The sequence below is a fragment of the Copadichromis virginalis genome, linkage group LG22 (assembly GCF_057382275.1).
Source record: "Copadichromis virginalis isolate Kocher_CV1m ecotype Utaka linkage group LG22, C_Virginalis_male_GT1.1, whole genome shotgun sequence".
Taxonomy (NCBI): Eukaryota; Metazoa; Chordata; class Actinopteri; order Cichliformes; family Cichlidae; genus Copadichromis; species Copadichromis virginalis.
In genome coordinates, this window is record NC_140638.1 from 30,121,017 (window position 1) to 30,249,219 (window position 128,203).

The 128,203-nt window shown below is 39.2% G+C and overlaps 1 protein-coding gene and 1 pseudogene across 6 annotated transcripts; one reads left to right on the forward strand and one right to left on the reverse strand.

Moving 5' to 3' along the window:
* The first annotated feature begins 1,772 nt into the window (after window positions 1–1,772).
* On the forward strand, window positions 1,773–100,690 carry ctdp1 (CTD (carboxy-terminal domain, RNA polymerase II, polypeptide A) phosphatase, subunit 1). Of its 6 annotated transcripts, none has more exons than XM_085445093.1 (13): window positions 1,773–2,333; window positions 4,848–4,931; window positions 7,243–7,336; window positions 9,244–9,372; window positions 9,786–9,936; window positions 10,801–10,891; window positions 11,682–11,848; window positions 16,944–17,987; window positions 20,628–20,769; window positions 20,891–21,121; window positions 24,841–24,994; window positions 47,351–47,574; window positions 99,002–100,690. In XM_085445093.1, the coding sequence occupies exons 1-13, from the start codon at window positions 2,038–2,040 to the stop codon at window positions 99,192–99,194; spliced, it is 3,000 nt and encodes a 999-aa protein (XP_085301219.1). In that variant the 5' UTR covers window positions 1,773–2,037; the 3' UTR covers window positions 99,195–100,690. The 6 variants fall into 6 exon arrangements, with proteins under 6 accessions (XP_085301219.1, XP_085301220.1, XP_085301223.1 ...); XM_085445094.1 differs by having other exon boundaries at window positions 16,947–17,987; XM_085445095.1 differs by lacking the exon at window positions 1,773–2,333 and adding an exon at window positions 4,249–4,292 and having other exon boundaries at window positions 99,002–100,689.
* A 2,957-nt stretch (window positions 100,691–103,647) lies between these two features.
* On the reverse strand, window positions 103,648–105,462 carry LOC146683637 (uncharacterized; annotated as a pseudogene).
* Window positions 105,463–128,203: the final 22,741 nt, after the last annotated feature.

The following is a 128,203-nucleotide window of genomic DNA, read 5'->3' on the forward strand; positions in this document are numbered from 1 at the left end:
ATGCAGATACTTCCCTCCACTGTGTGTGTGTGTGTGTGTGTGTGTGTGTATTTCTAAAATTAAGAAATGTGCAAAGGAAAACTTAATTTAACATCACACGTTGTGTTAATAACTAGAACCTGTCTTTAGCAAATAGGTCTATTTATTGATGGAAATAGATTGTAGAACTTTAACCACAATAGTGCTAAGTCCATCCAACGACCTACTGCATCCACCTACTGACAGTGACCTAGGTTAGGTAACAGAAGCCCCGTGGTGTGCAATATACATAATTTTATTTAAAATATAATTTCAGGAATTTCATGAGTTCCTTTAAATTACTAATTTTGCCTCAATGAAAAAAAAAGATTCTATTTCATTAACCCCACAACGTTTATACATTTAATAAGAAAATGATGTCTATTTCATAATTTGTAGAACATAGTATAAAATCATTTTTAAAAACCAAACGTTAACGGAAGCTACTTGTGTAAGCTATGTTTTATCGCTGGTATTTCAAGACTATTTCTATGGCTTTTATTGTGAACTATAAGAAGAAAGGCGTTTTCACACCTGCGTGAAAAAGAAATCGGGCAGTGAAACATCTCGGTTAGTTGTAAGGAACACTCTGGAAGGAGGTGCTTAAGTTCTTCGTCTGAGTAGCTAGAACAGTGCGAGGTACGTTCTTGTCCTGTAAGGTCATCATCTATATCCCCTGCTGACTTCCTTCAGTCCCATCTTCAGCCTGGAAAGTTAAATATTAACATACCTCGAGGGCCGGTATAACCTATACAATCAAACCTAAGGCTTTCTTAAACTTATAACAACCTCCTTCACTTACACCTTAAAACATTACTGTATTTGTAAATATCGTGCTCTTATTGCAAAAAAACCCCATGAGACACTTGTGTAGTGTTACTTATATGTTACATCACGTTGCGTCAGGTAACACCATGTCTGTGCGGGTTCAGCAGCTTTAAAGAAAAAGGGAAAACATAAATAATGATCTTTCACGGTTGCACGGATTTTAACACAATATGTAAGCGCTATATAGGTGATATCTATAATAAGGAGCACTTAGAATAACCACATTGGTGACTTTAAAAGTTTACGGCAACATTGTGAAAAGCGTCACAAAGAGGCACGAGTCGTTTTATTTTGAAACCTAAATAGAAACTGCGTTCAGAGATAATCTAGGGAAGTAGTTTCATTTCCTAATAATCCCACTGTACACAAACTGACTGTAGATTAGCCAGCGGCACTGCAGAGGGCGCCGGCGAGCTCGTCCTCGATGATCACAAGTGAAAAGGACCTAAACGGGTAAAACCTGCTTCTAGACAAAAACCCACAAATTACTATTGTCATTGTTTTCTGCATACCTATAATTTTTACGACCTAAAACATAACAACAGTTACATCATTTCCTTTATCTTAAAAAAAGAGAATCGGATTTTCCTAAAACCAAACCTGCAAGTTGATTGGTCAATTTAGGATTCACTAGCTTTATGCCCCAAATCAAAATGGCAGATGCCGTAAAGTGTCTTATTATTGCGCTGTCACAAAAAACGCATTTTAACTACAATCGAACCCCGTAAAATATTTTGCCTCACATTCACCTATAAAACACACGATAAAGTCCCCAGCATAAAATCCTCGACGGAATTTACATTTGGGGGCTTCACGTCCACAGGGATGTATTCATTCAGGACTACCTCGCGAGCGCCCTCTAAGAAAATAGAGATCCAAAGAGTGGGCGTTCTCGGAGACGATAGAAGTTCTCTGGTGTTTTTCGCGAGTGGCTTGCTGTATACCGGATACTGTAGCGACCCGTGTCGCTGCAGTGTTGCGCTTTCCTGTTTACGGGCGGGAAGAGCGAACGTAGCTGGGACTGTGGAGCTGCTGTGTTTAAATCTGCAGCACATTTGTTTTAATTCTCCTCGATGTTGACGGTTCGCACGTTTTAATGATACACGGGGGTTTGCGAAGTCGAGTGGATACCTTTTAAGTTGTCAGCTTTTCAAAAGTAAGGAGATTTTGTTTTTGGAGAGTGCGGGGCAGATGGAGGATCCTCCTGCAGATTTTGGTGGTGGCGGCGATGGTGCAGCTGCAGAGGGCCCCATGGTGCAGGTGGCGGATATCTGCTGGCCAGCTGGGGCTCTCCCTGTCCGGCTTATAGAGTGGAAAGTCAAAGCCGGCTCTCTTGTTAACGTGGACTCCGTGCTAGCACTGTGTGCACCCATACCTCAGGAGAAGGGGACTGATGGTGCCAGGCTGCCAGAGAAGAAGGTGAAATCGGACCGTGCTGGAATAGTGAAGGAGTTATGCAGTCAACTTGGAGAAGTCATATCTCCTGGGTGAGTCACCCTGCTTGCTATAGCTCGTTAATGTTAGCTGACCTGTTCCCTGTTTGTGTCAGCTCCGTTTTGTTGCAGCTGTCTTCACGCTCATTGTACCTAAGCTAGCTAACGAGCTAACGCTGTTAACCTGACGTTAGCTTGTTTGCTAGCCACGCTCAAAGCAACACAGTGAAGCGTTTGCTCCGACCAGAGTCAAGTACCGCAAAATAAACAAGCTGGCGTTTCGTCGGGGGGCTTTCAAAATAAAAGCATCGTGTTTTATAAATGTTGTTTTATCGAGCTTTTTCAGGAGTTGTGATTGTAGTGGAAGAGAAAGTTAGAAAACAATTGTATTTGCTAAATCAGAATTTTAGTTAATTTTATTAACCTACAGTAGAGCTGGGCGATAGAACGATAACGATATGTATCGCGATATAACTTTTACTCGATAGAGAAATTAAGCTATCGCGATAGACCTCGCCGCTCTTGTCCTCTTAAAAAAAAAAAAAAAAAAAAAAAAAAGGTCAGCCAATCCAAATTAAGCAGCGCAGAGCCGAACCAATCACAGCCGCAGCGTCACGTCGCGTGACTTGTTACGTACAGCACAAGTGCCAAGCCGCACGTGTGTTTGTTTGGGAAACAGCCAGCGGGTAATGGAGCCAGCGCGTAATGGAGGAAATGAGTGTGCCGACTAGAAAAATCAACCGAGCGTGACCGAAGAGAAAACAGATGATGGTTCCAATGCCGGAGAGATTGTCGAACGGAAGAGCCATAGAAGTTCCGTAGTGTGAAGGTATTTCGGCTATTTCAAGTCTGACAAAAACAGAGTAGCGTGCACTGTAAATGTGCCGAAAGCAAGTCTGGAAATACAATAAACTGGTGCATGCGTCACACTGTGCGCCACGTTATTGTTTCGGTGAAATGGATTTCTACAATACTGTTACTGTTAATTCTACTCTCTGCAGTGTTTAAATGCTTACATATACACACAGTTACTGTCCCTCCACACATACGACTCTGTTCTGCTTCTATGCCCCAGCTTTGTTTACTTTTTCCCACCGAGGCTTCTAGACTTCTGATTGGCCAATATTTCTGCACGGTTAGGAATCTAGCGCCACCTGCTGCTTTGGCATGTTCATAGCAGCGTTTTCCTTCATTTCTGCCTTTATGTGTGGACGGGATTATTTTTTAAAACGAAAACGGAAAATCTCAGTTTTCAAAAATACCCGTGTACGTGTGGACGTAGCCTCAGTCTCTGACTGGAAGCGCTAATTCGTCATTCGGCTTTTGTCAGACTAAAGTAACTGTTAAAACTGTTTGAAAAGCTAAGCTATACAACAAGGAGAGATTGAGAATTTCCTTTTAGTTCTCAGTTTATTTGATATTGACAAAAGTTAGTCAGTTTTGTCTGTTCTTCTGTAAAACAAACTAAGATTTATTTTTAGAATTAATATTTTGTTTCTAAGGGGAATTGACAATTTAGTCTGTTTCGTTTGTTCTATTTTGAAACTTAAACGCTTTAGCGGCTGCCTTTTGTGTAGTTTGCAATATTTGCCTTTATTTATCTGAAAAAGTCTCATGTTCCTTAAGTACATCTACCCTGTTGAACTTATTATGGGAAATAAATATTTAAATAAAAACAAGCTGCTGATTATTTCACATTTTACTTGTGAGCAACAGCACATTTAAATCTTACAAATATAGTTATTTGGCTTATATCGTGATAGATATCGTTATCGCCTGAAATGAAAAGAACATATCGTGATATGAAAAAATCTCATATCGCCCAGCTCTAACCTACAGTAATGATTGAATTCCCAAAGCTCCGCACTTTTGTTTTGAAGGCACGACCACGTGGTAGATGCGCTCGTGCTGTGCTGTTTGCCTTGACGCAGCCACTATCGCGTGCACAAAATTGTATACAAGCAGTGCAGATTGACAGGTAGAAGAGTGACCCTGGAGGCAGCCGTTATCCTCGTGAGCTTGAACCAGCCGTATATATATATACTTTAACGCGTATTAATTCACAGTAACGGGAGAATTAATACGCGTTAATAGCAGTTAATTACCAAAAGAGGAGATTTTGAAGTTCGTTTTAAATGGTTTGACCGGTCTTTTTGTGCTTTATTATGTATTAGCATCACTTTTTATGCGAATTATATATCAGATTTAAAAGAAATGTTCTGTTTTTGAAATCTTTACATTTAAATTCGACACCTTTTGATATTGATACACATTCAAAGCTGATATAGTTGTTATTTGCTGTTAGGAAAGGGTCGTGCTGCTTTCAGGTACTCTTTGTAAACTCTTGCTCCCTGCTTAATCTACTGCTAGCTATTTATAGTACTTTTACAGCGTCTTATTATTACAGCTAAATAAAATAAAACACCTAACTAATACCTTTCTTTATATGTTTCTTTATATACTTGCATGCTACAGTTAATGAGAATCTGTGCACAGTCTCAGGCTTCAGTTTGCAAGCAAGTAAACTGGGTCTTTAATTATTTTCCTGTTTTTTTTTCCTTTTTGCAGGGGCACCATAGCCAGAATAGAAGAATGCAGCCATCCCATTGTCATGAAGGGCTTATGTGCCGAATGTGGTCAAGATCTAACTCAGTAAATACATGCTCTATCTCTTTCTTTCTTTTTTTGTTTGTTTGTCTTTAACTTAAATCTTTGTGTTTTTCTGATCTGCTCATGCATTTCCCCCCAAGAACTACAACTTACCCCTTTTTATTACATAGATATATCTATAAACAATAAAACAAACTAAAATGGAACAGCAAACCACTCATTTGGGATGGATGTCACGGTTGCGTCATTTCACATGCTGGTGGCAGAAGAAAAGGGGGGGGGGGGGAGTGAACAAAACCTAGCAAAATGAGTAAATGAAAACTATTCTGAAAACATTGGTCAAAAAATTAAAAACATGTTTTCTTTAAAAAAAGATAGCTGTGACATTTACCCAACGCTGTTTTCAAAGACAAAAACCAAGCAAAATGCCATTATTGGTAGGCTTTAAATGTACAAACATGATTAAATGTAAACCAAAATAATATGATGATAATATCTTTGATATTACATTTACTCAATTGTATGAATGAACTTAAACTTAGCTAAGCATTTGAACTATGTGATATCATTGTTTTTAAAATGTGATTACAGAGGATGTTTTAGTAGGGAGGCATTTGTAGATCTAGAGAGTCCAGACTTTGTTTTTCCACTTGTTCAACACCATCTATGTATGGAAGCTCCATAGAACCTATGTCTTATAAAGCCTTATTTTCTGTCCTTGTGCTTTGGGTAAAGGCAGTATGTCTTTCTTTTGTTTTCTCTGTCTGTTTTCTTGGAGCCTGTCCAGCCTGTCATAGGAGTGATAGATGCCAGTCTATCACTATCACTAATCCAGAGAGACAGACATTCATTCACACTTAGATTTACCTCTGTGGCCAATTTAGAATCACCAGTTTAACCTAATATACAAGTGTTTGATCTGTGGGGCAAAGCTCATCTACAACACTTACCTCAAGATACTTAAAAAGCACATTATTGTTGTTTATATACATAATCTACTCAATTGATTTGATTTGATTTTTGAAAGGTTGCTACAGCTAGTTAGCTCAAACAACAATCTACTGGTTGACTTTCAGTTAGAGTCAAACCCTTTGCAAGATGCAAAAAGGTTCTCAGGAGCTTTTCAAACCATTTTTTACCCCTCAGCCATTAAAGTTAAAATGAGTATAAATCTCAAAGTCAAAGGTTAAATGTTATACAAATGTGATAACTCGAGGCTCGTAGGCTTTTAAAATTGATACCATAGGTGTTCCTTCTCGGAGGCTGAGGGGTAACGCTGGCTGTTACCAGTAATTTTAATATATATACTTCTCTTCTGCCCCACCTCTGAAGAATTTGGTTGCAGCCAATGTCCACCCCTCACTGAGCCTGGCTCTGCCAGAAGTATCTTTCTATTAGATGTGAGTTCTTTCTTCCCACTGTCTCTAAGTGCTAGCTCATATAATCTTCTCATTATTGGAGTTCTCTCTCTAATAATGTAGAGACATTTATATTTTTGATACAAAAAGGCTAAGGTTACATACGCGGCATTAACCAGTTATATTTAATGTCTAAGTTACTTGTGGTCTCTCAACTCAAGCAGCCTGTTTGCTGGGAAACAGTCCTGTATAAATGGTAAAAAGTTCATGCTGACAGTGCCATGCAGGCACCAGTTGTAGTCGTGGTTCAGTTAGAGAATACTTTTGGAACCTCATAACTTTGAAGCTCATACTTTTACTGAAATTAAACACTGACTGAATGTAGTGCTTGCGATATAACCTGATTCATTTATTGCCATCAGATGGTGCCAGAGATCATATACAGAGTGCAGAGCTGCAGCTCTGGTCCCAAATCAAGCACTCGCACTCTGCAGTTTTTCTTTGTATCACTTTGGTAAAGCAAGAGCATTTGAAGCTATTAATAAAACTCCAAAACACACCAAATGATTTTTACATAGACCCACAGTCTGTGTTTTACTATAATTGCTGCTGCTGCTGCTGCTGCTGCTGCTGCTGCTGCTGTTGTTGTTGTTGTTGTTGTTGTTGTTGTTGTTGTTGTTGTGAAGTAAAAGTCTGGCTCTTTTTCTGAAGGTATCAATATTGAAGACAGAGTTTACATGATGTGGCACAGAATTGCCTCAGCAGGTGTCACTTTTGGATGTCATGTTAACATATTCCTGAAGTAGCTTGAAATGCTCACCATCACTTTGTAAGTGAGGTGTATTCTGTGCTCACTGCAAACATAGCGGCTGTCAAGTGGAGCAGTTTCAAATCTGCATGTTTTTCAAAGCTCTCTTTTTATTCCCGGCGCAATATGTTCAAGGACCTGAGAGATACAAAAAATGTGTGACGCCCACTCTGTTTTTCTTTCTCAGGCTCCAGAGCACAAATGGGAACCAGCAAACTCCCATCTCCACAGCAACAGTCTCCATGGTGCATAGTGTCCCTGAGCTGATGGTGAGCTCTGAGGTGAGTCATATGATGAAGCTACGTGGAGGACTGGACTGGCAGGCCAGATAAACCTTACGCGTGTGTGTTTGTTTTTGTTTTGTTTTTGTTTTTTTATTGCAAAAGTCGAGTAGTCCTAATTCCGGTAAATATGACTTGCATTTTTATGATTGATTAATCAGTTAAATGTAGGTGACCACGCATTTGCAAGTTCTTGACTGGTCTTACCAAGAGCGCTATTCCGCTAGTACTTACTCGGCTTGACTCAACGCAACCCTGTTTCAGTCGTTTTCCATCACAATTGAGTAAGATCTAATGCAGGTGCAGTCGTTATAGCAACGGCAGAAAGTCCTGTGATGTCATTTGAATGCGACACAAACACAACAACAATGATGCCAAGGTATATCTGCTGCTATGTGGTGTGTGTGTGGGGTGGGGGGGGGGGTCACAGTGTTGTGTTCTTCTGTAGCCATTTCCCTTGTTGCTGGGTGTCACTCGCTTGCATACAGTCTGTTGATGTCACATTTTCAATTTGCCTCAGATCACTTGGAATCCCACCCGAGTACTGGTACCATTAGGTAGTACTACCACCTAATGAAAAACCATAAAAAGAGCCAAGCTGAACCGAGTAGGTACTACTGAAAAAGGCCTGTAATAGCTGCTTTGACATTGAGCCAATTCATTTCGACCTAAATCAGAGTAAATGTGCAGTAAACATGAAATAAAGTAATGTGATAAAGTTTTTACAGACTTCTGTGCTGTCCTGTGAAACTCTTAAGTGCACCCTGCGATTCAGTAGGCTATCAAACCAGTCCTAACAGTAATAACTTGAAGTAATTGCTAATAATATAGAACACAGTTGTTATGGAAGAACTGACGCTTTACAATGTTGCTTCAGTTCATTGAGGTTTGCAGGAAAGGTTCAACTCCTGCAGCATCTTGATTCTTTTCTTTTTCAGCTATTCTTTTGTAGATTTGCTGCTTGGGATCTTTGTCCTGCTATTTAACAACGTTTCTGCCAAGCTTTAGCTTTTTAATAGATGACCTTATATTTGACTCTACAGTACTTTGGCATAGAGAGTACTTAATAGTCGACTTGGGGACTACAAGGAGCCCGGGACTGTGGTTGCAAAACAAGCTCAAACCTTCACACCTCCACCACTGTGCTCGACAGCTGGAATGAGGTGTTGATTTGGTTTTCACCAGACGTGGCTTTGTGCAATTTGGCCTTTGTTCACACATTTCCAGTGGCTTGTTCATATGCAACTTTGCAAATGTGTTATTTGTAGAGAGACAAAGTTTTCTTCTGGCAGAAAAATGCTACACTTCTCCAGTCTTCTTATACTGTAACAAACTTTAGTATGCTATCTGAGGCTTGTAGAGTAATTTGTTTGTTTACATTCTCTCTCTGAGGATGTGCAGTCTGACTTTGGGCTGAATTTGGTGGAACATCCACTCCTGGGAAGATTTACCTTTAATATTTTGTCTTGGGAATAATCCTTGTGGCTTCAGAACCAGGAACCTCAGATTGTTTGGAAATGGTCTTCTCACAGCAACAATTGCTTCTCTAAAATAAGCCTGACATCTTTCCTTCTTTGATGTTGTTAACGCTCATGTTGTTCATTCTCACACTTAACAATGGGATCTGTGTCCATCTTTTATATACAGGCCATAGCTTTAAAAGCAGAGAGAATTTTATTTTAAATGAGAGCATAAACAAATGACCTGGACGCAGCTACTGTTCGTTAAGTTTCTATCAAGCACTTAACTAACAATTTCACACAAACTTAAACAAAAAATTCTTAACCATAAACCTTGAAAATATCTCTCTCTAATATCTCTTGCACCTGTGCTGTACAAAAACACAACCTAGAGTGTGCAAACGTTTTTCTAATTTTCCACTCATTACCTTCAATCGCTCCCAACAGCAAGCAGAACAGCTGGGCAGAGAGGACCAGCAGAGACTGCACCGCAACAAAAAGCTGGTCCTAATGGTAGACCTGGACCAGACGCTGATTCACACCACTGAACAGCACTGCCAACGGATGTCCAACAAGGTATTGGTCTCCCCTCATACAACTATCACTGTCAGCAGGGTTTTTATTCTACCACGTCTTTTGATTTCTAGCAAAGTGCTATTTTGAAACACTCGTACAATGTAGCTTTTGTTGAACAGCCTCCGCTGTAGCAACAAGACACTGCTATAGGATATTGATAAATGCTAAAATGATCTCTAAAAGTAGCGCAAATAAAAGAATCATAAATCAGTCTGTAATGTAGCTACACACACAAACACACACTAAGCTGCTGAGCCTGCCCATGTATTTCACAAGTCCTTGTTTTCCCATTAAAAACAAGATCAAGGGGTTTTCAGTTTGTCGGCAATGATAATGTCTTTAATAGTGCATCCTGATACCCAACCCTGCAGCTTCTTTCTGACGTTTTCTTAATCTCTTGTTGTGTCCTTCAGGGCATTTTCCACTTCCAGCTTGGCCGAGGAGAGCCTATGCTTCACACACGACTTCGCCCACACTGCAAGGAGTTCTTGGAGAAAATCGCCAAGCTCTATGAGCTGCATGTCTTCACATTTGGGAGCCGCCTTTATGCACACACCATTGCTGGTAAGGAGCGTATTGTTTTACATGTTGCAGCACCTTTCCACTTTAAAGTTCGGATATGTATTAAATCACCTTACACTTTCACTTTTTGCATTTTGACACTTTGGGAAACTTTTCACCTTGTACTACCCGTTTGTGTCCATAAGAGGGGAGTGTCTGCTCATACTTTGTGTTCTTGCTGATGTTTTGTTGGATCACTTATCTATCTGCAAGTTGCAGTTGTACTTAAACTTTAAAACGCTTACTAAACCCATGTAATGTCTCAGATGTTAGCAGGTTTCTTGCCAAGTTTGCAGATATTTACTTTGCACAGCGCTTGGCTGCTCAAAGTAATCCTGATGTTGCTTTCTTTCTAAATGAAAATATTTTACAGCTTTCTGATTCAGTAACGTTATATTGATATGTTAGTGTGTCTAAGCAGCTTGTTTTTAGTATTCTGGGTGCAAACTTTCATCAGGCAATAAATGGTAGGGGCAGTCTCACTCTAGTACTGTTCTGCCTCCATATGATGAATGTTTAATGCATTTTGAATTGGATTTTACTGCTGACCCTGATGCAGTGATTCAACATGTTTGAGATCAGCGCTCCTGCCATTGACAGCTTTTGCTGTGGTTTCGCAGCCTGTACAGTGGCTGTCCTGTTTAGTCACTGTACATTACTGTCCACGTTTCTTGATAGACATTTTATTTCAGTAAAAATCCCTGGGAAACTTGGATTGATTGCATTCAGGAAGACCAAAGAGAAGGTCAAGAAAAGCTTGTCAGTTTAAGAAAAATATCCACTGTTGTGTTGAAGAAGTGGTTACAGTTGCATAGATTAAAAAAATAATAATAATTTAAATCTGCATTTTTTTGCTTTTCTTTATAGGCTTCCTGGATCCTGAAAAGAAGCTTTTCTCTCATCGAATCCTTTCTAGAGATGAATGCATCGATCCATTCTCAAAGACTGGGAATCTTAGGTGAGAATTTCCTACCTAAGACTAGATCGGTCGCTCACAGCTTAGTCTAGTGATCAGTCCTTGTCTTCTGTCTGGACTCTACTATACAGGGTTTTGTTTTAAAAACAAAGAGAAAGATTCGGGGTATGTTTCTTTTGGTTTTCTTTGGTGGTTATGTAAGGATTTGATTCTAGTATTTACACTCGGTTTCCAGTTGTGTAACAAGTTGTTATGCTTTGCCTTCTCCTCTGATTGGCTGTGTTCCGAGTGCGTGGAGGAGAGACTTTACACAGGGGGCGGAGCAGTGAGACACAAGGTGAAACAGAGAGCAGAGGAGCAAAATAAGCGTGACAACAAAATGAGTAGAGAATTCACTGAGTAAAAAAACATGAATAAAACATTTCTTTTTGTTCCGTTTTTCTTTTTTTCTTTGTTTGTTTTTGTTTTAAGCAGATAATAACCAAAAACCCAGGAGCTGGTTAATCCAAATAATTTTCTTAGCGCCATTATCCATTTGTTTAATGTCTTTATTGTCATTGTTTGTTCATGTTTGTGCAGCACAAATGGTAGAGCTCTATTGTTCTTTCTCAGTGTCACTTATGAGTGGTTGCCAGCGATGCCTCTTCTTGGAAACCCAAAAGCGGAACTTTGATATAAGAAATTGATGTTCCCCTTATTTCCCTGTAACCACAAATAACACTACTAGATTTTTAATGGGCTGTCTGTGTTGAGCATCTGCCATGACGCTCAGCAGTTTTACTGTTGTTTTGAGCACTGTCTTTCTTTCTTTCTTTCTTTCTTTCCTGGATAGAAACCTTTTTCCTTGTGGAGATTCGATGGTCTGTATCATCGATGACCGAGAGGATGTGTGGAAATTCGCACCTAACCTCATCACTGTGAAGAAATACATTTACTTCCAGGGCACGGGAGACATCAATGCTCCTCCGGGATCACGGGAAGCTCAGATGGCCAGGAAAGGTATGGTTCACCCACTCATCTTTGATAAGGTAATATGTCCATTAAAAACAATCTGGACCAACAATTCTTTTATGCAGGTAAACACCCTGTAATAAGATTATTTTCTTCTTCCTGCTCCTTTTCACACATGGTTGTAGTGCTTTTTGATAGAAAGTGTGGTTGGTTTGTTTGAATTGTTGTACCAAGTGTGAAATAAATAAATAAATAGAGAAGTTTAATTGGAAAACACACTATCTCATGGTTCTCTGCCTTTAATCAGAAATTTATGCCTGCAGTGGTGATGGGAATCTTTGTGGGAAGTGTCTGGGCTATAGTTGAGGGTCACTTCCAACAATCAACTATTTTATTTATTTATTTAATGACGCAGTCAGATAAACAGGAGCCGAATTAATTGTCCAGTTTCAGACATTACATAGATTGTTCACTAAATGCTTTCGTTTCTGTTTCTGTCTGGATCAGATATTAATGTTCCTCAAAAGACTGTAAAAATGTAGCAAATTGTACATTTGTTTAAAAACGAAGAAACTTCACAACCACAGACGAGGCTCCCGTAACCTCAACCACTAATATGTCAAGTTCAATTCAATTCAATTTTATTTATATAGCGCCAAATCAACAAAAACAACAACAGTCACCTCAAGGCGCTTTATATTGTACAGTAGATCGTACAGTAATAGATACAGAGAAAAACCCAACAATCATATGACCCCTATGAGCAAGCACTTTGGTGACAGTGGGAAGGAAAAACTCCCTTTTAACAGGAAGAAACCTCCAGCAGAACCAGGCTCAGGGAGGGGCTGGGCCATCTGCTGCGACCGGTTGGGGTGAGAGAAGGAAGACAGGATAAAAGACATGCTGTGGAAGAGAGACAGAGGTTAATAACAGATATGATTCAATGCAGAGAGGTCTGTTAATACATAGTGAGTGAGAAAGGTGACTGGAAAGGAAAAGCTCAATGCATCATGGGAATCCCCCGGCAGCCTACGTCTATTGCAGCATAACTAAGGGAGGATTCAGGGTCACCTGGTACAGCCCTAATTATATGCTTTAGCAAAAAGGAAATTTTAAGCTTAATCTTAAAAGTAGAGATAGTGTCTGTCTCCCGAATCCAAACTGGAAGCTGGTTCCACGGAAGAGGGGCCTGAAAACTGAAGGCTCTCAATTCAATTCAATTTTATTTATAAAGCGCCAAATCACAACAAAAGTCGCCTCAAGGCGCTTCATAGGTACAGAGAAAAACCCAACAATCATATGACCCCCTATGAGCAAGCACTTTGGGACAGTGGGAAGGAAAAAAGCTGGTTCCACAGAAGAGGGGCCTGAAAACTGAAGGCTCTCCCTCCCATTCTACTTTTAAATACTCTAGGAACAACAAGTAGGCCTGCAGAGCGAGAGCAAAGTGCTCTAATAGGGTTATATGGTACTACAAGGTCATTAAGATAAGATGGGGCCTGATTATTTAAGACCTTGTATGTGAGGAGCAGGATTTTGAATTCAATTCTGGATTTAACACGAAGCCAATGAAGGGAAGCCAAAACAGGAGAAATCTGCTCTCTCTTTCTAGTCCCTGTCAGGACTCTTGCTGCAGCATTTTGGATTAGCTGAAGGCTTTTCAGCGAGTTTTTTGGACATCCTGATAATAATGAATTGCAGTCGTCCAGCCTGGAAGTAATAAATGCATGAACTAGTTTTTCAGCCTCACTCTGAGACAGGATATTTCTAATTTTAGAGATGTTGCGCAAATGGAAGAAAGCAGTCTTACATATTTGTTTAATATGTGCGTTGAAGGAAATATCCTGGTCAAAAATGACTCCAAGGTTCCTCACAGCGTTACTGGAGGCCAAGGTAATGCCATCCAGAGTAAGAATCTGGTTAGATACCATATTTCTAAGCTTTTCAGGGCCGAGTACAATAACCTCAGTTTTATCTGAATTAAGAAGCAGAAAGTTAGCGGCCATCCAGGTCTTTATGTCTTTAAGACATTCCTGCACTTTAACTAATTGGTGTGTGTTATCTGGCTTCATAGATAGAGCTGGGTGTCATCTGCATAGCAGTGAAAATGTATGCTATGTCTTCTAATGATACTGCCTAAGGGAAGCATGTATAATGTAAACAGAATTGGTCCTAGCACTGAACCCTGTGGAACTCCATAATTAACCTCAGTGTGTGAAGAGGACTCTCCATTTACATGCACAAACTGGAGTCTGTTAGATAGATATGATACAAACCACTGCAGTGCAGTACCTGTAATACCTACAGCATGTTCTAATCGCTCTAATAGGATATTATGGTCGACAGTATCGAATGCTGCACTGAGGTCTAGCAGGGCAAGCACAGAGATGAGTCCACTGTCAGAGGCCATAAGAAGATCATTTGTAACCTTCACTAAAGCTGTTTCTGTGCTGTGATGAGCTCTGAAACCTGACTGAAACTCTTCAAATAAACCATTCCTCTGCAGATGATCTTTTAGCTGTTTGACAACTACTCTTTCAAGGATGTTTGATATGAAAGGAAGGTTGGAGATTGGCCTATAATTAGCTAAGACTGCTGGGTCTAGAGATGCTTTTTGAGTAAAGGTTTAACTACAGCCAGCTTGAAGACCTGTGGTACATAGCCGATTATTAGAGATAGGTTGATCATATTTAAGATCGAAGCATTAATTAATAGCAGGACTTCTTTGAGGAGTTTTGTAGGAATGGGGTCTAAAAGACACGTTGATGGTTTGGAGGAAGTAATTATTGAAGTTAACTCAGAAAGATCAATTGGAGAAAAAGAGTCTAAATGAATATCAATGGTACTGAAAGTAACTGTAGATAATACTACATCTGTGGGATGATTATTGGTAATTTTTTCTCTAATGATAAGAATTTTATTTGTGAAGAAGTTCATGAAGTCATTACTAGTTAACGTTAAAGGGATTGTTGGCTCAAGGGTACTCTGACTTTGTCACTTTTCAAGGACCAAGAAGCTATGTTCTTCTTTTATACTGCCAGTCTTCAGAACTAATAACACTGACATCAACAGTGCTATTTTTAAATTTTTATTTAATAATTTAGCATATTTACATGCCAAAACTAGCACAACCAACTTATCTTACCCAGACAACCAGAACTATCAATGTTGGCATCCTGATTTCATTGAAGAAATTGTGAGTATCAAACACTTAATTTCTGCCGTCCTGCTGAGCTGAATTGTGATGCACCATTTTTCAATCACATTATATTTATGAATAAATCAGAGACCAGGTGGTAGTTCAATATTCTAAAGCAATATAGTGGACAAAGCTCTGAGGCATTCGGTATTGCTCTCAAATATTTATTCCCCAGTAGATCTACTTTTCTGTTTATATTATAAACCCCACTGATTCAAACACAGAAGATTTCAGCCATATTTTCTATTAAAAAAATTTAATATGATAAAGATTGATCTTAAAATTTTAATGAGCCGTTTATGTTGTGGTCCAGCTGAAGCTTAGCCTATTGCATGGTTAACTGATATATCACTAAATAAAAATAAATAAATAAATAAATAAATAACAATATAGGACCAGAGCTGTGTGGGTTATATCATGGGTGAGTTCCAGTTACATTAAATGAAAAGTTCTTGCTCTTACCACGCAATTGTCAACCTTTCTAAGCTTGAAATGCATCACATAATGTCAGAGTAATTGGTTCTTTGTACTTTGGAATATATTAGCCTTTGTTGAAAAGTTTGTTTGTTCACTATTTAATTTGCTGAATTCTCTTTCTGATGGCTGATGCACACTGGCATGCCTCCTCAGATTATTTCACTGCCCTCTCTCGTCCATCCAGCCCTGTGGGTCACAGTGATACAGCATGCTTGTTTGAACAAGGAACCTCATTCGAAGTTTGCAGTAGATCTTTCTATCTTATTAAAATGATAAACTCCTTTGCTTGAAGAAAACATGACAGCCTGATTCCAAATTTTTCTTTTTTAATTCTGTGCTGCTGATTGGTTAGCACAAAGCGAGTTGCTTTCACCGGAGTGATTCAGTGTACACAACCTCAATTTGTCTTAGAGGAAGACTGCTCCAAGAAGTGTTTGCCAAAAGGGGAAATTGGAACAGCGCTTCCTGAGCAAAAATCTAGGAGTGTGAAATGTCAGGAGGGTTATTAGTGAGAGGTTTATAATTGGAGGGCAACAGACCTTCCAGAATTAATATAAAACATGTAACCATCAGCTCGAATAAAGTTATGTGGTTCAAAAAAAGGAAAATGATGCAGGTTAAAATGGTGCAGAGAGCACTGCCTGCATAGGGTTTAACCACACCTGAGACATATTTATTGCTCTTCAACATGTTGCTCTTCACCAGGGATTTCATACAGTCTTGTTCTTCCTCTACCCATGTGTGTTCTGGTACCTAACAACAATGGAATCATTAAGTTAATCGGTACTCAGTAGTACTAATGTAACTCAGTTGGTAACCAGGTTTAATACCCACCCTACTGTTGGCAAATGAAATGATGTGCTGACATGTCCCAAATATCTTTAGCATGGTGGAAGTGAAGAATAATCAGCTAGCTAGCCATACAATCCTCGAAATCGTTCCACCAATAATGAAAAAACACTTTAGACCCGATCCTGTCCTGAAATACACCACCTCACCAACATGTGAGTTTTTTTAGGGAAGTAAGGCACATGTTTGGGGGGCAAAAATTAAAATAATATACTTGGAGTGAGATGGGGAAAAATATTAATTAATGTATTGATTGCCCATTTCACTTTTTTCATAATGGACAGAATAAAAAAACACATTCCATCTTTCTATGAATTTGTTTTCTAAGAATTTTATAAACCAGCACAGTTCTTTTATTCATTAGTTCATTACCATTTTGTTTCTGTCAGTACTCCATTACTAGTACTGCAACTCTAGTATCAATGCACAACCTCTGTTGAGCACATCAGTTGTAGAAGATAATCTTTGATGACCACTGGCAGTAGCTAAGTCCTTAACTCACCTTTTTAATTGTTGTTGTAACTTTTGGGAATCAGAAGCTGATCTCACTGTAGTCCCACCTCTAGGTTCTAATTCGTGTGTCCTTGAATACTTTTAAACTTCTGTGTGTTTTTCCAGCAGGAGGCTCTTCGAGTCGACCAGCAGAGAGCACAGAACAAACAGGGACGCTTGGTGTCGATGAGCAAAATAATGGCCTCAGGAAAAGGGCAAAGGACAATAATGTTTCCAGAAAGGAAGAGTCCATAGCACCTCAGTCTTCTCAGGACATGCCATCAAAAGAACGGACACACCCGACAGCGGATGAGGACGAATCGGGACAAAATAAAGGTTCAGAGACTGAAACAAAACCTGTGGAAGAATCCAAGGACACCCAGAGAGATGAGATTACAAATGTTAAGGAAGATGATACAAATGGGACGCGAGAGGACAAGGAAGGTGCAAACTCATCGGCACCAAGACATGAGTCCAATAACCTAGACTTTGACCTTTCCAGTGACAGTGACAGTGACTCCATTACAGAAAAGCCCCCCTCATCAGAGAGTGACGGTGAAAGTAGGTCTGGCCAGACAAAGGAATCCGGTCAGGAAGGAACCACGCAAGAACCTGCTTGTAAGGATGGGGCAAAGGAAGAGGACAGTAAAGGCAGAGCTGAAGGTGAAAGCAGCTCTGACTCACCAGAGCCTTCAGTTCTTCTGCCTGACCCCGAGCTCGGAAATGGCTGCTCAGATAGGAGAGAGCCAGAAACAGAGTCCCAGAATAGTGAACAGTCTGGTGTTACCATGGGCGAGGAGCTGCTGGATCAGAGTATGGAAGATGACGAGGAAGAGGAGGAAGAAGCTGATAATGACCAGGACGATCATCTCATCTATTTAGAGGAGGTGCTTGAAAGGATCCATGCAGAGTATTACGCCCGCTATGAGGCATACTTGAGGAAGGAGGCCTCTGAAATTCCGGACATTCGGAAGATCGTCCCAGAGCTGAAAAGCAAGACACTGGAGGGGACGACGATAGTATTCAGTGGTCTGTACCCCACTAACTACCCCATGGAAAGAACCCGTGAGTACTATCATGCCAAAGCGCTGGGGGCCAAGATCAGCAAGAATCTGATTCTCAGTGCACAAAATCCCAATCGGACAACACATCTCATCGCAGCAAGAGCCGGTATGTACAGATGCGTGCTAGTTAAAGTATAGTGTATAGGCTTTGCTGGTACTGAGTGGTGATGTCGCAAGTTACATGTACTGTATTAAAAGATGGATGAAGCCATAAGCGTGAAGCAGAGATCCCTTAAACCTGGGACGCATAATGGACAACAGGGGGCAATCTCATTCTCAGTTGATTTATTCCTTTAAGGAATATTTAATTAATGATGGAGTGATTATGTATATAATCACTAGTTTCAACCCTACTTCTTAATAGTTGTGCATAGTGTTCTCAGCTTTAGTTAAATCTGACAATTCAGTTTTTATGGGTTTATTTTCAAGCGTTTCCAAAAAAGAGTGGATTTCAAGTGCTGAACGCCTGCTACCTTTCACTCTTTTTCTGACCTGTTATTTAGCAAGATATAGTTAGTGATTTTCTTTAAGGTAACAATATGCTGGAACTGTGTGATTAATGCAAATTATGGTTTGCTAATGGTGACATTTGGTGAATGGTGAATTTAAGAAAGCTCACGTAAGGCTTGTTTAAATGTCAGTGAATAAAGTGTCATTAGAGTTGATGTATCGTAGAGGTCAGGCATACAGTTAAGCAGTGCGCTGGTGTGACGAGTTCTGGTTAAACTTACGAACATGGTTTAGTTCTTTGCATCAGTACCAATGAAGCTGCAGCAGCATGCTCTGTTTGCCGAAACAGAAACTCAGTAAGGTGGTTATCAGTGAGATTAGATTATACTGACATGCATATGAGCATGCATGCAAGAATGCAGCATCAACGAAAACTAACATTTAGAGATGTAATTGTAAATACAATGAATGACTAATGGAGGAAAAATGTATTGTCATAGCTATACAGCTTTTCTTTATGGAAGAAAGTGTTTCCCCAGGAATGAAGTGCATACGTGAATAGATATGAAAGTTTGTTTTAATGTTGTGCTAAAAATAAAAACATACAGATTTAAGTAACATTACTTGAGTGAAATGAAATGAATGAAGTGAAATTCATACACTTTGTTTTTTTCTAATTAGACCTACTGAAGTGAAAGAAACATGTTTTTATGTCAGAGTCCCTTTACCCAGCTTGGAAATTGTAGATTCACGGCTTCCATTGCCACCAATCAAGTTTACCATGTGAATAGAAGCATAGGAAGTGGCACTGTTAACCTGGGATGCAGTCCTGCTGAGAGCAGCACTTGGCAATCAGTCACCTCATACATCACCAGGATAGCCTGAGATGGAATATATGCAGTAGGATACTTAACTGGAAATAACTTCTGAAAATGCCTGTTACGTTGGCTGAACAGCAAAGTGGGCAGCCATGACACACATCCTACGAGAGTTAGTGATTAAATAATCATAGCTTTAACATCTATGCCCACTTAACGACATGGGGTACAGCAGGAAGCTGTTTATGTCCCCCACGTTCTCCTCCATTAAACCTGTCCATCAAGACTCTGTTCTTTGATGGGCCCCTAACACAAACACATACAAACTCGGAGTTAAGTTTTATTTTTGCTGTTAAAGCTGTTAAGGGTATATGGTATCAGAAAAATTAAACTGTCAGATCAATCATTTTAAAAGTTCATTTTGAGTCAAAAAAAAAATAGCCACGTGGATTTGAAGTGGCCATGGCAACTGTGACTATAATCCTGGCAGTCTCTGCCATTCCAGCTTTGCTCTAGACGCAAATATCTCAACAGCTACTGATAGACTGTAATAATTTTTTTCAAACATTAATGGTCATCAAAAGTGAATTCTAATGCATAAATCTGCGTGTCAGTCATATTGGTTTATAAACAAAAACTCAGCTGTACTTGTTTAGTTGCTCATCATAGCTCCATATTGTTATTCTTCTTCTACTTAGCGTAGCTTTGCTGATTCACAGTTTAAATTATAAGAGATATTTATCTTAGCCTGAGCTTTGTTATACCTTTCTTTTTACAACCTCCATATTTGTTGATGATGACTAGATTTAGACATTACAGATTTGAATTCATCACTCAGTAAGACCTGCTGTGGTTGATTTTCAGTAAAGATCAAGTGTAATTTTTCATACCTCAGCCTTTTTTTCCTATTTCATCTCGTTAAGAATGGCTTCTTGAAAGCCATCTTTCCACTGAGAGCATTTTTTGGCTGTTTGACATTGGACATTTAAATTGTAGAGATTAGTTTGTTTTGATACATCTTACTTTTGTAGCTATCAAATAGTAGTATGTTGACCAGGATGTAAATAGATCTGGCAAAATACAGCTGAACTGCAGCTTTGCTCACTTTGCTCAAGCATTCAGCTTGTACATCAAGTACAAGTTTCTGCACTCAGTAATTCAGTCTGATGTCTTTGTGTCTGTAGTGTTATTCAGCACTTTATCAAATAAAACCTGACTTTTAGGAGTTGGATTATGCCCAGATTTGGCAGGGAAAAAAAGAAAAATGAATGGATGTTGACCCCGGTGGTTCCAAGAGATAGATCCTTTGTTATCTTTCAAAAAATATTGGCCAGGTAATTATTTTCTGCTTTCCAGTAGGGAAAGTGGGATCATCTATCTGAATTATTCAGCAGACGCAGAGTGAGTGCGTGTTTGGTAATGGCTTTCGATTGTAAGGTCAAAACTCGCTCGCATTCTCTTACATCTCTGTCATCCAGGCACCGAGAAGGTCCGTCAGGCACAAGGTTGCAAGCACCTCCACGTTGTCAACCCAGACTGGCTCTGGAGTTGTCTAGAACGGTGGGAGAGGGTGGAGGAGCAGCTCTACCCACTGAAGGAGGATTACTCTAAGACAGCACGGTGAGGGCGTTGTGATCTTATGGAAACCAGCCAATTGATGATTTAAAGCATACTAACTGCAGAAGCCCAAAACTTCACTGACTATTTTTCTTTTTCCTTTTTATTTTTGGTCTGATTAAAGGAGCAACAGTCCAGCACTTCTCCCTGACAATCAGGGCTCCCTGCAGAAACCTATTTTCCACCCAGCACCCATCCACCCGAGAACTCCACCTGCATCTCCAGAGGTTCGCACATATGACTCCATCACAGGGAAACTGATTCGCAGGGGCCCTGCAGTGTCCCGTCCATCAGCCTACCTCCACACGGCAGGATCTTTGTTGCTCTCTGATCCCAGAGAGCAGTCTGGTCTCAGGTACTGCAGGACTTTACCGTGAAATAAACAATATTTTGAGAGGGATCATGGGGGATCATACACCATGTATGATGCATCATGTAATATACCAAATTACACAACCTCAATGCAACAACATTGCACCAGTTTAATAGAGCGTGGAGCACTTCTATCAAAGTATTAATAATCATATCATTACATTTTAAATATGTTGGTTTTCCATTTCTATAATACTGCCATAAACTAGTGCTGAACTCTGAAGCGTCTTATGAAAGTACCTACAGTTTCAGAAAAGTGGCTCAGTGTTTCCACCAGTGTTGGTCAAGTTACTTGAAAAAAGTAATCAGTAACTAATTACTGATTACTTCCCCCAAAAAGTAATCCCGTTACTTTACTGATTACTTATTTTCAAAAGTAATTAATTACTTAGTTACTTAGTTACTTTTTAAAAACACGATTTACAACCTGAATAGGTGATAAAGCGATAGATCTTTCAGCCCAATTCTACTTTTTCTGCATAATCCATCATACAAAATGTAATTAAATGGAAAAGTCTCTTTTTAAAACTTTTATAGTTTTATTAATTTTAATCTTTTAACTTTATGCATCAAGCAAAAATTTAATTATATGCAACATTCTCTGACTGGAAGAAATTTGTTTAATATTTAAACCTATTTTCTGCACATTCCAGCACATAAAATATTTTTTTTTTTGTGTTTACACTCACTCTTTCAAATAGATGCAAGTAAAACACAGCAGAAAATAAATAAAATCAAAGACTAGCGGTCCTGTTGCTCTATTTTCACCTGTACAGCAGGAGTTGGGTAGGCGGAGGTTTACCCTGGTGCAGGTGTGCCGCAGCGGTCAGTGGAAGGATACGGCAGTTTCTCTGTGAATTTTCCATTACGTCATAGCGCACTCGGAGCTTGCTTGGAAGTTTAGGGGTTTTTTTCGCTGTAAAAAGATGTTTTCTTCCCACGCACAATGCTAATGGACACTAATGTTTTTGTCACTTTTTATGGAATCAAACTCAAAGTAAGGTCAGTACTTCCACGCTTTAAACGCTGCACGCTCATACTCTCTCCCGCACTCGATATGTGATCCATTGTTGATCTGCACACAGCTGTTGTCACAACCGTAGCACTCGCTTACGTCACTGTCATGAGACATTCTCGCAAAAAAATCACGGTTTTAGTAACGCAGTAACGCAGCGTTCCTACGGGAAAGTAACGGTAATCTAATTACCGTTTTTGCAATAGTAATCCCTTACTTTACTAGTTACTTGAAAAAAGTAATCGGATTACAGTAACGCGTTACAAGTAACGCGTTACTGCCCATCTCTGGTTTCCACATTAAGCCAGTCTGCTTAAAGACAACTCTTTTATATTAGATCTTCAGTGTACTCCTTTGACTCCTGACTCTCATTTAATCTTTACCTTCTTTGTAAACCAAAGCAGCTGCCAGTGTAGTGATAGTCTACTACATGAATTACCCCCGTTGGAGATGTATAGCTTCCTTAGCCATCAACTGAGGAATAATAAAAAGGCTCCAACACCCTGTTATTGTGTGGACTGATGGTCTTTGATGGTCAGGGATATCATCAGCCACGGAGGCTTCACCTCCCAGACAACTCTCCCACCTTGTATTGTTTGCATTTTTGAATTCAGGGCAGTCAGATGTTTTCTCCCTATGCAGTGATCAGAATTGCCAGTCGCGTCCTTGTTTGACAGCAATAATGTGGCAGGTGAAAGGATGGCTTCACAGTTCACCTCTGATCTGTCACTCTGTCATTCATCAGTCACCAACATTGCCAGTTTGTCATTGGGATGCCACATGCAGACGCTGACCTGCATGCTTTATAATAACGCCAGAAAATTACAGACTCCAACTTTTAATAGCAGCTCAAAGTGTTTTTAAGTTGAATATATCTGTGATCATACTCTGTAATTAATCATCTAAAGCGGAAAATTGGCTCATTTTATTCATAGATTAGAGGCACTATGGAGTTTTCAGGAAGTTGCATAACCTTGGATTGAATCATCAAAGAAGATCTGCTCAATTAAGCACTGCCAAGAGGAACCGTAGAAAAGTTTGTCTTCCCATTTGCATCTACTGGGCCCTCGTTACAGAGAAGAAAGCCTATCTGTGTGTTTTGTGACTGGTCTACTCCCTTTTACCGCCTACACCTACTTGTCTATGAGCTGATTATGTACAGTGTTTGCAACCTAATTCTGGTGCCTGACATTTCCTGTAAATATCACTATAACATATACAGCATCAAGAATAAAATGAGAAAAATATGACAGAAAAATGATAATGATACTCTTTGTTTTTTTAATTCATCCTTGTGCCTGGAAGGTGATTCGTTTGGTTCGGTTTGTTTTTCTCTTATCTAAATTTTGAAGATCTTTGTGTTAATCTGCATCTTTATAGAAATGAGAAAAAGTGTCATCGTCTCAATGTTCTAAAAGAAATGTCACAAACTAATCCCGATGTAGATATCCTCTCTAATCCAATTTTTATTTTTATTTTTTTGAAGAGACCTTCCCTGACTTTGTTGGTTGCCTCCAAAGCACATGGAATAACTTCAGTGTGAAGGATGCTCGATGAATTGTCTGTGAAAATCCAAAAGATGTGACAATGCTTCTTTTCAGTTCTCCCAATCAACAGTGAGAAACGCTAACAGCAGCTTAGAAATGGATGCCAGTAATCACAAACGTCAACAAGCAGCAAGCTCCCAGTGCAATAAAGACTCCAGCACTCACGTTGCACAAGGCCAAAAAAGACATTTTAGCTTTGGCTTTCGATAGCCTCATTACTCAATGACATAGTCGCTATGGTTAACCAGCTAATTATTATGTAAGGCATCAAACAAATTCATTGAGTGAGCAGGTAACCTGACATCACATTTGCAAGAAATAGAAATATATTTTACCCCTCAGGATAACAGTATGTTGGACTTGAGCAGGGCATTCTGTGAAGGGTCAGTTGGGTTTTCAGGATCAAATCCAGCCTGGAGCTGTCTTTCTGATGTTTAGGCTGATGTTAGCTTGTTTGCTAAAACGGACAAACTACAAGTGATTTCCCTAAAACATTTAGTTGAATAGATAAGGTCAGCTAAATCATCCAATTTCATGTGCTGGTCTAGTAACTTAGGTGGCTGTTTTGCAAATAAGGAATTGGGGAACTAACCATTGCCAAATTTGTGCAGCATGCCTACGTTATACCCAGCTGAACAACGATACCTTACTTCCTGACATTATGGCAGTATGAGTGGAAAAGCTAGCTTGCATGGTTATTATGGTAGTATAATATCAAACTGCAGATTTTTTGAAACAAGTAAATTTGTTAAAGTGACAAAGCAATTATGTAACTAACATTTTGCTGCAGTAATAACAAACATGGAGGTAGTTAGCCAGCTCACTGTAACATCACACCTGACCCAAGCATATAGTGTATACACTGGTCTCTGGGCAGGCAGGTGCATCTATAAAAACATAAAGTAGTGAAATATAATAGAACATAACAGTGTTGCGTATTTCTCATTAATATTCAGGCCATTGTACACTTTCATGTGACATCTGAGCAGCACAGCATTTAAAGACCACAGATGCCATTAAAAACTGTTTTTCTGATGTAGTACCCACTACCAATTTCAGAATAAAATGTAGCTACCACATTTGGACAAAGTTATTTGTATTTTCAGTGTTTCACGTTTGTTTTATACTTGTGTACCCTAGGGGAACCTCCCAGAGTCAGCAAGACGAGGGAGTAGAGTCCGGCCAAGATGATGAGCAGCCTGGACCATCTCGGCGGAAACGACAGCCAAGCATGTCAGAAACAATGCCGCTATACACTCTCTGCAAGGAGGACCTGGACAGCATGGACAAAGAGGTAAGGACGGACGAAACTTTCGTTCAGCATTCGACCTGGTGGCGTTTGAGCTAGACTAGGGAGTCTACAGAAATCTGTCATGTTTAATGAGTCTGTTACACACATTCAAAATAGGCTTGTGCCATTTTGCGCCAACAGTGACAGACACTGTGAAAAGGGAAAGTTCTCTGTACAAGGAATGAGGCAATTAAATGGTTTCATTTCAGCAGTGACTGTGAAATAAATTTCCATACCATACTCACAGCAGGCATCTACCTGCAGTGTTATTGCTTTGCATTGGATGTAGGAATGGAAATCAGAAACTGGTTCTCCAAATCTAATCCAGCAAAACACGTATGCCTCTGAGCTCATTAGTTCTTTTGATAATGTCACCATATTTGTCAGACAGTTATGCACTGCAAATGAGGGACATCAATTTAGAAGTGGAAATGCTGCACATATTTCAGCCCTTTCCTGCTGTGTTCAAATGCATAGACAGGGAAACATTTGCAAAAGTTGCAAAATTTGCAAATTTAACAAAAGTTAAATGTTATCAAATGGTAAATATAATGGAACCTTTCACAGCAGTCAAAACGTCAGGAGCACAACCTTTCATCTGATATTCAAATCTTTCCACAGACTATTACTTCTGTCTGCTTACTGCATTTTGTAGTTTTGGCCTCACGAGGCAGGTGAAGTGATTACTAATGTCAGGGAGCTCAGCTCCCTCTTTGGTAATACTCCATAATGGAATTCTGAATTCTTCTAATGCTTCAGCAGGGGGGGAAAGTGCAGAGCAGATCCTTGAGATCTGCCAAGAGCCTCTCGGTGGGCGATTATTCTAGTGAAAGAGCTATGTGGCTTGTTCACATGGGGTATGACAAGCCACGTTTGAAGTGAGGTCAGTGGTGGATTATTGCGATTATTTTCTTTTGCATGTAATGATAATTTCTCACAGGAAAGCTGCATGGGTTACTGCTAGATTCATTTGTCCTTTGAATATGATTAAAGGGAAGTTAAAAGTAAGAATTCTGGAAAAAAATAAAGCAACCTTTTGTATTTCTTTGTAGTTAATATATACTGCATTCACCTTTAAGCTGCACCATGAACATTTTTTAATAAAAAAAAATGGAATGTGTCGCTAACATTGACAGTATGAAAGATGGATGTAGCTCACAACGTTTGGTTGTGAAGAAGCAAACGTGACGTCATAGTAAAACCTGACTGTGAAACTACACGCTCATTGGTGTGTGGTTGACAAGTCGTTAACTAATTATCCTGTGGTTTCATAACACAGGTAATCCGCGTTTTTGAAAAGTAGTTGGAAAAAGATTTATAAAACAGATGTAATTTAATTTTTCTGCCATAAACGTGTCACAGCCTCAGCTATCGCCATCTGGTGGTCTTTGGGTAGAATGCAGGTTTTAGTCACTTTGGCCGCATTGGCTTTTTTCAGCCTGGAAGTTACTTTTGTGTTTTATACTATCTGTGATCTTTAGTAGTGGAAAAAAAATACTCAGGTACTCTTTACACTTTGTGGTCCCTTTTTGCACATTTCACAGACTCACTCTTATTTTACAGCCCACTAATGAACTGTTTTGGTTGACATTCATTAACCTTGCTTAAAAGTGCAGCATGCTTGTGTAGTTTATTGTTGTATATAAACAAATTGGGGGAAAGGAATGTTTCCTTTGCCCATCCCATTGTTTTCAAGCAAATCTATTTATTTTAAAGGTGACTTTCATGGGCTAGTGAATGAATAAAGTAATGAGCAAAAGATTAATCTGGATTGAAAGCATTAAGACTTCTTATAATGAAACAATGAAGATTTTTGTACATGACATAATAGTTTTGTGGCTTTCAACCCTTAAAGTTTTAACTTGAGATCTGGGTATAGACCCTATAAGGAAATTGCACTTTTAGTTAGATGTAATTAAATGATGTGGATGTCATTGTGATTGGTCATGCTTTAAACCACAAACTGTCTCCTGTTACTGGGATGCAAAATGATCTGCCTGGTTATTAACTCGATTGAATTCTGGGGTTAAGTAACTCCGTAGCTGCAGGCAACCACTCAGCCTGGGAACTGCTTTGCTTTGCCTTTTAGGAAACAGACTCCCCATTCCCCCTATTTTTTTTCTCCTACACTTCATGTGCTTATAGATCCTTAGCTGACTCACACATCTTCTATATATTGCTGACCTACACTACTGCTAAAACCAGCAGCTATTTAACATTTATTTGTTAAATTATATACATATGCTTCCATTGTGATGTATAGTTTGCAACTGCGTCTTATTGTTAAGACGTGGCCTGACTAGCTTGTGTTGGAATAGCAGATAACCCCCGTTGCTACTGTTAGCTAGCATGCTAATTAGTCCATCAGGCTTGCTTTTAGCATTGGCACTTAAGCTAGAAAATCATATGTATTTTTAATGTTCTGTGCCACTGGATGTCGCACAGCATTGCTTTTAAGGTTGTTTGATGGCTTAGAGTAAAACATAAATAGCCTAGTGATTCAGTTCATTTATATTATATTTTCTATTGTTTTGGATTTGGAAAAGGCTAACAAAACAGACAACCCAGAGTTCTGCCTGAACACCCATCTTATACACGCATGCCATGAATCCCAAAGCTTGACAGGCTGTTCATGCCTGGGTTCAGTTGCTGAGTTAGAGTAGGACAGTTGCTGTCTGGAAGAAGAATAAATAGATTGAAATTTGATTTTTTTTTTAAAAATGTACATCTTTTCCCATTTTCTTTTTACCAGTAAGCACTAGGGATGGGTATCGTTTAGGTTTTATCTGATACAGTACCAAACCGGTACTTTTGAAACGGTGCCGGTGCTTAAACGGTGCTCGAACCGGTGCTTGAACCGGTGCTTAAACGGTGCTCGAACCGGTGCTTGAACCGGTGCTTAAAGAATGGAAAACACATACTTTGTCCAAAAACCTCTCATGTTTAGCTGTTTTTTTTGTAAAAAGATAACAATGTTAGCCTTTTCTGCAGCTATAGAGCATATATGGTATCACTCTTGGCTGGAAGCAGTGCTCAATCAATGGAAAAAACACCAATTTTGTCTAAAAACCTCTCATGTTTAGCTGTTTTTCACTTTTTCTTTGGTCATTTTAGCCTTTTTGGTCAGGGTGAAGGGAGTATCTGCCATCAAACAAGAAGACAGCCGCATGTAACTATGACGGTGTTTGCTAGTTCACCTTACGTGCATTAATGTAATAACGTGGCCAGGACTCGCCTCTTCGGGTTCTTGGGGGATGTTGCGAACTCCGGGTCCGATAACAGGCACCACACCCGCAGTAGATGTGCACGGTGTGAGGTCTCGCAGCAAGCTATCAAATACGGTGCATTTCTCAGCTTTTAAAAAAACGCTAACGCTGCGTCGCCAAGTGTTTCATCAGATTCGAGGTGTTACCTCCTTTGCACAGTATCAGCTTAAAGCACTTGTTGCAGGCTGCTGAGTTTGCATCCTTTGCTGTGAAGTACAGCCAGACTTTTTATTCTGTAGCTCTGCTCTAAAAGAACGTACGTACCTGGGCCCGCCTACTATCCTCGGAAAGGTAAAATGGCTAGAATCCAAAGTGTATGACGTCTCAGGAAAAAAAGCACCAAAATGTGCGCTGCTTTTCGGTCTGGTTACCGTTTATGTCAGAACTGGTGTCATCATGGCACCGGATACCGGTACCCATCCCTAGTAAGCACACAAAACAAAGAGTTCATTGTACTAAAACCATTAATATTACTCAATATAATTCTTTCTGATAGAGGCATCTAATGGGTCCTTTTAGATGCTGTGGCTAAAGGAAAACAGACTGGATTTTAGAACCACTGCAGCCCAATGGAAACTGAACATTGTGGGTTTGTTATTAATCTGCAAATGGAGCAGTCAGTGGTTTGGTCAGAGCTTTGGTATAATTATGTCTGACCTGGTGTAATTAGACTGAAAAAATGGCTTTCATGTCTTTGAAATGCTGTTTTGAAACAGGGATGGTATGGTGCTTGAAAACCATGTATGTGTTCTAAGTATGAAATGATTGTCTTTCATTCATTGATGAACATGTAAGTAAATTAGCTTAACTGTTTTGTTAGACTGAGGTTTGGAAAATGTAGTTTGTTCAAATGTGGTAATTCTCACTGGTTCTACCTTGGTGAAATTATGAGCTCACATATCTCTGTAGGGATTGCTCTGATTATTCTAATTATTCATCCTCTGTGAACTCCTACAGATATAAGAGCTTTTTGCACTCTGTAATTGCTTTGTGTGAAGTAGGGGGCTGAACTACTGGAGGATAGAGCTGCCATCTCTCAAGCTTCTGAAGTGTCAAAGCCTCATAGCTGCTCTCTTATAGATGGGGGGGATATATTTCGATGCCCAGGGGAAGCTTGAAAATCACACTTTCCCCACATTTCTGCCCTTAAAAAGAGAGTGCAAAGGAACGTTTGTCTTGTTAAACAGGATTTGGCAATGAATGCAAACCAGGTTGGACACACAAGATGAAATTGAGATTGGAGAGGATCGTGATTATCCATAGGTCCATCCTTAACATCAGGGATTATAGACATTTATGGCAGTTGGCTCTAAGATTTAGGTCATACAGGCTTAGAAACCATTCTGCGATTTCCTGACAGCCTCTGGTTGCTTAGGAAAAACGTGTATTCCCATCAGGTTTGCTGAGATTGCTGTAGTTGCCCATAGCTTGCATGGAAGATGCTGACCCGTCTCCAAACACTCACCAACTACTGGCCAAGCGATAGTTAAGCTTGAATTAGTGCAAAACAAATAGACATCAAGTGCCTTTAAAGTAAAAGTAAATATGTTTCAAAAGGCACAGCTATTACTTTGAAGAGAAACGGCCTCTCTTCCTGGTTTGAGTCACACTTTTCAATTTCATGTGCAGACAAGTTTACCTCTGTCAGCAACCTCTAGCCAACCGCCTGCCAATCATTCATGGATTGCTTTTTTCCCTAAGCAGCCGGAGGGGTCGCAGATTGATCTCGGCCTGTTTGACTCTGGGTTCAATTTAATTAACTGTTCATAAGTATTAATCCTCCTTTGCATAAAGACAGAAGGGGTGAGGTTTGGTGGTCCTGTTCCTGTTGAAAGTCACATGTCTTTATCTAGCACATGCTTTTTTCCCATTTATCACAACCATGTGCACTAAAACTTTAGCATGACAGCATGGACCAAGCATTAATTTTCAGTCTTAATTAAAGGCCAGCGTCTTGCTGATGTAGCACTATAGTGGATAAAGATCAAGTTGCCTGATAAGGTATCCAGAATTGATTCCCAGTATTATTCCCAAAACACAATTGTGTAAATGTGGTATTAGTTCTGAAGTTAATCATTAATTTGGGGGCAATTTTATAATGATTTGTTTAATCTTGCTCTGTTTTGGGAACAAATACAGTGTCCAAACCCTTATGTTTACTTTGAAGTGGTCTATTTAAACATTTTAAGGCATATAATTTTATTTGCTCTAGGCTGTAGTTCTCAAAGTCACACTACTGGGCTATTCCAACACCTCTTAAACTAATTCTGCCTGATGTGTACGTGTTTAAAGATAAATTATGACTGACAAGGAAATGAAATGAAATTTTACATACTCCGCTATTAATAAATGATAATCCTACTACATCCTGCATAGCGCTTATATCATCTTACTGTGTTATTTCCATAAATAATACATTTACAATCATATTACATCACAGTATTACAAAGGGGCAACTGTTTAAAAAATGTTTCCAAGTATCTGAATAAAGGCACGTTGATAGGTCTTTGGTTTTTTTTAGTTTAGATTATTAGCTTTAGCAATTTATTAGGGGTGGGGGAAAAAATCGATACTGTGTAGTATTGTGATATTTTGTTTGCTAATAATGTATCGATACAGGGAGAGCAGAAATCGATATTTTGTTACAAAAAAAAGTTTTTGTGGACTGGAACATGCTCTGACTTCAGAGCATGTTGATCAGCTCCTTTTTCTGAGCAAGAATCCTGACATTCCTTCACTGTCCAAATGTGTTTAACTTTTTTTTTGGCAGCAATAAACTAAATTTAAGACATGTTTTATTTTAATTAAGTTTAAAACTTTTTTATGTAATGTAAAATTATATTTTGTTTTAATTTACTTTCAAATTCTTCAGTTGCTGAATGGGATGCATAGTTTTCATAAATTGCATAGTTCAGAATAGCTATAATTGTACCAGATGGTTGCATTCAGTTAAGTTGGACTAGACTGTAATACAAACCGTTCAGTTTGTCAACAATAAAACTGACTGAAATGAGAGAAAGACTGAGTGTGAGACTTTGATTGATTGGTAATTGATTGATTGGTAATTTATTTCAACATGTGAACAATATACAAGTACATTTAGAAAAGAAATGAGAGAAAAAAAATATACTATACAAATTACATACAAAAAAACATTCTGATTAATTTACATGTTGAAAGGGAGTGGGAAGAAGTATACACTTATTCAATCCCACCCCTGTCCCATAAATTATCAGTGAATATTTAGTCAGCTTCCTTACTGATATAATTTGTAATAAAAATAGTGAACAGATTTCTGATATACTATATACTATAATATCACATCATGAATTTTTTGTTTGTTTGTTTTTAAATAGAGACATTCACTTAATTTAAATATTTTCCTTTTCTTTATAGATCGAGAAGATCATATTTTTATAACTCTTTTTGAACAGTTTTATGTTTGGACATTGCTTTAATTCCATATTCAGTTTGTTCCATAGTTTCACTCCTTGAACAGAAACACAAAAGCCTTTTCTTGTAGTACGTACCTTCATTGTTTTGAAGTTACAAAAACCCCTTAAATTATAACTTCCTTCTTTCAAAAAAAACATACTCTGAATATTACCTGGCAGTTCTTTATTTTTTGCTTTGAATAGAATTTGTGCTGTTTGGAATTTCACTATATCGTCAATTTTCAATATTTCAGAATGCAAAAATAGTGAGTTTGTATGTTCCCTATAACCTGCATTGTGGATGATTCGAATTGCTTTCTTTTGAAGAGTAAAAAGTGAATGTAATGTGGTTTTATAGTTATTGCCCCAGACCTCTGCACAATAGCTTAAGTATGGTGAAACCAGTGCACAGTAGAGAATATGAAGTGATGTTCTGTCGAATACCTGTTTTGCCTTGTTTAGTACTGCAATGCTTCGTGATACTTTGGAATGAATATATCTTACGTGAGCTCTCCAGTTAAGTTTTTCATCTATTATTACCCCCAGAAATTTATTTTCACTGACTCTTTCAATATCAACACCATTTATTTGAATCTTTGCATTAGTATTTAAACTACTATTTCCAAATAACATAAGTTTAGATTTATTCAAATTTAATGATAATTTGTTTTTATCAAGCCAGAACTTCACTTTACTTATTTCATTAGTCATATCCTCCAATAAATTCTGCAGATCATCACCAGAGCAAAAAATGTTTGTATCGTCAGCAAAGAGAACCACTTTTAATACTTTGGACACTTTACAGATGTCGTTAATGTACAAGTTGAAGAATTTTGGACCCAAAACTGACCCTTGGGGTACACCACAAGCAATGTCCATACATAAGGAGCAACCACCATTTATTTTCACAAACTGCTTTCTGTCACTTAAATAACTCCGGACCCAATCTAAAACTACCCCTCTGACACCATAACGTTCCAGTTTTCTTATTAATATATCATGATCTATAGCGTCAAATGCCTTTGTCAAGTCTATGAATAACCCAGCCACATATTGCTTTTTGTCTATGGAATTTGTGATGTATTCTATTGAATCTAATAGTGCCGATGATGTTGATCTGCTTGATCGGAATCCGTACTGACTCTCAGTGAGTAGTTTATGTTTATCTATAAATTTTTCCAGTCTGTTTTTAAACAGTTTTTCAAGAACTTTTGAGAATTGAGGTAGTAAAGAGACAGGCCTGTAGTTTGTGAAATGGTGTTTGTTTCCAGATTTGTATAGAGGTATAACTTTTGCTATTTTCATTCTGTCTGGAAATCGACCAGTTTGAAATGATAAATTACAGATGTATGTAAATGGTTTTATAATAGCCTCAATGACTCTTTTAACCACTATCATATCAATATCATTACAATCCAAAGATTTGTGATTTTTACATTTTTTGACAATTTCAAGAACTTCATTTTCATCAACGGCTGTGAGAAACATAGAATATGGATTTCTGTCAATCAGTGTATCGGGTTTTTCCTGTGCTTTCCCAGGATGAGTGATTGTTCTTGCTAAATTTGGTCCAGCAGTTACAAAGAATTCATTGAGACTATTTGCCACAACATCCATATTGTATTCTTCATGGTCATTACAAATGAAATACTTGGGATAGTTCTTTTGTCCAGTCCCACATTTTATAACACTGTTCAGGATTTCCCATAATCTTTTATTATTATTTCTATTTATATCTAATTGCTTCTTATAGTATTCCTTTTTACTAAATCTAAGTATATTAGTTAACCTATTTTTATATCTTTTGTATCTGATTTCAGCATCTTTAGTTCTCGTTCTTAAGAACTCTCTGTATAGAGCATTTTTCTTTATACATGCATTTTGCAGACCTTTTGTTATCCATGGACAGTCCATATATTTCTGTTTCCTACTATATTGCTTTATTGGACAGTTGGTATTGTACAGTAATGTAAATATTCTAAGGAATTTATTATAAGCACTATTAACGTCCTGTTCCTGATATACTTCACCCCAGTTTTCCTTCAATAAATCTTTTTTAAATGCATTCATTCTTTCTTCTGTTCTTACTCGTCTGTACTCTTTTTTACTGTCCATTTTATTGATCTTGTAATTCCTATCATAGATTGTAAAAATTGGAAGATGGTCACTTATGTCGTTAATCAGGAGTCCACTTACAGTCTTATTTTCAATGTCATTTGCAAAAATGTTGTCTATGAGAGTTGCACAATGTGATGTAATCCTGGTAGGTCTAGTAATTTTAGGGAATAGATTCATACAGTGCATTGTGTTTATAAATTCCTCAGTGGTTTTATGTTTATTTGGGTTTAGCAAATCAATATTGAAGTCTCCACAAATGAAAACTTTTTTGCGAGCTATTTCAATAAATGTTTCTTCTATCCAGTCTTTAAATGTCTCAATACTACTACCTGGAGCTCTGTATATACAGCTAATGATTACATTTTTACTTTTTTCTTTACAAATTTCAACTGTAATACATTCTAGTACATTATCAATCACCATCGTCATCTTTTCCACCACATTAAATTTCAAGGATTTGTCCACATACAAGGCCACTCCTCCTCCTCCTTTGTTTCGCCTAGTTATAAATGTGAATTCATAACCCTCCAGTTCAAAGTGGATAATTGATAATTTATTCTCAGTTTTAATCCTCTGATTGTAGTCTTTATTTGTATAGTAGCAGCAATTGTTATTGTTAGATGAGAAAAAGTTGTTGTCTGGATCTATTTCATTGATATTAGATAAAATGAATATTGATAAAGTTTACCTTTATGTACAGAATCTGAATATCGCAAAATATTTTAAAAAATTGCAATAATATCGTATCGTGCGTTAAGTATTGTGATAATATCGTATCGTGGGATGTATGGTGATTCCCACCTCTACAATTTATCAGACTTGTAGAACTGTAAGGAACGACTGTTTGCTTCTTGCAAGTGAAGCTTAAAGCCTCGTTCACCATGTTTTGCTCTGTAAAGGGGTAGAGAAGTTGACTCAAGTGAAGGGTCCTTTGTAGATGCACTGCATTTCAAATGTCATCCTCTTCGAACTGTTTTGCTAAAGGCCAGTCTGTGACATTCTTAAACACTCTGGATCTTCAGGGGCAGAGGGAAAGAACCACACTTAATTGGCTCAAGTAAGGTACACATTTGAGTCAGTTGGACAGCCTCACATTTAAATGCCAGCAATGGTAACATGGTGGTGTTTATGTCAGTTTACCTGGAGCAACGTGTGCAGAGCTGCCTGGCAAATAACCGTGTACCAACTGGATGACCTTTCTTTGAAATTGCTGTGCCCTTGATGGCTGCATTTATGACTGGAAATGACTGGAATCGGTTTTGTCTTATTGCTCTCGCTAACATAATGATGTGGAATGTGGACCATCAGTCCTATGTTGGATGTTATTACTGAGACTCTATGCAGTCATCTGCTCCAGGATTCTAAATCAAGTAAATAAATGAGCATGTGGGTATTATAAAGTCAGGCGAGCAATAAGACTGGTTGTTGTTGGAGTAGCATGCTCCCCCACGCACATGGCTCATTAAGTCTAAGACCATAGTGCATTCATCAGTCACTCTTCACCTGCAAGTATTGATCTTGGTCGTATTTCCCAAAATATGATATGCATGGCAAACAAAATTTATTTATTTTTGTTAGAATTAATATAGAAGATGATAATCATAAGAAGAAAGAAAATAAATGTAGAAAAAGCAGGCCGACCATTAGCATCTGTCTGTCTCATTAAAAAAAAAAAGAAAAAGAAAAAAGCCCCCTACAGCCAACCGTAATAACACCTGTTTTATCCATTTGGATGGTCTCCCAGGAGAGAGCATTTTAACCCAGTCTCCTGCCAGCAGAGTCATTTGGCACGTGCTGCACCCTGCCACAGCTAATGTGTGCCAAAGAGACATGCAGAATTAGGTATATGAAAGCCTCTGCTGCTCTCTGTGAACAGAGTTAGACCTGTAATTTAAGTTTTAATGTGAACAGCATAGCAGTCCCACCAGTTTCAACATATAGTGTATTAAGACTTGCAATCTGTGAAATTTAATTTGGCCAACAATGAGCGTTTTTGTTGATTTAAAAGCTTAAATGTATTTATTTTCTTTGCAATAAAGTCACAAGTTTACTTTTAATCCAGTGCAAAGCTCCTCTTGGGGTCAGGGTGCCCTAGCTTGATTACTGCTACTTGTCATCATATAAGTTCTCAGATTACATCAGTCCAAGCGTTTACTAATGATTTATGAATGCTACAGAATCTGGAAATACAAGAGGGATAATTGCATTTGATGCTCAGACATGGAGACCTGTCCTGAGCCTTTTGGCATTAGCAAATATGTAGTAGGGGAACTTGGATTTGAGTGGTTGAACGTGTGTTCTTACAGCAATAGCGTATAAATACTCGGAGTGCTTAAATTTAGGTTCATTATGTCTGATGCAAAGATGTGTTTTTAGTTCTGGACATGCAATTAATACATTTACTGGACAGTTTTTGTGATGTCATTTATTTAATTTATTGTAATAAACAACTCAGTAGTTTGTTTGTAATTTGTTTGTGATTTTAGCTCAGTTTAGTGTTTTTAAATGTCAGTCTATTTATACTCACTGAAGGTTTTTAATTCGGGTTGCTGTTTAAGCTCACTTAAAAGACTATTTTAAAAAAAATCTTATATTTAGCTGCTTCATGTTAACTCCTGATAATTGTCTGGCAGTGTTAACAGAAAAACTCAAACGTCCTTCAATTAGCCTCAACTTTATAGAATACTGTCAAACTTTTAAGGACTGGGCTATTGTCTGACAGAACTAGTTCTTAAGATGTGCTTTGCAACCACATAAAACGTTAGCTGTCTTTAAAGTTATTATGATTGATCACACTCAAAGCTGATTGACAAGCCTCGCATTCTAGAGAAAGATGTGGAAAGTGGAAGATGTGAAATTACTTGAAAACTGCAAAAACAAAGCACATTTTCATGCTAACTGGGCATACACTGATAGCATAGCATTATCCAAACAGAGTTCAATTCTGAAAACGTTTGTGAACAAGAACAGAATGCATTGATTTAGAAATCTCATAAACCCATATTGTCTTCACAGTAGAGCTTAGAAAACATACGTTGGAAGTAAGACAATGTAGCTTTATAAGAAAAGAGTATTAGGTCAAGTTTGAGCGAAGTGAATCTATTCAGATGAAATCATCTACCTATTAAGCTGAGTGTGTGATACGGTCTGTGGTGCTGAATTTGAGTTTCACAACTTTTAAAGAATTTAATTAGAAGACATTAGACTGATCAAATCAGACCAATGCTGCAAACAGGAATCATGCCAACACAACCAGCAAATTATTGCTCCCAGTCACACGAATCCATCATTTAGCCCTTGACCTGAAGCGGGATGAATATTCCATCTGGTCCAGTTTCCATTTGCACCAGTCTTTGGCAGCCTGGCAGAAATCTCTCATTTGGCTGTTGCATAATGTCCACTATTGGTCCACATTAAAAAAAAAAACAAAAAACAACAACAACAAAAAAAAAAGAAGCTTCTATTCCTTTCTGAGCAACTTGGTGAAGGTTTATTTTTTTTCTAAGGTTAAAAAACCCCCACATCATTGATATAAACACTGAAATCTAAAAAGTAATAACACAAACTGTCACCTGAAGCTACGTGGGGTCTGTTATTTCACAGTAATGTTTTCAGTTCAGCCTTATGCAACTCTCTTCGACTAACCTCAGCTTTTTTAGCATATCTTTTCTGGATAATGGTAAAAAGAAACCAGCGTGTTCCTGTTTACAGAGCCTCTAAAAAGTTCATTCTCAGAAGATTGCTGCATCTTTTCCGTTTGAGCACTTCAGCTTTCCTTTATTTATGAGGAGCAAGCAGAGGATGGGAATGCCCTTGACTCAAAACAATGAGAGCTGGGTTTGTGACCCTGAGCTAATGAACAGCTGCAGGTATGAGTAGATTGGTGTTGGAGTTCTTTGTGCTCCCGATTCACCGGTCCCAATGCATAACATTACTGTTTTTTTTTTTTTAAATAGCTAGCAATCACAATATCTTCACATCGACTTCTCGTATTCATTTCCATTAATTTCTTTTCCCGATGGTCTCCAGTGAGCATTTTCTCACCCAGCACAAAGCCCTCATCTTCCTCTCCCCACTTTGAACGAGCCATCAACACTCTTACTCCATTCAGCAATCAGCCGTCGGCTCTATTACCACCTCTGACTACCTTTCCGAGATGAAGTCGGTAATTTTGGCAGGGTGTAGCTTATGTAATCCCTCTTCATTGGGACTTTGCTATGAAAAGTTCTCCATGAGCTGCCCTCACGCTGAAAACATGAGCTCCGTGTACACTAACCCAGCATAAACAGAAATTGGTGAGAACAATGATTGCTGATTGGCTGCACAGAAATATGCTGAGCTCCCACTCTGGATTCCTACCTCACACATTGTAGCGCTTGCAGGCATATTGTTTTCTCCTGTGAGTTACCTTAATATAAAGAGAAAGTGATGTTTTTTTAGGTAGGCGAACCAGTCCTACACCAAAACTTTAAGATTTAAGAAAGTTCTTTTCATAGCTAAGCTCTGGGGTACGTACTACTGGATTTTGTCCAGAAAAGTTGTTGGGGTGGTGTGATTCAGTTCAGTTTAATGTACCAGTTGACATAGCGCCATATGTGTGTGCAGGTGTATAAAAAAGATTGCAATTAATTAAATTAATTGAATTATTTGGAGCAGCTACAACGATCAATCAAGAGAAAACAGACACGGTTAATTTGACACTTAATGTAACTGTGTGTTTGTAAAGCTCAGAGCCCAACCAATTTATTGGCTATCTGCTGATCTATCCATTTATTGATGTTGGCTTTTATAGCAGTCAATAAATAGAAAAGGAAAAAAAAAGAAATTTTTTACCAAATATCGGGATCAGTCTTAAATATCCGTCAGTCAGATGTTTTTTTTTTTTCCATCGGTGCATCCTCTTTGTGGAGGTCACAATGAAGAGTGGAGGAGAAGAAAGGTGTGCCATTTTTACACAGGTAAAAATTGATTGAATAAGACAAATCTTAGGCATAAAGAATAAATCAGGAAAGATTAAAGAAAATTTTTTTTATGTAATTTTGTTTTAGCTGTTGCGCTTATGTCTGTCCACTAAGGCTCACATTGTCCGTAATAATACCAGTATAAATGTTTACATTGTATAGCAAAGTCGTTGCTGTAGCAACACTATGCTTTTTTTTGTTCCCTGGTGTGAAAAACAGCCACATATCAGCCTTATGCTTTGTTCCAAAAATTACCAGGGAAAACACTAGCTAGGCAATTTTTCTCTTACTTATTTTTGGTTTAAGGATATATTGCTGTTATTATACTAATATTACTACTATATACTATTATTGCACTATAATGCTGCTGCTGGCAGCTTAAAGCAATAGATTCTCACTTTAAATTAGAAAGTTTGTCATCTGTGACTGCAGCTCTTTGGAATTAATTAATATTGAGTCTATATCACCCACCCCTACTGTCCACTTCTGTTTGGTAATTAATGTAAGCTAAGTCTTTCATAGTTGTATGTGACTGAGGCTGGTGAGGGAATGCTGCTGTGTTTTTGTTTGTTTTTGCTGCACATTTTGAAAGATCAGTGCCATCTCCTGCTCCTGCAGCAGCAACATTATCTGTTGTCAGTTACACTGGTATGACTACAGACTGGATTGTATACAATACAAAGAGCACCAGTGAGAGTCACAGTAAAGGTATTTTATATGACTGACTCAATGAATAATTTAGTTACCTTATTAAGTACCCATCCAATCATACACACACGTACAACTGTATTAAGCCGTAACGTTTGCCTTGTTCTTTATTCAATTGTATTTTATCTCTAGGTTTTTTTCCAAGCTGTCTTTATGTGTGTGCATAAACAGTTCACGGGAACAGTAGATCTAATAAGATGCATTTTAAGCGTTAGCAAATTTAAGGGTTGTAAGGATCGCTTTTGTTGAGAACAGTGGGGTCCAAATCCAGGCCTCGAGGGCCGGTGCCCTGCAGCTTTTAGATGTGTCCTTGAGCCATCACAGCTGATTTAAATGGCTAAATTACCTCCTCAGCATGTATTGAAGTTCTCCAGAGGCCTGGTAATGAACTAATCATTTGATTCAGGTATGTAGACCCAGGGTGATGTCTAAAACCTGCAGGACACCGGCCCGTGAGGCCTGGAGTTGGCCAAACCTGGTCTAGAAAAAACACAGGGGTCAACTTAAGGCTGCGATGCCCTGAAAAAACACTGGAGAAACCCTGGAGTTCCTAGATCAGCTGGCAAGTCTTTAATGAAAAGGTTAACTGGTTAGTTTGTTCAAGTAGAGCCGTCTGCTGTTGTCTCTTGCTTTTCCTTATCCTGTTGCAGCTGATATTTTGGATAAAAAGTTCAGTAACATTCACAAAGGCCATTTCATTGGCCTCAGTTATTCCTTCACCATTAAAGAGGAACTAAACCACCACTGAAAAAGTTGTCTGTAGTCATGATAAAACCCTTTAATAAAATGTATTTGTATAGAGAGCAGTTGCAAGTCTGCAGCTATTCACCAAGGGTTGTTCTGTTGACAGAAGAGAAAAGGTGTAATTGGCTAGAACGTGTACAGGACCTACATCACACTTGTCTTGTAGTCTGATCTTCACAGAAGGCAGTGATAATTTATTTAGCATCATAATGATTAAGCTGTTGTCTTATTTGGCATTGTGAAATTAATACATGATGGTAATAATAAACTCACAGTAGACCATGCATTTAAAAAAAAAAAAAAAAAAAAACATTACGTAGCTCCATAGGTGGAGGAGGTTGATGTATTTCTTGAAAGACTACTCAATTAGGAGCTAATGTGGCTAAAATGAACATCCATCTATGTCAGGTTGTTAAAATTTTGGGGTATTATTCATGTAAGTCTTTGGTATTGATGGATAGAAAAACCTTTATTAAATGCCATCACATATAATAATGGAGACAAAATGACAAATAGCAGTGGACTGTAAAAGACCAGCCTGGTAAGGTGTAAGAGATACTTTATGCAAAGTAAGATGTCAGAGCAGAAATTTGATCAATGGCTGCTAATTTTCTTTAAGCTGACCTCAGCCCAAGCTAATACTCATTCCGCCGGGCAACATCTGTTCAGTGCTCCCCCAAGTAAAGGCTTCTTCTAATTGCTGCCCTTTGTTTGATCATAATTGACTGTCGGCTTATTTCTCAGTATATGAATCTTAAAGTTAAGAGTTAAAAAGCGGAATTTTAGATCTGTGCTTGAGAGACACACAACTCAGACAGTAGCTGAGTCGTTGGTTCTCAAAGGCAACATGTTGGATGTAAAGACCTGACTGACTTTGATTTTAAAGGGTCAGTCGATTAATTGAAGCATCTGCCAGTCAGAAAGCTTTATTGGTTGCTTATGATCAGGTGGTTCTGAGTTCTGCAGGGGTTTTTTCTTCTGATTAATAATTCCAGTATTGATTCTGATTGGCATTTTTGTGGTATAATTACTATGTGTTGCTGCTCCAGCTTTGAACACTGTAGGACCTGCACAGATTGAAAGCAGAAGTGTAAATAAAAGTTTGGCTGATGCCCATTATTAGTAATCAGGGAGATTAAAACAAATGATTGAAGAAATGTTCTTTAAAAAAACCAAACAATTATTTGTCTTGTATGAATAAATGTATTATGGCAGGAAACCTGTCTTTCAGAACAATGCAGCTTAATTCCTAATGATTTCTATATCCTAATGCTTACAAGCTGTAATCTTGAGTAACAGCTGTCATTGTTCTGTTTGTGGTCCTTTTAAATATGCTTTTGTATCCTTTGTGTTTTTAGTGGGTTTTTTTGTTTTTTCCCCACATGTTGCGTCCTGCAGTTTCTTTGTTTTCTTTTTTAAATAAGCCATCAACCTGCCAGAGACTACAAAACAAAAGCTGACATTTTTAGATGGCCCTGAGCGTACATATTAAAAAATGTGAGCTGCTCCTTCATAAATAACATCAACAAACAACAGTCAGCGAAGTCACTGTCAGATATTTTGTGACTCTTTGTTTGTAGATGGGCATCTCTGCATGTGCCTTTTATTAGTTTGCCTTACTTTAGATTTTCCAGCCGATCCAGTTATTGCAAGATTATTTTTGCACAGCTGTACCCTAGTTTTAACCATTTGTCACTGCAACAAGTGCCTTTTTTGGGGGGGGGGGCGTATTTTAGTGTTGCTGGGAAGCCATGCATGCCTGTCAGCAATGGACAGAGCACAAATGTGGTGTTGCAACTTGCTAGCTTACATTTGAACTACAACTCTGCAAAGGTAAACTAAATCTAAAGCTCCAAGCTGCTGCTTCAGACTGTGAGCGTGATACTCATTGTTGCTCTGTGCTTTTAAACCGGTATTGATGTCAAGTAACTAATCAAATCACATTTGTAACTCCGAGTATTTTATCATCATTCTGTTAAAAAAGAAAACAAATGCTGAATAGCCACCTCAGCTTTACAGGGCTCAAAGAATTGGATCCAGATGACTCAAATGTCTCGTGAAGTGTTTCTCAACAGGTCGCAGCTGCTTTGGCAGCCTGTGAACGGCCAAAAGAATATTTGGCACAGGTGATCTTCTATTCTGTAAAACACGATACATTTACTGTGGTTTGTCTGCATCTTACGACTGAGTGATAATCAAAACATGTTCTTGTGTCGTTAGTCTGTTTCCTTCACCTCTTCGCCACCTCCCTCGAACACATTTATCATCACAGTCAACTTTGGGAGGGTCAAAAACAAGGCGAACACAATAGTTTAGCAGCAGAGATATTTAGCTGTAAATAGATTCCGTTCCCTTTAATCGCACTTGCACTAAACTTATTCACTCACTACTTCCAGCTTGCAGTGATGAGACCAAAAGCATGCCTCTAAACAAGCTTTGAGGGGGCGTCGTGCTGTGCTTTGAAAAGTTTGACGGTGGGCTCTTTGGTTGGCCTTTGATTATATCCAGGAGAGAAAAAAAAGGAGAAAAATCTGTGGGAAGTTTGCCTTGCTCTTTGTGAGGATTGTTAATGCTTCCGTTTCTGCCAAGGTTGTAAGAACCCTACCTGACAGAGTGAACTGTACATTGGTCTTTGAAAGGAAATGATCAGAAGCCGACGGGGCTTTCTGTACAGTGGCTCCATGGTGAGTAGCAGACAGGAACTGTTCTGATGCACACACAGTACATGTAAGTGTTTTGCTCTTAAATTGATACATACTGTGCTTTTTTCCCCTGTCTGTGGAATAAAGACCTGTTTTCTAAGAACCTATACTACTGCTATTCTGCTCTACTGGCATACCTTTTATAATGGTAGAATGTAATATCAATCAGCCATTAGCTTCGTGCCAATGGCTGATTGTTTCAATTCAATTCAATTTTATTTATATAGCGCCAAATCACAACAAAAGTCGCCTCAAAGCGCTTCATAGATATAGAGAAAAACCCAACAATCATATGACCCCCTGTGAGCACTTTGGCGACAGTGGGAAGGAAAAACTCCCTTTTAACAGGAAGAAACCTCCGGCAGAACCAGGCTCAGGGAGGGGCGGGGCCATCTGCTGCGACAAGTTGGAGCAAAAGAAGAAAAACAGGATAAAGACATGCTGTGGAAGAGAGACAGAGATTAATAACAGATATGATCAGTGATCAAATGTTGTTTTGCACATTTATATTACATTGAATCTGCCTTGTTCTAGTTTTGTGTCAGTAACTCTACTTATGGTAGACTGTATTAAAGATATATGTAGCTTCTGGATCTGAAAAGTACCTGAAACCCGCTTTCTTTTTATTGGCCATTAGGGGGGTGCGAGGTTTGTGGTTGCAAAGTAATTTTCACTGTGTAGAGATCTCGGATAAAACAGACCTCAGCTCCCTTGCTTAACTAACTTGTAGAGATGCTAGTTTAACATGTCATAATAATGGAATAATGGGATGGTACTAATGAGGTCACTCAACCCTATTCTTGATGCCAGTATGAGCAGATTTGAAGGTGTTTCATGTGCTGTGATTTGGCAACATTTGTAAGCCAGAGCCTGAGATGTATCACTGAGAGCACAACGCTCCTTCAAAACTTCTTAATAAGCATGCCATTACTCCCTGTTCCATTGTGTTGTGATGTAGGTAGGTCTTACTCATCAAACTGTTGAGCATTTTAGGGTAACTATTGTGCAAATTTGGTACTTGCTAGTTAGCCGAGTAAGTTAGGAGCTGAGATATGCAAGCTAGGCTAACTGGCTCTTTTTTTAGAAGATGGTCTTCGGAAAAAGAGAGCTTGCTAGTTGTAGATTCCAAATGTTGGCACCAAATCTAAGTAGAGTCATTTCGTGTCATTTGAACACCTGTTCAGTTATCAGGAAGAAAGGAGAAATCATGTTTAGTTACAAATTAAGAAAATATTGCTCCATTTTTGGCTTTCTGACACAGGATACTCTGGATATGTTCATGGAAGTTTTCCTTCCCACTGTTACCAAGTGCTTGTCCAAAGGCGGTCATGTGATTGTTAAGTTTTCTCTTTATTATTGTATTTTTTTTAAAGTTTTGATATATAAATAGAATCTAATTGAATGTCCTTTTTGCTAAAGTATTTGGCTGCACAGAGCCTAAGATGGCTGAGCGGTTTGCAGCCTACACAAACATACTCCGATTCAGTCCTCCAAAAATGCAGTTCAATTTGGATGACTTAATGCGTAGATCTAATGCCGATTGGTTGTGAAGTGGAAGGGAACAGAATTCACTACAAACAGCAGAGGTGCAAGAAGCTGCTGTTGGTGCTTTTCATTGCTTTTAAAGTCAGTTTCACTTCAGCTTTTTACCCCTCAGCTATGAAAGGCCGATAGGGTATTGTTGTCACCCTGCCGGGTGAGCAGGCGGGCAGCGTGGACTCCCGAGTTTGTGAATGCAATAACTCGAGAACAAGGCGACGAGGAGTTTGAAATTGTTACCACAGGTATATCTACTAGGAGCCTGAGGAGTAGTATCATTGACTGCCAGTATCTTTGTATATTATAATTTTGTTCTTTTCCACAGCCGGGAAGGACCTCCAGCACATCAACCGTAGTCTTTAGGCTGGTTGTTTGTGACACTGCAGTCTGGTGAAGTGCTTGTTTCCATCAAGGTTAAATATAGTAGCTGCAGTGTCAGAACCTCATATGTGTTGGTTCAAATGTCTGTTTATCATAACTGTAAACCTGAGAATGTTAACTTTATTTAGATGAAATAGCTTTCCTAAGCCAGTTTTTACAAATGTTTTTTACACTGTTCTGCTTTTTAATAAACAGCCCATCTGTCCCTCATATTTTGATTGTAGTAACAGAAAAATAGAACCCATTTAAATCCTTAGCAGCTGCCACAGAGACGAGGCTAAACGATTGTTAGTGTTCGCTTTCATGGTAGATCGTCGTGGGCAGACTGGACTGAGATGATCATATTTTAGAAGGAATTAATGATGAATATTCATTTGTTTTCCTGACAGACATAAAAAGAAAAACTGTTTTATTTGTCTTACACTGCAATTTATTGGTGCCCTAAAGGGTTAAGCTGATTCAAATTTGATTCAGCAAATGGAACACGAGGAACAACCTGACCTCCTTTTTAAAAAATTTTCTTTCTCCATTTTTACATCAGACTTATTACTACTGGCACTTTTACCCTCTACCTTAACCAAGGCACACTGTGTTGTTCATGTAACCACCAACAAAACCTGGTTTGATGTCAGACGTGATCCTGACTTACGCCCCTCTCATTAGTCTCACTTTCAGCTTGATGCTTGTTAAGGTCAAAGACTGGACATTTGCTGAGGCTATATTCATTCCTATTGATCTGAAAGCAGCCAGTTGGGTAGTTTGTTGGTCCGTAGCCATTGCCATTATAAATTGAGCAGCTAATACAATAAAGGATTGATGAGCTTTTGTTATTGGTTTTTTGTTGTTGTTTTTTTTAAAATAGTGTAATATTTTTTAATTAACTTTTTGATAAAATTCATCAAAATGGAAATATTAAAATAAAAGTTGACATTTTTACAGGAAGTTTGTATGGCATTGACTGTTTGACAGTGCAACCGTCTCTCTAATTTAATTTAACAAGCCAGGAAATAAACCAATGTTAAACTGTAATCCTTATGAGAGTTATATAGGATAAACAAAGGAAGACATAAAATAAGCAGCACATAATTAGATTATTAATATTATTTTATTTTGTTTATCTTTGAACTAATACAACAGTACCTGCATCAAACATCTGATTCCAGCTTCTTTAATCCCTCCAACTTTAATCACCGTCATTACAGTACAGCATATTACCCAATTATATGGAAAAGGAAAAGTGCTTTCCAGATATAATTACATGCATAATTAGAATCTGTAGTGGATCAACCGAACAGACTAATGTACGAGGTTCTCCTTGATGATAATTTGAACAGGAATTAGTCCTTTAATAGAGCTTTTCATCATCGGAAATTTAATGGCAAACAATGAAATGTGCTAATCTTTACCTTGCTGCAGTACTCTCCAGAGATTTGGGCACCCACTACACTTATTTTCTGTTTCATGTTTTCCTTTTTGGAGGCTCACAGCTCTTAAGAAATTCTTATATATTGTATTTATCTTATATAATGTTGGTGCAGTCCCTCAGTTCTTTCACTTCCTGAAAAAAAAGATTCCTGTAGCTCCTCATCCCCTTTAAGCCAGCTTTCATCTGATTGGCTGCTCCTCAATTTAAAAAAAAAGGTTTAGGCAGGTGATGAGTGAGGCTTCCTGAGCCAGAGCTGTGTACCTGAGATGACCATATTCGTGATAGGCTTCCTGTTTGATATTTCAGAGTCAAGAGTAGAGAGGAAAGTGTCCTGGAAGCCTTTGGCTCACAGCTGTTACAAAGACTGACCTCATTATTACCTTGCTCTTGGTCATGCTTTAATTAGCATAAAGAACTAGTAGTGCATAAGTCTGCGCGCGCGCGTGTGTGTGTGTGTGTGTGTGTTTGTGTGTGTGTGTGTGTGTGTTGGTTAGAGAGAATAGGAAAACACATAAAAATGAGCCAAAGGAAAACATAACATCCTTTGTTAATTTTTGTGGTCTTACATAAAGATCTGAAATTTAAATGAATAAAAGAAAACAACAATTCTTATCATGAAATAAATATTTAAATCCAAATTTATGTGCTGCAGTCATGGGCCTTTCTCTTAGGTATTTTGTTTAGTGTCCTTTATGTCAGTGTTCTCCAGTAATGCACAATGTCTGTAGATGTGTAACTGTTCCTCCGTACCGAATCTTTGGTTGGAATTTGTTAAATGCATTTTCACTGAAAGGCTGAGGGCATAAACAGACATTCTCTCACAGCCATATTCACTAAAGATTCCCAGGATTCAGTGGAGCTTTATGTATTATTTGCCAGATGTTTCTTATAGAAATAAAGACATGTTGATTTAATTTGTATTCCGTGGAGGAAGGGAATTAATGAATCCAATTTGCACTTGAGAGGAGGCCAAAATGCAAAATGAAAAGGGTATTTGTGGCATTTACAGTGTGAATTCATGCTGCTGTTAAAGAAGATAAAAATGTGCTCACAAAGCTCCTTTTAACAAAAATATAATAGGTGGATGACATCTTAGGCGAGGAGAGCGACAACGAGAGTGAGGGCCGAGGGAAGGAGAAGCCAGGTAACGAGGAGATGGAGGATGAAGAGGAGCAGCAGCAACGGCACCAGCAGGCAGGAGCTGGACAGACGGTGGGAAGGAGACTCGGTCCTCAGGCGCTGAGCATCGATGAGAGGCTTCAGACTCCATCCAATGTGGCCAGTCAGTGTCAAAGTGTGGCAAGGTGAGGCACAGAACTTTTTATCTCTTGCCGTTTAACTCCCCCCGCTGCAGCTTTTTGGGCCTCAAACACAGGCATCGTGGGATAGAGGGAAGTCATAAAGTTATTCTAAAGTTACAACCATCTACATGCCAGATATTTACTATTACTGCCCCCCGATGCTTGCACTCACTGTCAGTGATGCTCATCTTGCATAAACATGTCTAGGTGAGAAGTATGCTAAGCTTAAATTATAGTTTAACAAGTCCATAGGGGAATCTTGCAAAATGTACTGTATATTTTCAGGGTCTTATTTCTCCGATGACTATTAACATAACACACCACTTCATCAGCACTACTTTGCTGAAGCCAGACGGTCTGGTCCGTTGCCATGGAGACTAATTCCAAACAGACAGCAGGCGCTCGAAGAGTTCTGAACATATGAGAGTCTCTTATTGCTGAAAAACATGCCGAGTCGTCAGACTGCCAGCGTTTAATCTCACAGGACAAAGTATTTTGCTGTCTTTGGTACATTCAGAGTGTGGATTATTATGAAATTAAGCATTTCTCATTAAAATGCGCTGCAGTCTACAGAAGCATTCTGCCCAAAACTATTTTTTTGATGTATGAAAAGCCTCTCCAAGAGATGGAAATGGCAAGCATGAATTAGACCCAGACAATCTGGTTCCAGATAAGAAAAAAAAATTGTAAAGGTTAAATAATACAGATATCAATCAATAATACAGATATTCCTGGATGTTACAACTTGCACACATATTTTAGGATGGCAGAAGGTAATATAAAACTGCCACAGTTTAGTTTAGGGATGTTTTGGGGTTGTAAATAACCTCTGTCTAAGCATGCACCACATTTGCTAGTCCTCTAAAATAATACTACTACAGATATGAAAGTTGCATTTCATTCATCATGGAATTGTTTTATTTTTGGGATTAATTCCAACACTAAGCTATATTTCTTTCTCTTCATGTGTGCTAACATGGAGTGTGTGCATGTTAACTTGTGTAGCAAAATCCTGTATTGAGTAGATAAGGTTAGCCAATTCATTTAATCGCCTCATTGTGCTAAGTTGTAGTTAGCTGATCGCTAGCAAAAGCATATCTGTGTACAAGTTCTAACTGGCTTAAAGACTTTGACACTTATTGTGTGTCATTTCAAATAGATATGTGAAATAGATCTGTAGCCCGCCAGCTAACACGCAGACAGTTAGCTGAAACATGTTTTGGGTATTTTTGATGATACTGAATTTTTTTTTGTTTTACATACTCAATTTTACATTTCCTTTAATGATGCATCTAATTAATATATTTTAAAATAAAATCAAAAATGCAGTAGATCACTAAAGTCAATCAGTATTCACAGTATGCCATTGCCGTGTTGTCCTAAACAAGCTAAAATTTGCAAATACAGTGTGTGGAGAGTGGCTGCAATGCACACCTGCAGTGGGGAAAATGTAAATGCATAATTTCTACATAGGAATATTGTGATAACGCACCGAGGCCCGAAACTGTGGGTTTTGTTTTTTGGGTTTTTTTGGGTTTTTTTTTTAAACCTATATATGGGTGTTGATCTAACTGTGAGGCTTGAGGTGCGCCCTCCTTTCATTTCAAATATTCGTTTCCTTTTGCGTTCTGAATTTCAGGACTCCTGTCATTTGTTCTATTGACTCAAATACAGCGTAGTGTTGTACTGCACCTGTTAGTGCATTTTACCTCTGCCACTCCATATGGTGCTTTTGTTGAGCACCTCTAGTACCTAATGCACCTAGCAATTGTGTATAAGTATTAAATATGTACTTCAGGCCTAAATATTTGTTGTGTTGTATATTATAAAGAAAAGATCTGCTAAGCTAAACTCCAGCTTTGACGAGGTAGACGGAGAAACTCCACAGCTTCCACCCTGAGCTCTTTAGATAATAGCACTAATATTTGACCGTTGCACCTTTTTCTCAAGACTTGGGTTTCCTTGTGTAATTCATCGTTCAGCCTCACTGCTCTGACTGTCAGAGCATAAAATTGAGTATTTTTCTACACTGCATTCACCCAGAAGCCTCTCCTTTTTTCTCCCTATGAATGGTTTTGGCTGTGGCTCAGTATCCATGGTTGCCCAGACATGTCAGTCCATCTGTCACCTGGTCCGACAACTTTGGTTGCCGCTAATGAGTGAAGTCTGAAACGCACTGTCCACAGTGTTGTTTACTGGTTGTTGAAAACCTTTGCAAGTCCACCTCCAGTCTGTGCGGTCGTGCAGAGGAGCAGCACATGATTAAACAGCCTGACACACAAGGGGAAGGGGTGTAAATTTGATTCTGAAAGCAGTGTGGACTGAAATTGGCTGGTAGGTGTTTGGTTCCTTCCATGAAAAGACACCAGCGACAGTCTAATAATATCACCCTGTGCTCACCACTGTGATGCTCTGACAACTGTTTCTGTTTGTAAAGAATATTCAGCTCACAGGTTTTTGTTGTATGAGGTTAAAATTGCACTCAGGAGCGTTGAATTCCTTTCTGTGCGTTTAGCTTGACTGACCACTGTTTCTCTCCAGTTTCCACTGATATTTTACAAGTTAGCCTAGTTAGTTTTCATGTGTAAATAATAGTAAAGTACCACAAAGGAACCAGCATTGTTCTCATATACAAATCATTCACCGTTTAAAACAGCACAGAACAACTTTGAAGCTGAACTGCTTGAAGGTGTCATGTGTTGATTTTAAATCTGAGCTAATGATATTTCTCCTTCTGTAGTTTTTTTTAATTTTCATTTTACTGTTTATAAACATTTATGATGAATTAATGCAAGAAATTAATTCGTGGCAGCTTCTGAGGGTGAAAACTGAAGCCAGCGTCTAAGTCCTGAGACATGCAGTTCTTTGACTTGAGGCTTTCTCCAATAGTCGCGATATCTTTTGGTAAAATAACAAACTTAAAAGAAATAAAATTAATTTAGACTAAACAGAAAATGTAACTTTCACTAACAAAAACACAACAAGCCTTCATTAAGCTGTATCATCTAACCAGTCTGGTATCAGACCACGTTCACAGGTTATCTTTATATTTTAATAGAAACAGCTGGAAATGCGTTCGTCTTTCACTCTACCTGTGCTCACCGTGTCGGTAGCGGCTCCGCCTCTTTGCTCTCGCGGTGTGCAAACAGACTCTGTGTTTTTGTTTATAACTGGAGTCATGTGGGCTGAATGTTGTCAGACTTTTATTCAAACGCTGCTCCTGAATACGTTTGTATTGCAGGTCTGCATTTTGCCTCAGTTGTGGTTGAAACGCTCATGTTTCCATAGTGACAGTTGCACGCTGCAGAGCGTGCATTGACCGAAGCATCGGAGCACAGAATTAGTGTGGAGAATTTTTTATGATTGAATTATTTGAATTAGTCGATGAATCGTTGAAGCCCTACTGTTAACTAACATAAAGAGTGTGACACGTGAAATGGATGCTGACAGAGAACATAGTATGAATACGAAAAATAAGGCTTTAAATTCCCCATAAACCTGTTTAAAAATCATATAGATGTTAATAATCACTGTATGTGCAACTACGTTTGTGCAAAGTTTTATTCAGATTAGTTCATTCGTGAAGGAGGAGATGGGATACATCCAGACGTATACATACATACATACATAAATGCTACAGCTGCTACAATCATGATGGTAAGATTATTATTCTGCCTCCAATTAGTAGTTTGTAAGTTTGTAACATGTTTTTTTTTTATATAAATCCAACAGAATAATAGTTCAGATTTGACAGTACATACGTTGAGTCTTTCTGTTAGCAGGTATTTATTTGCATGTGTAGTAGGAGGCCAAATAAAACACTTTGCATAACACCATTTCTAAAATGTCAAAGATGCAAAGCTGAGCCATTTACTAGAGAGGGGGGAAACATCCTCAGTATCCGCCTCTGACTGTCTACAAGACCCTGTTAATGTAATTTTCCTGTCTGACACAGAAAAGTATTTGATTTTATTGTTGCCCAGTTTAACATTTCTAGAAGAATTCATATAGCGGCTTCCTGTTTTAGAACGGAGTAAGTGGGACCTCTGGTCCTCTGGGAGATGGCTTAATAGTTGCCATTCTGTCAGTCTCCATCCTGGCTCTTCCACTTCCTTGTATTTGGTACAAAACAGGCATACATCTGTTGCTAAGATACTGTAGTGATGCAAATGTCTCTGTTTTGTTCTTGCCATCATTCAGGATCTGCTTCAGCCTTTCTTGTTTCCATTTAAAGTGAAAACAACGCTGCTCTTATTACGGTTCTTTTCAAGCTTCCTGTTCACCAAATTTAGACAGCTAACTGCAGGTAAATAATAACGTCCTGCTTTTATCAGATTTTTTTTTTTTAGAAATACACCCTGTAAAGCGGGGAATTTGCACCTACGGCGCCAGCAATTTGTTTCTTAAGAAATAAAGCAGCACTTTTTGTTCTGAGGAGCAAAGCTGACAAAAACTATCTGAGAAAACGCAGTAGATTTATTCAGTTTTGCTGTTTAGTTGCACAAATCGTTCCACTTGGATGATTAGATGCTCAGTCTTTTTAAAATGCACTGAAAGATGAACAGCTTGTAAGAATCTCCATTGGGCTGATTCCACTCCCTTGTTTGTTTGTTTGTTTGTTTGCTGATTTAAAGTGCTTTATTTTGGTGAATCAGCTGTGACTCGGTGCACATTCAGGGCAGCAAGTAATGTGGCACATGCAGGGGATCCGTTGAGATTCTGCTTTGTTGACTGTGCACACAGTACATCACAGTGCATTTTATTGTCTAACTAACTGATGCAAATAGCAGCAAAACTGAAATACAGATGTGGATAAAGAAGAAGCAATAATGTAGAATCAACAATAGACCAGTGAGTTAGTGAGATAAGTTAAATTCACTTTTGTCTGTATACAATACAACAACACTCACCTCAAGGCGCCTTATTGTAAGGTAAAGACTCTACAATAATCCAGAAAAAAAACTGTACAATGAGCATTTGGTGACAGCCGTCTGCTGTGAGCGAATGTGGGTGAGGGGATATTTAACTTTTAGAAGCACAATAATAAATTTAGCAATGTAGCAAAGTAACGTATAAATATTGGAACTTGGTCACAAAAGTTGTTAATCCAGACAGCTTTATGGGTGTATATAATTCATATATGATTTAATACTGTGCTGTTAATTCACTGTAATTGTAGACGTGAGGCATGAGTGGAAAAGCAGAGCCGTGTTGGCCTTGGTGCATCTCTGCTCTCTCTGTGTGTGACAAAGGAGACACCAGGGAGCTGATTTCCTGCTTTATAGCCTGCACCAACAAGAAAGCATCAAATCACAGCTGACATCGGACACGTACAGCAACAACAACGATCAGTCTTCCACAATCTATAACTAATGGACTTATTTAACCACAAAATGTTCATGCTAACCCAAGTCCTACATGTCATTGTCTTTAAGGTAAATAAATAGAATTTTGACATTTAAGATGGATAATAATAATAATAAGGAATGATTGCTCACATCAGGAAGTAGGCTATGTACTGTTTCACATAAAGTGATCCAGATAAAGCACTCTTTTCAAATGTTGCGTTAAACAGCTAATAGTAAACATTAAGCTAAGTCTTTGTGCAGAAAATATCAGCTCTCAGATATCCGTCAGCTGCTGCCAAACAAAATTTTTTGAGTTTTACACAGAAGTTTCCACAAAAGTCTTTTCATTGTGTTATGTTTACACTTTATAATTCTTCACATAGTAGAATTAAAAAGACAAGTTTAACTTCAAATCTCAGTAACCTTGGAAAGAGTTGACTATTTTTAATAAACAGTTAACAGGGTCGGGTTGAACAAGGACTCAATATTAGTAAGTATTCTGCAGCAAGAAGTGTAGGAATGACTTATGGATAATCTGGATGCATTTCCTTTTAGAGAGTGTTCCTCTGGGTTGTTGCTGATGTGTTTTGAACAGTTTCATTACTGTCTCCGCGAATTAACTACAGAGCAAAAGGAAGAATTTACTCATCTTGTTCAGTCAAAATCACCCAAACCCCATCTGTCTTAACTTTCTGTGACAACATGAAATGTCTTTAATAAAAGAGTAAGAAAGTCTTTGAAGACAGAGAAAAAAATCCAGTGGGCTGGTGTTTTTCAGCCCTCCTGGGGATTTGTTGGTGTCATTAGCTGCTGGTCGGGATTGATGTGAAAGATTTTTGATGAGGAGAAACACTCTGACAGATTTAAGATTATACAAGAAGGTTTGAGGTTTTGAGGGTCACTGCGGAAGAGGGATGAACCTGAATTTTTCAAAACTGAATTCAATGGTTTTGAAGCTAGTGCAATTTTGTTAGCAATGAGGTAGCTAGCTTTCACTGCAGCATCACTGCTGTCTCAGCTGTGAGTAAACACAGACTGCTGTTTCTTCAGACCCGCCAACAGTTCATTCACCTTCTCTCTTCTCCGCTGTCCTTGAAAGTTGTCATATTTGTCGGCATGAAGACTCACATAGTGGCGACGGAGGTTATATTCTTTCAGCACTGCAACATGCTGGGAACACACCAAACATACAGCTTTCCCATTCACGTCCGTGAATAAATAGGAGGATGACCATTTTTCTTGGAACACTCTGCACTCCGCATCCACTTTTCTTTTTTTTGACAGAGACATATTGGGGAAATAAGGGTGCCAAAGCACATCGGGTTTAAATTTCGCAGGCAAAACAAAGTAGCTCACAATTGCTATTGCGCCATCCAATGGACACAATTGGAACAGCAGTTAGTTTATTGAAAAATTGATGCTCATTTTTATACTTTACAAAATCATCTCATGGGCCAGATTAAAGCCATTTGCGGGCCTGATCCGGCCCGCGGGCCGTACGTTTGACACCCCTGCCTTAGTGACTCATGTGGACATGTTGAGGTGATGTCATTAAAATAAAGGAATCTATGTCTGAAAAGTGGCTTGACAGTTGAAACCATGGTTTATATAGGATGTTTCATAAGAACTGCTGCTCATCATTGGCTCACATTGGTATTTTTCTTTTTTTTTATAGCATATTGGCATGTCAACATCTTTCAGTTCAAAGCAGGGTTTCAGCAGGGTTGCACTGTTGACGTTTTCATTTGTGGAAAATGGAACATTCAGACAAAGGCGAGCAAGATATTAATGTTCTGATTGGCTTCATTCAGACATGATGAGACATTTATTACTGACCTCACACTCAAGAATGATCGGTGTTTAGTCTTGTTTAAGACTGCTTTCTGTAGCCTCTTTAATACATATATGAGAGCACACATGCACATGTTAGGCTGGGACTTACTGTAAAAGTATAACTGGTTAAACTCTGTGGGTTGGGTGCCCTGCATGGAGGTTTCTGTGTTTTTTAGATGAAGACACAGGAGTGACAGATTTTTGCCAGATTGAACATGATGTAATGAGCCTTATTAATATGTATTTATTTTTATGTAAAGCAATACAAATGCTATCTAGTTTGACTTGTAAGTTTAATGAAGCCAGCTTTTAAACCAAAATAGTCTTGCAGTCTCTTTGGTTTGTTAATTTGCTATCAGGTGAAAGAACTGGGGCTGGGGCTGCTGGGGCTGGTCTCAGCTGATATTCTTTACATATGTCATCTGTCAGGTCATTATTTCAATTTACAGCAGTATTTCACACAGTAGTTTGCAATTTGCTTGGCTCCAAACCACCATGTTCTGCACTCACTGCTGACAGTATTGGATGGTGATAAAGATGTATCTGTGATGAGGGAAAAATTGATCTTATGCTTTAAAATAATTGTGGGTTAATACTGCTCTTTTTCCTTTTTTTATTCATTGATAAATTGACCAGAATTTAATAAGAAAGGAGGCTATAGAGGCAGAAACAGCAGCTGTAACATGCTTATTTCTCTGAATTGGTTGTTCAGCAGGGGGTGGTTCAGTGGTTAGCACTGTTGCCTCACAGCAAGAAGCTCCTGAGTTCAATCCCAACATCAGGCCACTCTGATGGCCTGATGTTGGCCTTTCTGTGTGGAGTTTGCATGTTCTCCCTGTGTTTGCGTGGGTTCTCTCCGGGTACTCCGGCTTCCTCCCATAGTCCAAAGCGGATAAGTGGATGGATGGATGGGCTGTTCAGCATTATTAAAAACATTTAAGTTCTAGAAAGCACTTTTAAGCTTCCACAGCATCTTTGGCCAAATGTAACACTTGAAAAGAACAAGTCGTTTTGATTTTTAAATGTTCTTTTTGTCGGTGAGTGTTGTCCAGTGGTCAAATTACAGAGCTTCTCCTGGTAATAGCTTCCTGAAATAAAAAAACAAACAAACCCTACTGCCTTTTATCTTCATACCCTCATATGCTGTTCATGTTACCGGCCTAGTTCAAATATACAGTAACTCCTATCCTGTAATATAGTAATTATAGTACAGACTCATTATCTGTGACAGCTCTAATCCTGTAAGCTGTTTGACACACTTTCTCTCTGCTTCATCTACGGTAAACATGCAGGAAACACTGAACTCCTTTCCTGTCAACGTAAAAGATTTCCTCTGTTACAGTAAAACATGTTAGAGGAGGCTTCAGAAAGCCCTGCAGGTTTAAGTGGGCTGATGAGACACATATAGGGCTGACTGATGCTGTACAAACAAACTGTACAGCAGGGACCAGTCATCACTCAGATAATTCTATAATTTATGCATCAGCTTTACCTCCTGTTCAGTGTAAAAAGTACTTTCCCATCATGACTCTTTTCAGTGTATTAGGAAGCTCTCGGGAGACTGCAGAGTTTGGGACTGTAGCCAAACCATAAATAGAGGTTTCCAGTTAAGGATTATTGTGTGAAAGTATTGGTGCCAAGTGACAAATAGCTCAGGGACTTGCTTCCAACTACAGCTGCGATTTTACTACCAAGATTAACATTAACATTTAATTTATTATACAATAAATACTTAAGAGTGAACAGAATCCATGGGGTACTGTCTTTTCTCTGATAAGCCCATCTTTATGTACATTCTGATATTACCTGACCAGACCAAAGACCATATTCAGACAATTTTTCACACTCTGCCTAGAGATAATTACATCTGAAATGACCCTTTCCTTACCTCAAAATAACCCTTTTCAACCAATTTGCTTCTCTTCCTGTGATTTTCATCCTTTCATTTTAGAATAAATGTGTGAGGATTTTTTTTTTTTATAAGGACAAATTGGCATTGGTGTGAATTGAATTAAAAATGAAAAAAAAAAACGAAGGGACGTGAATGGCAACATGTCTCAAAAGGTCAACAGCTGAATAAAACTGAAGCTTTGAATTGCAATCTGTAAGCAACGTTGTAATGTCAGCAGCTCAGTAACATACGTTCCAGTTTTCAGTCAACCTGCTGCTAATTGAACTAGCTAGGATACGTAATTATTGCATGTTTTGATTAGTAACCGGTAAACGGGAATTGATTGATTATAAAGGTTTATACTTGTATATATTTATTACTTGTTTTATTTTTAAAATTACATGTTTATGGTTTGAAGTTGTTCAAAATGAGAAAACGTTGCTCTAAAACATGTTGACATGGTAAATGAAAAAGAACAATAATCAAAATTGATCTCGCAAACTAAAAGACTAAAACTTACTATGTGTCTCTTGTTACTTCATTAGCCTCAGTGTTCTCAGATCATTCTTTACATCAGGGGTTGGCAACCCTAGACACGCGTGTCACAGTTGGCACGCGAAGGGTTAACTGATGGCACGGCCATAGCTAGACACACCGGGCATTTGCTCGGTGGCCCGATGATTTTTATTTTTTTTTGTAACGGTATAAACAATGAAAGGTGTTGGATTGGCCAGATGCTGGCCGGTGTGTAAAACTAACTCAGTTGTTTGGTGGTGGCATCGCGGAGCTTCCACAGATTCAGTAACATTAACAAGTGGTGGAGGCCAGCACGTGGATGAGGGAGATCGGAGGCAGGACGAGGAGAGACCCGAGGCGGCCGCCGGTTCGAGCGTCAGGTGAACTGAACTTCAGGTAAGAAGTTATGACCTGCAGTCTATCTGGGTCAGATATAAACCAAGTTTAGGTGGAGTTTATTTTCGTTGTGCTGACTTTTTACAGTCCGTTACAATAACTCGTACTGCGTACTAGCTAGCATGACGGAGTTTCTATACAGCTGGGTGGGTGTTTTGATGTTACTGATGGTGAACTTTATTTAATTCATAAGGTTAGTTAGTAGAGTTGCCAACCGTCCCGTAAAAAGACGGAATCCTCCCACATTCAGAGAAATTATTGCGCGTTTCGTGTTGAGCTGAGAGGGGACGCAGTTTGTCCCGGACTTCAGCTAGAATGAAAAAAGACACAAAGGTGGATTTATTCTGTCGTTACGCTGCACAGCTGCCTCTTCTTCTCTCATTCTCTCCTGTTTCTACTTTAATCATGAAACTGATCAATGATCAGCTGATCGGCTTTTCTCTCTTGTTTGTTTATTGCCCACTTTGCGCCAGAAAGAGGAATCCAGCGGATGTCGCGGTAAACAACAGCAGCACGTTTAAGCTTGATCAGCTGTTGTTAGAATTTATTTAATATTAATTTCTAGTATCAGCTGATGTTTGCTGGAGCCACAGCTGTAAAAGCTGCTGGTCATGATATCGGTTTGTATATCTGGTGAGAGGGAAACATGAAGATGAAAGCAGGAGATGTCCTTACGGAATCATCAGAGCTGAACAGGTGATGGAGAAACAGGTTTACCTTTTAGGTGACATGAATGAGTTGAAGGGAAGTTATGAACTGTTTCTGAGAGACAAATAACACCAGGATCCTTTTCTAAGTAGCTGACAGCTGGTAACTGTGCAGGGGTGGATCTAGCAAAGTTTTGCCAGGGGGGCCAGGTAGGGCATCAACAGGGAAAGGGGTTCACAAAGAAATACTTTTCTTTCTTATTCTCATTTAAAATGTCTGGCTGTTATTAAATAATTATCTGAACCAAAGTTTTTATCTGATGTAAAATGTATAGAAATCATACATATACCAACAAGACAGTGTACATCACTGTCACAACAGCGTTTGTTTTCATTCAAAGGCTTTATGGCTTTAATACCTGGTGGGCCGGTCTTTAGTCAAGCCGGGCTGTTTTTTTGTCCCAGTCCAGCCCTGGGCACGACACACAGTGAATTAATCTGAGAAGGTGCATCAAAAAATAAATGGCCGCGCCAGTGGTGCACATCGCAAATCAGCCCGCATAGACACATTTGTTGTGCTTCTTCTTAATGACGGTATCTTAACTAACAACCCCAAGTACCAGATTCATCTTGTAATTGGCTAAAAATAACTTAGCCTACTGGTGAGAGGGACGCTGTTAGCTTTCCACATTCCGACACTTCAAAAGCTTCAGGAGCTTTTCGCTCAGCACAGCATCAGCACCACGGAGATACACGGATACATCTGTAGACTCGAGACACAATGCATTTTTGGGACTTTCAGGTGTATGGATCAATGTTGTATTTTCTGATCAAACCAGAAATCTTTAATGAGCAGCTGGATTTGTCTCGCATTAACTGGCTGAGTTAATGCCAGTTAATGCAACATCGAAACAGCTGGAATCCACAGCTGTGCGTGTTCATGGAGCTTGCATTTTCACCTGCTGGACATCACTACCTGACAAGTTTAACTGTCTTCAGAACATTGCAGAGGCCTTATTGACAGTATTTGGCTCTACATATCTGTGTGAGCAGATTAGGGTAATCACTGACGATGACTTACACCTAAAAGAGCTCAAAATCAGAAAACGTTGCTCTAAAACATGTTGACATGGTAAATGAAAATGAACAATAATCAAAATTACTCATTCATTCATTCATTCATTCATTTATTTATTCATTTTCAGGCACAACAAATACCTATATTGAACATAAAATACACAAAACAAAAAACAAAACTTGCCTGAAAAAGGAGTGGGACGAAGAAAACTTATTAAATCCCACCCCTATACTCACTCATCAACAAAAAAAAACAATAAACTTCCCGCAGCTACGCCCATCATTGCATACAGACCCATCAACAGCCCCGGGCAGATACAAGCATCTAAGCGGCAGCTCGCAACCAACAATTAGAGCCTTCATAACTGAATACAGAATATATAAATTATAAATTGCATTACCACAGGTAACAGGCAGTAATAACTACAAGTAACAGACACACATACATATACATACATATACATCTACACACACAAGTACATATATGTACATACATACGCACACTTTATTTTTTATTTTTTATTTTGGAATCCATACCAGCAATGGTAAGAGGACAGACATTACAGAGCACACTAAAACCCATCATTGAGTATACTGTGACCAGACCAACTGTTTGTAGAGAAATTTAAATCTATGAATATTTTTGCATTGTTTCAATTGTAAACTCAGACTGTTCCAGATTTTCACACCACATACAGACACACAAAAGCCTTTACGGGTTGTTCGAGTTCTGGGTAATTTGAATTCTCCAAAGCCTCTCACATTATAAACCTTTTCTCGAATTTCAAATCTAGTTTGTAAATTTGCCGGTAAAAGTTTAGTAAAAGCTTTATACAAAATTATGGATGTATTGTAATTAACCAGATCCTGGAATTTAAGTAACTTTGCCTGAAGAAAGAATTTGTGAGTATGATCTAGATAACCAGCCTTGTGAATAATACACAGTGCTCGTTTCTGTACTGTGACTAATGGATTAGTTGTATTTTTATATGTATTTCCCCACACTTCCACACAATATGTAAGATATGGAAGAACCAGGGTACAGTACAGAGTACAAAGTGCATCTTTATCAAGGAATTGTTTCACTTTGTTCAAAACTGCGAGGCTTCTGGAAATTTTGGTTTTTATGTGTCTGACGTGGGGTTTCCATGAAATTTTGTTATCAATTATAACTCCCAAAAATTTGTTTTCACTCACATTATCAATTGGTACACCTTCAATGATAATTGGTAATTCTATATTATATTTTAAATTACCAAAAAACATTGCTTTAGTTTTATTTATATTTAATGATAATTTATTTATGTCCATCCATTTTTTTATTAATTTTAGCTCCCTGTTTACAGTCATTACAAGATCAGTATAATCATCGCTACTTAAGTTTAAGTACTTGAGAAACATCAAAAATATCATTTATGTATACATTGAAAAGTTTTGGTCCCAACACTGACCCTTGGGGAACACCACATGTAATACCAAGTTTCTCTGAATGGTAATGCCCTATGCTAACATATTGTTCCCGACCTGTTAGGTAACTTTTTAACCAGTTACCAGCTTTCCCTCGAATACCATATCTTTCCAATTTATCCAGTAAAATTGAGTGATTGATTGTGTCGAAGGCCTTTTTGAGGTCAACAAAAATACCAACTGCATATTTATTTTTATCCAGTGTATCAGTAATTTCTTCTACTGCCTCAATTATCGCCATTGAAGTGGTTCTTTGCGTTCTGAAACCATACTGACCAACATTTATTATTTGATGTTTTTCAAGGAATTTTTCTAATCTTGAATTAAAAAGTTTTTCTAGAATTTTTGAGAATTGAGGCAGTAGAGAAATAGGCCTATAATTGGTAAAACTGTGTTTGTCATTACTTTTATATAGTGGTATTACTTTCGCAATTTTCATTTTTTTTGGAAAACAACCGGACTGAAATGATAAATTACAGATATATGTTAAGGGACTAGCAATATTCAGAATAACCTGTTTAACTACAGACATATTTATGTCATGATAATCCATTGAAGACTTACTTTTACATTTTAATGTGATATTTATTACTTCTTGCTCATTTGTAGCTGAGAGGAACACTCATGCAAACTGAAAGACTACTTACTATGTTTCTCTTGTTACTTCATTAGCCTCAGTGTTCTCAGATCATTCTTTACATAAAAACACCCAGTTGTCTTGCAAAAAATATGCAGGATTAGTGAAATCACACACATTCAAAGATACTGGTAGTTATTGTTTCAAATGCCTATTTCATGACAACCAGGCTAAATTCATCTAAGGGAGCATGAGAGAGATTATCTGGATGCTGAAATTATTGTTAAAATACATTAGGCCAATAATAGTAGACCTGTGCTACATTTGTCCAGCTAGGCAACACATATTTCTGCATAAGAGATACATGAGACACCCTTTAAATAAGCAAATTTCATGTTTAAAACATGGAAATGCAGCCAAAATGGACCATACAATGGCCTCAGTGAACACATCAGCACATAAGTAGAGATGAGGAAACTCAATCACATTAGATATTAATATTACTATGAGTAAATTATATATATTATATATTCTGTTACATGGTTTAAAGAATACAATGTGATAATCACACATGAGAACGCTGTTTCCAGTTATACAAATTTATTTTATTTCACTATTAAAGAAACCAATTATGTGAATAAAAGCTCACCACAAGAACATCTCCCAACCCAGTCTTACAAAGTTGCAGTTACAATAAAAACTGGGTATGGAACATGAACTGTTGGTGAGCTAAAAAACAATCCTGGTGCTGATGCTTGTCATTGAACGTTTTGGACAGAGCTCTTGATTGAAATGCCTACCGTTGTGTGTAGGCATTTCAGTCCAGATGTTATGGAGTTCAGTTCAGCTAAGATGTATTTCTAAAGCACCGGATCGCAAAAATAGCCGCTTCACGGCTGTTTATATTGTAAGGTAAAGACCATACAATATAAGAGAGAAAACCCCCCAACAATCAGATGATCCCCTGTGAGCAAACCCTTGATGACAGTGTCTGTGAAGGTTCTCAGTCATCAAGGCCATAGTAGTCTAAGGAGCTTGGAAAGAAAAGCGCCTGGACTTCTTTAAGTTAAAGAAGTCCAGGCGCTTTTCTTTCCAAGCTCCTTAGACTTGGTGACGGTGGGAAAGAAAAACTCCCTTTTAACAGGAAGAAACTTTCGGCAGAACCAGGCTCAGTGAGGGGCGGCCATCTGCCTCGACCGGTTGGGGGGGGGCACAGCTGTTATAACCCCTGACGCAGCATAGCTTCTAATTCTGAAAGATACGTAAATACCTTAAACCTGCACTCTATGCAGGACACCAAGTGATATGACTTGCAGTACTATAGGAGTCTATGCAGAAACAGTTTTCTCTCTTGAATCTCTGTAATTTTGTTTGCTACTGAGTGTCTGGGTGCAGTCACTCATTTTGGGCCAATTAAATCAAATGAATTTCCATTGTCTAAGTTATACCCCCCACCCCTCCCTATTGAACCTGCGTTAACCAGGTTTAATAGGGAGGGCCAAAGTCGTAGTTGTGCTAAATTTCCTCGAATTCTCCTCAGAGAATTTCGAGTAGCTTCCTTTGTTCTTGAAAGTTCTTTTCCATTTGTCTCATCGCTTCCCGTCCATTCCACATCTTCTTGGTAAGGTCACTAACCTTATTTTCTAAGGCCTTATTTTGTTGTTTGAGTATGTCAACTTGGACATCGTAGTTGTTTATCAGATTGTTATGTTCTTCCTGTGAAACTTTGGGAGTCTGAGCTTGGGTTTGCAACGCCATGTCTTCTGTTTTCATGGCTTTCTGTAAATCACACAGACTTTTCTTGACCTCTTCAAGCTCTCATTCCAGTGCCTCAAATTCATGGCACAACAACTCCTTTTCTCTGTTGATCACGTTAAAATCATGTTCAGAGTCTTTCTCAGTGGCTTTGAAGATCCGTGATTCTCCTTTCACACCCTCATCGTGTGGTTTCAGTTCTTTTTGAGAATCACCACTCCTTTTGGAAAGCTCCTGGAGGTCCGGTTCAAGAAGTTCGTTATGCCTCAATATGTCAATTTCATGTGCAAAGCATTGGAGTTCCAGGGTCTGTCTGAGCTGTGCACTGTCCATTGTTTTGCTTTCCTCATTCATGATCCTTTTTCTTTCTTCACTCTCTTCTAACTCTTTAAAGGCTGTGTTTGCCTGATGGAGCTCAGTTTTAACAGCCTGTATTTCCTGTTGCATGTCATCTTTTTCCTTTTCAAAGTCCCTTTTCAGCTCACACATGCGTTTTATCATCACATCATTTTTCTTTCTTAAAGACTGGTTGTCCTTTTCCATGCCTTTCACTTTTATAACATAGCCTGCCTTTTTGCTTTGCAGCTCTCTGATTTCATCCTGCATTTCCTGCATCACCTCTTTGTGTTGCTGAATTTCTTTGCTATTGGAGCTTTGTGCATCCTGTAGAACTTTATTCAAATATTCCAGCTCTTGAATTCTGATGTGAATTTTTTCATTCTCTAGTTGCAGGTCTCTTTTCCTCTTGTTTTTAGAGAACCCACTTTGTTTGAAGAGAACTTCAATGTTTTTTTGGAGAATTTTGTTCTCATTTATGAGCTCTCTTTTTTGCTCCTTAAGGTCGGCGTTCTCGACTTTAAGGTCACGTATGGTAGAGTTTTGTTGTTTGAGAGTTTTATTCTCATTTTTCAGCTCTTTGATTTGCTGTTTAAGTTTTTCGTTCTCGGCTCTCAGGTTGCATACAACAGGATTTGACAGACTCATATTTCAAATTGAAGTTGATGCTAAATCTCTGTACTAACTAAAAGATTTTTTATAAATACGGTCAACTGTGTCAGAAACTGAAGTTTCGAGTAGTTTAAGTGTTTTCCTGCCTAGTGAATTCTTCCACTATCTTTGAAAGACTGACAAGAATGAGAACCTTTCCCCTCTTTAAAGGTTTTAGTGTGCTGATGTCATAAAGAAGATCAGAGATCAAAGGGATTCTGGTGGAATGTCACTGTGTCTGGTCTGGGCAGTTCTGAATTGAATAATAACAAAATGCAGATTGATGGTAATTGTAACTGATAATGCTTACATGAATTATAAACACCCAATAAATATTATTTAGAAATCCGAACTGTGGTGGAGGTGTGGTCCCTGGCTCAGCCGCAGGGGAGGAGTGATGCAGTGAGCTCAAGGGGGCGGTGCCAGGGAGGCTGCAGGGACAGGTGGTGATGATCTTCCTAACGAGGTTTTCCTTTTTATATAGTCAAGCCGGAGACCAGAGTGAGCAGGAGCATGTGCAGAAGACCAACCGGAGAGTTGGTGAACAGGTTGGCAAACCATGAAAGCCATATGTGTGGTGCTTCAACAAACACTCGCCCAGAGGGATCAACATAACAGTGTGTCGGGTTGACTTTTATACAAACAAACCAAAAAAACAAAAACATGTCATTGTGAAGCTTTAGCAAATACTAGATTGGTCAACTGATGTGCCGTAAGCATCTGTCAGCCTCTCTGACAGTTAGTTAGTGTTGCCTACAGTTAAAATATGTAATTGTGGTGAAGACTTAGTATGATTTTACATAAATGGAATCCACATTTAGGAGCCCTTCAGTAAATCCAGGCCAAGCTAAGAAGATGAGCAATGGGAGAAAGACCAAGGACAGAACACATGGAGATGACTGACCAGCGAGCTTTTAATGCTTAAACCTCGTCAAAGTAACTAGTAAGCTAATTTCATGCTTAAAACATGGAAATGCACCCAAAAGGGATCATACAATCGTCTCAGTGAACACATCAGCATGTAAAAGGGAGCTACTTCAACAACTTCCAACAAAACGCAGTACTTCCACAGCAAAATATGCAAGGAAACCAGTAGCTAAACTGAAAATATCAACCCAAGATGCAACATCCTAGCTTTAAAATATTTTTCAGTTTTATTTAGTGCTGTCAGCGTTAATCTCGTTAAAATGACGTTAACGCCATAACTGCATTAATGCGGCAAATCTCCATTAACAAGTTACCACGGATTGCCCCGTGGATGGGGATGCACCACGTTAGCGCCGTTAGCTCACTAACATCACTTTAATGACATTAATGCTGACAGTACAAGTTTTATTATCTTTAAGCTTAGGTTGTACTCCACTGTCGACATAGACAGCTGGAGACTGGGAGGCTGAGTCATTCCTACTTCTTTGAAGTCTGGTAGTTTGTGCATTCTTGTGCATTCATTCATCTTGTGGTTTTTTGGTTTGTTTTTTGTTTTTTACATTTTTTCACATTTTTTTCATTTTTTTCCCATTGAAGTTATGCTTAGCTAGCTATTTGTAGTTTTTTGTGTGTTTGGAAATTTCTGTTACTGGATAACTTTTACCTGTGAAGAAAAGTTGTGTTTATCTTCGGGAATTTGTGGACGAAGAACCACGCGTCACATTTTATTCTTCTGCCTGCACCTGTATTGGCCAAAAAATCCATTAGCTTCCACACTGTATCATTTTGAATAAAATAAATGTAGGTGAGAGCTTGGAGGCAGGTAATCGAAATGCCATTTAAGTAAAGTGCTAATGGAGCTGGACTGAAGTCATCAACATTATAGATGTCAGATGTCAGAAACAAACTATACTTTGACATGTCAGGGACGTTTTTTTTTTTTCTTTTTCAAATTTCGAATGCCTCCATTGATTAATGTCTTTCAAGCTGTCACCATTAGCTTTTTCATTCCAGCATCATCTGCTGAACTAATTACATCACATCTTTGTCTGTCATATCTTTTAGCACAATTAGACCCCTTCACTTTGCAGACATGTGTGCTGTTATCAGGACTTCTCACTTTTAATTTCCTGTCTCTGTAGGTGATACACATTCATTCAGACAGCCCATGTCTCCGTTTTCCTGCGCCACATATCTCTGGAGTGTATTTGTTTTCCTAACAAAAATGAAAGCGTGGAACTTGTCAGCTTGAGCGAGCCTGTTATTATAACATCGCCAGAACAGAGATGATGGACGAGGCAAATGAGTTGTAAAGCTTTCCATTCAGGGTTGTCGGACTACAAAGTGTGAAATTTGAAATGTGTTTCATCTTCTTGGAGCTTCTGTGTTGGATGTTTTTTTTTTGTTTTTTTTTGAACCGCTGTTTCCCGTTGTGGCCAGATTAGATCATGTCCCACCATCTGTTTATGTATGACCCATATAGTGCTGTCCCATGGTTTGCTGATAAACTGCTGAGCCTTTAACAGAAGATGGGAAAACAAGTGAAGGGTCCATTTCTTATACAACTTGACCTGGTGGTTGTACTGAGATTGTATGAAGGAATTTTACTGTGAATGTCAGGCTGTGAGGTAAAGCAACGTCGATGAAGTTCTGGTCACGAAAAACAAGATTATTAACACAGAAATAAAAAGACCTTTAAACTGAAATAAGTGTTGCAGTCTTGCATGAAATCTTAGTATCCATCAAAGAGCCAGTATAAAGAGACAGACAACAACACTCGATCTATATCTAGCGCCAGTTTAGAATTGCTTGTTAGGTTAACAAGCATCTTCAGAAGAGAGCAGTAGTACTTGGAAAATAAAATACATGGTTATAGAATTACCATTGCATTCAGCTTTTTATTCAATGAGCCTTCCCTTTAGCTACAAGTCTTCCTATTTAATGTATTGCAGTACTTTTCTTACACTCTTCATCAGGTTTGTCTGGCCTCTATGGTTTTGCAGCTTTATTAACATTTGTGTTGGGAGTGTTCTAAATCATCAGATTCTTTCTACAATGCACTCCAATTCAAGTGATAAAACATTTTTTTTGGTTCCACAATGGCTTCCACATAAAGTTAATCAGGAATCAGTGAAGTAATCAATAAATAACCTGACCTACAAGCAAAATGGACAATAACATTAATGTCAATTAAATCCCATCAATATCCACTCCGGTCTTGGAACAATGGAGAACAAGAGCCTTAAACTATCATTTCAAAGGGAACATGCATACCCACACCCATACACACTCATTAAAATGTGCTAAGAAATATTCTATTCTATGTCCAAGTAGATAATGGAAGACAGTGACCCCTCCACACACAGGAGTCCCTCAGCTGAGTCTAAAGATTGGTCTTTTGAAATTTCCTGAGGATAAAGGAGTGATTAAATGGTGTCCTCTCATTAATCAAAGGATAGATGTGCAGTAGAGCCTGAAGTCATGGCTTTCTTCTCACTGTGCCCACTGTGTGATATCAAAGAGGTGCTACAGTCTGAGAGCTGATTAAACATGAATGAAACTCAGTGCTGCAAAATGCCCCGGACCTACCAAGAAGTTCAAGCTCATTTTGTTCTCTCTCACTGTGACTATCCTGCCTTACTCATTTTGAACTGAGTGACTTCAGTGTTTAATGAATGCACTACTAAATCTTAAATTAGGACGATTTATGATCCGGAGGGCCTCATGGCGTCACCTTGCTATTTACCATTATCCTCAGTTAAAGTTGAAAGATTTAGGGTAAGCCATCAGGGATATCCTCTAGTAGTGTTTCATCTCAATCTGTGAATAGCTCAATGTTGAGAGCAGCCTTTTATTGAGAATTACCTTTAGGCTGTTAAACAAGTCTTTTTGAAGGCTACTGATAATAAAGCAAGTCTTTTTCTCTTTACTTACAAAGACAGCTCCATGCAATTTGCTTTTTTTTGCAGTATTTCCATCTTCATTATCTTCTGCTGCCGTGATGACCTAGATTCCCCTTAGGAATTTTTAATTTGACGTAAAACATTTTCTCAAATTCTTCTGTATTGAATTAGGAAACCACGAATAAAGTTTGATTGTGCTTGACACAAATCCCCTTGTGTTTTGTTTGATTTGTAAGCTGCTGAAAGTGCTGGGAAATGCCAAAAGTCTCTTGAGTTTTTATGCTCTTTTTTTTTTAAACAGATATTCATGTTTGCCTGCAGACAGAGATACAACTTATAGATATGGGGGAGTAAGAGAATAATTCTACCAACTTATTTAATTGTTGTTATCTAAATTGTGATTCTTTAAAATATAAAATTAGAAACCAATTGATCTCTAGTTTTGTATACAAGTTCTACTGAGGATTACCATAATTCACAGGTTTCATATGAACTTGTGTAACTATGTTGCATAAGCTTTTTTGCCGATTTATTACAAAAAACCTCTAAATCAGGTCAATAATTTTGGCTACTTACACTTACCTCACTTTTGCTGAATTGAGTCCTTTGATGCTTCCAGCAGAAAAACAAGAAATGTTAAAAATAATAATAATTAGCACGATCTCCAAACACTATTAATAAACTGATAATCAACGGAAGAGTCAACACTCACTGTTTAGCTAGCTTGACAACTTAGCTTTCATATAGGTTTGATACAGTCAGGTTAGCTTAACCAGAAGTTCCAGTTCAGAGATTAAAATATTAATAATGTACGCTTAAAACCTTAATCTTAAATAAAATACAGAACCACAGTATCAGATTTTCACAACACAGTTATCATGACCATTATTACAGCAACTTTAAAAAAAGGACACTCAGGCTTTTCCAGCTAACCTTTTCAGTGTCAGCAGAGCGAGTTGCTCTTGTTTGTTTTCTCTTCCTCTGGAATTTTGGTTGTCACTAGTAACTATACACTGTGTCACTGCAATCCTTTATGACATTGTTCGTTGTGTGTTACTGCAGGCAGTAACTAGCATTAAGGTTTAATATTGGCACATATGTTGTAGTGTTAGCTAACTTAATACTAACATTCAAGAGATTCAAAGTGTTTATTGTCATGTGTGCAGAAGAAATAGCAATTCTCTGTGCAATGAAATTCTTCCTTTGCTGTTCATACACAAATCCCAAGTTAGGTAGGTTTGAAGGAACAAGATAAATAAGGATAAAAATAAGACAAGATATTAAGATAAATAAAGATTTTAAAAAATAAGGATAAAAATAATGAAAGATAAATAAGTACAAAAATAAGTAAGTGAAGACAAGTGAGGTATGATGATGTCGATGTAAATGTATGTACAAAAGAGCTTAATGTGCAAAATGAACTTAGCGTGCAAAGTGTCCTGATGTGTAAATTGCAGTTGAGGTAGGTCAGCTGTTCAGGAGTCTGATAGCAGTGGGGAAGAAATCGGTATTTAATTTAGTCAGATATAGCAGCGACAGTACAATCTTCCTTTTTCATAGCTGAGTCACAGACCACATGCTTCTAGGATTTTTCACAGCTTTCACAATAATTTAATAAATGTTTACAAACAGAAGTATTTAAATGATAGTTTATAAGTTCTGCATGTGAAATAATTATCCTTATGTAAGAGTTCACTCACTGAACTCAGCTGAAGTAAGCAAGTTAATTATTCAGGTGACATGACAGCTACCCTGCTTGAATATTCTTCACTTTGGTCGTTGCTGTACACGTAAACATTAATATTTCATTCTCGTGTAAGTTTCTGCTTTGTAAAATGAATTAAGCTAATATCGAGTGTTTTTGCTGAGACCACATTTCAGTATTGCAATGTGGTGCCACTGCATGTGGAGGGTGGGGAGGCGGCTGCTGTTAAGTGATATGTTGTTTGCGAGCAGCAGGCACCCTGGGAAATGTTTCACATAATGGTGCATGTCCCCCTTTTCTTAGTGGATGATTCTGATGCCACAGCAATAAACCTGAGGCACGTTGTTGAAATGGGTTTATCAAATGGGCCGCTGATGTTAAAGTAAAGGGCATGCTGCACAGTATGGGATGTATTGTACCTCGGAGAACTGAAACGGATTTTTGTGCAGTGTTACTTACTGTAATCTTTGTGCTGACTTTGTGCTGTTGCAGGTGAATAAAGCCTACACATCATTTTTTAACCTAAAGGATTTCCTTATGCATTCTCAAGTATTCATGAAGCGTCTTATGGCCTGGCCTGCTCTCTCAGGCACTGTTATATGTTTTTAAATTAAATGTCTAACATATAGACACTAATCTGTCTGGAAGTAGGTTTCATTATCTGACATTTTAGTTTAATATCAACACTAGAAGCTTTTTTGTAATGTTATGTACATTATTTAAGATAACATAGATAACGTATTCATAGCAGGCCATACAGGCATAAAGTATTTCTGACACTGGAGACAAAGTAGCAGTCATTAAAGAAATGTGTTGTAAGCCAAAAACACTGCTTAGAAGTCTTTAATGCCAGATCTACACTGGGCCATATCATACCATTCACGGTAATACTGGTGTAATGTTAGGCAATGATAAGAAAATGAAATATCATGATAGAATATGGGTAAAACGCGCATGCCCACTGCCTTTGTTTTTATAAGCATATGTCAGAAAAAGCATTGCGGCGACGGAGAATGAGAAGGGCGAAAGAAACAGATGAACCAGAATTGGTTTGTAAACATAATATTACCGTATTGTGTGTGTGTATAACCTCTTTTTAAGTTTAGTGGATATTATACATGGTTATGCTGAGGATATGTCGGCCAGTTTCCACTGGAAATGCCTGCTGGTTAAACTGTCAGCAAGGAATTTGCATTTGCACTGTTACATTTTTATATAACTTTAATGCACATAAAAAACAGCTGCTTGTTTAAGTGAAAATACATTGATGGGGTTTTTTGCACTAATAAAGTTTCATTTATATTTTCAAATATATATCCTGATAAATATTTTTGGCCATATTGCCCTGCCCTAATATATAGCATCCTCAGCACATTTGCACAGCACTACTTGTACTTGTGTCTACTACCCGTATAGAAATCTGAATTGATTAAAAAGTCATACATCTGTTCCATCCGACACTGTTCCATCAAGTGATGTGTCCTTGTTGTTATAGACTGTATATACAAATTTATACTGTAATAGCTCTGGAAAGATGTTCATTAATTCAACACACAGCAATGCCTACAAATTCTGGATTTGACCTTACATACATTTTCTACAAGAGTATAATGGATTCATATAGCAGCAGAAAAAACAACTCTCAAACTGTACATTAACAGCACAAGTGTGAATGTGATAATATTGCTACCACATTTAAAAATTTGGTTTGTAATCTAGTAGCTCCATCTCCTTGCTGATTCTTCTTCAGGCCTCAGGCACAAAATTCTAGCTTTACCTTTCAGCAATAGACACCAGGAAGGTTAGCAGTTAAAAACAGTGAATCAATGCCCATCTGGTCTATTCTTATAAAGCAGCAATCTGTTTATCGGTCCAATGGAGCTTGTTTTTTGTTTTTTTAATATATGTTCTGTCAGTTTAGTGGTCCGCCTTAAGAATTCAGCTCAAAGTGCAGTTGCTGAAAATGATTAGTTTTGTTATGCTTCAGTTGAGAGGTATATGTGATGTTAATCTCTGTCAATGTCTTTGAGTCCCATTAAGAGACGTCATGGTTGATGTAAATCTCTATAGATTATAGATGTAGTGCACCTGTGTAGAAGTTTACATTCCAGAGTCCAGTAGCTTGTAAGGTAAGATAGTATTGTTGTCAGTTCCTCAGCAGCACTATCACACAGTACAGTTGTGCATCCTGATCAGTTAACAGTGTATTAGCACAATATCCAAATTGATATTTAAAGCATAGTTGTTCAGACCAGTTTTTTATGTTTGTTTTAATATAAAAGTCACCTCATAAGCAATGTAGTGGTTTTGTTTGGAACAAGTGAGTGTTTAAAGATAATGATGAGAGCCATTTGGAAAATATCACAATATTCAAAGGGAAACAAAGCACCTCTGCTAGCTTTTGAAGCTATTAAAGAATCAGAATCTGATTTTTGTTTGTTTGTTTAATCAATCACAATACGGCAAATTTTCTTCCAGCTGTGGGGGTCTCTCTGGTGATACAATGAAACTGAAAGATTTAAAACATCAATGTGAAACAGGGAACTAAAGCATAGACTCAGCAAAGGACGTTGTTTAAGTTAAGCTGAGTTTCAGGCAGCGCACATCCCTCGAGCAAACATTGTAGCTAAACTTCACCACATTATGCAGACTTCAGATAAGCACATGCATGCGTTACTCATCCATCAACCCGTCTGCTTTGTTTCTGTCCAGTATGACTGATAAAAGTGTCAAACTGCATTCAGTGCTGTTAAAGGGTCGTAAAAGTTTGCCGTTAAATGTGGTGAGCACTGAAACCCAGGATATATTTGAGCACTTTAGTGGCATCATTGACAGACTTGCAGAAAACTGCAGTGCCATATATATAAATGCCTGTGTCTGAAAATACTGCAAGTCACGCAAATTTACTATACAGATTAATATACTTCCAGCTCTCAAAGTTGGGTAAAGGGACTACATACTTCATTATAACTGGTGTAAAACGTGTGCCTCGGGATATATTACCGGCTGTGTAAAGCAGCACACCTTGATGAATTGGAGCCATGCTGTGAAAGGCTTTTTTCTGTTCTGTATCTAAATAGAATAATCATTCTCTCCCACTAGTTCTGCTTCCCAGCATTCATTTGTCATCTCATGCTTGTATCATTGCTAAATTTCTTGGGATGGGTTTGTTTCCAGCATCAGCAGTTAGAGCCTGTTGTTCCTGGCACCCAAGATTCATTAGAGTAAAATTGTTTGTCAGGAGCATCAAGGAAATCATGCTGATTCCTGCAGACGTCATTGCTTTCTCACACATTGCATGTAAGCGCACTAAAGGAGGAAACACTAGCTGGCTGATGAATGTGTTTGTTAGTGTTCCCTGATGATGACGCCTTTTGTTGTGGCCCCAGTCCTTTAACTATTTGCCAAATCATAGTCCCATGGAAAACTGGAGAATCCCCAGTCTCAGCACTATTTTCAGATGTTCCTCATTCCAAGAGACGGCCGCTTCACTTTGTAGTCATCACTTTTTGTTCTTTCTTTGACAAAGTGCACATTTTCCTCCAGGGGAAAATGTTTTCCTTGTATGTTCTCTGACAGCTCTGGATATTCAGACTGCAAAACTCCAGCATGGTGATGCTTTAGACCCGGGCTGAGGAAACTATCCCGGCTGATTACGTTGTTTTCTCATCTGATTATTTCAATTCAGGACCCAGGAAACCCATTTGTGAAGCTGTAAAGGGTTGTCTCGATCTAGTACCAGAACTCTTTGGAAAAAGTTTAGCTTCTATTTCAGAAATCATCCGAAATGACGTCAGTGAACTGGTTACAGCATCCCCGCGTCTGCCAACCCAGCCAGTCTGTGATGCTTTATGCAAAAGAGCCACAGGGGGAAGAGAGGCAAAAGATCTAACAGTCCAACTCGTCAGAGCTCTTTTTTTTGTTCTGTTTTTTGGAGGCAGTTTGTTTCCCTCTGGAGGATTTGTGGATTTCTGAGTAAATAAGCCAAACGTCTATAGAGGACCTATAGGGATAGAATATTAATTTAGTTCAATCCAATCCAAATCCAAAGAGAGTTGTATTTTCTTTTACTTGATGGTTATGACTAATGCTAATTATTTAACCATCCGTGACAAAAGCCTGGGGGTTGGTCGAATTGTTAGTTTTGCTTGTGAAGGTTCCCAACTGAATCTTTAGAATATGAAGCGAAGGTTCCTCAGTGATTCTTGTCTTACCTGCTGTAGCATAAGCTGCACTGGAGCGCACCTTTATGAAAGCAACGGAGATAAAGTCGTCAGAAATCTTCAGATCTTTCTTTGATCATATGACATTTTCAGTCGACTTCAAGAGAATGTGATGAGGAGCACACAGAGGTAGTTCTTCAAATTATTTGACGGCAAACATGCTCTGTGACAGAGAGCCTGGAAAGGTGTCATGTTTTCAAAGTGTCTTCTGTTGAACTTGGTTGTAAGCAGTAGCATTAGCAGCCAGAGCCCGACGTTTTCTCATTAAAGCACATAAGGCTGTATCAAATTCTCCCAGTATGAGGAAGCGAGGTCCTTGATGATTGCATCATGAGGAAGTAATGATAAAGAAGAATCAAATAGTTGACTATGCAGTAACCCGTGAGAAGTATTTAGCATTCTAACAGACTTTCAAGTAAATGTTTATGTAAATTGCAAACTGTCTTGTTTCCACATCTCCCCTTCTCAGGCTTTGGTGCTTTTCCATGTCTTACATGATAAACTTTTAGGATGGTTTTAACTACTTTAAAAAAAAGTGTTGTGGGGATTTTTCACTTTCTTCCAAATTTTCCTGAATTAATTAAGAAAATAATGAGTCAGCTACTACATTTACACCTACTAGATTTTACACAGGAGAAAATGTAATGACTCTGGAGCTGGGTGTAGGAGGGTCTGTAACAAAACAACTCAGAGAAGCTAAGAGGCATAGGATGAAAAGTGGGGCAAAACCCATTGGGGCCCAGCTTTATAAGAATAAACCAGATCAGCCAAGGACAAAGCAAGATAACTGAAACCCAGGTGAATAGAATAAAGATTGGAAAGCTGCTGGAAAGCTACATCCTAACTTGTGATGTACACGGAAACCCTTCCCAACGCTAAACCACAACCTTCCACTTAGAGCTGGGCGATATGAGATTTTTTCATATCACGATATGTTTTTTTCATTTCAGGCGATAACGATATCTATCACGATATAAGCCAAATAACTATATTTGTAAGATTTAAATGTGCCGTTGCTCACAAGTAAAATGTGAAATAATCAGCAGCTTGTTTTTATTTAAATATTTATTTCCCATAATAAGTTCAACAGGGTAGATGTACTTAAGGGAACATGAGACTTTTTCAGATAAATAAAGGCAAATATTGCAAACTACACAAAAGGCAGCCGCTAAAGCGTTTAAGTTTCAAAATAGAACAAACAAAACAGACTAAATTGTCAATTCCACTTAGAAACAAAATATTAATTCTAAAAATAAATCTTAGTTTGTTTTACAGAAGAACAGACAAAACTGACTAACTTTTGTCAATATCAAATAAACTGAGAACTAAAAGGAAATTCTCAATCTCTCCTTGTTGTATAGCTGAGCTTTTCAAACAGTTTTAACAGTTACTTTAGTCTGACAAAAGCCGAATGACGAATTAGCGCTTCCAGTCAGAGACTGAGGCTACGTCCACACGTACACGGGTATTTTTGAAAACGGAGATTTTCCGTTTTCGTTTTAAAAAAATAATCCCGTCCACACATAAAGGCAGAAATGAAGGAAAACGCTGCTATGAACATGCCAAAGCAGCAGGTGGCGCTAGATTCCTAACCGTGCAGAAATGTTGGCCAATCAGAAGCCTCGGTGGGAAAAAGTAAACAAAGCTGGGGCATAGAAGCAGAACCGAGTCGTATGTGTGGAGGGACAGTAACTGTGTGTGTATGTGTAAGCATTTAAACACTGCAGAGAGTAGAATTAACAGTAACAGTATTGTAGAAATTCATTTCACCGAAACAATAACGTGGCGCAGTGTGACGCATGCACCGGTTTATTGTATTTCCAGACTTGCTTTCGGCACAATTTACAGTGCACGCTACTCTGTTTTTTGTCAGACTTGAAATAGCCGAAATACCTTCACACTACGGAACTTCTATGGCTCTTCCGTTCGACAATCTCTCCAGCATTGGAACCATCATCTGTTTTCTCTTCGGTCACGCTCGGTTGATTTTTCTAGTCGGCACACTCATTTCCTCCATTACGCGCTGGCTCCATTACCCGCTGGCTGCTTCCCAAACAAACACACGTGCGGCTTGGCACTTGTGCTGTACGTTACAAGTCACGCGACGTGACGCTGCGCTACTTAATTTGGATTGGCTGACCTTTTTTATTTTTTTATTTTTTTTTGAGGACAAGAGCGGCGAGGTCTATCGCGATAGCTTAATTTCTCTATCGAGTAAAAGTTATATCGCGATACATATCGTTATCGTTCTATCGCCCAGCTCTACTTCCACTCCATTCAAGTCATTACGGGCTGTGTCGACCCGATGTGTAGTTACATTTCTCGGGAGGTGCACTTCAGGTTACGGCACTGGGTTAACAGCAGTTTCTGGTTACGACAGAAATTTCTCTTACAAGTCTAAATCAGGCATAAGCCAGCTATGCAAGAAACTGAAACTAAACAAGGTAAAACAACGAGGAACCAAGCAGGGCGTCAAGGAGGTGAATAAAAATAAAACAAAGCGCCAGATAGAGGCGTTCAGGAAGAACAAGACTTGATGGAAGAGCTCATGAAGAGCAGAGAAGAATGAGATCCTGCTCTAGTTAAACTAGCGTGAGTTCAGTGACTCAGACTTGTTAATGTATTGTCAGCAGTTCTACGGAGCGACTTCAGTTGTATCTTCAGTGCTTCTGCCAATTAGCACTAAATGTTGATTGTAGCAATATGTGAAAATGTGAACTAAATCTTGATGTTTAAAAGAACTGTATTGAGGTTAAGAGAGCTGCACTTCCTGAAAAGTCAGCACACAATATGGAAACATATCAGTGTTGTGAGACACACTCGCTCTCCTCACACTGTCACTAATGGCTTGTTTGTTTGCAGTGAACCCTGACCACCCACCAGAACCCGAATTTCCCTAATTGAATAATAGTTGCTTTCACATAGCTCAAGTTCTCCGGTGTCAGCTTATTCGTCAGCAAACAGTTTGTGCAGCTACTTGGAGTTAGCACACTTGACATTCATCACCTCATCAGATCGCAAAGAAACCACCCCCTCGCAGCTTGGCTAATATGACTTTGGTTGATTTTTGTTGTGGCTTCTACATAAGTGGCACTTAAAAAAACAGATTAACTGATTTGCTAGTCAAGCACAAACACACTCACAAGCTCACTGTGTTAGCTTATAATGCATTCATGTTGTGTAAAGCTGCCCTGGCTTGTTAAAACACCCAGCCTTGCTCAGTAATAGGATGGTTATATAACATGATATGCAGGGTTTAGATTACTAACATCTAAAAGTAAATATTCATAACATGTTTTTTACATAATCGAATAACAGCCTGCTGATTAATGGGGAAGCAATCTTTAAACGTGTAGAACCACTGAAAACCTGATTACTTAAATCCCCCTGCATGCTCTGTCCTCTGTTTTGCAAACAGCAGAAACAGAAGCAACACAGTGAGGCTGGCTGGTCTCATCAGCATTTACCTCCTTTTGTTCAGTGTGTGCTTTGACAGAGATGAAAGGGGAAAGTAAAAATATAGCCCATCTTGGCGTACTGTGAATTGGAACTCGCTGGTCTCGCTTTCTTCCTCTCGCTCTGTCTTGCCTTGCTCTCTCGTCTCGCTCCCTGCTACCTTTCTTTTTTGTTCTTCTGCAGGCGATAGTTCTGTGTGGAGCTGGCTATCTACTCTGGCACTCTGCCCTTTTTCTGGGGATTAAGAAAAGGCCTTGCATATAGACTACACATCAAATTTCTGTCCTCTTGCCACTGCGTTTTATCATTCAGTGTGAAATCTCAATTCCTTCACTGCTCCGTTATGTAATTATTACCCATCTTAATCATTTCTGGCTTAATCTTGTTGTCTGAGGGCATCGTGTTTCAAGACGAGAGCCTTGTCTTCAGTGTGTCACAACATGCGCACATGCATCACATGCTACACATTCAGTCCTTCGTATTGTGTGATACATTAGTAAAAGATGCCATTTCCAAAGGTTAGATAGTCTCAAGCTGTGACTCCACCACTGTCAATTTAGACAGTTCATGCAGATAAACATCGAAATCTCCTGCAAGTTAACAAGGGAGATGAAAGCCCACCAGCTGAGCTACGCAGCTGATATGCATCTTTTCCTTGCCGTCTGTGCCTGAATGTGTTTTGGCTTCCATACAAAAACTAATCATAAGTGAATTAGTTTGCCTGAGAAGAGCACCAAATGTATTAATTTATGATTTTCTGCCATCTAATCTTGTAGTGCTGTTTTACCTCCTGGGAAAAACACGAGTTGCCTTCTCATTTTGATTGAGGCCTTTGTTACTCTGGGTCAAGAGAAGCATAGCCGCCTGCTTTTTAGAATCTATTTTTCAGAGTAAATTGTTTTCCACTCTAGTCTTGCAGTTTTCATTTGTTTACCCCTGTAACCTGTGGCGCCATGGAAACCACTACAAAGATCCCCTGTTGCATCTGTTTCTATGTACATTCATGTGAAAAAGAGTTTACACAAGTACACCCTTACTGCTTCCATAGGCATTAATGGGGCAAGTAGCAGCCAAGTGCTGTTAATCAAATGCACTTCATTAAGTACTAATTACAAGTGTGAGTGCCTCTGTGAAAGCACTTGGCTTGGTGATTTTCTTGTGTGGAGCATTCAGGTGCGTGTTAATATAATAACGCCACAGTACTCCCACGAAACGAGTGAGTTTGCAAAATCACATTGAACTCACTGATGAAGGACTGAACAAGTGCGGCTTGTTTGGAAGGAGAAAGCTGCCTTCTATCTAAAGAGCATGGCAGCACAGCGTAGGTTTTCTAAACCGTCCACAAGACTTGTGGAAAGCCTGTGTGTCTCTCTGCATTTTGTTTGTGCACCTATAACACTGCTGGGGGAGCATTGCTGGAGGTTGCTTCTGGGGGAAATAAATGGTAAAAGATTAATAACATGGACAATAATGAAAATTAATAAATAAAACAGATTAAAACTGACTATTACTGACTGGAAGCTGACTCTGGTGCTACTCTTAAAATGCCTTGGAGAAAAGGTGTGTTTTTAAAAGTGATTTAAAAAATCTCAAGTGTTGGAGTCAGCCTAATATGGAGGGGCAACTTATTCCATAATTTGGGGGCCACAACAGCAAATGCTCGGTCCCCTCGGTGTTTCAGTCTCGACATGGGGACAGCAAGGACGTTTTTAAACGTGAAAAATCAAAAATGAGCAGAGGCTGTGAGAAGTGATACAAGTCTGCTGAACACTTCTGGTCTTTCCTTTTCAGTAAATGTATTCAGAACTAGGGGTGGGTTTTTATAATCGATTCATCGATTAAAATCGATTCTGGCTTGGATAACGTAAAATCGATTCATTAAAATCCTGAATCGATTTTTTAATATAAATTTATTTTGTCCGAAATGCCAGAATCTCTGGTGACATCTCACAAAATTTCAAGAACCACCAAACAGTAAATGAGAGCAGGTACAGGGATTCTGCACATAGACTTAAACACACAGCGCGACCCGCGGATCAGAATCAGTTAGATGTCGCCTTTCTCACAGTCGGGGCTGAAAGCCGACAGCTCGCTGATCCGGGTCCGCGCTTTGTGTTCACGCCCTTTATGCGCTGATTCTAAAGCTGTTAGTTTGATCTCTCTCCAAACAATATTGACCGAATCAGCAGCAAAAGAAGATCCAAACGCTTCACATAAACATCGTCATGAATTCACTCTTTTACTGTTTTGCTTCCATTGCGATGCGCAGCTCTCTCTCTCTCTCCCTCTCTCCCTCCCCCCCCCCCCCCCCCCCCCCCCCCCTCTCTCGAACAGTTTCGCTTTCTTCATTATTCGCTTGCTTGTTACACAAGTCTACTGTTGCTTACAGCGCTGTCGGCCGCTGTTTTTTCCCCTTTTACATTCTTCCGAAAAGAAAACCTCATTTCTGCTGTTCAATACTGAACAAATTGAAACTTTTTAAAATTATTCAAAATGCAAAATGCTTAGCCATGTCTCTAATAAAACCGCTGTAACGTCAGAGGTAATGTTGATTAATTAATGGTTTTCTTTCGTTTTTGATGTACTGCAGAATATTTTTATAAAATCCCAGGCCAGGAAAATCACCTACATGTTTTTCTGTGTTTTATCTTCAGCTACTTTGACACAAAGGCATCTGCTGTGATGCTCACACCTTGGATAAAGTCTTGAGAGTGTCAGCTTCCTTTTTATAGATACAAAAATATGTAAATGTCCTGATCTGAATTATATCTCTGACTGTCAAAATTTCCCAGATTTAAATCGAATCGAATCGAATTAAATCGAATCGTGGATCGAATCGATTCGGGACCTTGTGAATCGGAATTGAATCGATTCTAGAAATCAGTGACGATACCCAGCCCTATTCAGAACTCAAGATCAAATTTACATTTTTCAAAGGGACTGGTGGTTCCAGGGCTCGAACCACCAACTACCATTATTAGATGACCTGCTCTGCCGCATGAGGCATTGCTCGTGGGTTTCCAAGCGAGCCAGAATAGTTTAACTTCAAAAACTGTAAAATCAACCTTTGTGTCTCTCTGCAGGCTAATTTTTGGGACATGAGTTTGATCCCCTGACAGGTTTACTGACCTCATGTTGTCTCGTTTTATCTTCTAAATTTTTATTCCTCTTCTCCGAAGCACTTTAGTCTACAGAGAAACAACATCATCCTTCACTATAGCAGTTCACCCTGTCACACACATTCAGAGCACTCCCTTGACTGCCTCCTCATCTCTATTATAGCTGCCATAATTCCATCCAGTTAAGAGAAAAACTGAGGTTTCGGGGTATAAATTGCAGCTTGTACCGCACCTGTTTCTGCACATTTGTCACTCTTGGGCTACAGTCGCTCTCTCATGTCATCTGTGGCCCTCTGAAGTACACTGTAGTCAGTAGTTGGCTATTCTCTTTTTCCTTGCTTATATTGCCAGTGTTTGGCATTCTAAAGTCTAAAAAGAGCAATTTACTGGTAAGTTCTCACAGATCAAAGTATTTAATTTGTGAGCACGTTTTAGTAGATGGCTTGAAGTCCCAACAATCAGGCTTTTAATTTGGGCAGAATTTCTGTTTATCCGTTGAGCTCGTGAACCGTGTTACCCTCGTTCAAATGTGAAGAAATTGCTGTTAAGTGCTGACATTGTAATCTTCATTACATTCGAGCTGCTCACTCCTGAAGACGGTTGGTTCGGGTTGTAAAGGGAAAGCTGAGGCTGTTATCTGCATGTGTGCATGTTGTAAGTTAGACTCCATGAGCTTTCCAATTACAACGTCTGCACCCGAGGGCCCAGTTTGAGGTAATTGCTTTTAAGGATCGCCCGACAACCCGAGGCCTGCTGTAATGACACTGTATCTCTGCTCTATGTGCTCAAATTATTCTATTTGCATTTATTAAAGCTGTTTTTGTGAACCCATAGATAGACAGAGCGCTGTTTTTGTTTTTTCTCTCTGTCTCGGTAAAGGCGAAGCTTTCATATCTGTCCCCTGCTGCAGGGCATGTTGACGCTCGCTGTAGATTAATTAAACGTCTACAATTACAGCAGGAACTTATGCAGGTGTCTGACATTCAGGGTGAGAAGGAAACAAACAGCCTAATTGAATCAAGCTTGTCACTTATAACCAATTTACCTCTGTGACTGATTTCATATCGCAACTCAGCTGGCTGCCTTCTCTTTTTAACTTGCAGTCAGAGCTGTTCCTGTTCCCCGGGGCTTTGTGATTTTGCGTTTTGTCAGGTACAAAGGCTCTTCAGCAGCAGCAGCCAGCACAGTTGTTTCAGTGACAAAGCCTCCATCTCTTCCCATAATCCAGAGTTTTTCCTCAGACAAACTGCTGCTGTCGGAGTTGTTATAAGGTCAGCTGTCATATTAGCTGAGGAGGTAAGGTGTGTGTGCTGGTGTGGGTGCGCACACCGTTTCTTCTAGACAGTGTTGTATAGCAGCATTTGTGATGGATTGGTGGATGGTTTAAAAAAATAATAATAATTTAAAAATTGTAAATTTGTGCTTTTTCACCTTTGCCTGTGTTTACCTGTTAAAGGGATCCTCTGTATGTCAGCGGCTGAGCAACAAAATTAAATTCAAAAAATAGAATTTCAACTGATAAAGGGTCCACATCATTTTTGTTACTTCAGTGTGCTTGTGCAAAGTAGCTGGGTAACTCAGAGCAGGTAGATGCTCATACAGCGAGAGAGTCCAAAATGTCTGACATGCTAAGTGTCCAACAAATCTTCAACAAATTGGTTTGGGAAGTAATCAGGCATTGTGACCTTCTGGGATAAATATCTTGTATCATTTATGTAACACAGTAAGGGGAATTGTTGAAAAGAATATATCAATGGGCCAATAGGCTCGACTATAGGAGCACAGGGGTGTGTTTAAATGAGACACAGAGACAAGAATGTAACTCAAAAGAACCAGCCAACTTTAGTGAAATAAACCATAAGGTTGACAAGCACAGGTTAAAGACACTTTACAATGGTAGAAAGGAAACTTACAAAAAATGAAAGAAAACTAAAACACATAAACTACTAAGACAATGACTTGGCCAAGTGTTACTTTTGGTTTTCAATGTTGGGTTTCAATGCTCGGGTGCACCCTAGTAACCTGACTCCTTAATTCTTATAGAAACAGATTACACAAATCCAATGTACATTCAAATGAAAATCCACACTCTTTTCACATGTGGAGAGTGTTCTACACAACAGCTTATTATTCAGAGTCCCAAATAAAAAATGTCCAAGGGGTAAAGTTCAAAAAATTCCCAGGGTGTGAAAGAAAATAGTGGTGAGAGAATGTCAGTCAGTGGTCTCATGTATAACCAGCTGTGTGTAAAAGTGTGAGTGATACAGTACTACCACACCGCAAGGTGCAGCAGATCATCAAGTGGAAAAGAAGCGAATCTCAGTCTCTCTAAGTCCAGGAGGGAAGGCTCGCCGTCTATTTCACCGGAGGAATCCACCTCAGGAACAATTCAGCATACAAAAAAAACCTGACCTGTCAACAGACAGGGTCAGAAGAGCAATTCAAATATTAATTATGCTGTTCTAGCTATAATTCACAACTTCAGATTTTGTTGAAATCACATTCAACATCAATTTGCAATTAAAATACTCAAATTTGCAAAAATAAAACATCTCTCTTACACAAACTATGCATTAAACCAAGTAAAGTCAGTGCATATGCGACAATTATTAATCAAACAATTGAGATTAATTCAGTTTCTCAACGATAAAATGTGAAACAGACGTGAACTAACTGAGACATACAACATGTGCTCACCGATCTCAGTGCATCACGGCCAAAGACAATGGTATGGTGTCTCTCGGTTGGAAAATGCAGGGCTCTAAATAACGTAACAGGACATGTTGTTTTTCTCTTTAATAACAGTAATACGACGTGAAGGAAAATAAACATAAGTTGCGCTTCAAGTGTTACCTTACTTCTGGAAGCAGATTGAGATGAACTTTCAGGCAGTTGATGGCAACCAGAGCTAACAAAGGCTAACAGTTTAGCTCCACGCGGTACTTTCTAAAGTTGCCAGAAAACTGCAGCATCGCCTGTTTACTCACTTTGGCTACGTTTAACATGGAAGATAGCTGATAACCAGCAAACTTATGTGCAGCACAGTTAGTTGCAACTTATATCTAATACTTTTCCCAGCCCAAAAACTCCCACAAGAGCATCTGGCTGCATATTGCGACCGCCACACTAACCGGAAACACATAACTTCAGTTAAATCGACTTTGACAGCGAAAACTAAAGTGTATTTTTGTTACTATTGATGCTGCTGATAAATAAATTTGATTCTAAGTGGGGTTTTTTTAACAATCTGGGTTTATTAAAAAAATCACTTTTTACATTTTTAATCCTTCAAACACCTTTTTCTAGTACAATGCACTTGTTTGAAGACAACCTCAAAACTCACCATATCATATATCAGCAGTGCTACTGGAAATTATTGTACAATGGTCCCTCACAATAACGCGGTTCACCTTTTGCAGACTGTTTCGCTGATTTTTTTTTTAATTAATTAATTAATTTATTTTTTACAGTACATTGTGTTGTGCGTTGTGATTGCTGTAGACCATTGTCAATCAACCTACTACAGTGTCTCCTGTACAGCAGCGGTCTCCAACAGGGCCACGGACCAGTACCGGTCCGTTGAGTCGGTTTCCCTGGGTCTTTTCCCGTGTTGTGGTCGTGTCTTATTTTGAAAGAACTATTTACGTGTTACCATAGCGACCAGAGAGCATCAAGAAGCAGAGAGGAGGACATTACTCTCAATGTTGGCGCATTTCAGGAAGACGCTGCTCATAAAGTTACACAACTACACAGCCGAATTCGCGTTTATTATTATATTTACAAAATACCACCGTTTTTGTCTTTGTTTGTATCATTTTATTTTGTTGTATTTATCTGCAACACCTTAAAGGCCGGTCCGTGAAAATATTGTCTGATATTAAACTGGTCCGTGGTGCAAAAAAGGTTGAGGACCACTGCTGTACACTACAGAATGCGTTTAGCTTGTCGAATTTATATAAATCTGCACATGAAAAGTTTTGCACGGTTTCATTTTGTAATACTGGACTTATGTTTCTATAATGGGTTGAACTTTAAGAGTGTTTAAACAAAAGAGAAAAGTTTGAAAATGTTCATGCATGTCTGAGAAACATAAAGCATGTGGTGAGGGATTTTACAGTCTTAAAACATCTATAATAATTGTAAAAAATAAAATTGGCTACTTCGCGTAGCGAACGTAACTCCCGCGATAAACGAGGGACTGCTGTATTATTAACAGTAGAGTCTGGGACATCTAATTGATTAACATCCACATTGATTATCATGCACTATTATTTTTGTTCAAGGAGAGCAAAAACTATAAAACTCTCTCTCAGCTTGTTCGTTGCCAAAATAGGCTAATTTTGTGTATGTTCACAAAATGCTGTAATATGTATATTTATTAAAACATTTATCTACTTTTAGCGACTTGACTCTTTAAATTAGCACCAGTCCTTTTCATCAAAACCAAAATTTTATCTACATTCTTTTTTTTTTACTCTTTAAATGCCAGTTAGGTTATATATAGTACCAGTAACGTTTCAGATAAAAAGGTGATAAAGTCCTAATGGTTTCATAAATCTTCCTATTTATTTATTTATTTATTTTATTTACAAGGCACTGAACTGTACAATGTGAAAAGTCAACAGAGAGACTGCAGAAGTGCTGAAAAGAAGTGCATATTTATAACTTTAACTATGAGGTATATTTAATACCTCATAGTTATTAAATATACAAAGTTATAGTTATTAAATATATATAAGGCTGATTAAAAATAAAAAGGGCCATTGCTATTTGCCTTTCAAACATACCTTTGAAAGGCAAAGCATTTTTAATGTATCCATTTATATGCTCCTCGATCTTTGCCCTGACAGTAGGGCTGAAAGTGGGGCACAGAGGGCAGTGAAAGAGTCTTCAGCAACATGTTGTGCATTCCTGCAATTCTGGCTTGGTGGCGGAATTCAAATTTGATATGTGCATCTAAAACTGAGAGAAAAACAGATAAACATCATATACACATTTAAGTTCAGGTTTTAGCAGAAATACCACGTTACAGTTAGCATGTAAGAGATTTGGAGAGAAAATTCTTTACAAAAACATAATTTACAAGACACTTTTATTTGTGACATACATATATATTGACATATAAAAGACAATTTAACAAAGGCTAACTAAAATCTGGGCAATAAAAAAGCAGAACAGAATGGAATAGAGAATATTAGTATTTATAAATGTATAAATCTCTTTGTGACAAACTTTACAATGTTGATGCAGGTGGAATGAGAGACATGAATAAAGCGCAATATGCAGTAAATGGAACAATGTGCATTGATGTCAGATAGTGAAAAGCAGTGAAGTGAATTTGTTCAATAACAAGCAAAAATCAAATATGTCCGAAACTGACCAGTAAATGCTAACCAGAGGTGTCAAAAGTGCACACATTCCTTACTTAAGTTTAGATACCTCGGGGGTCTGACCGTTGTTGTAACGCTAACAAAGTGGCAACGTAATCAGTGTAAGCAAAGTAGATGATTCCTAGAATTATATAATTATTAACGGCAAATTTATACATGGAAGACTCCGTACCAACCTTTACGATCGATTTGCAAGGTTAATGATCCATGCAGGAACGAGACAAAAAAAAAAAAAGATCCATGCAGGAACGTATTTCCGCCTACTATGGAGGTCACGTGTTTCCGGTTAGTGTGGAGGTCACGTGTTTCCGGTTACTGTGGAGGTCCCAATATGGCGCTCCCCAGTGGCTGCAGCCAGACCCTTCTCCAAAAACGTCGGTTTCTCAGGGATCAAAGTTTTGCAGCGCAGCTCTCTTTTTCTCCTGCCAGCACGCGACTACCTCCACACATACAGTAGCAGCGAACTCAGAGCAGGTGGGTGGGACACACAGCGGCAGGATGCTTTCCTATTGGCCAAAGCATACTGGGACTTGTGCATTTCGATTGGTTGAGCAGGCTGTCCATCTCTCCTCATATCTATTACTCCTTAAAGTGGTACCCTAATTTTATGTGGGTTACATTTACAACTAACTAAGTTTCCTAATGCAGGAAGTCTGGACTAACTTTCAGTTTAGAGGGTCCAAGTTTCTAATTCCTAGTGGTGTTCCCCAATAGATAATGCAGAAACTGGTTTAAGCTGGTGGTGAGGAGCTCTAACAGCAAATTCACATATGGGTAAACTGGTGTTATGTATGTTATGAGCAAATCATTGGTTGAAGGAGCTACAAGCACTGAATATTTTGTAAGAATTTATTTTAGATGCCTTGAATTCAAGGAGACTTTGAGGCTAAGCCTGACCAGCTTCCCTCAGCTCTGCATCCTATCAGATCAGCAGAAGAGAGGTTTTTAGCATTATGCTAATGGATCCACATGCTTCTGTGTCTAGTCAGTTACATTGCAGAAATGCTTGATACAATGTAGAAAAAAATACATTAGCTTTATATTGCTATATTTTAAAATACTGATATCAGTATCAGCCCACAGAGAACAAAAGGTGTCACGCTCCAGCGCTCAAGTTATTAATGTGAGGTGTCATTATGATGGAGAACAGCATAAATGGTGTTTAAATTTGATAGTGTTTTTGTCACATTCTGAAAGTATTTGTGTGTTCAGCACAAAGTTCTTTTTTAGAGAGAAATAGACACGTGAACTGTGGTATAAAAAGAAGAAAGGTTTCTGGATATTTCTCAGAGACCATTTGCCCCTCCCCTCCAATCTGCACCAGGGTACCTTTGAGCGAGGCTTCTCACAGCCATGAGGTGGAAGTGCACGTGGCAACAAGTGATATGGATATAAAAAAAAAGCTGGTTCATTCTGCACTGCTGTAGTCAAAAGAAGATTATTTCCATCTGCAGTAATTTATATTTGGCAGCATATTTCTGTCAGACTTGAAGCACACTGAAGTTAAGTTAGAAACTGTATGAAAACAGTGAGCTGGGGTGGAGGTTTGGTGGAAAATTGCTTGCGGATACAAAAAACCTATAACTTGATATCATTTCTAAAAGTAGAAAAAGATTTTAACATTTAAGATTCTTTATCACGTTTTCTTGATAGTTTTCAAAGATTTTTCTAGGACAGTTTTTATTTTATTTTATATTTTTTTTATTTGTTTTTGTCATTTAACCGGTTGCTAACTGTGGATAAACTATAACATGAAGTAGGGACATCCATTACCATAGCCTGACCATTTTAGTGCATCACTGTCGCGTTTGGCCATGAGCAGTTATCTGGCTCTTCAGATGTTAGCAAACTATTCTGATAGCTACCTGTCACTACATCAGTGCATTTTCTGAGCTGACACTAACACTTGCGCTCTTGGCATATTGACAATTGCTCCTTTTCCTCACCTTATCAGCCACCAATAATAAAACCTTTAATTATCTAAAAGTCTACAAAATGTGTATCTGTAGTGAAAGATAACTAAAGCCCCAGCCACACTGGTCTAGAAACCAGTCAGCGACCCCCTGCAACTAGGGCTGGGCCATATTATACCGTTCACGGTAATACCGGTATAATGTTAGGCAACGATAGGAAAATGAAATATCGTGATAGAATGGGAGTAAAACGCGCGTGCGCAGTGCCTTTGTTTTCATACGCACATGGCCGATTGTTGAGTGAAACAGATGAACCAGAATTGGTTTGTAAAAATGGTGCAACTTCAGTGATGTGGAACTGGTTTGGTGTTTGTCCGTCAGATACACGACAAAGCACATTTTTTTGCAGAACATGCAAGCGGCCGTCATTATTGTCGTATTTGTCGGACTAAGATGCTCTTAAATCTGGGAGTAATCTGGGTCCTAAACTCTGTATGCTTCAGGTCAAACAACACTGCCGCATCACTGAGAGTTAAAAACTCTCTAAATTCTTTCATCTTTAATAAAACGATCAGCATTGCTGCTTTACCAGGTGTAACTATGAAGTTTAACTTCCAGGCATCCATGAAAACAAAATTTATTACATTTAACGGAGTTAGAAGTTAGCAGGAAGCTAGCGGAAGTTAGCTCGCTAGTTTTGCTAGTTACCTAAGCATGATATAGCATGTTCTGACTGAGAGATTTCTGAAAAAATTAAAACGTACAGCTCTGCTATCACTTCCAACATAAATGAAGACAGGAAACTAAACAGCAGTGTTTGTACAACGTTTGTAGGGTTACTGAAGTTGGGCTAGCTGGTATATAATGATGTGCTACATGATCGCTAGCGACACAGCTATGTTAGCATAACATAAACAGTGAAGCTGGAGGACAAACACTAACATTTTTCCACTTATAAAAGTTAACGTTAAAGTTCCTGATAGTTGGAGACAAATGCAATCGCATGGCAGGATGCTGTAAACGGACCAAACTTCAGTCAGGAGAACAACTGAGATAATCCATCCACAATGCGAGGTTAGTCATTAATATACTGCAACAACATGGGAATAGAGCAGCTGCCAGAGAATTCAACATTAATGAATCAATGGTACAGAAGTGGAGGAAGCAAGAAGAATGAGTTTAATAAAGTTTGATTTATCTGACTGCTTTGTTTCGCTTAATGTGCCTTATAATCCCGTGCACCTTATGGTCCAAAAAATGCGTACTGCACACTGCAGTTTAATGTTGCAAAGCACCTCTTTTTAACTTCAGTGGATATTATACATGGTTATGCTCAGGATATGTCAGCCCATTTCTACTGGAAATGCCTTTTGGTTAAACTTTCAGCAAGGAATTTGCATTTGCACCGTTACATTTTTATAAAGCTTTAATGTACATAAAAACCAGCTTCTTGTTTAAGTGAAAATAAATGGAAGGTTGTCTTTTTGCGCTAGTAATGTTGTGGAACTCCACAACATTACTACAAAATACAACTGTATTTTGTCTCGCATCAATTATATCGTCAGTTATATCGTTATCGCAAATTTTCAAATATATATCGTGATAAATATTTTTGGCCATATCGCCCTGCTCTACCTGCAACCACTTGTAGCTAGGAAAAATGTGTATTCTCTGATGGTAACACCAATAGTGAATTGAAAATGAAAATTTTAGTTATGTAGTGGTTACTGAAGTGTGTGAGCAACTGGAGCTTTAGGCCTCGTCTTGGCTCTCTGAATGGATCAATCTATCCCATGGGACATTTTGTCAGTTGACACACAGCCTTCTTGTTAGTCTGACACTGAAACCTCAAGCCTTAATTCCAACGGTGCTTTGGAAGTTGTCACATGCAGTAAAGAAGGATTATGAGTGACACAGGGTTTAAAAGACGGCGGCAGCAGTCCACCTTAACTTGCATGTCTCTTGTAAATAAGCCGAACCTCAGCAAAGCAGAAGGAAAACAGGGTAGTGATCCCTGTGCGCACAGTTCAGCAGTGCGAGAGGGGGCGGAAGACCATGAGGAAAAGGAATGCTTATTCAGGCTTTTCACAGATAGGAAAGTGGGAGGAAGGAGAAATGCACGAGAAGGAAAACCGAAACTGCAAGTAATCTGAGCCAGTTTTGTCCTACAAACTGGTGACGCACACAGTTTTTCTATTTATTATCTTACTACACATTGATCTGAAGTAGAGAGATGGATCTCAGGAAAAGGTTGGTCTGTCAATAGCCACTGTTTATCATAAGCCATACAGTCATGCATAAGCTACATGTCCTCAACACATGTTTGCGGTGTGTGTGTGTGTGTGGGGGGGGAGTGGATTTTGAAAAACTCCTGAGGCTTCACTCGTGTACTTTAGTCACCACTTAATATCTGCTAACTGTTGGAAATTGGACAGACAGTGATTCATGTAAAAGGGGGTATGGGTCGCAGCTTTGTTCAGCCACCCTGACCTGCTTTTACTTTAGGTTATGATTGCCATTATACCCACAATAAACCTGCTTTGTAGGCAACACTTTTTTAAGCTGTTTGTTTTAAGGGTCTTTGGAAAGAGCAAAGGTGACTTTAACTCCCTGGCCTGGATATTCATGACTGGAATGGCAACGTTTTTTGTAGATGTAGTTCAAATTCACTTGAATTGTATATCAGACAAAAATGGGATAAGTTCCCTCTCTCAAAAGTCCAGCAGCTGGTCTCCTCACTTCCCAGAAGTTTATGGACTGTTGTTAAAGAAGAGGTGATGCTACCCAGTGGTAAACATGGCCCTGTATAAACATGTTGCTCTTATCAAATTCAAAATAAGATAATATTTTTCATAAAATAGTAAAATGTCTCAGCTTAAACGTGTTATCTTTTGTATGTTCTGTTTTGAATAAAATATGGGTCTATGAAATTTGCAAGTCACTGCATTGTTCTTATTTACTTTTACCCAGCACCCTAACGTTTCTGGGATTGGGTTTGTACTGTGAGATAGAACTGTCTCACAGTGCAATGATGGCATGAAGCCATCATTGGGACAGACTCATTATTTTCCATCCCAGCGACTGGCATTTCACTGAACGTGTGACTCTGCATCATTGCATTTTCACAAAACTTGATTCACATTCACATTCTGCCTGGTGACTCCGCATTTGCTTTGCTGTCACTCTGCAAGCGCACAAAATAGGAAGCTCTGTTTGTTTGGTTTTTTGACACTGTGCTAATGTCGTCTTACTGCAAACGTCACAAATTTGAATCTAAAGCTTTTTCCTATTTTCACAGCTTAGCGAAAACACAAAGAGTGTCCTGGTGTAATCACCACTGATTGAAGACCATGATTATGGTCTCTACTTAGGGCTCAATATTGATAATTAGACGAGCTGTTAGTCAGTAGGCAACTGCCAACAATAGAGGTGTAAAAAGTACCTCATCAGGAGCCAGATTCCAACACTGGGGTAGTTAGTCTGTTAAGGAAAAAAAATGCTTTGAGATGAGAAAGTCCTTAGCAATCTCCACCCACAGCATGGACTGAAGTTGTTGGGGGTTTGTGGAATATCAAAAATAGTCCTGATTTTTAAGCTGTAATGTAGATTTATTATAAAAGTCTTCATATAAATATTCACAATAAATAAATTCCACTCTTAGATTTTGTCTGAACACGAAGTTCCCAGTATACTTTGTTTTTAATTAGGCTCAATAATGTAAACCTTACTTAGGCTGCTGTGTTATAGACATTAAAAGCCCTTTCTTACTTCAGGTCTTAGATAAGTAGTTTAAATTCTGTTTCATGTCCAATCAAACGACATCCATCCGAGGTTTATTTCTCAGCAGGTGTTCTGTTTCCAAGTGGAGCTGATCTCGGTGTTAAAGCCATAAATCAGCGTCATAATTGCCTCAGACTCTCTGTATGAGCTCCGACATCTTTTCTGTACCAGACACACTTATTCTTGTTGTGACTGGACCCTTGGCACCTCCCATGTATAAAGATTAAATATTAACTTTGCTCTTTTCCAAGTGACTGGACTAAGCATTCGCATGTTCAGTCTGCTGACTCAGTCCCTGAAGAAAGAGGAAACAAAGGAATGATCTGAAGCGTGCCCTTTTCCCCGATATCCATTGATTATTCGGTATCACACTGATGGGATTAGAGGTTTATGTACCACCCGAAGCACATCTGCAAAGTTCTGCGTTGAGTAGACTCATTCCATTTTTCACTCAACTATATTGAATATCCCTGTAACCTCGCAGTCATGTGTCACCTGTCACTGTTCGCTAACTCGAACAGTCTTTAATTTTTATTTTTGGAGGGGGAGGGGATGATACAACATAAGAGATATAGCAGGGTCAACAGTGATGTTAGCACAGCTCTGGTAGAGTATAGAGACGGAAAGCCCCAAAGCAAAGACACAGCTCAAATATTTTATGAGTGGGGACATTGCAAGCTTAAAAATGAATTAAGCAATGTTGGAACCAGTCCAAAGTGTTGGTGTTTTAAGACTTTTCTGCCCTATCTCAAAGATTTTGGGGTATGTAATGGATGTTTTTTGTTGCAGTATTGAACCAGAGTCTTCTCCCTTCATCAGTATTGATGTTTCACTAATCCCCTAGTGTGTTTTTAGGTAAAAACTAACGTATCCTGGTCCAAATCCATCTGAAACTCCTGAGAAATGATCCCTGCTGCCTCGTCAAAGCTAATGCTACAAGTAAGCGCTCAGAAATGAAATAAAAAAAAAAACAGAAGTCATATGATAAGATGCCGGGGGGCTTTAATGTGATTCTGCAGCCTGTGGCTTAGCCAGAGATGGGGGTGGTTTGATGTAGACATTGGTGACAGGGGAAGATATAAATGATACTGACAGGGAATCACACAGTTGACATGCTGCGTCACACCTTTGTCACAGCCTTGGCTTGGAGATGCCTATCGTCTGGTGAACTGTTTTAAAGGAGAAAAAGGTCTTAGAGGAAAAGTAGAGAAAAACTAAAAACTATAGGAAGGCTGTACCAGTTATATCTTTAAATGATTAACACTACCCATGTTAACAGCAGTTCATCTAGGGGTTTGTTTTGCAAATTTGAAGATGCCGCTATCCACAAGATGTGCCGTACATTCATTTTGGTATTGCAGTTTTCCTGCCACAAGCTTTTCTGTTTTGGGATCTGCAAGACGTGCAGATTTTGTCAAAATGGTTGGCCGGTAAAATAATTATATTGTAATTTGTTTGAGTCACCACAAAATACAGAGTGTAGAATTTGAAAAAGCACAGCAGGGCAGGTTTTTGCTAGTGTAATGGTTTCAAATGGATCAAATGGATTTTAACTACACAAGCAGTATTTAATTGTTAATGTTATTGTTAATCTGTGGTTCTCTTCCACGGCTTTGGTCCTGTCTGGTTCCCCTCACCTCCAACCAGTCGCGGCAAATGCCCGACCCTCCCTGAGCCTGGTTCCTCAGGTTTCTTCCTGTTAAAAGGGAGTTTTTCCTTCCCACTCACGCCAAGTGCTTGCCCATAGGTGGTTGTTTGATAGTTGCGGTTTCTCTGTATTATTGTAGGTTCTTCATCTTACAGTATAAAGCACCTTCAGGCAACTACTGTTGTACTTTGTTATGAATTGAGTGTCTTCGTCTTGACTTTTCTCCTGACCTTACTGAACAGAACAGTGCAGAAAGTGAGCTTTGTTGAAAAGTGGGGCTTAAAAGCATGTGGCTTCAAAAAGGGACTTGTGTGACTGTTTGTTGTTTAACTGTCATTGTGTCTGTTGTTTGGTTTGAACGCTGCTGAAAGCCCCTATTGTGTTTGAAGCATAGCTAAGCAAAACTGACAAGCTTCCCTTATACACTGAGAAGATAAAGTCAGCAGAAAAACAGTCATTTTAAATAGACTGCTTATCATTTCTCTGCATATGGAGCTTCTGAATACATGCATGTATCTGTGTAAGCATCTGTGCTTGACATATCCACTGTAAATTATATGGATTATGGTTAAAAATAAATTCTAGCTGGCTAAATACATTGGGAGTAGTTGACATTGTGCCAAAACGGCCGTTATGGATAGAAAAAGTGTTGGATGAAGTGTGAAAGGAAATCTGATTTTGATTTCCATCCTCTGTTTTGAAAAAGTTATCTTGGAATTAGCTTAACAAACTGTAGAAAGTAAGAAATCAACCCCCCAAGAAATCAACAAGATTTGGTCTGAGCCCCTCAAAGTTTAGTTCATTATTCAGTTCATTACCTCCCTCTTATGTCTTCTGTGCTCTGTTTCCTCCTCTTCCCCACTGCATTTGCTCCATTTGCCTTTCTGCTCCATCTTTCCCCTCCAACCAACCCTTCCTTCCTCCTTGCTGTTAGCAGAGCTGTCAGAAGTGTTTGAAGTGATTTCTCACTGCGTCTCCTCAACAGTCCTAGATCAGGATGCCTTGGGTGGTGTTCGGCGCCCCGGCCTTAAATAAGAGCTTACTTTTCTATCAGCGGGATGGTTACCGTGCCCTTTCTGTGAAGTCATTCCCAGTGCAGCTCCATTGAATGCTCCCCTGGGCACCATTCGTGCTGACTGGATTGAAGAACGCAGTTTTATAAAAATGTATGTCAACTTGGGGCAGATGCATTTCTCCTAACTTTTATTTGTTATTTTGTATCACTGGTGGCTCTAATGATGTGTTTAGGCTTTGTAGCTGCAGGCTATTTGTTCGCTAGCAGGCGCTCTGTAGTATGTCCTCATGCAATTATACTCCCATAGTACACACACATAATAAAACCTCAGAGTAATGACCGGAACATCTGTGTCTCTAATAACAAGCATGTTATCGCCTTTTGCACCCTCATAACTGACATTTCTGGTATTTTTTTGAGGAACACAATATCATTTTAATTTCCAAAACCACCTGGAAGGCATGAATGTGAGAATTCCAAACAGTTGCATAGTTCTCAGAAACACATTGTATAACCACATGCTTTTTTACATTGGTTTTTACTGGGATATATCTTTAATCCTCTTATATAATATAATATAATAAATCTTTAGCAATGCCTTTTATCATTTGGGTAATACCAGCCCAACTGGCTTCTCTTCATTGGCTTCAGAATTGCGTTTGACTTTATTTACTCTCTCCTGGGGAATAAGCTTCTGTTGGGGTTCAGGACTCGGACATCCTCTAAGACTAGGCTTCAAATTGTCCTTTTTGGTAAAACTTAGTTACAGCTGGATCAGGTGCTAGTGGACGTGGTGTTTTGCTCTGGTTTCCATGGTTTCCTTGTGTTCTGTTTTTTTTATTGGCTCTTTCTTCTTGTTCCACCAGCCAGTCACAACTGATGACTGTTCCTTCCTGAGTCTGGTGCTTTGGCTTTAAAGGGAGTTCATTGTCCCAAATTGCCAAATGCTCCAGTGTTGTTGGGTTTCTACCTTAACATCTAAAGTAGCGGTCCCCAACCTTTTGCGCCATGGACCGACACTATTTTCACAGACTGGCCTTTAAGGTGCGAATAAATACAACTAAAATCAAACCAGTACCGGTACCAAAAAAAGAAGATTTATTCATAACACAAGGGAAAAGACCTAGGGAAACTGAGTTAACAATAAAAACGATCAAAAATACCGCTGAAAACCATACACCCAAGCCTCAACTCTCGCGGCCCGGTACCAAACGACTCACGGACCGGTACCGGTCCATGGGTTGGGGACCGCTGATCTAAAGCACCCTGACTGTTGTTGTGAGCTGGTGCTAGATACACAAAATTGAGTTCTTTTTCATAACTAGCAGGAACTGTGCCTGCGGATTACCACCTGGAAGGTCAGCCCCATTCTACTTCTTGTGCTATCAACAGCAGTTTGATTTCAAGCACACTCTCTGGGCTTAGGGCCCAATTCATTTAGCTGTTGATAATTTGCAGCTATTTGACAAGCCAGCATTTGTGTACAGTGGTAAATCCTCTCATGCTGAAAAAGAAGTCAAAAGTGCCTCGCTAACACTTTAAAGTACATTGTTAGCAACTTCCTCCTGAAGTTTTTATGGCAGATTGGCCTTCACAGCTACAGCGTCAAATTTACTAGCCAATAAGAGATCCAGTAATGAGGAAATTTAAATGAAAGAAGTGCATTAAGAGATCCTATTATCTCAACACTTGCACTGTATCAGTTATACAACTGAAAATAATGAGGAAGCTTTATATTACCGAGCAGTCTTATCTTTTTATTTTGTCTAGGGAGCAGGCTGCCTTTTTCACTTTCATCTGTCCCCATTTGGTTTGTTTCCTCCCCTTTAGTATCTGACTCAGCTCTAGGGTTTCCTGTGGAGCCATTTAAAACGATGGAACTGTATTCATTTAAGAGAGAGTGAAATATTGGACTTTACTGAGAGTCTGAGGAGCACATTCACCAAAACCCCTCAGGGCTTTGCATACGTGAGTTAGTAATGATAGCTTTATAGTACTCCATGTAACGAATGTGTCTAAACTCTGTGAGTGTTACATGAAGCAAGCTGGATTAGATCATAAATCCATCATATTTTTGAGCTTCTGTATAGTTTTATCATTCAAAAAGACTGATAGGGTACTGTCATCACCCCCTGGCAGCATAGATACCCAAGTTTGTGAATACAGTAACTTTCCAGCAAGGTGATGCAAGATTGTCACATTCATGGCACACATGTATCTGCTATTAAAAATCTCACACAAGTTTAAATCCCAGTGACTTTGACTCCAAGATCAGAGATCAAGTGTTTTAAAAGTCTTGTGAATGCAATAACTAAACAAAATTGTCAGGTAGGATTTTCAAATTCATACCATAGGTATATCTACTAGGAGACCGAGGCGTAGCACTGGCAGCTGCAAGTAATTTAGACATTTCTTATTAAAAATAATATGATATGCAGATTGTGAACACTTCCAGCTTTAATCCCTCGTGTTTTTGTTTTTTTTGTTGTTGTTTGGGGGTTGGGGTTTTTCAGTTTGGTCATCTTGTATAGCCATCAAAACAAAAATAAAAAGAGTCTGTTTTGTTTTGTTCACAACCCTATACTTTATTTATAAATCAATTTCTACTCCCGCTTGAAGGCTAATAATAAATATTTATGTCCATGTTGCTCAGTATCCATATATACAAACCCCCAGTTGTGCACAAAGTCCACAGCATGCATGTCTCTTGGTGAATGTGCTGACTGAATAAAAGTGAAACCCAGTGAACCTAGAGGTTGGGGCCTTAAACCTGCATTCTGTATGATGGCCAATAGGGGGCAAATTTTGTATTTGCAAAAAGAAGTTTCATTGTAAAGAGTCTACAGGTGAATGACCTTTGGCTCCTCTGCTCTATGAACTCTTTGCTGATGACTCTGCAGTCTCATTTGCTCATTTCATCTGTTCAGTTTCTTCTATTTCATCTTCAGATTCTCTCCTGGCTCAACATACCTGTTTTGTCTAGCTATGACCGTTTAATATCTAAATGAAAGAAAGAAGCTGTAGATGGCTTATTCTGCAGCCTGTTACTAACTAGTAAATAAACTAGTGAACGGCAGCTTCTCCCTTTGTAGCCATGTCATTTAACAGAAGGTGAAAAAGATTTTTTAAAATGGATAGCTGCTGAAGCCTGCTTGGGAGGTGACTTGAATGAGTTTCGTGGGAGTAAGTAGCGTGTGTGTCTGTGGGTGGTTGGATTAATAGCTGAGGATTTAGATTGGATGTAATGATGCAGAGCAGAAAGCAATGGGGGAAGCCATTCCCCTCCCGCCCCCTGCTGTCCCCATTGTTAATATTTGGAAAGAATCACCATTCTTCGGTGTGGATGTGGGTATGGAAATATTCATGTGATACACACATCCTGATAAACGGGCCCATATAGCGTGATGGGCGTGCTCAGGCAGCGTGATACAGTACATTGATGGATTGGCTTTTCTTCTCCGTTGTCTCCAGATAAATAATAATTAGTTCCTCATATCCACTCTTGCCCTCACAGCTCAGCCTCACATTACCCTCTCACCGCTGAGGTTCCAACTTCTGGCTCTGGAGATTAAACTTCTTGTTAGTTCAGGGGTTCTGAGCTCGTTTGTTGTAACACAAGCGCAGCCCTTTTGCTCACAGACACCGTCTGCAGGGGTCCGCTGTAAACCGTCATGTCACGAAACCTCTCCACAGATGTAAGCCGACATCTGACCTTTAATGAACACAAAGGCAGATCCCCACTGCCGTGGGAGGCTAGCGAGGCTGTCTGACACAGTGCGGTCTAATGAGATGGGTCCTCTTGTCAGAGCCGGTGTCAGACCTTCTCAATGACCATACAAAACACCTACACACCTCATTAGCATCATGCTAATAAGCCATTCTACTGAGGATGCCATGGAGAAACTGGAGTGGAGTGAAAAGAGGGATGGCATGTTCACAGTAATATCAAAGAATTCTTCAGCTATGTGTGCTTTCCTCCAGCTTCAACAATACCTACACAGATGCTTCAAATATACCATCAGTATAGAACATTTAAGGTGGATTCACTGTATGTTTTAGTTTCTATTGAGAAGGCTGTGCATAAGATATATGAATTTAACAACTGTCTAGTGATGGGTGTGAGATTTGTAGACTAAAAACAGATTATCGGGCTAAATGAGGACTGGTATCACGAGCAAATCATAGCATTTGTCATGGGGTGGACTACCTATAGTAGCAAATGTGACATTTATTAATTGATACATTAATCTGCACATACTCATTAGGCTCATTTTGGTATGAAGATATGCAGATTAATGTAAGCTAGGGTGATGGTTATTCATGATGTCCAAGAAATTAGTCCATAATCTGCTGTAGAGGGGAATAGGTGCGATATGGGGACTGAGAAGGTCCTAGCAGTTTAATAGATGGGAGAATGTCATTCTTTCATGTTTTGAACATGTTGAAAGAGATTAAATCTGTTTATCCAGCTGTCATTTTCATCTTGGAAGAGATTACTATATTCAAAATAGGACTGAAACTAAAGATTATTTGGATAGTTGGCTAAGAATTTAAAAGCAGGCACTTTTTCCGTTCATGATGTTTCAAAGTTGTTGTTTTTTTTTAATTAAATGCTCTTTTTTTGCTAAGTGACATCGCTTTCATGTGTTTTTGCAAAGTATGAAGCCACAGCTAACTAGCCTAGCACAAAGGCAGGAAATAGGTAAAATGCTAGCATTGTTCTGACAAACTTAACAAAATTAAGCACCTTTAAATCTTATTGAATGTTTTAATAGTGCGAACTGAAAATATTCCTCAGGATCTCATAAATATCAGGCTTTATAAGTTCTCATAAATAATCCTGTGTCATTTCTTTAGGGGCCAGAAACGTAAGCACGAGGAAGATAAGGAGGAAGACAATGTCGACAGCAACAACACAGAAGACAAGAAAGAAGAGGAGAAATTTGTCGATGAATCTTCCAAAGACTCTAACGAGGAAGAAGAAGGCAGTAACTCGGAGGAAGATGAGATGGCTGCCGCCTTGGAGGCAGAGCTAAATGACTTTATGTGATGATGAAATTAAGGGGCTCAAAGACAATAAAAATAAAACCCCAGTCTCCCATAAAAATGGTACCTAAACAATTATTTTTCTGCTTGGGATCTGTGTGTAATTAGGATGTATGAGTGTTGTAATAGAAAATAAAGAAGACAAAAAAAGATTATCCTGTACAGAAAGGATGTGTTGTACAAAAATCAAGACAAAAATAAAGACTTAGATTTTTGTAGCATTGATGTGTAACCTTTTTGGCAAAAATAACAAAATGCAACAAAAAAAACCCTTTGATGTTAACATTTTATTGTAACATAAAAAATCTGTAGGACACGTGAAATTTGATACATTTTGTTTTTCTATTTCGATTTTTATATTGTTGAGAAACAAATGAGTGAAATCATAACATGTAAATTTTGCTGATTGTACATGCCAAAGAGTTTGAGATAGTTTTACTAAGGCCTGCAGCTAAATATTTTACTCTTGACTTCCACTTTTATTTTTATTTTTGGCCTCTTTGACAGTTTCTTTGTGTTATGAATGCAACCAGCAGATCTAGACATATGAATGTGTTTCCACAGCTTGTTTCTTCCTCTTCGTTGTGTTTGTACATTTGGTACATTTGCGACAATGAGATCAACTATTGAGTCTTTTGTGCTCTATAACCATGAAGTGATCCCAACTTTGTTTTTAATATGGCTCACATTTCCTTCATCTGCTACCTTAATTGTTGATCCTTTTGTTAGAATGGATACCTTCCTTTTACTTATCTCCCACTGGAGCCAATCACCAATTGACAAAAGAAACAAAATCTGAATTCCCTTATCTAGTTTGGGTTTTTAATCTGATTTCATTTGTAGCTCAGCATTCTGTGATTTGATGGACTAGTCTGATATTTTGGGAAATATTTCTTGTCGAGAGGTGACCACCTGTAGCTGGCTAAGTGGGGATGGCTAAGTGACAAATAATTTGATAATAAAATATTTGTTTTATTCTCCTTTTTATGCAAAAATGCAAAACCTTTGCCAGTTTTTGCTTTCCCAGTGTGAAGATTTTACTCTTTCTTTCTCATGTATGATGGTAAATATTTGGTCAACTGTAGTAAGGCAAAAGGAAAAAAAAATACCTCAGTCTTTTGACAGCCATTTTTCTGTGTTGATATTATGTTGAAAAAACTGCTGATCGATTAGTAATGAAAATAAAGGTCACTTATTAAGAAATGAAGATGTTGTGTTTCATTAAAACAATAGATTTTATCTGTGTTTTTGGGGGTTGGGGGAACACTAAGCTGTCTGGGATACATGACATCTTTAACTCTTAAGATATTTCCCAAAATGTGAGCTATTCATTTAACTGTAAGTGGTATAAAAAGCAAAGTTAGTTACTATTGTAGTTTCTTTCCAGACGCTAGTACACATTCTTGTAGTACTGTTGCAGGATTAGCATACACAATAACCACATTAGCCGACTGTAGTAGTCAAGCTAGCTGCTGTATTTGGCTAACATTTTCAACTCCTCTTAGATTCAAAAGAGAACATTAAAATAGTTCATCCTACAAAGAAGAAGACTCTACAAGATATAACTAACATTAAAGAAAAATGCTACAATTAGCTAGGTTGCTAGCTACCATTGGCATTCTCTAGATGTGTCCTTGATCCAACACAGCTGATTCAAATGGCTAAATTACCTCCTCAACAGGTCTTGAAGTTCTCTGGAGGCCTGGTAATGAACTAATCGGGTGATTCAGGTGTGTTGACCCAGGGTGATATCTAAAACCTGCAGGATACCGGCCCTCAAGGCCTGGAGTTGTCCACCACTGACAATGCATCATACGTTTTTTGACAGTCCCTTGCTTTCTACTGTCTTAGATGGCACCCCATGATAGAGTGTGAAGAGTTTCACACAATTGTATTTTTTATTTTTAATTTTGCCATCCGAGTAATTAGTGCACTATTGTAGCGATATTCGCATGAACCCATTCAAAAAAGTCAAATAGCCCAGGCTTGAGAGACAGCCCTTTAAAAAAACAACAACAACATATAAATACCATACTTTTAGACAAACAAGCAAATTGAGAATTTACCACAAAATCTATGGATACATCGACTCAGCGGTGAAAACATTTTAATCTTTCATTACTGGGGGTATTAGTTATCTAATGGGAATCAGCATTAGCTTGTTGCTGCCCATTAAACATTGCTCTGCTGTTATATACCACCCACACTGACTGGTGTTAAATGGTGTTTTTATGAATTTGCAGGACATTCCTGTGTGCTGTGGTCACGTTTGTGATTTTTTTTTTTTTTAAACTAATGAGGCTGTGTTATCACTTACATGGTATTGGGGGTGACAATTCTGACAAACAAAAAAACAAACAAAAAACAATAGCGTGACATAAGGACCTTGGAGAAAGCCATGCCTTTGGCAAGATTCTTGTGTAATAGAAAAATGATTGTTGCTTCAGCCTAATTTTTCAAGAGATATTTATGATCAACTGTCCCTACTCGCTCGTGGCAGCGTGGAGAGAAAGCAGCACAAAACAGCATCTCATTCTTTGTTTTTGGTGGTATCTGCCTGTAGTTCAGGCACATCGGTGACGATACACATTCCAGTTTTTTCTTTTTGAACAGACTGTGACTAATGGAGCATGTGCTGCACGAGGGTTGCTTACGCTCACCCCTGGTGTTTGGCATCTGTTTAGTGTCAAACCTATAGCACTGAGTCTGTTTTCTTTTTCTTTTGACTTGCAGAACTCAGCAGTGACATATTTTGCATTTCAGCTAATTCAATAAAATTACTGTCCTAAGGCAGGACGGCTGGTGTCTGTTTGAGTCTCTGTTTAGTAAAAGTTTTACATTTTACTTTGTTTCACCTTTTATGCCCCAAAACTGTGACAGTGATTGACAGCCATACTTGGTGTGGATTTGATGGTGACTTTCAACAGAAAGAACAGTTGACATGTAAAGTCTTTATTTCCAACTTAACCTAGAGAGAAAAGATACTTTCTTTTAATAAAGCTGTTTCTAAAGAACACAGTAGTTTTGTGTTGGTTTTTGTTCTGGGATGATATATTTTTACATTTTGAACTTAACCACCTTTAACATCGTAATCATACTCGGGATGAAGTCTGTTGGCCCTTTGCCGTCTGCTCCTAGTTGGGTTTTAAACATTGGAATTATATTGTGTATGACAGCAATAGACTCCCACCAGGAGATGCCACTCGGTTAATGGTCTGTTGGTTAAAAATAACCAACAGAATTAGCCTTCATTCCATCTTGCTGCTTGGGTTTATGCAACCTGAAAAGAACCTCTGCTTCTGTTTTCTTTCCTACTACAAAGACGCAAACAGCCTCATTACTGGAGTCTACAAACAGCGCAAGTCATCAGTTTGCAATTCTAGATGCAGGAGGGAAACAAAGACCAAAATAATCATCTATGGATGGCAAATACATAACATTTCCTTCTGTGCTGTGTTTGTCAGGGCACGGTGATGTCTGGGGCTTTATGGCCAGAAAAAGAAACACACCTGTGATATTACTCTATCATCTTGTCATTCAGTCAGAGTAATGGGTGTTCAGGTGTGATGTTGATTGCACAGGACACAGCAGGATAAATCACGGTCATAAAGTCTATTAAAAGCGCAACTCTGCCAGATCTGTTATGGTGCTTGATGTGTTTCTTTCCTGGAACGGCTGATCGTCGGCTGCTTTAAAAGCCAAAGCAAACAGCAGTAAATGGAGGCCCTTTTCCTCCCCGTGCGCAAATCATCCTCTGCTGTGAATATACAGAGCTATAGTGCTCAGCAGTGCTTTGATGTCCACATTTGAATGTAAATTAGGCTTATTTTGTAGCTTCAATTTAGACTACATGGTCCCAAAACCTCCTTCCTGCAGAGAGGAACTTACCTTAACTGCCAAATTGCATCACAAAAGCCTTTTTTGTAGAATCCGGCTTTATGGCTGTGGATACAAGAAGTGTGACCTTTCTTTGAATATAAATGTTGACAACCTGCAAACACAAAATCATGTTATGTTTCCTGCCTGGTGTGTGGCCAGATCAACACATTTTTAAGGCAGCAAACATTTTTATGGTAACTCCAGGGTGCTGTAACATTTGGACAGTTGTCATCAGTGATAAAAAAAGAAAGAAACAGAAATGAAGAAAGAGAAATAATTAAATGTATAAATAGTTAAATTCAGTTTTAATGTATGTATATAGTTTTGTGTTGGTTTTTGTTGTTATTTTTACATTTCGAACTTAAGTATCAAATCACAACAACAGTCACCTTAAGGTGCTTTATATTGTAAGGTAAACCCTACAATGATACAGAGAAGAACTCCACAATGAGCACTTGGTGACAGTGGGAAGGAAAGGCTCCCTTTTCACAGGAAGAAACTTTCAGCACAGTTCAGGTGTAACAGCTGGCTCTGAGTCATATTGTTGCCTTTCACTTTAACCTTCTGATGCATGAATTATGAAAGCCTTGGTCAAGATTTTTTTCTTAAGTGCTTTTATTCTTCTCAGGACATGAAAAAAAATGTTTAACTCTTTTTTTTTCAAAAATATGTTTTTTTATAAAGTTATAAACTTGTCCACTCCAGTGGACTACATGCGCCTGAGCACTTAGCATGAAATACTGTGAATTTACTGTAAAAATTAATTACCTTGTGTTCTATTGTAAATATACAAACACTTGTTTGCTTGTATCCTTTGAAAAACATCTCAGCAATTTTTTTGGAACTTTCAACTCATAAGGCCCCAATGTTTAGACGTAAATAACAAAACCAATCAACAGTCCTAGCTATGAATCCTACACCTGAATATGGCAAACTATCTCCAACAAGAGAAACATTTTTGAGTCTACACAGTTCTATAACGATGCAGGACAGTATTACCAAGCCCTTAGTAGCATGCTGGAAGAAAACACAAACTGACATCTTAGTCTCTGCATCTCCAAACAGTTCTATGTTCATCACACCTAGGCTGTGCGAAAGTTTGCAACGCATCCAGGGCACAATGGCACACAGCATTGCATGCAGATGTATTTGGTCTTCCGTGTGCACACAACATCATGGCACCTGTTTGCATTTTTCACCTCGGTCAGTTGGGGCCAGTGATATCCTGTGGCAAACCTGACCTCACAGGCTACTTTGGTGACTGCTCTCCACTTCACGGGTTGTGGGGTCCCACTGGGTCTTCCTCTTTTGCATTGCTGGAGGGAGAATCTCTTCTCTTGTTACTGACAGTTCTTTCCCATACAAGTTGGTGTTGTATGTTATATTATCAATTAGATCTGCTGGAAACAGATGTCTGAAGAAATCTATGGGATCCTTCCCCTCCACATTCAATTTCCACTCTCCTAGAAAAGGAGGCAAGTCTCCAACCAAGTCATTGTCTTGGACTTTCCAAATATTTTTGCGGGCTTGAGTATGGTCAGGTGCCATGTACCCATCTCCCACAGCTCCCTGATCATACTGACCTTCCTCTTCATCCTGCCCCTCATCGTTCTCACTTTCTGCATCCTGACTGTCTGTGTCTTCATCATCCGTAGTTCCTATGTCTCTGTTCTGCTCTGGCAGCCACTCTCATCATCACTGGACTTATCACTGAACTCCTCATCACTGCACTCATCAATGAAATCATCATCACTGGAGCTGGATGGAATTTCCTGGACTATTCTGTACGCTGCCTTATTCTTTGCTGCATTTGAAGTCTACAAAATATGATAAAATAATTATTATAGTAACTCAAACTACAGCTGATCTGCACAGAAATATATATTTTAAATGAGTAGCTTATAAATGTAACAATTATATGCTTAATTATAACCAAAACAGTCCCAAAAAACAGTGAGACAATTTATGACTTATGTTAAAAAAATATAGTGGGTAATGCATGATGTCCACTACAGTGGACACATGGTTAATTGTAGTTTTCTACATATTAGACATAACAATTTCTTATTCCAAACAGATAATATCCTTCCCTAGATGTTACTGCATATCATCATATTTTTTTTACCTGTTGGGCTCTTTTAGCATAGAAGGATTGACAGGATATGCCAGCAGTGGTCGGCAGGGGTGACAGTTTGTCTGCCATCTTTGATTCAGAGGAAATTTACTTGCAGTTGCACTAACTGAACACTGAATTGACCTCAATGGAGCATGGCAGCAGAGAGCACTCTAGAGGCTAATATGCAGTTCCACCATAGAAACCAATGCATTAAAGAGATATGTACGTTTTAGTAGCTGTCCACTCCAGTGACCACTATGCATCAGAGGGTTAATAAATACCATTTACAGCAGTGTTTCACAACCACTGTGGCACATACAGTACTAATCAGCAGTGTTGGTCAAGTTACTTGAAAAAAGTAATCAGTAACTAATTACTGATTACTTCCCCAAAAAGTAATCCCGTTACTTTACTGATTACTTATTTTCAAAAGTAATTAATTACTTAGTTACTTTTTAAAAACACGATTTACAACCTGAATAGGTGATAAAGCAATAGATCTTTCAGCCCAATTCTACTTTTTCTGCACAATCCATCATACAAAATGTAATCAAATGGAAAAGTCTCCTTTTTTAAAACTTGTTTTATCAGTTTTAATCTTTTCATTTTAATTATCAAGCAAAAATTAAATTATATGCACCATTCTCTGACTTGAAGAAATTTGTATAAGCAGACAAAACTGCTGTTTAGTCTAGAAATGCAAATGAGACTTTAGATCTTTCCTCCAGACGTAACCTAAAGATTGAACAAAATGGAAAAATGCTTTCTTTGCTCATGAGACAGCTGATGACAGCTGCTCCCACTTGTAGTTATCTCAGCTCTTACTTCTGCTGAAGCTGATTTTATTCTTGTATCTTTGTCCTAACCGTGTCTTGAACACGATTGACAAACTACAAAACTGGTGACGCACTTTGGTCTGACTGACAGCTGAGGTCAGATCTGCCTACACTGCGTCTGAGAGCAGCTCTGATGGCTTTAAAGAGTGCCTCAAGTTGAGTATAATGATATCTGTCTTTCACACAGTAAAATGAAAGAAAGCTTGATAGTCATTTACCTGACCTTCTGTTGGATCCCACCTTAACAGAATTGTCAGCTCTGCATATTGGGGTGTAAAATGCTTTAGAAGAAACATAATAAAACAAGTTATAAAACAGTTTGATAATTAGATACATTGGAATAAAAAAAATCATATATGAATAAAATTATAATATCATATACATTTAAAGTTAGCCACACACTACATTATTTTGAATTGCTTCCCAGCAGCAATTTGTTGATCAGAGAATTAGAAAGTCAATTACACTCCATGACTATGAGCGACAATGACTGAATGAATGGCTTGCAAAGTGAAGTGGGATCTAAGTTAAACTTTTCTTATCTTTGAGACAAGCGGTTTAAATGATAACCAGTGAAGGTGCAGGGTGCCCCACATTGACAAATAACAACATGATGAATAAATTAAAGGGCTACCAGAATCGGGAGTGTCTGCTTTATGTGCCTATCCATTCTCTGTATAGCAGATGTTGGTAGAAAAGCAGACAGGAGTACTGGAATTGAATTTGATTAATTTTATTCTTTATTAGTTTAATTTTCAACAGCCATTGTATCCCCACAGTGATGTGAAAAAGACACATTTTTACAGGCATCTAAGCAGTCCTGTGAGAACGCATATTCTTAGGTGCACTTGATCAAATGATCATCAGTAAGTGTGACCACTTTGTCTGTTTGCTGCTTCATTGTGTTTCTATGGCCTCTGGTCGCCATGTTGGTATGAATTGGTTCCAGTGTGGACGGATGTTTCTAAACAAGTCCATCATTCTTCAGTGACAAGTATTCCTCACAAGTGGAAAACACTGAAGACAGTTGCCAGTCTCCCCAGTACGTCCCAGCAACCCACCTGAAGCTCAGACTCTGCAGTGCCCAGAGAAACTCCAAAAAACGAAGAGCTACATCTCAGTTAGCATGTTTAATATTAAAGTACAATTATGAATAACGAAATATCATTTCTTTATTCACAGTTCTTAAGGTTCCACAACAGAATTTGAGTCAGATTGGGTTCTATTGAGAGATGAGCCTTTGATCATTTCAGACTTCTACTGTGGACTCACTGATGCAAACGACCGGTGGCACTGATTCTTCAGTCAGGTAGGAATAAGCCCTTGTTGCAGAAACGGTTAAAAAAAATCATGCCACGAATAAAAGAGTGTGTAAACCGTAACATAATTGCCAAAACATGCTAATTATATTTGTTTGCTTTATGTAAACCCACTGACTTGGAAATCAAGTTCATAATAAAGTTGAGAAAAGAGTGATGGATGAACATACCCCCACACATCGAGCTGGAAGTCTCCTAGAAGATCAGACCAAGGTTCAGCTTTCCTGTCATCAGACTTCGGGGCATTCATGTGGATTATTGTAGATTTTCACATCTTGAGTCATGCAAGTGCATTTCCAAATATGATACAGGGCAAAGCATAATAGCAAGACTCACATCAAAGGTCGTCCAAACCTTCCACACCTTTGATTAGCAGAGCGCAGACAGGCTGCAGCTGTTAGCGTGTGGGGAACTAGAAGGAGGTGGAACTTGCTGTAAAACGATGAAAGTCAATGAATGAATGAAAAGGAGCGATGAATCTGATTTTAGTAAGCCATTACAGCAACCACAGATAATGCCCCAATCTGTTAGAAAACTGTGAATGATCATTTTAGAAATGACATACACCACTCCATACAGTTCATTTTAGAGCATCATTAGATTAGTTAAAATTACAGCGACTCTTTTCTTTGCTTTTGTTGGAAACCCACTGGTGTCTCTGAGTTTATGCAGCAGTGCCAGCTTGACTAACTAACTCCATTATTAACATTACCCTACAAGCACTGCATGACATATGTGTTTCCATTCATGTAATCCTTTCAACATTTTTTTATGGTTTTCCAGGAAAAAAAGATGCATGAACACGAGAATCAGTAATCCCTGGTTTAAGTTGATAAGATAGATACATGATAGCAAGAGCTGCATAATGAAATTAGATCAATCAAATTGAATTTGGCCCTTGAGTCCTCTTCAAATTACCTTTAAGTCATATATCAGTTGCAGACTGAAACCAACGTTTAAAACAGGTCAGAAAAGTTTTTAATGGGTTCCAGAAATAATGAGGGACACTATTTTAGTGTAAATGTGCTGCTTGTAACTGGGTCAACATCATGTGCCAACTTCCATTGTGTGATGCTAATCAAAGGCCCACAATAGATACTGTCCTACTGTTCTTCTGTTTTGATCTTGAACATTTTTCTGACACCAATTTAAACCTTCAAAACTTTAAAAAACAACACTTTCACTATATATATATGTATGTGTGTGTGTTTTTTAAGATCAATAAGTCGAGATATGATTTGACTTATTGCCAAGAATTATTGTAAATTACTGTAAAAATAAGATCCACACTGAAAGAAACATAAATGACACTGTTATCTGTTGGACTTTTTAGATAAATTAGTCATAAATTAAAGACTCACTTTAACATTTTTATGCAAAGAGGTCTTACATCTTAAACTCAAATGACTGATATCTTTATAAATCCAGATGACAGGTCTCTCAAAGACTTATCTAGCTATTATCAGCCAATAGCTTTCTGGTCCCGAGTCATTAAGGACTAAGAATATTAATCAAAATCCCCACACCTCTGCTAATTTCCGTTGATCCAGAAATACAGCACTCACTAATACCCAGGATATTTTTGTCCATTGTCGTGCACTGTAGTTTATCTTCAGCTCCTTTTCGGAAAACATCAGGGGCCGTTTTCGGCATTGTCTCTGTAGGACGAACAGAAGTTTGCAAAGGCAGCCCTGCTGAGCTTCTTACAGAAAAACATATCCTTCTTACTATGTCAATTTGTCCAGTAATGAGCCTTGAAATGGTGCTCATAATTGGGGGATTATTCCAGCTGTGTACAATGCAAATTATTTTTGTTTTTCCTTTCAAAGGATTTCTGTCCTCATCACGATGCAGCACAGGAGTTGCATTTAAGTTGGCAGGTAAAACTGCACTGAGAAATGCTGAGTCAAAGCTATTTTTTCATTTATTTGGAATTTGGTGGCTAAATTCTAAAGTCTCCTGCTACAGATGGAGCTGAACACAATGTTTAATAACCACGTAAACAGATTTGAAGGTGCAGGCACTATGAGGCTAAGACAATAACACCAATGCCACCGGGAAGTGGCAATGTTTCTTATCAGCTGTTCAAAGGAAGCCTTCTGTTGAAAAGGATGATTAAATTATTAATATTAGTACCTCAAAGCGCAAAGAGAAGCTAGTCCTTGGTTACAGTGTTGCCTTCATAAAGCAATGGATTTATTGATGTCAACCATGTTATCTGTAGCAGTCAAATATTCAGCAGTACAGAAGGCTGGGTTACTTTTCTTTTTGATGTGCCAGTCTGTCACCTCTCTGTAGGATAAGGCCAACCATGAGCCTCTCCCAGACAACCGTTGGATTCTGGATCTGTATCAGGAAGATCAGCAATATCATCAGTCAAACATATTCAAGTCTTTTCTGCATCAGTCTCTCTCTGTGGTATCGTTTCACAAATCCCATCACCAAAGTTAAAAAAATAAACAAAGCTTTGTCCATCAAGAAACCTGGAAAACAATTCATGGAGACTAGTTAAAGAGCTCGCTTCAGAGATTTCAGCCTATGTTGAAGAATAAAAAGAATAAAAAGTTGATTACAACACATATTATTTACGTTTTCCATTTTCTTAGCAAAATATAAAGAAATAAAGGGTGGCTCGAGATTTGCCCACAGTGCTATTTTCCAGCCTTACAGTTGGGCATGCCATAGAAAGAGGTGGATGTTAACCTAACCCCAATCCTAAAGAGATAATCTGGTGGATGTTATGGGTTTAACAGGTTTACTTTAACACTCGCATAGTTTGTAAAACCTCACACTGTATCCTCTGTAGCTATGACTGTCCTTCAGTGTCACACTGTAGCAATGAGCAGCAAAGCAGACAGTGTGGAGACGGATGGAGAGGGGAGGTAGGTGTAGGTGGTTTTCGGCATAGGCAAACCCAAATATTGCTGTTTGACAAGATAGACGTCCTCTGACACCCACAGCCCACTCCATTTATGAGATGTCTCCTGCTGCTGGTGACAGCAGTAATGAATGTGCCAGGCAGTGCCATCCCATGAATCCGCCCCACATGCCTCTCACTGGCTGGGTGCTGATTGTGTGCGGCAGCGCAGCCGTGGCTGTGATGAGAGGCATCAAAGAGAGGCGCTCTGACAGCCTCGGAGCAGAAAAAACATGTGACTTTCAGATTTCCAGAACTTTGACTGGAAATCATTAAATCCATGCAAACTCTTGAATAGTCTGATCCTAAATCTTTGAAATACTAAAGTGCACACAGAGTCAATATACACAAGAACAAGCCTGATGCACCTGGTAGAGCATAAGTTTGTACATTCTGGTCACTTTCTGTTAGATTTTCAGTTAATTCTTCATGCTGTACTCACTGTTTACAAAGCGATGCATGAAGCCAAATGCTAACGTCAGCATTCTTTGTCCTATTATATTTGTCATCATAGTTTTCTTACATCTAGCATTGCTAACAGACACTAAACACTGAAGTCCATATAAGGGGTTATTCAAATAGGCTAGCATTGTCATGGATTTGCAGGAATTACAGTGCACCTGAAAATCATTATATAGCTTTGGTTAAAGTATAATATTACTGGCCACAACATTATTTGTTTGTCTTTGTGGACAGATGCAGGACCGCCGCCGCGTGTCCTTTTCCAGAATTCTTCATTGAATTTCTTTTAGGCTTCCAGTGTCGCCAAACAATAACTGTGTCAGCTATTGTTAGCAAATCCACACTTTAGAAAGCTAATTGAACACTAAATTGTCATCAGATGATATCACATAGTTTCAAGATTGAATTTAGGAACTAGTGCTGTGAGGTTGACCAATGATTGCAGGGAACAGCTCCTTGTAGGAACTATAGACGGACAGAAGCAGTTTTCCACTTGTCTCATCACAGTTACATCACAGTAGATAAAAGCTACTTTCCTCATTATGGGCAGGAAGATTAAATGATGCGTACAGCAGAGTATGAATGTGTGTGAATGTTAGATAGAAAGCACTTAGGCGTAGAAAAAGGTGCTTGTACGACTGGATGAATGAGGCATGTTGTATGAAGAAAGGAAAGCGCTATAGAAGAACCATCTCATTTACCATCTCATTAGGTGACAGGATAGGTATGGTCAACATGCATTTTTCATGTAACCTATCAGAATTGAAATGACAAAGAGGCTACATGTACATTTCAATAAATCACTGAACATGGCTCAATACTTTTGATCAGTATTGTAAAAGCCGGTATTTGAATATATACAAAATATGTACTGAATATATTGGATGAAACTAAAGAAGCCTATCAGTAGAGGGAGGATTAGGTCCCATTTATAAACAGGTTTACATGACCATTCTGGTACAGTTCAGTCAGTGATGAAGTGCAAATGATGGTGGCTTGAAGGTAAAACCAATAAGTCGACAGAGATGTGTCAGGTGTTATGTGAATCTAAATAAACGGTCACTAGCTAGTACCTGGTACCAGGCAGCAGCTGCAGTATTAGCCTGTGATGGTGAAACATGACTGAAGCAGCAGATGCTAATTATTTTTGTTTTTCATTGCACTATCAATGAAATATCAGTGCCAGTCATTCAGCTGGAAAATGCTGGTTTTATCAAAGACCAGATAATCTGAAATCATTTCACCTGTTTTCCAAGAAAATTAATGTGTTTGAAGTCTGATTTTGCTGCTGCAGTGGCAGCAATCTTGATCATTTTATCTCAAGATGTTAGCGCTCATTCTTAGTGTTTGAACAAGGAAAATCACGTTGGCAGTCCATGAAGTAAATGGCCTGTATTTGTATAGCGCTTTTACTAGTCCCTAAGGACCCCAAAGCACTTTACACATTCAGTCATCCACTCTTTCACACACACATTCACACACTGGTGATGGCAAGCTACATTGTAGCCACAGCCACCCTGGGGCGCACTGACAGAGGCGAAGTGTTTATGTCCCCTTTTTTGAGGGAATAATAGACGTAAAAGCTCAAGTTTTTACAGTTTTTTTCCTGTGTCATCACTTTTTCCTGTCGGGGAAGTGGGCCAGCATGAGTGTAAAACAAAGGCAGCAGTCAAATGTTCATCCGGAGATCCAGCTGCTCCTGCTGCTGCTGAGGCTGCTCCCTGACGCTGGCAGGGCTCTTCTTTGCGTGTCCTGTTTCACACAGGATGTCAGGTCCTGCTCGCGCTTCCTTTTTCATCTCTGACTCGAGGTACTATTTTAAAGTGGGAGACTCGCTGGTACAGCATCTAATGTGAACTCTGCAAATCAAATCCCTTTGCGTGATGACCTAGAATATGCAGATCCATGTATATGCAGAAAGAAGTTCCACAGCTGGGATTCTGGTTGTTAGATTGTTTGCGTCTGTGACTTAAAGGAGATAAAAATCTCACAGTGTTATCGCATGCGGTTGGTCCTTCTGCTCCCCTCCACCTATTCAATATTGCACAACAGCAGCAGAGGATTTGTCGACTCACCCAATAAAAAGAGAAAGAGCTCTTCTCTGATGGGATGTGATACCGTGAAGAAAGCTCTCCAGGAGGTTGTACATTATTTACTGCCTCCAGCATCCTTATCTCAACTGCAGCTTCACATGAAAAGTACTTGACTGAAGGTAGTGCAAACCGAACTAACTTCAGATCTTTTACAACAAATAATCAGAACATGAGTCGACCTTTTTGTACACTTAAACGTCTCATTCTACAGTGTCTCAGATAATATTAATTTACTTCATTAGTTCCAAAATTGAAAAACAAAAAAACAAAAGAAAAACAAGACAATGGGATAGTTCTGAATAAGCCCCAACACAATATGACAAGTATTTCTTTTAGCAAATAGTCCTAAAATTTAAGATTAGTCCTATTCTGAATAAAAACAACGAAGAAAAAAATCCCTTTGATCTACAGCAGATAAAAGCTTCTCCTTCCCAAAAGGGTTTCATGGCATTACAAAAAGATAAAGCTTTAATCTTTTTATTATTTCAAGGTGAGGGATTAAAGCGGTGTTAATACCTGCTTTAGGCCACTTAGGGACAGTAAGCTCTTTAAAGCAACTGTGTTCAACTAATAAAGTTGGTAAGGCAAACTTTGTTTGGAAATATTTCTGGCTACCAGAGTATCATGGATCTAATATAATTCCAGATAATCCCATTAAAAATTCTCCAAAACGCACCCACAGTATAAACAGGAGAGAGATCGTTTGAGTTCAGTGAGTGCTATAAGCCGAGGTGAGGGATAAAGGGCAAAAAACAAAAACCAACAAAATAAGCAGACAAAAAATACAAATATCAATCACCTGGATCACCTGTTGAGAAAGAAAAAAGAGAAAACAAGCAGAAGAAAAAAAAGAGCAACATAATAAACAACATCACGAGGATCTACGTGAATATAACAGTAAATACTAAATATTAAACATTATTGTGCAGCACGTAAGATCAACAGCGCACAGTGTGCTTTGAGGTAGCAGCCAAAAAGGGTGTAGTTTGTGTGTGTGATCACCCGTGTGTACACCTGTGAGCATGAGCGCGCTTGTATTAAAAGGTTCCTTCATGTAATGATCTGCTAGAGGGTGTGGGGGGGCCACAGCCCCGTCCTCCAGGGCATGAAGCAGGTATGGAGGAGATCAAAACTCCAGACATCCAGAGGCCCCCAGAACACAAGAGTCCAAGGAAGACCAACAGAGGGGCAGCCGCGCCACTGTCCCGGAAAGAGCTGAGGAGAGCCCCAGATGAGGAACGACATCTTTTCGACGACGGCGTCTCAGATTTGGCCGGGGAAGATGCACTCTGAGTCTTCTTCATTACGAGATCCTGGAAGCACTGATCAATGTAATCTTGGAGAGCCTCTAAACTCTCCCCGTTGTTCTCCAGGGTGTTGGAGATGATTTAGACAAATGTTGTTAGTTATAAGACAATTGATGTGTATTTGGTAATACTGAAGCTTAAAGGAATTTGTTCAGTTCTAAACTACCATTTGCTTTAATTTTCCACCAAAATCTCCGGCGTCTGACGTCAGTTACAACATGAGTTGCTTACCTTGTCCGTCACTTCCGTCACTAACCTCTCCGTCGAATCCTCTTTTTATGGTTAAAGATTCAAGATTCAAGAGTCTTTGTCAGATGCAAAGTTATACGAGTACAACACACAGTGAAATGTGTCTTAACTAGCAGAACTACAGTACTGCTCATACAGGCTGTGAGATATAGGAAATTACTCAATATGCCAACAGCAGTGGAAACCAGGATGTGACTGATCTGCTCTTTTTTTGCCATGTTGGATCAAAGTCTCAGAGCAATTGAAATACTTTGTACTGAGTCGTTGCTTCACAATTTGGACTTTATTGGGCACAGGATGGAGAGAAGTCCACCGCTGGCAAGGATGTACTGCTTCTCCTTTCTCTCATTCATCTCAAGACCCATATCAGAAATCAGTATTATCATAGAGTAGATTACATAAATTAGGATAAAGTTTACGTGAATTGATCAAGTGGTAATTCCTATTTGATTGATCTTTTGCTTTCGCCTTTCTAAATTGTGTGCATTCCCTTTATAACTCTTCGTAAAACACCAAGAGGCACAAAACTTGTGTATGAACATTTCGTGGCTTACAAGGTTCTCATATGTTGCTCTTAGCCTTAAATGTAACGGACCCATGGCGCCGGTTCTTTTGCTTTTTACAAAGTGATCATAAAGTAGAGCTAATGGATGTGGCTGACAAATAGCACTGGACTTGCAAGGCTACGCAGGAAAAGTATTTTGTCAGAGGAAGCAAGATAGACAGCCACAGGTAGGTAGGTAGAGCCAGGCGAATCTCCTCGTCCCTGGCTCCATCAGGTTTCTGCATTGTCTGTTGGGGGAACATCCATGAAATCAAAACCTGGACCCTTTGAACAAAGAGCCAGTTCAGACTTTCTCTACAGGAGTAACTGGCCAATCCACAGACTAAATACCAGTCAGCCACTTCCTGGCAGCCCTGACTCACTACAGTACCTCCAGTCACTGTGGTAAAATGCATGTTCACCAACTGGTTGACAAGTGGTCGTCAGGTGAAATCAGTTACAAAGTGGATTCTGCACCAAAACCCTCCTTGTGATTTTTTTGGTTGGGTGTCTGACAGAGTCTTCCATGCAAACTACTGCCGTTCACTGCAGCCTGCGAGCGACCCTCTGATCATCTAGCAACTGCCATCAGCCTCCAGAAACTACTCACGACAGGTCACATAATACACTCTTTTCCCTAACGACTGGTGTTCACTGTAAATCAGAAAATACACTTTAATTGCTTTCTAAATGTGCAACAGGGCACAATACTCACAAAAGTTTGAGACAGACCTAAATATTATTTTCATAAATAAAAATGAAAATGAAATTTGATCCCTATACAACCGTTGTAAGAGCTTGGTTTGCATTGCCGGCAATAAGTCGGACTCGTTCCCGGTGGGTGATGGGCTCCGCCAGGGCTGCCCTTTGTCTCCGGTTCTGTTCATAATTTTTATGGACAGGATTTCTAGGTGCAGCCAAGTGGCGGAGGGCTTTCGCTTTGGTGGCCTCAGAATCTCATCTCTGATTTTGCGGATGATGTGGTTCTGTTGGCTTCATCGGGTGAGGGCCTCCCGCTCGCAGCCGAGTGTGAAGCAGCGGGAATGAGGATCAGCACCGCCAAATCTGAGGCCATGGTTCTCAGCCGGAAAAGGGTGGAGTGCCCACTCCGGGTCGGGGATGAGTTCCTGCCCCAAGTGGAGGAGTTCAAGTATCTCGGGGTCTTGTTCGCGAGTTATGGGAGAAGGGAGCCGGAGATCGACAGACGGATTGGGGCTGCAGCTGCAGTAATGCAGACGCTGCACCGGTCCGTCGTGGTGAAGAGGGAGCTGAGTGTAAAAGCGAAGCTCTCAATTTACCGGTCGATCTACGTCTACCCTCACCTATGGCCACGAGCTGTGGGTAGTGACCGAAAGAACGAGATCGCGGATACAAGCGGCAGAAATGAGCTTCCTCCGAAGGGTGGCTGGCCTCTCCCTTAGAGATAGGGTGAGAAGTTCGGCCATCCAGGAGGGGCTCAGAGTAGAGCAGCTGCTGCTCCACATCGAAAGGAGCCAGCTGAGGTGGTTCGGGCATCTGACAAGGATGCCCCCTGGGCGCCTCCTGGGTGAGGTGTTCCAGGCATGTCCCACCGGGAGGAGGCCCCGGGGCAGACCCAGGACACGCTGGAGAGATTATATCTCTCGGCTGGCCTGGGAACGCCTTGGTATCCCCCCGGATAAGCTGGAGGAGGTGGCTGGGGAGAGGGAGGTCTGGGCCTCTTTGCTTAGGCTGCTGCCCCCGCGACCCGGCCTCGGATAAAGCGGATGAAGATGGAGATGAAAATAATATAATAACATGAGATATCATTTATTGTTCACTTATACTTCCCTTTTTTTTCTGGTGGAATTGTCGACTTTTAAAACAATAATAAATTTAGTTTGGTTTCTTTTAATATTTAAAGCTAAATCTAATTTACTCTCAAACTTTGTACAAAGGTTTTTCTCAGTAAAAGACAAGAAGTGTGATCTGAGAGACTTTTGTTGTTTTACTGTAAAAAACAAAAACAAAGAAAGAGACTAAACGAAGATGTTTTTCTGTTGTTGGGGTTAAATTGTGGAATAATGTTTTTATAAAGATAAAAATGTGAAATTCCTGTGTGGTCTTCAAAATAATGCTCTACAAATATATTTTTGAGGCTTATATGATTTTTGATGTTATTTCTTTTTCTACTTAGAATCTTTAATGATAAGAATATAGGCCAGGTGTAATTATAAGCATTTGTTCAGCTGGAGCCTTTTCAGTCATTATTTGTAGGTATTGAGCTTATATAAATTGTTTTTGTGTGTGTGTAATATGTTATGACTCAATGAATCAATAAATACCAGATTTATATATAAAAACTAAACTGTATTAAATCAATAGAAATGTAAATAGGAAAACCTAGTAAATAATTACAATTACAAATATTGACCAGGATCAATATCTTATCTTAGTCAGCTATGTTGGCTCTGATCAACAATCCTGTAAAAGTGGCTACACCTCTAATTTGAAGGAAAAATTATATATCCTACTATAAATGTTTGTCAGTGGAATTGTGATTAATATATTATGATATTATTTTAAGCCTCATCTGTAGAGTTAAATGACAAATGTGCTGCAAGGGAATTTCACATTTACACATAGAAACATTGATCACTCATTTTAAGAAGCATTTCTGTCCATCTGATGTCTCTTTAGTCAAACACTCTGATTTTAGCAGATTTCCCCTCTCGATAGAATTATTTTCATTTTAACTACTGAATGAATATCGCTAAGTCATCATCATTTGATCCATTGGTGAAATACAAATATCGGTTGCTCTGCCTTTAAATGATGTGAATGAATAACAGCAGCTACAGAGGAGAATATAACACTTCTCTCTGTGCCCACGTTTTACCCACAAGGTCTGGCCTTGATTGACATTTCCTGAATCCAACTACTGTACAGACCCAGAAAGAAAAAGTCTATAAAAGGTGGAAGTTGCTCCCCATGAAATGCAATTATGTAATTTGTTCAACTCTAAAGTGCTTTTTCCTGAAGTGATTTAGTCATTAGGGCTCATTATCTCACAATGATTACTGGATGTTGAGGAGCTAGACCTTTAAGCTTCTGCGGAGTGAGGAGTACAAATTTCTTTAATGCAGTCTTAAAACTGCATTGAAAGTAGATTCCATTTAGAGTGACATTTAACTTTTTCCTCCACTCTGTATAAAGCATTTATGTTATATCTTTATTTCTGCTAAGATCTCCATTAGCTGTCTCCCCAGAGACTGCTTGTGTTGTAATGCTCTTAAAACAGAAAATATAATGGAACAAAACCATTCCATTATGTTTGACAAATTATTGGTGTTGAGATCTTTGTGTCTCTTGCTGTGCTGTGTTGTACCATATAAATGAGTTTATTGTTGTGTTTCTGTTCAAGTAAGTACAATAAATTGGCTCCTTTTTCTATGTGACCGTGCTGTACTCAAACCTGCAAATATTTTTTAATGCCTAAAGCTGGGCTTACACTGTGCCATTTTTGGCCCTTTTTGAGCCGATTTTTCAGTCGTGCGACCGTTTTCGGGGTCGGACCGCGTTTCGCCTTCATCGTGTGTCGTGCATCGTGCAGTATACGTGGGGTAACGAGAAGCGATTAACACCTCACGACCAGCTCCCGATCATCAGTCATTTGGTCGTAAGAAAATCAAACCTGTTTGAAATCCTGTCGGATGTCGTGAGGGTGTCACCGCAGCCTCTCACACAGATTTTTGTGTTATAAGCTTCGTGTTATGGATGCACTCAGGTCGCATCAGAGCATCGGGCCGTATAGTGTGAGACCCTGCATCGTGACCTACGAACTTCTAACCCCTGTGAGTCAATCGTGTAGTTTGAGCAGGAGCTGAATAGTGTATGCCCAGCTTAACTTGAACCTAACAATGAACCAAACCAAAGGTGAAAGGGCAAAAAAAGCAAAAAAAAAAAGCTGTCTACTAGTTCTCCAAAAGTTGATTCTGTTCATCTGGACGTAGCGTTTTCAGTGGGAGAAATGTTTCGTCACTCATCCAAGTGACTTCTTCAGTCTCAGCTGACTGCAGGTTTCCCCAATCTTATAAACAGTACATTTGCATAATGACTGAAACCGAACAGTGGGCTGGGAGGTCAGTTCCTTCATCATAATTATGCAAATTCTCATGACTACTGATGGTGGAAATGCCCAACTTGAGGCTTCAGAACGGGACTTCGCAAAACAATGGGTAATACCACGGTAGCCATGTTCACCTTTCATATGCTCAGTGTACAGGCAGTGCAAACTCTGAAATACGGTCTAGTCCGAGCTCTGTTGTGCAGTGGAATGATACATATCAGCCTTTGAATAACACAGATGAAAATTACATGATTACATGATTGTTAGCTCATTGCTGTGGGAAGAAGTAGAGAAGCTGCCAAAGTCATTGTTTAAATAAAAGTGAAAACATTTATACAAAAATAAGCTTGAAGGCTTTGGTGGAAAATATATTGCCATTGTTCATAGTAGGTATAAATGCTTAAACATAAAACCCATCTTTTATATGAATTCTACAACAAGTGCTATCTTCTCAATCTATAGTATCGGCAACTTTACTCACAACAGACAAGGGCATTTTCTTTTTGATACTTTAAGCTTCTTTTTATCCTACACCAGAAGGATTACCCCTCCTGATATCAACAAGCTGTCAGCTGAGCCCCAGTAGACCGATGGGAAGATACAGATCAACAGCTTGGTCATTAATATTGAAGCTGCTCACTTCAGATCATGACAAGATCTTACATAAGGTGAGCGTCTCTTTACGACAGCTGGTCATTATCATAAAGCCAAATCGAAGCAGGCTGCACATGTTCAATCAAGGCTGCTTGCTGTACCCTTGAAAAATAACCTACTGAACAAATAAAATATTTTTAAAAATCTCCTGATACAATTACCTGTAGAATGAATTGAAACGTGGAGGAAGATCTCAGCCTGGGCGTCTATTGTCTCATGTAGTCTGGAAGATGAGTGGATGGTGGGGTGGGTGCAGATTTCTCTGTGGTGGGGTTGGGTGGACTGTCCTGGGCTCTGTGGGGCCGGGGGGCGCTGCCGCACTGGTCCCCGGTCTGGATGGGCCTGGGCCCCCTTTCCCTGGCGGGTCGCGGAGTATGGGGGTGCCTACTGGGGTCAGCGGGGGAGCTGGCCCCAGGGAGGGGTCACCTGCCCCTCCCTTCCTTCCCTCCCCATCTCCAGCTGCCTCCCTCTTCCCGCTCCACCACAACCACCCACACATGCAGGACCTTGGAGTAGGGGTGTGTCACCAGGGTGCAGAGGAGGCTACCCCCCTCTGTCCCCTTCTGGCTGCCTCTGCCTCAATTTTATCCCACAACTTAGACATTCACATTACTCACACTCTCATTACACATACATATAGGATCTTGGGGGTGGGCACGATACACGGAGTCCAAATTACCATCAGGGTGTACATCTCACCCCTGGCGTCGTTGCCCACCTCTCAATTTTAAATACAAGTAGACATTGAGGGCTATCAGGAGGGACCATGCGCTTACCTGCTGCTCTCTGGCAGGTAGCTCCATGCCCTCCTGGGTTTTAAATGCACCTTAGAACACACATGCATCAACACTACAATGAGCAGGTGGAGGGAGGTTTGGAGTCTTCTCTCACCCCCGTTCTCTGCGGCCTGCTGGAGCGGGAGGGCTAGTGGGAGGAGTTGGCCGTCCGACTACGGTCTGGAGTGTGGGGCCTCCCTGCTGCTACGGAATCGGGGCGGTCTGCCTCTCCCCACCGCAGGGAAAAGGGTAACACCACCTGGGTCTGGGTGCAGTTCCCCCCTCCAGGGGCAAGGGTACCTAGACCCGGTTTGTAGAGTACGCTTGGGGAGTGTGATCGTGTGTACAGCGTCTCTTTATGTCTGTCTCCACGTTGGTTTAGTGTGGAGTAAGTGCATATGAGAGCATGAGGGTGGGAATGGATGTTTGTGTCTGTGTGTGCCTGTATTTCTGTGTCTATATGTCAGGTTGGGTGTCAGGCGCCACCTCTCTGGGGACATCTCAGGCCCTCCAAGGTTTGGAGGCCTATCTCCACCCACCACCACTTCCCCTGCCAGTGGCGGACTCCCTCAGACATCGGTGCGTTGGTGGTTCTTTGTGTCTGGGGATGGGCGTTCGGGTACACACCGGCTCACTCCTGGGGCTCGGTCACTCAGGCACAGCTGGCTGCCGGCGGAGCTCACGGGCGCGTCACTGCAACTCCCCCTGGCTTCTGCTCGGTGGCTGCTGAGTGAGCCCTCATCTGGGACTCTCCTCAGCTCTTACTGGGACAGTGGCGCGGCTGCCCCTCTGTTGGTCTTCCTTGGTCTCTTGTGTTCTGGGGCCTCTGGATGTCTGGAGTTTTGATCTCCTCCATACCTGCAACCTTTGGAATACAAGCATGCTGATCCACACAGGTGGCCTTAAGACAACAATTCTGATGGCTAAAGATCCAAACGGGACACAAAAAAAAGAAAGAAAAAAGAATGAATTGAAACGGTACTAAGTGGTGATAAAGCTTAAATACAAGTAAAAGCAGCTAATTTACAATTAGCTTATCTTATGTTAAAAAAAATTATTATTGTGTGAAATAACAAACAGTTAAAATAATTACCTTAAATTGGCAATAATTAGCCAAAAGGAATGATATAAACTGTTAGCTAAACGTAATGGTGCAAATAGTTAGCTAAACATACTTTTAGCTAACAATATCATTAATGGGTAAGCCTAAAGGAGCATTTCTATGGCTTGCACTGGTGGATGAAGAACAAAGCAGGGAGGCAATCAGAATGTTTATAGCATGAATAAATTGGTATAGGAAAAGAATGTGCAACTAGGGAGCCTTCGCCTTAATGAAAAGCTACTACATCTGACTATTATCCTCTGCAGGCGAGTAGTATCAAAGATTTAGCATCAAAGATTTAGTGCTGAGTAAAAGTTATGCTTGTTATGCTTGTCTTGTTTTCATTGGTCAAATGTGCAACTCAGTCCAGGGACTGATAAGCTGAGCATTATTTTTACACTTCATCATTGTAGTTGAGAACATCAAAGAAAAGACTATGTTTTGGCTGACACATTACTTTTGGTTGGATTGAGCGGTGTTTATGCATCCCCATTATTCCACACTTATTAATGTTATGCACACCCCACTGTGCCAGCACATCTATCAATCTCCTGCTGTCTTTCTGTCTTCCTTATTAACCTGCTTTCACCTCTCTGATTTATTCCTATTGCTGACTGACTCACCTGCACTCATTTAAGCCATAGAAAGGTGGAGCGTGGAGGTTGGAGGGTGGTCTTCTTCCTCTTTTCTTTACTTTTGTTGAGGTCTCCATCTCTCTTCTTTGTGTTTGATCATTGTAAACAACTATATTTCCACTATTAAGAGTTTACTACAGCAGCAGGAGTGTTGTGGCATCTTATAAATGTTAATTGCCTTTGAGTGATGAATCTACGGGCTACAACAATGTTGAATGGACCTTTCAGAGTCACACCCCTAACCACCTACCTTGTAGTATTATAATAATATTGTAACAAAATCCACTGAAATGTAGCTGATATAAAAAGAATATTTGTAACTCAATCTTTCAATGGGAACATGTCCAAGATATGAAGATTGGGAACCACGGACACACAGGCTTTCAACAGCCTAACTAATCCTATGTGGCCTTGAAATAAAAACATGGCTAATGAGGCTTTACAACCAAAGACAGACCTTTTGCGCGCATTAGTTGGAAAAAGCGTTATTAACCAACAGTAAACACTTCTTAGTCTCGCTCTGGAGAAAACGAGGCCTTGTGCTCCCTTTCATCCTTTCATGTTTTCCTCCCGTATCATTGGAGACCTGAGAGGACACGAGGCTGGAAACATGCCATGACCATAATCACAGGTTTAGCAGCTCGTTACTCATGGCCAAGCCCCTTCATCCTCCCGCGGAGGGGAGTTGAGATGATGAAGTCTAAGTTTATTATGTATCCACATGGCTGATGCAGCATATTTGGAGCATGGTAATTCATAAGTGTCAGATGCTTGTGGAGTGCCGCTAATAGCTGTATCAGTGTGGCTCATAGTTATCTCTCAGGGTCTAAACCCACTGCAATGGGGTTTTTTTTTGTTCCTAGCTGTGTTTTGATTCTTTTAACCCTCCTTGACTACATAATCTTTTCATGTAAAGGATAAAAACCAAGAATAGCTGTGTGACCCAAAATGGTTAAATTAAATATGATTGTCAACAACAACAACAACCAGAAACCTTCCATTTTCATCTCATCAAGTGATGTGAACTGAAGGCACCTTGAATAACAAGTTCAAACACAGGAAAAGTTTGGAGTCAGGCTGCTGAGAGAGACAGATGTATGCAAGGGATGGGAAGCAGATTAAAAATGTCTGTCACCAGACTAAAGGAGCCCAAGAGGATCTGATTCCTCTGTGTGGGTAGAGTTAACTCATGAAACACACACAGAAAAACACAGTCCTTGTTGGAGGCACAAGGAGGGGAAAGGGCTTGAAGAGTTCACATCCCGTGAAAAGCAGGCATAACACAATGTATTTTTAAAAAGCCCTATTAGATTTCCCCAAATTTAAAGGATCTCTTTAAATCAACTCTCCTTTGTCTTTTCTCCCATCCCAACTCAAGGCGGAGGCAGAAGATACCACAATTTCAATATTTCTTTTGCACTGGTTACAAAGAGTTATGTGGATCCAACTGCTGACAAAGTACATAGTAAACTAAAAAGATCACTGATGAAACTATTTAATGAGCAAACAGAGATGAACAGTTATAGCAGAGGGAAAGAAATCCAATAAACCAAGTCAACCAACAAGAGAAGCATAGGAGGATGATGGACGACATGAAGAAACATCAGACGACAGCTTGACAATGACTAATGGAGACAGTAGGTGACTACATAGACACAAAGGAGAGGGATGACAAAGCAGAGGTGAATTCAATCTAGGAAATAATGAGAGAGGAAACAAAAATAAAGGGATGAAATAAAAACACTAAAAACTACAAAAGGAAGCTGAAAGTAAACAGAAGAACAAAGACTAACACGACAAACAAGAACAATCACTCCAGGCAAGACGAAGACACTCGTGTATGCAAGCGCACGAGAAACACAAAAGAACCAAAACAGAGATCAAGGATTATTTACAAACACCAGCACACTTTCTTTTCAGCGTGTTCATTAGCGATGCCAATTGAGTGGTGTTTCTTGACTCTAATCTTTAAAGCAAGTCTTTGTCATTTTTTAACAGTAGCATCCCCAGGCTTCTACCTTTCTACCTTTAAAACCCGGAGAGCAGCCAAATGGCTGGTAGGCTTTTAGCTAAGCTTTAGCTTCAGCCAAGTGGAAGCTAAATTGGCTAGTCATTCATATGTATATTAGGTTGTTACCTGGGAATTCTGGAGGGAGGGGAGTGGGGGTTTGAGTGGATTGAGGAATTTCCCTGCGAATCTTGTTGACTGTGCCGAGGATGGTGGTTTTCCGTCTAAGAAGTTTTTGCGCAAGTGAAAGCGATGTGAAAAAATTGTCCGTGCTAACATTTCTGCCCTTGTCTAGGAATGGTTCCATCAGCCTCATTACTACATTTTCAGAAAGTCTCTCCCCAGTGGGACGATTGGGGTCCTTGCCAAGATATGGGAAGACATTGCAAATGTACTTGGATTTTAGGTCGCAAGCCACCCAAAACTTGATCCCAAACTTGTCAGGTTTACTTGCAATATACTGCAGGAAACAGCACCGAGTCTTTGATGGGAAAAGCTGTTCATCAACGGTGATATGTAGACCAGGGTTGTAGCACGTGATGCAGTTGGTGACAAATGATCCCCACACACTGGAAATTGCAGCGAACTTATCAGTCTTTGCTCGATCACTGCGGGTGGACTTGTCATCAAAGCATAGGTGTTGCATGATGTCTTGGAAGCGGTTTCGTGCCATAGTTCCAATTATCTGTGGGTTTCCCAGGTTTGCTGACCAGCAGTCATTTAGAGATGGAACCCTGTTAATCCCCCGCAAGATGACAATTGCAATAAATGCCATTAGTTCAGGGAGGTCCATGAACCAATGAACATGCTCCATGCACCACTCAGCAGGCCATTTGTAAATATGTGTACAAATGGTTGGTTTTTTGTACTGTTTTTATCAATAAATCTCAGCAACAAAGGACATACACCCATGTGTGTTGATTTCTCCCTAAGATGGCAAACTGAAACACTCCAAGTTGGTGACTTTTGGAGATTTATTTCCCTGGATGATTGAGAATGCATCAAGATGAAACACAAAAGGAAGTGCACAGCTTTTAGCAGCTCCCCCACCCCCTTAATCACACACCCCCACTCCCCTCCCTCCAGAATTCCCAGGTAACAACCTAATATACATATGAATGACTAGCCAATTTAGCTTCCACTTGGCTGAAGCTAAAGCTTAGCTAAAAGCCTACCAGCCATTTGGCTGCTCTCTGGGTTTTAAAGGTAGAAAAGCCAAATGGCTGCTCTCCGGGAGTTTAAGAATCCACTGCATGCTTTTGTCAAATAAAAGCAAAATTAGCGGTAATGATGGGAAAAATGAGTCCTTTGTCACCAACTTCTTCACCTCCTTTTTGCATAGAATCGTGAATAATTATGTGGTTTCTCAGATAATCTCTCAATCTGTCAGGACTGAGAGCGAACCAGTCTAAGTCCAGTTTAACTCACTGGCTTGCTCTCATCTGTTTGCTGCCGTAAGCATTATTACTGTACAATTAGTCTGACTCAATTTGGAGTCATTTCCAGTTACCATTAGGTGTCTCACTGGCTTAACTTTGCACAGTTAATGACACAAGAGGCATTCAGGTTTATTTAAAACAGAGGTGACAAACTCATTTTCCAGTTAGTATGATCAGTCTGCTGTAATTACATGTGGATTGCAACAGACCACAATAAGTCTGCAAAGTTGCAAAACTTCATATGTAATAATAATGGGTCCTCACATCTCTTCCCCTCACACATTCAGCACTGGCTCTCCCCAGGGCTGTGTACTAAGCCCACCCAGAGAACATCATTGTCAAATTTGCTGATGACACAACAGTGATGGGGCTGATCACAGGGGGAAATGAGGCGGCTTACAGAGATGAGGTCCTGAGACTGGGAGAATGGTGTGGATCTAACAGAACTGCCCCTGCCCCCTACACATCAACGGAGAATGTGTAGAGCGAGTGGAGTCCTTCAAATTCCTTGGCGTCTACATCTCTGCAGACCTCTCCTGGGCAGCTAACACCACGGCCCTCAAGAAAGCAGCGGCTACACTTCCTAAGGGTGCTCAGGAAGGAGCAACTACACACCCCGCTGCTGGTGACCTTCTACAGATCCACCATCGAGAGCCTGCTGACCTATGCAGCGACAGTGTGGCACGCCAGCTGCACGGAGGCAGACAGGAAGAGACTGCAGAGGGTGATAAACACAGGACAAAAACTCATCAGCTGCCCCCTGCCCTCCTTGTCTGCTGTCTACAACTCCCGTTGTCTTAGTAGGGCCAGAAACATTTTAAAGGACACTGCCCACCCCGGCTACCATCTTTTCAACCTACTGCCCTCTGGCAGGCACTATAGATCTGTAAGAGCCAGAACAAACAGACTCAGGGATAGCTTATTCCCCAAAGCCATCACCATACTCAACTCAAACTTTCACAAAAGTTTTCTGCACTGAAATATTCTCTGCCTGTCTGTCTCTGTGTATTTATATTTATAGTAAGTGTATAGTTAAATTATTATTGTATAGTTTTTATAATGTGCTATAAGCACATGTGCACTTTTATAGAGCTGTTTCCAATTTAATGACAATAAAGGCTTTCAATTTCAATTTTAATAATGTTTTATTGTTTTATTTAATCAGTTTGTTAGACTTTAGAAATAATTTTAAGCTTCCCTGCTGGCATCACCACAGCACAAATAACATTTTATTAAAAAATAATAAGAAATACAAGAATATAATAAGAAAAAACTATTTTATGAGTGGTTCTGAATTATGTTCAGTGGCTTTCGTAGGTTGCAAATCCCAAATAACGAAGTTAAATTTTAAACAGTTATTGTTTTATTTTTATGCATTATCATGTGATTCAGCACCACTTTAGTCAAAACAAGATTGTTATTGTCTTCTGCAATGATGGTTCAGGGACCTTCCTGAACAGCCAAATGTATACATGGAAATGCTCTCTCAGCCAGAGTCTGAGAGAGCAGCCAGATTCCAGCATGGGTGAAATAAATGTGGAAATCATCTAAACTGATACGACACAACATGAAAGGTGAAGCTGGGGTGTGGGTGGGATGCAAAGCAGCTTGCAGATGCACAGAAACTGTGGGAAATCTAAAGCAGCTGAAGTTTAAGGCACTACATATGGCCAAGTGGCTGTATAGAAAAATATCACCTGAGTCATCAACCAATGGGCTCACACAGACATCAGCTAATATTGATTTAAATTTTGGATATTACACAGACCGTGTAAAACTATTCATAGAAATTCACTGCCTGTATAATAAATAGTTACTGAACAAGCTGATGCCGAAGCAGTACTCATATATATGTGCCTGCTGTATGTGCTTATCATTAACAACAACACATATCACATCACCTTGAAAGATTTGTAGACAAATATGTATCTTTTTAAATTAAAAAATATCAGTTGCACATATATCAGGATCATTCCATGGTTTAACCCCAACAATAGAAATACACCTTTGCTTAATCTGTTTGTTAAAGAAGTTACAAAAATGAAAAAACAAACAAACAAACAAAAACTTTGTGCACAGTTTTTGAGTAGCATACCCGCCGTTTAAAAACTGTGGGCTGATCGACCTAAAAACAACAATAAATTCATTAGTTAGATTACAAAAAAGAGCAATACGGGTCATTAACAATGCTATGATCACACAGTCTGACATTTTATGATCTACTTTATCTTAAAATAGTTTTTAAAGCAAATTAAAAGAATAATTATATATTAACTTCATTATCACCGCCACGGAGCAGCCATTTCATATGGTAGTCTAATTTAATGCCACCTGTTGAAGGGTAGTTTGTGCAGCCAGCATGCCACTGCTAAAAACAAATGCCTGCACTTGATCACATTTTGAGTAGGTGAAAATTGCTCCTATTTAAATCTCAGGCCTGTCGTTTTTTTAAATGTCAGAGCAACAGCAGCTTTAACCCCGAGCTGTTAGCAGATATCCTGCAAATGGATTCTTCCGCCGCCATCCCCATTGTTTGCTCTAGCATCAATCAGAGTCCTGCAATTACTGGCGGCTGTCTCTCATTTTCAAT

Coding starts and splice junctions, on each gene's coding strand:
- ctdp1 (XM_085445093.1), top strand. CDS start 2,038: ATGGAGGATCCTCCTGCAGATTTTGGTGGTGGCGGCGATGGTGCAGCT. Junction 9,373..9,785: donor GCCAACGGATGTCCAACAAG/GTATTGGTCTCC, acceptor TGTGTCCTTCAG/GGCATTTTCCACTTCCAGCT. Junction 10,892..11,681: donor TCAAAGACTGGGAATCTTAG/GTGAGAATTTCC, acceptor TTTCCTGGATAG/AAACCTTTTTCCTTGTGGAG.